Consider the following 144,179-nt stretch of genomic DNA (forward strand, 5'->3'; position numbering starts at 1 on the left):
GTGGAGATTGACTTTTTGGACCATACCCCATGCTTGAGGCACCAATTGGAGGAGGAGCATGTTGCATATATGGATGATATTGATCATACACATGTTCATATGGAGGAGGTCTATAATGATGCTATGTATATGGACCACTTGGTATAGAGTCATGATGAGGAACAAAATATCTTCTTTGTCCATGTATACCATACTCTATAGGCATGTCGTGAGTTTGTTCTAGTGTGTTGCCCCCAAATTTTGAGCATGCCTTTGAATATCCCATTGCTTTGTTGGTTGATCCTTAGCATTAGTATGTGGTTGAGCATATTTCTCTGCATAAGACTTCCATAATGGTCTACGAAGGTGAGTATCATATGCTTGACCATGTGTGTATGGGACCTCTGGTTTTTGAAACAAAGATGATGGTGATTCAGGCACAAGATGTGGTCCTCTATTGCCTCCACTATTAGGCCTCCTTTGATCCATGTTGGAGTGATTTTGTTGCAAAGGTCGATTTTCCATTATTTGAGACATGTCAAAATCATGAGGTATATTGGCTCCACTTTGTGCCATCACTTGTAGAAAGTATTGTCTATCTCTCCTCATTATTTCCTCAACCAATCGATTAAAATGAGGATTCATAATGGTGTCTTCCACTTTTGCTGAATGTACCGAAAAGTTGTCCATATTGTCATTGTGTGTATCATTGTTGTTTGTAGTGTCCATGTTCTCAACATTTGGAATGTTTCTATAGGCATCCATGTCATGTAATGTAGTATGATCAGAATTGAAAAAGATATCATTGTCATACTCATAGGAACTCATGTTTGCAGACTCTTGAGCCTCTTTAGTTTCTCTCCTAGATTTTTGGGAACGGGTTTCAACCATGAACTAGGTCTTGACCAAGATGTGAGACTAGATGAAAATGGCAAAGAGTATGGAAGACCAAGAGTTGGATGAAATGTAAATGAATCCGAAGTTTAGTTGCAATGTCCAAAGTGTAAGACCAAGTATGTATGTAGTAGAGTAGGTGTGACTTCCAAAGAGATGATAGTTTCTCTTGATGAGGTAAGTTGACCTTGACTCTAAGTAAGACCAAATGAGACACAAAGGTGACAAACCTTGATGAGGGACCACTTAGCAAAATGTTGTTGTATGTAGTGTGTTGACAAAGTGTGATGAGGACAAGCAAGTGACCTTTTGACTCAAGTTTAGACAAATGTGAATGTAATGTAAGGTGTAAAGAAATGATGGACTTTGTGAGACCTAAAGACAGGTTGAATGTTTGATGAAAACCTGAAGAGATAACCTAGGAAGCTCAATAAGTCCAAAACTGACTGTGTTTGTTTGTTGGACTGTAAATTTTTTTTTTCAATTTTGAACACAGACGTGCCTGTATACTTCACAGACGCGATTTCCTGACACAAACGTGGTTCTGTTAAACATAGACATGAGTCTGAGATTTTTGTAAATGCAATGTTGATTTTGAGAACACAAACATGTTTCTACCATTCACAGATGTAGTTATACAACACAAATGCTATTATGTCAGACACAGACACGTTTCTGCAAAATTTGTGCAATTTTTTCCAATCTGTGAAGTTGCTTTGTTGTGACAAAATCTGAATGTTCGACTATTTTTTTTTCGTGACAAGATGACACAGTGTTGATGAGGACTCAATGTTTGCAAGTGTTTAGACTCCCAAAATGACTCAAAAAAAAAAGTGTGTTGTTTGATGTAAAATTGTTTTGCATACACTTGAAGACACAAAAGACACAATGTTTTGTTGTTTGGTCTTGAATGTTCAAAATAAGACAAGCACAATTCTTATGGCTGGCCAAGACAATAGTTGTTGATCCCACATGGGGTTTTACCCCCGAGGCTACGCTATTCAGAGTGGATACTTAGATGCTTGACCCCACTAGCTCCACCCTCGACACTCACTTTGTCATGCCCAAAATTTAGGGCGAAAATGGAACAAATTTTTTTTTAAAACATACTAAATTAATTAACAAGTTCACTCTTTGAGTTCTCACAGGATTCTAAAAAAACCAAAAAGAAGAAAGAAAGCAAAATGCAAAAAGACTCTCCTTCCAAAAGGGAAAAATCTTGATTTGATTTAACTTCAATTTTCAATTTTCGCTCAACTCAAAAAAACCAATTTTTAAAGCGTTAAAAAGATCATTATAAAGTAGAAACTTGCCTAAAATTACCCCTAACCCCTAGGTATACCTTATGGGCTTTAGGAAACCCTATTAAACTACCCCTAGGTGTTCATTTAACCCATTTTAAACCCCTCTGAAGTTTATTTTCGGGTCAAACATAAGTTGACCACTCCAAATATTATATTCCCAAAATATTTTCGACAACACATTATTTTATTTAAGACTAATTATAATTAAACACTTTCCCACCAAGAGACAAAATGAAAATATTTAAATTTAAATACACACGTGTCAAGTGACACTAATAAAATACTTTTACAAAAATAAAACATGAAATTGTCTCTTGAGGTTTTTACACATTAAAATTTAATTAACACTTAACACTCATGCAGCATATACTGTTACAAATAAAATACAACACAAACGGGGTGTTGTCTCTCCAAATAGACAAACCCTGGCTTTACGAACATACATATGTCTAGGTTTGATTCTCCATAATTTTCCATGGTCACATGGTAAATTTCCTGCGCATCTCAATTTACACATTAGTACTTCCAAATATCCAAATATAATATAATTCAATAATATAACAATGCACATCATCAGTAGCATACAATTTTCATCTGCACAGATCAAATACAACTTTTACCAAGCAATTTCACATAAGCAATTTTCATCCCAATTCACATAAACTAAACATACATCATAGTTCTATATTCAGAATAAAGTCCTGCAAATTCAATATCGACATCTATCATTGCAATATCATTCTATCTCAAGAAGCATGTAAGTAAATCATCAAATCATAGCAATGTTATCCAAATCCTAAAATCATATAAGTTCTAAGTCTCAAAATGCATCAAAATAAAGTATCCATAATAGTCTAAAATATAAAATCCACTGAATGTCAGACTGAGTCGAGGTTAGGCCTCACATCCTCCCCCTCTAGGCATGAACTTCCTCCTGGAGTTCATCAAAGAGGTGAGGGTACTCTGATCTCATACGTGCTGCATCCTCCCATGAAGCCGTAACCTCATTATAACAATCCCACTGGACCCTAACCTGGTCCAGCTCTCAACCTCGAAGGGCCAATGTCCGGCGTGCCAAAATGCGAATGGGCTCCAAAGCTAGCTACCCGTCTGACTCCACCTGCAAGGCATCCCAATCTACAATGTGAGACTCATCATAGATATACTTTCTCAAAACTGAAACATGAAACACATCGTGGATGCGTGACAGGCTAGGTGGCAAAGCTAAATGGTAGGCAACTGGGCCTATCCTCTCCAAAATCTCAAAAGGTCCTACAAAGCGAGGTGCAAGCTTAGAACCCTTTCCGTAACAGATTGGACTCTTATGCAGTCGCACTCTCAGGAAAACTCTGTCTCCAACCAAGTAACTACGATCTATCCTCTTTGCATCAGCATACTTCTTTAGTCTATCCTGAGCCTCTCTGAGACGCTGCCTAATCAAATCCACCTGCTATTCCATATCTCGAAATAACTCAGGACCAATAGCAACTCTATCCTCTATGCGATCCCAACTCAAGGGCGTCTTGCAAGGCCTATCGTATAATGCCTGACAGGGTGGCATCCCCAAAGAAGTGTGATGCCCATTGTTATAGGCAAACTCCACTAAGGGAAGATACTCCTCCCATCGGGTCTGATGATCCATGACGTACATACGAAGCATATCCTCTAACACCTGATTGACCCTCTCTGTCTGACCATCTATCTCTGGGTGGTAGGTTGTACTGAAATTGAGCTTAGTGCCCATAGCTGCCTGTAATGACTTCCAAAAGGTGGAAGTGAAAAGAGAATCCCTGTCAGAAATAATCTTGCTGGGTACGCCATGAAGCCTAACAATGTCTCGCAAGAACACCTGTGCTACTGCTGGAGCTGTGAATGTAGTACGAACTAGTGAAAAGTGAGCTACTTTGGTCAACTTGTCAACTATCACCAAGATAGCATCATGGCGACGAGAAGACATAGGAAGACCAATGATGAAATCCATGGATATAGTATCCCACTTCCACTCTGGTATAGCATGAGACTGAAGCAACCCACCTGGATGGCGGTGCTCCGCCTTAACCCTCTGACAGTCGAGACACCGAGCTACTATCTCAGCAATGAGCTACCGCATTCCTGGCCAATGATACAACTGCCTCAAGTCAGCATGCAACTTCTTAACCCCTGGGATGTGCTACATAAGGAGCTCTATGAGCTTCCATGACAATGAACTCTCGCAACCCTCCGGAGGAAGGTACATAAATGCGCCCTTTGTGGCGTAACAGTCCATCGTTCTCCAAAGAATAATCCACATATTTCCCTTCTAGAGTAACCTGAGAACGTAATACCTGACAAACCTCCGCATACCATCCATCCTCTGACAAGTGCCGAAGTATACGGTCTCTCAAGTTTGTGCCCATGGATATAGTGTAAACTTCGTGACGTCTCCTACTCAAGGCATCTGCAACTACATTTTCCTTTCCTTTGATGTAGTGAACGTCAAAATCATATTCGCACAAAAACTCCATCCATCTTCTCTGACGTGCATTAAGGTTCGGCTGAGTGAAGATGTACTGAAGACTCTGATGATCTGAATGCAACTCAAAGTGATGTCCTAAAAGGAAGTGTCTCCACCTCACAAGTGCATGCACTACTGCCGCGAGCTCAAGATCGTGGGTGGGATAATTAAGTTCATGAGTCTTAAGTTTCCTAGACTCGAAAGCTATGGCCCTACCACCTTGCATACGAACTGCCCCTAAACCCTCTAGGGAAGCATCTATACAAACCATGAAGTCAGCTGAAGGATCTGGTACAACAAGGATAGGAGTGCTAGTAAGTGCCTTCTTGAGTTCCTGAAAGGCCTTCTCGCACTTCTCTGTCCACTCAAATTTCTTCCCTTTACGTTGAAGAGAGGTAATAGGGTGTGCGACTCTGGAGAAACCCTCGACAAAACATCGGTAGTATCCTGCTAAACCCATGAAACTCCTGACCTCTGTCACACTGGTAGGCGCTGGCCAATCCATAATAGCCCTAATCTTTGATGGGTCAACTGAGATCCCATCATCGAAAATAACGTGTCCAAGGTACTTGACCTCAGACTGAAAGAAAGCACACTTCGATAGGCTGCCAAACAACTAGTTATCCTGCAAACACTGCAATACCTATTTTAGGTGCTCCTCATGCTCCTTCTCATTCTGAGAATATATCAGTATATCATTGAGGAACACAATAACAAAATGGTCCAGAAAGGTACGGAACACCCCATTCATAAGGCTCATAAAAACTGCTGGGGCATTCGTAAGTCCAAAGGGAACTACGATAAACTCATAGTGACCATATCTAGTGCGAAATGCGGTCTTGTGGATATCACTTTCCACTATTCTCAACTGATGATACCCTGACTTCAGATCTATTTTGGAAAAGACTTTGGCACCCTGAAGCTGGTCAAACAAATCATCAATCCTGGGCAAAGGATATCAGTTCTTGATGGTTACTTTATTTAGCTGTCGATAATCCATACACAATCGTAGAGATCCATCCTTCTTCTTAACGAAGATGACTGGTGCACCCCACGGGGATATGCTAGGACGGATATGACCCTTCTCAAGAAGTTCCTCAAGCTGAATTTTAAGTTCATTAAGTTCATTTGTGGTCATTCTATAAGGTGCTCTGGAAACTGGCTCGGCTCCTGGTACTAGGTCTATATGAAAATCAATCTCTCTGTGGGGAGGCATTCTCGGTAGCTTTGAAGGAAATACATTTGAATATCCCTTAAGGATAGGGTGGTCATCGAGCAATGTTTCTTTTTCCTCCTCTTCCCATCTGTCACTGATAGTGATAGCAAAAAGCTGACATCCCTTCTGCATGCTCCACTTAAGCTGCATTGCGGAGATCATACGAAGAGACACGGGCCTCTGAATCCCGGTGATGACTATGGGCGAACCATGATCATCCTCACACTCGATCCTTTTCAGGTGGCAATCCATCTTGGCTCTGTGGGCATAAAGCCAGTCCATGCCAAGTACGATTCCGTAAGATCCAAGTGGAGTCACTCTAAGGTCTACTAAAGTGGTGGTCTTGCCAATCTGCAGCTGACATGCCCTAACCTCTGATTCCACTGACACTCTAGCCCCTGAAGCTAATTCCACTTCCCAACTGACATCCTGCCTAGTTGCCACTAGCCCGCAACGCTCCACAACCGATGGAGATATAAAGGAGTCAGTGGCTCCTGAATCAAACAAAATAGATACATTGTTACCTCTGATAATACCTGAAGATTCGATAACCATGGCCTGATGATCAGCCTGGCAGTTGTCAACCGCTGTGAATACTCTATGGGACCTGCCCATATCACCAACTGTCGGCTCTGAAGCGGCCATCCGCTGACTCCCTGCTACCTGCCCCTGAGGGCAATCCCTCGCCAAGTGCCCCGTGGCTCCACATGTAAAGCAAGCACCCCATGCCTAGAACTGGGCACCCTGAGGCCTAGAAAAAGCTTGACCTCCTGTCCTACTGGATCCGCTGTACCCACCCCTGGAGGACTGCTGAGTCCCCGCCGGCTATGTGTACTGCCCCTATGCTTTCTGATCACGTTTCTGTCCCTGAGTCTGCCACTGCTTGGGCTTGGAGCCCTACTGATACTGTGGAGGCTTCTGTTTCTGGTTCTATGGTGCCTGTTGTGGAGGAGGGGGTTTGGAGAACCCCTGGGAATTTTGGTTGTTCCCCTTCCAATGTGGTTTCTGGAATCCATAAGTCTGAGGTGTGGGATTTCGGTTCTGAAACCGATCCCTATTGTCCTGTGGTCTAACCTAAATTTCCTCGGCAATCAGTGCCTTCTCTACAGCAACCTGAAGGCTTTCTGGGGCGGACATCCTAACAGGCCCGGCTATACCGACATTCAATCCCCTGATGAAGCGGTTTACAAGAAGTTTCTCATCCTTTAGATAATCTACATATGGCAACAACTCAAAGATTTTACTCTCATACTAGGTTACTGACAAGCCTTTTTGTTGGAGATCATGAAATTCGTCTATACGACGCTGCCTGAAGTGCTCTGATAGGTACCTCTCATGGAACCTCTCTATGAATATCTCCCAAGTGAGTGTATCAAGAACTAATCCGCATTTGTACTCTTCCTGTCTCCACCAGGTGGAGGCTGTCCCTCTCAGAAGATGAACTGCAACACATGCTTTCAAGTTGCTCTCATAAGAACGCAACGCAAAGCACCTCTCAAGACTCAGAAGCCATGCCTCGGCCTCTACTCCATCTGTAGAACCTCCGAAGGATGGTGGTTGGAGGCGCATGACCTCCCTGATGAGATCCCCTGGATCTTGACGACCTCTCTCATAATAAACTGGTTCCACCGCTGGAGGTGGTCCTGGCATATGCACTGACTCTGGCTCATTACCACCCTGACTCTCTATAGGAATCAGAGCTGGGCTCCTGCTTCATTCTCTATCAACAGACCTATGACTCCCAGAGTCATGACTCCTAACCTGAGGGTTCTCTGTTGGAATCCTTTCCTGAACAATGCCAATAAGATTCTGAATGGCTGCTAAGAGGTCTCAGTTAGGTTCATTTGGCTGTTCGGGAGGTGCTTCTGGGTTCTCCTCTAGAACCGATGCCTCCCTCTCTTCCTCATCGCGTGCTATGCGCTCACGTCTAGGACCCCGTCCGCGCTTGTGAGCTTGTCGCGTCAACGGAGGCATCCTAAGAGGAAAATAAGACAAAAACAATTAATTTATTTCTTTTATAATTAAATTTATTTAAATTCAAATTTCCATTAACAAAATAATTTTAAAAATATTCTAAGGCGAAACGTAAGTGAGTAAGGCTCCTAGTGTGGAAACCTTGCTCTGATACCAAAATGTCATGCCCAAAATTTAGGGCAAAAACGGAACAAATTTTTTTTTAAAACATACTAAATTAATTAACAAGTTCACTCTTTGAGTTCTCACAGGATTCTAAAAAAAACAAAAAGAAGAAAGAAAGCAAAATGCAAAAAGACTCTCCTTCCAAAAGGGAAAAATCTTGATTTGATTTAACTTCAATTTTCAATTTTCGCTCAACTCAAAAAAATCAATTTTTAAAGCGTTAAAAAGATCATTATAAAGTAGAAACTTGCCTAAAATTACCCCTAACCCCTAGGTATACCTTATGGGCTTTAGGAAACCCTATTAAACTACCCCTAGGTGTTCATTTAACCCATTTTAAACCCCTCTGAAGTTTATTTTCGGGTCAAACATAAGTTGACCACTCCAAATATTATATTCCCAAAATATTTTTGACAACACATTATTTTATTTAAGACTAATTATAATTAAACACTTTCCCACCAAGAGACAAAATGAAAATATTTAAATTTAAATACACACGTGTCAAGTGACACTAATAAAATACTTTTACAAAAATAAAACATGAAATTGTCTCTTGAGGTTTTTACACATTAAAATTTAATTAACACTTAACACTCATGCAGCATATACTGTTACGAATAAAATACAACACAAACGGGGTGTTGTCTCTCCAAATAGACAAACCCTGGCTTTACGAACATACATATGTCTAGGTTTGATTCTCCGTAATTTTCCATGGTCACATGGTAAATTTCCTGCGCATCTCGATTTACACATTAGTACTTCCAAATATCCAAATATAATATAATTCAATAATATAACAATGCACATCATCAGTAGCATACAATTTTCATCTGCACAGATCAAATACAACTTTTACCAAGCAATTTCACATAAGCAATTTTCATCCCAATTCACATAAACTAAACATACATCATAGTTCTATATTTAGAATAAAGTCCTGCAAATTCAATATCGACATCTATCATTGCAATATCATTCTATCTAATAATCATGTAGTGTTCTATCTCAAGAAGCATGTAAGTAAATCATCAAATCATAGCAATGTTATCCAAATCCTGAAATCATATAAGTTCTAAGTCTCAAAATGCATCAAAATAAAGTATCCATAATAGTCTAAAATATAAAATCCACTGAATGTCAGACTGAGTCGAGGTGAGGCCTCACACACTTCTCAGGGCAGCCAAGCATCAGTCCCCATAAAAAATCCTTGTGGCGAACTTTGTATCTCTACTAAGAACCATATGTGTGTGGGCCGCTACCAGAGGTCCGACATCCTGCCCCAACAACTAGAAGGATTTGGGCTTCTTAAACAAAAAGGTGCTAGTAAGGGCATCTGCTCGTGTGGCCATACATGCGACACTTTCAGTTCTGTAAATACAGAAGTCTCCGAGCCGGTAGGGGTTATGCCCTACAAATGATCAAATAAATTTGATCAAACGGGTTTATGGGGAGACATAGTGTTGGTATGAACTAATCAGCACATGTTATTCATAGTTTTCACCATGAATACAATTATTTATAGTGGTTTGGAAGAAGATGGTTTTTCTTTTGCTACCACTTGGGTCGTTCTCTCCTCACTAGTAGTCCTAATGATCACATGGGGAGACAGACCCTCTAAAGATGAAACAAAAAGAGCCTATTGCTCAAGACACAAAAGACAATGGTTCAATTTTAGTGCACCAATTGAAGTGTTTGCTAGTCTATGAAAACAAGGCACACAATAAAAAAAAATCCAAAAACCCTTGCCAAGGTCCTACAACAAAGATTTGTTAGTAGTTTGGATTGTTTCAAATGATCACCCCTTCTTGCAAGCACACAAGTTAGGTAAATTTTTAATTCCAAAAGACTTTGTGAAATAAGGGCCTTTGACAAAATGATTTTGCTTTCAATGCAAGCTACACCCATTTTGTTAGCTAGATCTAAAGATGTTAGCTCAAAATAAACCAGATTTGAAACATTAAATGCAAGACAGAATGGCGAAAAATGCGATTTTACCCTACATAGATGTGATTTCGCAACATAGACGTGATTTAACACCTCACAAATGTGTTTTTGCAGAAAAAATGCAAAACAAAAAATCTTGCAAGACACAGACGCGATTAAAATGATCACAAACGCGATTAAATCTCACACACACGATTAAAGTGCCCACAGACGCGCCTATAATGAAAACCTACAATCTGGAAAATGAAAATACTGTCGGAAACACAGACACGGTTCTGAGGTTCACAGATGCAACCCTGCAATCAAAAAAAAGTGAAAAAATGTCGAAGACGTAGGCGCGATCCCAGATGTCGTAGATGCGGCAAAAAACCAAAAATGCGATCTGAAAGTACGCAGATGCGAAAATATCAAAATGTTGTCAAAAATGTCAGATCTGCAACTTTGAAATACAAAATCTACAACAAGGATGTTAAATGCAAAAGGGACAAGAGTCCCACCAAGGCATGCCAAAATGTTTACGGTGAAAATGGATACAACAATGATAATATTGAAAGACTAAATGAATTCAACCACAAAACCCTAGCCTAACAACAACAAAGATCCACCATAACATATGAAGATTACCTAAGATAATGCAAATCAAATGAAATCACAAAGATTATACCATCACATGTCCAATAGGGTTTGAATCTCCATTCTTCCTATCTCCATTCTTCCTATCTCCATTGATCTTGCTTGATATATTTGCTCTCAGATTTTATGTGCACAAGAGCTCAAGAAAGAATGGAAATGTGGTTACAAGTAGGATCGCATATGAAAGTTCAAAAGCATAGTGTAGTCAATTGATCAACTAGCTAGTTGGGGTTTTATAATGAAGGAAGCATCTCTTTATATAGAAGACACTATAAGAAATGGAGGGATAAGATTGAGAGGTGTAAAAGAGGTCAGCTATGATTAGAGGGTAGGTAGAGGAAATAATAAAATAATGAAAGGGTAGGTAGTGTAGGAATTAAGAGATGAATGACATGTGTCATGGGTAGAAAAGGCTAATGAATTAATTAAATAAATAAAGATTCATTTAATTAATAGAAGAAGTGGGATCAATTAAATAAATAAGATATTTATTTAATTTAGGAAAAAGGATAATTTAAATAAATAAATGTATTTATTTAAATGAGAAATAAGGCTAGAAGAGGATAAATGAATTAATTAAATAAATAAATATTTATTTAATTAATAGAAGAATTAGGCTAAAGATAATTAAATAAATAGAATATTTATTTAATTAGACATGACAATTTTAGGTGTCTACAATATCAATGTTGGGCAATGGGAAATCATCTTTGGGACATGCTTTGTTTACATCCTTGAAGTCAGTGTAGACTCTTATGGTTTTATCTATATTTGACACTGGTACAATACTTAAGACCCATTCGGGATAGGCAACAAGTCTTATGAAACCCACATCCAATAGTTTCTTTAGCTCTACTTTAACAAGGAGAATGATGTGTGGATGCATCTTCCTTAGCTTTTGTTTGATGGGTTTTTCTTTTGGATCCACATTGAGATGATGAATGATAAGATCTAGATAAAGTCCTGGCATGTCTACATAGGACCAAGAAAAATTTATCTATCTTTGTCTGAAGAATTCTATGTAGTCTTTCTTTTCTTCATTTGATAATGATGCAACAGGATGAAGGACCTTGGGATCCTTTGTTGTGCCAATTTTTATTGCTTCTATTGGCTCTATTAAAATAGCAGATTTATCCTAAAAATATGCAGGGAGGATTTCAAACTTCCCATCTTCTAGCGCACCAAAGAGGTTTTCACCATCAAATACGTCCTTTATTTTTCTTCTTTATTGATCTAGTGTTTCATGAAATGGTTTTCAGCACTAGGTCTTTTTCCTTGTTTTATTTCAACTTTGTGAATGGAAAGATTATCATTATCTTGATTGCAAGAAGCATTACTCGATTTCGTGGTGGAAGATATCTTAGGTGTTATGAGTTTGCCAATATTAAGATATATAGCTAAATCATGATCATTGGAAAAGACATCCAATATAGGGTTTTCTAGGTTATCCTAATCAATCAGTTCTAGATGAAGCAGGGGTAAATCATAGTCGTCATCAACTTTAGGTGTTTCAAAATTTATGATGTCATAGTCATAGTTTGGAGTAGAGTAGGTAATTTCAAAGATATAACTCTCTTGAGGATAGTCTCTCCCAAGTGCTCTCCAATCAGCTCTTATGAAATTAGGATTGGTATTTTGTGATTCACAATCAAGTGACTCATCATCTGACATTTGTACCTCAAACGTATGGATTATATCAACACATACATATTTGATACTAAAAACTCACTCTTGATTAATTTCAATAGATTCATTTGTATCTTGAAGTTGGCATATTTGTGCACATGACATAGAGGATTCTTTTGCTATCTTTTGTCTTCTCTCAAACTCAACTTCTTCTGGACTAATAGTCAATCCTGCTCGACTATATATTAGCTCTTCCATGGTTCTTCCATACCTTGGTATTTCTTTCTCAAAATTTGATAGAGATCTGATAATTTGTTGATCTTCTAATATGTGATCAATAACTGTTTGTGTTTCTTGTGGTGTTACTTCATGTTCTTTTTCATCCTATTTCTTTTTTTGTTTTGCATATGCTTCCTTCCTTTGAATTCTGATTTCTTCTTTTCTTCTTTCCAATTCTATTCTTTGTTTTGTGAAAGATGAGTCTTCATTTGTAATAGTTTCTTTTTCTTCATCCTTTTCTTCACTTGATACACCAGATGATAGATCTAGACCCTATTTATATTCGTTTGAATCTGTCTCTAAACAATTCTCTATAATTACACCACTATATCTAATAGGAATATTATATGGTGAGAAAATTTCTCTAATTTTGGCCATCTGTTCTTTCACTGCTTTTGGAATATCTTGATCAGGTTCAACACTTGTTTGTATTCCTTGAACTTGTTTGAAAGATTCTTCTTCTCTTTTGATTGCAAGTTCTTCCTATTGTTTCTGATATTCTTCTTGTTTTTGTTTGTTGGCTACTATTTTTGCTACTTGGTGTAGCTTTTCTTGCCATGGTTCTTCTTTAGGGACTACTTTCTTTCTCCACCTGGGATGTTGATAGTTGTGTGATTTTTTCTTTGATTTAGGATACCCAAGTCCTGATTTATCTTCTTTAGATTGTGTGTGAGGACAAATAGATTTTGAAATAACTTCTTGTCGCTTACCAATTGGTCTTTTTCCTTCATTTCTCATTTTTTGCATGATCTTATAACCATTGCCATATTCTTTTATGGGAATATTAACTTTTGCAGTTGTTACTATAGTTTCATTTTCATCTTTCTACAACCAACTAAGAATGTCTTTGTTTTTAGTTTCTTCTCCAAGTGTTCTATCTCTAACAAATGCTTCATCAATCATTTCTACTGATTTTTCTGAGATCCATGGTTGAACATTTGTAGGCTTTCCATATGATTTAGGTGAAAGTGGAAAGCTATGTAAAGAATACTTCCTCATTCCTTCATCATTTAGTTTGAGCTTTTTCTCAAAGGTTTCCCATAATTTTGCTTGAATTGGTTTGGTGGGATAAACTGATTCTTTGTTATGTGGAACTCTTGTATCTTGTGTTGGTTTCAAATTATTGCAATATTGAATGTAATATGCGACTATTATGACTTCTTGTCCCTCATGAGGAGACTCTAAACACTGGTGATATGTAGAAGGAACTGCTTGCATGTCATAAATCCATGGTCTTCCTAGAAGAATGTTATAAGACAGATTCAATTCTAAAACCTGGCATAATGTATTCCTTTCCATAGGTCCTATTTTGATTGGTAACACCACAGTTCCTTTAGAAGAATGCTCTTCTTCATCATAAGCCTTAATAGTTATTTTCTTCTTTGATCTACTACACTTTCTAAATATCCCATAGCCTTTATTAAACTTAATGCATAAATGTTTAAGCCAGCTCCACCATCTATGAGTACGTGTTTGACACAAGTTTTATGAATGGTGACTTCAACATGTAAGGGAGCATTGTGAAGATGTTGCAAGGATGAGTCATCATTTTCAGAAAATGATAAGCAATAAGGGGCTATATGGTGTCCCACCATGTTTTGGAACTGATCCACATCTAGGTCTTTTGAAACTATTGTTTTCGTTAGAGCTTTTTCCATTATTTCCTTATGCATAGGTGAAACTTTTAGGAGCTCCAAAATTGATTTTTGAGCAGGTATCCTTTGCAATTGTTCCACTAAGTTGTATTGTCTTGAAGTGGATGTTGATTCGTTTGTTAGACGTGAAAATGTAACCTTTGCTTTGCTTCTTGTAATGACGTTGATTGGTTTTGAAGGTGTGTTATCTTTAACGATGGTGACATTTACCACATCATCATATGTACAAGTGTACTTCACTTTAGCTGTTCCTTTGTCATGTTTTTTATTTATATTGTTCACCATTTTCATAGTTTGGAAGTGGAGTTTTGAATTCTAGATGTGATTCGTTCATCTTATGACTATCCATTGTGATAGTTCCATTATCCATTAAATCTTGAATAAGGTGCTTCAATCTTTGACAATCATTAGATTGGTGTCCTTTGTTTCGATGGTAATTGCAAAAATAATTGTCATTCCACCAATTAGGTTTGACTTGAGGTTCATAATTTCTTGGTTCTGGTAAAGTAATCAATTTATTTGGAAGAAGAGTTTTCAAAGCTGATTCCAAGGGCTCTCCAATGTTTGTGAATTTCCTGCGAGGATTGGAGAAGAAAGACTTGGATTTACTATTCTATTGATTGTTGTTGCTTGGTATTTGACTTAATAAGTTGAAGATTGGTTGTTGTTTGGTAGCATTACTATCGTCATTTCCTCCATCAATAACATTCCTATTCTTTGAACAAAATTTAGATTTGTCATTGTTATTGTTGTTGTTATTGTGATTGTTGTTGTTGTAGGAATTATTGTAAAATTTTAACTCTCCTTTCTTTACCATTGCATCTTCTAGTTTTAGGCCATTTTAAATAATCTTAGCAAAAGGAGGACATTACATTTTAAGATGGTAACTCATTTCTTTGGTAAGGTTGTCAATGAATATGTCCATTTTCTCTTGATCAGGTACATCTCTTGGATATCTATTGAGCATTTGTTTCCATCATTGTAAAAATACCATGAAAGATTAAACATTCTTTTTCTTGACATTACATAAATCTAGCATTGTTATCTCATTTCTTACATTGTAGAAGTATTGTGAGATAAATTTGTTCACAAGTTCTTCATGAAGATTTAATTCCAGATGGTAGTCTTGAGAACCATTCCATTGATTGTCCATTTAAACTCCTAGGGAATAGATGCATCAGGTAAGTTTTATCGTGTGCAAATTCCATACTCATAGTGCAAAATTCCCTAATGTGATCTTGAAGATCAGGTTTCCCATTGTATTTATTATATTTAAGGATTTCACAATATTGTGGGAATGGTATCATGTTTAAACTTTTTTCAAAAGGATATGGGTTGATGTCTTCCAATGAATATTCTTGGAACTCGTTCCATTCTGCATATCCTCTATTTGTTGTTGTAAGGCTTGCATTTATTGAGTAAGAGTTAACAAAGGATTATCCATACGGGTTTTTTGTGTATCGTCATAACTTCTTCTATCACCACGCTCTCTACTTGTATCATCATGGTCTTTTCTCATTTTATCTCCTCTTTTCTTCTCATGATTTACTCGATTTGCATCCTCATTATTTGGATCATCTGTGTTTTAATTATTACTTGTCTTTGTATTTTGTTTCAAACTTTCTATATTAGAGTTTTGTGGTAGTTTAGCTCCTGATTTTGCCAACATTAGAAGGTATTTTTCCTTTTGTTTCTCCAATAACTTTTCCATTAGTTAGTCAAATTTATCATCTTATTCAAGGTCTCTAATGGTGTTATTGACCGCTTCTTCATCAGCATTTGTGTATCCAAAAGTTTGAAACATTGAATTATCTTCTTCTATTTGTTTTTGTTGTTTTATGAATTGCTCATATTGAGCTATAGTCCAAACTAGCATGTGAATGATCCAAAAACTTCTCAAGTTTTGACCTTCTAAATACAACTCAATAAGTGATTATTGGTTTAGGAAGATAATCTTTGTTGATGTTACCATTATTATTGGTGCATTGTGATAAAGCGTCTTGTTCTTGAAAAGAATGTGCTTTCAAAAGTTCTCCATCAAATTTTATCCCGTAACCACGTAAATAGTGACAAAAACGGTGTAGGAATGTCCTTTGATTAAACAAGATCTTGTGACTGACATACAAGAATCTTATCCTCTTCTGAGTGACCTTATAACTGGGTTTTCTTTTCTTAAGGCGATATTTAAAACTCATAAAAGAATATGATGGTTTACAAGTTTGCTTGATTCTAATGTGAGTGCAATTTTGATTTTGATATAACCTAGGTTCAAAATAGGAATGAAATATCCAAGATAATGAACAAAGGTGGATATGATCAAGTTTCATGATAGAAGATTCAATATATCTTGATGAGAAACTGATAATGATGTTGATTTTTGCACCTAAGATGGTTGAATCACTAACTTGTTGTGAATTGTATGCTTATGAAGCCTTTGAGAGTAGCCTATTTGATTGATCAACCTTATTATCGGACTAGTTTGAAGGTCTGTGATAGTTTAAAGACAACTCTACTCGAAAAGGGTATCTGAAACTAGTTTTGAAATTCTGGTCTAATATTTAAAAACGTCCTTTGTCTTAGATGTGAGAAAATATTTGCACTAACCTTTTTGTCAAAAGTGCTAACTTATGGGACAAATGTGATATTATGTTACTTGAAAGTGTTGCTCTGTGGTACTAAAAATGGAAAACTCTGGTACAAAAGCATAGTTTTATGTTTAAATCACTAATTTGTTGATCAAATGCATGAACCTATGATATAAAAGCATTGTACTATTGTTTAAATGCATTGTTTTGCACAAAAAATGCGTGGAATTGTGCAACAAAAGTATTGTTTTGACTGTATTACAAGTATTTTCAATTTTTCCAACAAGTTGTTGGATTTTTTCTCATTTTCAGATGATGATTTTCTTAAGTTTTTTACCATATTGAGCATGTTATAGACATAAAAGACACAATGTTTGAAAAACAAAATGCACAAGCAAGCACGAATCCTATGGTAGGTGGAGACCATAATTGTTGAATCTCACTGTAGGTCCCAGAGACAACTGAGAGGGGGGGGGGGTGAATCAGTTGTCTGATAAATTCAAACCAAAAACTTATTAACCAACTTAATGCTTAATACCGGTAAATCAGTTAAGTATGCCGGTAGACAGTGTTAACAGTAAATTGCTATGCCGGTAAGAATTAATGCTTGAAACATAAGCACAAAGTCATCCACAACACATGACACCAATATTTGTACGTGGAAACCCTGTAAGGGAAAAACCACGATGGGAAACCTTACCCACAATTAGATGATACTACTGCAGATAGTAAGTGTACAAGAGGGGTTTGCACATGCAGAAAAGCCAACAGCCTAGAGCTCACTACCCAATCACAAATGGGAGTTACACTGACTATAGTTGGATGGTTAAATCCAATAATAATGTACTGCACAAAATTGCATCTTCATATGCTGATTTCAGTACCGGTGTAATGCTAATATGCTTCCACAAAAACCTAACTTCACCTTCAAATGATGTCTTCGTGTATGCCTCTACTTTATCTCACATATACTTTCACTTGAACCTTTTTCGCATTCCACACTTGATCTTACAAATAAGATCTTACATTTATACCATACCCTAACACCAATTTTAGTAGGTCGGCTCTACAAGATATTACAATAAAAACATTTTAAAAACAATACAATATCCAATTGAACATGTCGGCTTAATGCATTTACAACAATAATAAATCATCTCCATAGCGTGCCATGTTGATCTAGAAAAGATAAACCTGCTGGTGTAACCCTAGATAACCTAGACCTATTTGCCGGTAAAAGCAAATATGCAAATAAGAATATACAAATGATTATTACTTCAAAATAAAGTGTCCACATGATGTCTTCAACATTACCAAGTGTCTTCCATGTCATTGCAGGTACCAGTGAACATTATATCCTATCGGTTAATCATATACTAGTAACTGTTGCATAGTTTACTGTTTGCCAGTCAATGTTGCTGGATCTCCAAAGTAGGTGTTGACATCAATGACAAAACCATACCAAAATACCAACAATCTCCCCCTTTGGCATTGATGGCAACACAAGATAGAAAAACCATCAAAGTGCCAAAACGGAAATGCGAAGTGTAAAACCAACAATCTCCTCAAAGTGACAATCTCTCCCCCTGGAAGCAACATGAGTTATTTTATGTTATCCTGTACCAATTTTCACCATAGATATCTCTCCTTAATTGATAATGTGTATTTCCATATATCTCTCCCATTTTGACATCAAATGCCAAAGCTACAAAATTTAAGTCCATACAAAAATACCAACTACTCCCCCTGAGAAGTAGCTTCCTCATCAAATACCAGAATAAAAGATTTGTCTGTTTAATTATGTCGGTTGATGACAATCATCAACTATCTAAGTTTCTACTATTGGAGGTATGACTTCGAGTTGATCTCTGAGATACTCAAAAGTTTCCTTAGGCAAAGGTTTTGTGAAAATATTTGCAAGTTGTTCTTTAGTATTCACATAAACCAGTTTTATCTCCTTTTCTTCAACTTTTTTCCCTTAGAAAATTCAGTTTGATAGAAACATGTTTTGTTTTAGAATGTAATACTAGATTCTTAGATATATCAATTGTTGCAGTGTTATCACAATATATAGTAATAGGTTGCTTGCATTTTATCTTTATGTCTTTCAACATTTGCTTAAGCCAAAGTACCTGTGTACAGTTTGTTGCTGCTGCAACATATTCTGATTTTGTTGTTGATAAAGATGTACAACTCTATTTCTTACTTAACCAAGAAACTAATCTCTTTCCAAGAAAGAATGCTCCTCCAGTGGTGCTTTTTCTATCATCCACATCTCCTGCCCAATTTGCATCTGTGTATGCATATAGATCAAAAATTTCATCTTTAGGACACCATAATCCAAGATTTGTTGTGCCTTGTAAGTATCGAAAAATCCTTTTTACTACTGATTCATGATTTTCCCTAGGATTACTCTGAAATCTAGAAACTATACATACTGCATTCATAATATCAGGTCTTGTTTGTGTCAAATATAGTAAACCTCCTATCATAGATTTGTATCTAGTTGGATTAACAGGTGTAGATTCATCCCTTTGAGATAATTTGTCATTTGTAGTCATAGGTGTGCTTACCAGTTTAGAGTTCTCCATCCCAAATTTCTTAAGTAGTTCTTTCAAGTACTTAGATTGACTCAAAAGTATGCCTTTATCAGTCTATAAAATCTGCAATCCTAAAAAGAATTTTATTTCTCTGATCATAGACATTTCAAATTCTTGCTGCATTTCAAGAGAAAATTCTTTGCATAATTCATCTTCTCCTCCAAAGATTATATCATCAACAAATACTTCAATAATCAAGATGTCATCGTTAGTTACTTTGTAATATAAATTGCTATCTGCATTTCCTTTAGTAAAACCAATCTTTAAAAGATACTTATCCAATCTTGCATACCAAGCTCTTGGAGCTTGTTTTAATCCATATAGAGCTTTTCTTAATCTACAAACCATATCATTGTCATCTGTCAAGGAAAATCCATCAGGTTGTTCAATATAGACTTTGTAATCCTTGTGAGCTGCAAAAGCCAAGAATAATCTAACTGCCTCAATTTTGGCTACTGGTGCAAAGGTTTCATTGTAATCATCTCCTTCTTTTTGAGAATATCCCTTACACACTAGTCTTTCTTTATTTCTACCAACCTTACCATCTTCATTGAGTTTGTTTCTAAATACCCATTTGGTTCCAATTACATTTTTATTTTTAGGCCGGGGAACTAATGTCCAAGTATTATTTTTCTCAATTTGTCCTAATTCTTCTTCCATAGCTTTAATACAAAATTTTATCTTCACATACCTCATTGATAGATAATGGTTCAATTTGTGAAATAAGACATACCTCTTCATTTTCCAATCTTCCTCTTGTCATGACTCCTTTAAATTTGCTTCCAATTATCTGATCTTCAAAATGATTTAGTCTTACATACCGGGGTGTCTTAGTCTGTTGTTGTTCTTCAATTACTGTGGAATCCTCTGATGATACCAGAGTAACTGGATCATCATTCTGTATCGATGGATTTATTGTAGGTCCATTTGTCATAATTTCTAGTTCAGAGTCTATATACCTTGAAGTTCCTCTGAATTGTTCATCAATCTTTACATTTGTACTCTCAACAATTTTCTGTAATCTTTTATTAAAACATATATATGCTTTACTCTTAGATGAATAACCAATAAATATCCCTTCATCACTTCTAGGATCAAACCTGCCAATATACTCATCTCTTCTAATATAACATTTACTTCCAAAAATTCTGAAATACTTAAGAGTAGGAGTATTACCAAACCATAGTTCATGAGGGGTCTTATCGGTTTCACCTTTGATGTGAACTTTGTTGAATGTATAGACAACAATGCTTACTGCCTCTCTCCAGTACACATGTGGTAGATTTGCTTATGATAACATACTTCTTGTTGCATCCAAAATAGTTCTATTTTTTCTTTCAACAACTCCATTTTGTTGTGGTGTCTGAGGTGCTGATAACTGCCTTTTGATTCCATTTACTTCATAGAATGTATTAAAATCTTTAGATGTGAATTCTCCTCCTTGATCTAATCTTAAGCATTTAATTTTCTTACCGGTTTCATTTTCAACCATTGCTTTGAATAGTTTGAACTTCCCAAGTGCTTCTAATTTTTCTCTAAGAAAAGTAACCCAACAAATTCTAGAATAATCATCAATAATTAGCATGAAATATCTATCACCTTGTAAGCTTTTAGTTCTAGCTGGACCACATAAATCAGTGTGAATTAAATCAAGAGCATTATTGGATTTTTCTGGAATACTTTTGAAACTAGCTCTAACTTGTTTTCCAAATTGACATTCCTTGCAAATTGTATTTTGAGGTTTCACAATTTTAGGTAGATCTCCAACTGCCTTAGAAGTATTGATTTTTACCATGCAATCAAAATTTACATGACATAGTCTCTTATGCCATAGCCAACTTTCATCTATATGTGCAATTAAGCATGCCTTTTCATTGTTATTCAAATGAAAGATATTACCTCTAGTCTAATTACCGGTTGCAATTTCTAAACCAGTTCTATTCATGATTTTGCATTTTCCATTTTTAAATTGTAACTGAAAACCTTTTTCAACTAATTGACCAACACTTAAAAGATTATGTTTTAATCCTTCAACATAGTAGACATTTTCAATGTTATGTTTACCATCAAGAGATATTGAACCCTTACCTTTGATTGAACAGGCTTTGTCATCTCCGAATCTTACTAAACCACCATTGTATTCTTGAAAGTTCAAGAATTTACCTTTGTCTCCAGTCATGTGATGTGAGCATCCTGAGTCAATAATCCATTCATCCTTTGATTCAACTTTAGGTGCTAGGGCTTGTTCTACCGGTTGAGCAATAGGTACCAGTTGATCTTCTGTTATAGCAACAAAGACCCATCCATTGTCTGCTGGATCCTCATCAGAATCGTCAGTCACACCTTCATCAGCAATGTAACAAGATTTATCTTTGTTTTTCTTAAATCTGTATCTCTGATATTCAGGATTAGGTTTGTATGTTCTTCTAGCTTCTTCTCTTAGTCTAGCATGTCTATCAAGGCATCTTGAAGCCATATGACCAATCTTATTGTAGTTAAAACATTTAAAGGGTGCTTTACCTTCATACTTACTTCCAATTGGGCCTTTTGGCATTTTTCTTGTAAATAGTGCTTCAAGTTCTTCAAGCTCTTCATTCTCCTTCCTGGTTTCTTCAAGTTCTCTTGCATAAAAGGATCTCCAGTCTGATTTGTCAAAGGATGGAGCAGATGATGTTGATGCTTTGAAGGCCAAATCAGTTTTTATAGTAGTAACAAGACCAAATTCCTCAATTTCAAAAGCTACAAGTTTTCCAATCAATGTATCCCTAGTTACTAATGTATTAGGCATTGTTCTCAACTCATTTATAATAGTAACCTTCATTTTATATGCCGGTGGCAAACCTCTTAAGATTTTTGAAACAATTTCATCTTCACTCAAGGTTTCTCTACAACATTTGATACCCAAAAAAATTTCATTTACTCTTTCCATAAAAACAAAAATCCTTTCATCTTCTTCAATTTTCAAATGTTCATACCTGACTCAGAAGCTTTCAAGTTTTGCAATTTTGACTATGGAATCCCCTTCATTCAGTGTTTCCAAATGATCCCAAATAGATTTTGTAGTGGACCTATCTGATAATCCCATGATTTGTTGATCTGTAATGTGCTCAAGAGTGCTTCTCTTGCTTTGCAATCATTTTCTTCATCTTTAGCTAAAGTAGTGGGAGCAGTTTGACCAGCTACAGCAATAGTATAACCATTATTAGTAACTTCCCAGATGTCTTTACCAATGCAATTCAGATGTGTCTCCATTCTGATTTTCCATATCCCATAGTTGGTTCCATCAAGTTTAGGACTATCCTTTCTGAAATAATTAGTAGACATTGGATCTCCTCAAGTTGTAAAACTTCTACAAAAAGAGGACTAGGCTCTGATACCAATTGTAGGTCCCAAAAACAACTGAGAGGGGGGGGGTGAATCAGGTGTCTAATAAATTCAAACCAAAAACTTATTAACCAACTTAATGCTTAATACCGGTAAATCAGTTAAGTATGCCGGTAGACAGTGTTAACAGTACATTTCTATACCGGTAAGAATTAATGCATGAAACATAACCACAAAGTCATCCACAACACATGACACTAATATTTGTACGTGGAAACCCTGTAAGGGAAAAAACCACGATGGGAAACCTTACCCACAATCAGATGATAATACTGCAGATAGTAAGTGTACAAGAGGGGTCTGCACATGCAGAAAGGCCAATAGCCTAGAGCTCACTGCTCAATCACAAATGGGAGTCACGCTGACTACAGTTGGATGGTTAAATCCAACAAGAATGTACTGCACAAAATTGCATCTTCATATGCTGATTTCAGTACCGGTGTAATGTTGATATGCTTCCACAAAAACCTAACTTCACCTTCAAATGATGTCTTCGTGTATGCCTCTACTTTATCTCACATATACTTTCACTTGAACCTTTTTCACATTCCACACTTGATCTTACAAATAAGATCTTACATTTATACCATACCCTAACACCAATTTTAGTAGGTCGGCTCTACAAGATATTACAATAAAAACATTTTACAAACAATACAATATCTGATGCAATAACCGATTGAACATGTCAGCTTAATGCATTTACAACAATAATAAATCATCTCCATAGCATGCCATGCTAATCTGGAAAAGATAAACCTACCGGTGTAACCCTAGATAACTTGGACCTATTTGCCAGTAAAAGCAAATATGCAAATGAGAATATACCAATGATTATTACTTCAAAATAAAGTGTCCACATGATGTCTTCGACATTACCAAGTGTCTTCCATGTCATTGCAGGTACCGGTGAACATTATATTCTACCGGTTAATCATAGACCAGTAACTGTTGCATAGTTTACTGTTTGCCGATGAATGTTGCTGGATCTCCAAAGTAGGTGTATTTAGTAGGTGTTGACATCAATGACAAAACCATACCAAAATACCAACACTCACATGGGGTTTCCCCCGAGGCTACGCTTTTCAAAGTGGATATTTAGATGCTTGACCCCACTAGCTCCACCCTTGGCACTCACTTCTTTAGGGCAACCAAGTACTAGTTTCCATGAAAAATCCCCATGGAAAACTTCATATCTCTACTAAGAACCATATGTGTGTGAGCCGCTTCATAGGTCTGACCTCTTGTGCCAACAATTAGAAGGATTTTGGCAACTAGTACAAGTGGTTTTTAGTAAAGGCTTCCAGTGATGTGGTTGAATACATGCAGCACTCTACACTCTGTAAATACAGAAGGTTCCCAGCCTATAGAGGTTACGCTCCATAGGATTTATGGGGAAACATAGTGTCAATATGAACTAATCAGCACATGTTTTTTATGACTTTCATCATAAACACAATTTATTTAGAGTGGATTGAAAGGACTCAGTATTAGCCCATTTCCACTTGGGTCATTCCTCTCTCACTAGCCCCCTCAAGGCAGCTCGGGAAGGCAGGATGTTTAAATATTACACATAAAAGAAAGTAGGTCTAGTTTTCTATTCACCGTATGAGGATGGGAGCATACTTTCCTACTACTTCAACAAGCATGAAAGACAAAAGTTTATTTGAAGTCTTTTAAGAATCTATGTTCAACTACTTTAAGGAAAACAAATGCAAGTTGCATGTTGTTGATTATCCTCCTAGTTAACCTAGATGAGTAAGATATGATGTTTTAATTTCCAAAATACTCATAATTATGTGAGGAAATGCATGAAATTTACTTGAAAATAACCCTGCACACAGATATGTTAGTAGTTTGCAAAATTTTAAGTCTTGGACATTCGGACCTGCGAAGATTGTTAGCTTTCAGTTTGTAAAAATTCAAATTTGAGCACTATCAAGACAAAAGTGCTAAAACAGTGAAAGTGCTATCCTAATAAGAAAAAGTGCTAACCTGAAAGGCAAAAGCGTTATCCTAGACAACAAAAGTGCTACCTTGTGCAATGAAAGCGCTATCCTATTCCTTAATTGTGTTAATTCATGTTTAAAAGAACTATTTTATTTAACACAGGCATTCATCTAAGCAACAAAAACACTAACCTATCTAACAAAAGCGTTATCAAATTTCATAGATGCATGACACAGATTTACAAAAGCGTTAAACTAGTTCTGTGAGAATAAGACAGGATATTAGAAAGATAATTTTGAGGCCTAAGCCCCATGGTGGGTGCATAAAATGTTGAGGTTAAAGTTGAACTCCAAATAAATGTCCTGAAACTTGTTATTCCATTATAAAATATAAAAATGAAAGCTACAGGAAACATAACTTCAAATAATGAAGTAACATGAAGTAAATGAAATAAACAAGATTATATCTTCCATGGCTTACACCTCATAGTGTCCTAACTCCACTATTCCTAGTTGCAGATGATTTACTCTAAGACAAGAACTAGAAGCTTCCAAGATGGCATATGAAGAATGGACTGATATTTAACTGATACTATGATATGCATATGCAAATTATTTAAGCTAACATGATATTAAGTTATGAAAGAAATTCTAAAATTGCTAATTGCTTCAAACTCAAACTCACGGATGCAAGATAAAGACTCCTAGAATGACTATATGATTAGCCATTAGTCTGTTAGTTTCAAAATGGCTTAGGAGACCTCTTTTTATAGACTTTTGAGTGCATGTGCTTAGGTGGCAGCGATCAATGGTCATGATCAAATCTTGCAAATTGGATGGCTATGAGCAAGAAGTTGAAGCTCGAGAGAAAGGGGGAAAGAGAAGACAAGTGTCACTCATCTCACCCTGACTGAGTTGAAGAAGATGTAGAAATGAGAGGACAAGTGGACTCAAATCCTCCTAAGATATAGGGATGTTAGAGAGAATATAGAAGAAGGTTAGGAAATATGTGTATGTACACAATATTTCATTTATTTTGGAAGTTGGAGATAAGTGATTTTATTTTATTTTATTTTGTTGAATTAATTTAGCCACATGATGGATGAGTTGGAAAAGGAAAGATGAAATGGAGATGGAAGGTGAGTTGGAAAAGGGATTAAATAATTAAGAAATTATTTAATTAATGAGGCTATAGGATAGTAGATAGAGGAATAATTAAGTATTAGATATTTAATTAATTGATTAGAAGAAAAAGATATAACGAATTAATTAATAAAATGTTTGAATTAAATAAATTAATATTTTTAAACTAACTATTTAATAGAAGAATAATTATTAAATAAATATAAAATATTTATTTAATTTCTCATAGCCAATTTTGTGTGTATACATATGATGAATACTAAGACGGGGGGTGAATTAGTATACAAAAAAACTTAACCAAACACTTAAGCAAATTTACTGCATACCGGTAGAGCCTTTTAAATAGTAAACTGATTAATACACAGAAAAGACAAATAGCAAATAAAGCATTCACTCACAATAACACAATCACCATAACACAAGATATTTTGATGTGGAAACCCAAATGGGAAAAACCAGAGTGTGTAAAACTCACAAGTCTACTATTTGTAGAATAGCAACCAGATCAGTTAAGGTCAGACCAGTTAAGGCCTTACAATGTTCTTCACCAGAATAGATCCTGTTAGGAATCTTGATCTCTGTTAGGAGATAAGTCATGTTAAAGACTACCTTGTTAAAGGATTTCAGATTCACAACTGTGAACCACCTTGTTAGAGTATTCTGAACAAGCTTAACTAAGCCTACCTGGATAAGGGTTTTAGACTTGTCGAAGACATTATTAATCAATAAGTGATCTAGAAAGTAGCACAGAATGCTTAGTTAGATCCTTGATAGCTCTTTGTTAATGCATTGAAGCATTACTTTAGTCTTCTGTCCTTAGCATGTTCAATCTCTGTCGTAAGATACCTTCTTGCAAAAACCTAATCTTCTTATGCAACACTTCACACTCATATCACATAAATCCTAGACATGATGTCCTCATATAGGAATCTGATTTCATGTCAGTCCAATGAGATTAGACTACAATTTCCTAGGTATAGTGCATCTAGACATAATTTGTAACACGACATAGAATCACCGCAATGGTGTCGGTGGATGATAACTTATCACACTTTACAAGTTTGCCGGTTAACAAAACACAATATACCAATTACCGGTTTTACAAACAAAGACTGGTAAACTGGAACATAATGTTCCAATATCAGAAAAGATTGGCAGCCACTTGGGGTCCTCGTACCTCTTGATGTAAGGAAGTAAAGTAGCGGAAACAACTTCCTACACTAAACTTGAGAGGAGGGTAATGCAAAACTTTTTCAGATCGTTACAACAGTTAAAGAAAAGTAGAAATAGATATAATAGCATTCATACCACAACATAGTGATTTACGTGGGAAAAACCCTTTCGGGAGAAAAACCCCACCCTCCAAAAGCAGCTCAATATTTTATTCAGCAATCAAAACAGATTACAAAATACTTGTAGAGAAAGCTCTTCGCAGGAGTACCACTAATCAGAGATTCAGAGGCAACTCAATAGCCATCAGACTCTTACACACAACCTCTATCTCACACACCTCATAAATAGGAGATACAATACAAGAAACCATCAAACGGTATTACAAAACCATGGGCTAAAACCACCCAATAAGGTGTAGCCGACCTTATCTCCCTTCTAGATGCCCTATGACATGTTAAAGCACACATCAACACGTGTTGCTCCCTTTTACAGCTCATTTATGTATCCGATACAAATTATTTTTCCTATTTCAGGAGTACAAACTTCCGGAGGCCATCACTTGAGAACCGGGTGTTCAATTGACGAACCGTTTGAAGCGCCGAAAAGCTCGCGAAGTGCTCTATCACCTCGTAACCCGCTTTGCCGGTTACGGAAAATTTTCAGGGCTTTTCGAAGCCTCTAAAGTCCCCAAAATTAAGTTTAAACATTTTATTGCACCCCTCCAAGATGAAAACTTTAATATCTTCAAAACTAGCTGTGACCTTGCGACGCAACTTTACTGGAATGCTTATCTAGCCAACCAGAAGCTTCAGGTAGAGTTTCGCACCATTTCGTGCTCAAATAAAAACTTACTATAAATAGTAACCTCGCATAAATGCAAGGTTGAGACACCATTTTTCCCAACAAATCTCCCACTTGTCGAACACCTTGCATGAGCGGAAGGGAATGTCAACACAATGAATCAATTGTTAGGGGCCATAAGGCCCATAGACTCTGAACACCATCTGAACTTCTCTGTGCTCACAGCCTTAGTTAAAGCATCTACAACATTCATCAAAGTTTCCACCTTAACCAGCTTCACCCTACCATCTTCGACCATATCTCTAACAAAATGATACTGAACATCAATATGTTTGGTCCGGGCATGAAATGTCGGGTTCTTAGCTAGGCTAATTGCACTCTGACTGTCACAGTAAATTGTCACTGTTCCTTGTTTTATTCCAATATCCGAACATAGTCTCTTAAGCCAAATGGCCTATTTACAAGCATGAGTAGCTGCCATATACTCTGCTTCAGTAGTGGATAAAGCAACCACAGCCTGTCGCTTACTCATCCAACTAATTGCACCACCAAACAAAGTAAACACATAAGCACTGGTGGATCTTCTGCTATCAATATCACCTGTCCAATCTGAATCCACATAACCATGGATATCAAGGGAAGTCATGTCTCCAACTGAATTACCATGATAACACAAAGAATACTCTGAAGTACCCTTCAAATATCTGAAGACTCTTTTGACTGCATCCCAATGAACTCTACCAGGATTAGACATATATCTAGAAAGTACTCCCACTGCTTGGGCAATGTCTGGTCTAGTACAGACCATAGCATACATCAAGCTTCCAACCGCACTCTGGTAAGGTACTCTGCTCATGTCTTCCATCTCCAATGGAGATGTAGGACAATCTGAAATAGATAGTTTCATTCCAACTGTAAAAGGAACACTCAATGGTCTACAATTCTGCATGTTGAACCTCTGTAACACTGAATTCACATACTTACTCTGGCCTAGCCATAGCTTTCTGTTTACCCTATCTCTTCTAATTTCCATCCCAAGAATGTGCTTTGCTGCACCAAGATCTTTCATTTCAAATTTAGCAGCGAGCTGAGACTTCAGTTCTGAAATCATACCTTTCCCTTTACCAATGAATAACATATCATCAACATACAATGCAATGAATAAGAAATGATCACCATAAGATTTATAATAAACACAGTGATCTGATTTAGAACGTTCAAATCCCAAACTCAACACATATGTATCAAATTTCTGGTACCACATTCGAGGACTTTGTTTGAGGCCATACAAAGATTTCTTCAATTTACAGACCAAATTACTTTTGCCTTTCACCACATAGTGCTCTGGCTGTGTCATATAAATATCTTCCTCCAAATCACCATGAAGGAAAGCAGTTTTCAAATCCATTTGCTCAACCTCTAAATCATAAGCAGTAGCAATAGAAAGCAAAAATCTAATGGACGTCATTTTTGCAACAGGAGAAAATATCTCACCGTAATCAACACCCTCAACCTGAGAGTAGCCTTTTGCAACCAACCTTGCTTTATACTTCTCAATGCTTCCATCTGAACCAATCTTTTTCTTGAACACCCATTTACAACCAACAGGTTTTCATCCTTCAGGCAATGGTACAAGATCCCATGTATCATTCTTTTTCAAAGCTGCCATTTCTTCCTCCATAGCAATCTTCCAGGATTCTGCATCATTCATACCTAATGCCTCCTCTACAGATTTCGGTTCATCCACACTAGTATTCAAAGCAAAAATACATCTCCAATCATCAGGTGAATACCTTTCAGGTGGTTGTCTATGTCTTGTAGACCTTCAAACAAGCTGAGTTGGAGGTTCTTCCTCTTCTTCTAAAGATTTAGAGCTAGACGAGCTCTCCTCAAATTCTTGCCTATCTAGGGGTCTTGATTCAACTCTTTCAGGTGTAGAAGGAAGTTGAATCACATCTTCCTTTTTAGTCTATTCTGGCTTCAGTGTAACAGAAGGAGACTTAATTTCTCTAAAAATAACACTTCTACTGTGAATTACCTTTTGTGCAACAAGGTCCCAAAACTTGTATCCTTTCACACCATAACTATACCCGATGAAGATACATTTCACAGCCTTGTTCTCCAACTTTGTTCGCTTCTCCTTTGGCACATGTGCATATGCCTCGCAACCAAAAACTCTAAGATGTCTCAATGAAGGCTTGTGACCTGACCATGCTTCCATAGGCATTTTATCAACAAGAGCTGATGTAGGAGACCTGTTAATTAGGTAGCAAGCAGTGGCAACAGCTTCAGCCCAAAACTTTTGTTCGAGACCAGCACCACTCAACATACTCCTAGCCTTCTCCATCAGTGTCCTGTTCATTCTTTCTGCAACTCCATTCTGCCGTGGAGAATACAGAGTTGTCTTATGCCTGTTAATTCCACAGTCTTTACAGAATCTATCAAAATCATTAGAGCAAAACTCACCGCCATTATAAGTTCTCAAACATTTTATTTTCTTTCCAGTCTGCAACTCAACAATTGCTTTAAATTCTTTAAAACGACTAAAAACTTCGGATTTACTCTTTAGAAAATATACCCATGTCCTTCTACTAAAATCATCAATAAATGAAACATAATATGTGGATTTTCCAATCGAAGAGACATCTACTGGACCAAACACATCAGAATGGATAAGGTCCAAAACACCACAAGTTTTATGAGAACTCGAGTAAAACTGAACGTGGTTTTGTTTTCCATAAATGCAATGCTCACAGAAATCAAAGTCAAGATTACAATCATTCAAACCTTCAACAAGATTTTTATTTTTCAAGGTCCTTAGACCCTTTTCTCCAATGTGGCCAAGTCTCTGGTGCCATAACATAGTCTTCTTTGCAAGTAACTTTGCTTCAGACGAAAGAGCACCCTTAGGTACCCAAAAACCATTTCCATCTGTTGAAGGTGAAACCTTCAAATCTTCTAGTGAAGTATCCGCAAATTTACTTTTTACAGAAGTGCTATTACACTCAACAGTGTATGCTTCAAGCTTATACAAAGTGCCAAACCTGACACCTCTAGCAACTACCATAGCACCCTTAATCATCTTACATCCTGTTTCAGAAAAGACTACCTGCACACCTGCATCTATTAGTTTGCTCACAAATAACAGGTTTCGTTTTAATCTAGGGATATGCAGCACACCATTAATCTTTTTTATTCTACCATCAGAAAACCTGATTCTAACTTTACCTCGACCAACAATGTCTAGTTGTGAATCATCACCCAAGTACACCTTACCTCCATTAAATCCTTCATATTCAGAAAACCAATCTCTATTGGAAGTCATATGAAAAGATGCACCTGAGTCAATTAGCCAGGCATCATTACCTGCATGAGTCGCCAAAACCGCAATAAATGCATCGCCATCTTCCTTGTCGGACTCAGAATCAGAATCGAACTTTTTCTTTTTTTTCTTCTTTTCTTCTTTGCAGTCCTTACGGATGTGACCCGGTTTACCGCAATTCCAGCAAATGACTTTGGACGTTCCAGGAGATTTCGATCTCCCTTTGGATTTGGACTTGCCGCGCTTCTCATTCTTCTTGCCTTTCTCCTTAGGTCTTCCACGAATGGTTAGGGCTTCCTTTGAACTGATGGATACCTTCCTTCGCATTTCTTCACCGAGTAGGGCACCCACCACGTCTTCAGATTTTAAAACAACAGAAGTACTACCGATAGCCATAACAAGAGAATCCCACGAATCAGGCAAAAAACAAAGCAAGATCTGACATTTCTCCTCCTCATCCATCTTAACACCGACGGATACTAATTGAGCCACAATCATATTGAATGCTTCTAGGTGGTCTGCAATTCGTCCACCCTCTTCCATCTTCAAGGAATACAATTTCTTTCTTAAGAAAATTTGATTTAATAAAGATTTCACTTGATACATCTCACCAAGCTTAGTCCATAGCTTCTTTGCAGAGTTTCCTTCATGGACATTGATTAGAACAGAGTCTGCCAGGCACAGTCTAATGAGACCCTTGGCTTTTCGGTCCATAACATCATACTGAGCTGCTGCAATAGGATCTGAGGGTCTTTGGACATTCGCATCAACAGCACCCCAAAGATCTCGATCTATTAGCAGATCTTCCATCTTCAGCTTCCACATCTCAAAATTACTTCCATTAAATTTCTCCACCTCTATTCTCCCTGACGAACTCGCCATCTGAAAATTCCTGCAACAAGATCAAAAAGTGTCTTCTGCACAAGCTCCCACTCAAATCTGGATTAGTTCAAAAAACCCAACTGCCCACAATTGAAACCAAAGGTGATCAGGCTCTGATACCACTTGTAAGGAAGTAAAGTAGCGGAAACAACTTCCTACACTAACCTTGAGAGGAGGGTAATGCAAAACTTTTTCAGATCGTTACAACAGTTAAAGAAAAGTAGAAATAGATATAATAGCATTCATACCACAACACAGTGATTTACGTGGGAAAAACCCTTTCGAGAGAAAAACCCCACCCTCCAAAAGCAGCTCAATATTTTATTCAGCAATCAAAACAGATTACAAAATACTTGCAGAGCAAGCTCTTCGCAGGAGTACCACTAATCAGAGATTCAGAGGCAACTCAATAGCCATCAGACTCTTACACACAACCTCTATCTCACACACCTCATAAATAGGAGATACAATACAAGAAACCGTCAAACAGTATTACAAAACCATGGGCTAAAACCACCCAATAAGGTGTAGCCGACCTTATCTCCCTTCTAGATGCCCTATGACATGTTAAACCACACATCAACACGTGTTGCTCCCTTTTACAGCTCATTTATGTATCCGATACAAATTATTTTTCTTATTTCAGGAGTACAAACTTCCGGAGGCCATAACTTGAGAACCGGGTGTCCGATTGACGAACCGTTTGAAGCGCCGAAAAGCTCGCGAAGTGCTCTATCAACTCGTAACCCGCTTCGCCGGTTACGGCAACTTTTCAGGGCGTTTCGGAGCCTCTAAAGTCCCCAAAATTAAGTTTAAACATTTTATTACACCCCTCCAAGATGAAAACTTTAATATCTTCAAAACTAGCTGTGACCTTGCGACGCAACTTTACCGGAATGCTTATCTAGCCAACCAGAAGCTTCAGGAAGAGTTTCGCACCATTTTGTGCTCAAATAAAAACATTCTATAAATAGTAACCTCGCATAAATGCAAGGTTGAGACACCATTTTTCCCAACAAATCTCCCACTTGTCGAACACCTTGCATGAGCGGAAGGGAATGTCAACACAATGAATCAATTGTTAGGGGCCATAAGGCCCATAGACTCTGAACACCATTTGAACTTCTCTGTGCTCACAGCCTTAGTTAAAGCATCTGCAACATTCATCAAAGTTTCTACCTTAACCAGCTTCACCCTACCATCTTCGATCATATCTCTAACAAAATGATACTGAACATCAATATGTTTGGTCCGGGCATGAAATGTCGGGTTCTTAGCTAGGCTAATTGCACTCTGACTGTCACAGTAAATTGTCACTGTTCCTTGTTTTATTCCAATATCTGAACATAGTCTCTTAAGCCAAATGGCCTCTTTACAAGCATGAGTAGCTGCCATATACTCTGCTTCAGTAGTGGATAAAGCAACCACAGCCTGTCGCTTACTCATCCAACTAATTGCACCACCAAACAAAGTAAACACATAAGCAATGGTGGATCTTCTGCTATCAATATCACCTGTCCAATCTGAATCCACATAACCATGGATATCAAGGGAAGTCATGTCTCCAACTGAATTACCATGATAACACAAAGAATACTCTGAAGTACCCTTCAAATATCTGAAGACTCTTTTGACTGCATCCTAATGAACTCTACCAGGATTAGACATATATCTAGAAAGTACTCCCACTGCTTGGGCAATGTCTGGTCTAGTACAGACCATAGCATACATCAAGCTTCCAACCGCACTCTGGTAAGGCACTCTGCTCATGTCTTCCATCTCCAATGGGGATGTAGGACAATCTGAAATAGATAGTTTCATTCCAACTGTAAAAGGAACACTCAATGGTCTACAATTCTGCATGTTGAACCTCTGTAACACTGAATTCACATACTTACTCTGGCCTAGCCATAGCTTTCTGTTTACCCTATCTCTTCTAATTTCCATCCCAAGAATGTGCTTTGCTGCACCAAGATCTTTCATTTCAAATTTAGCAGCGAGCTGAGACTTCAGTTCTGAAATCATACCTTTCCCTTTACCAATGAATAACATATCATCAACATACAATGCAATGAATAAGGAATGATCACCATAAGATTTATAATAAACACAGTGATCTGATTTAAAATGTTCAAATCCCAAACTCAACACATATATATCAAATTTCTGGTACCACATTCTAGGACTTTGTTTGAGGCCATACAAAGATTTCTTCAATTTACAGACCAAATTACTTTTGTCTTTCACCACATAGTGCTCTGGCTGTGTCATATAAATATCTTCCTCCAAATCACCATGAAGGAAAGCAGTTTTCACATCCATTTGCTCAACCTCTAAATCATAAGCAGTAGCAATAGAAAGCAAAAATCTAATGGACATCATTTTTGCAACAGGAGAAAATATCTCACCGTAATCAACACCCTCAACCTGAGAGTAGCCTTTTGCAACCAACCTTGCTTTATACTTCTCAATGCTTCCATCTGAACCAATCTTTTTCTTGAACACCCATTTACAACCAACAGGTTTTTGTCCTTCAGGCAATGGTACAAGATCCCATGTATCATTCTTTTTCAAAGCTGCCATTTCTTCCTCCATAGTAATCTTCCAGGATTCTGCATCATTCATACCTAATGCCTCTTCTACAGATTTCGGTTCATCCACACTAGTATTCAAAGCAAAAATACATCTCCAATCATCAGGTGAATACCTTTCAGGTGGTTGTCTATGTCTTGTAGACCTTCAAACAAGCTGAGTTGGAGGTTCTTCCTCTTCTTCTAAAGATTTAGAGCTAGACGAGCTCTCCTCAAATTCTTGCCTATCTAGGGGTCTTGATTCAACTCTTTCAGGTGTAGAAGGAAGTTGAATCACATCTTCCTTTTTAGTCTGTTCTGACTGCAGTGTAACAGAAGGAGACTTAATTTCTCTAAAAATAACACTTCTACTGTGAATTACCTTTTGTGCAACAGGGTCCCAAAGCTTGTATCCTTTCACACCATAACTATACCCGATGAAGATACATTTCACAGCCTTGTTCTCCAACTTTGTTCGCTTCTCCTTTGGCACATGTGCATATGCCTCGCAACCAAAAACTCTAAGATGTCTCAATGAAGGCTTGTGACCTGACCATGCTTCCATAGGCGTTTTATCAACAAGAGCTGATGTAGGAGACCTGTTAATTAGGTAGCAAGCAGTGGCAACAGCTTCAGCCCAAAACTTTTGTTCGAGACCAGCACCACTCAACATACTCCTAGCCTTCTCCATCAATGTCCTGTTCATTCTTTCTGCAACTCCATTCTGCCGTGGAGAATACGGAGTTGTCTTATGCCTGTTAATTCCACAGTCTTTACAGAATCTATCAAAATCATTAGAGCAAAACTCACCGCCATTATCAGTTCTCAAACATTTTATTTTCTTTCCAGTCTGCAACTCAACCATTGCTTTAAATTCTTTAAAACGACTAAAAACTTTGGATTTACTCTTTAGAAAATATACCCATGTCCTTCTACTAAAATCATCAATAAATGAAACATAATATGTGGATTTTCCAATCGAAGAGACATCTACTGGACCAAACACATCAGAATGGATAAGGTCCAAAACACCACAAGTTTTATGAGAACTCGAGTAAAACTGAACGTGGTTTTGTTTTCCATAAATGCAATGCTCACAGAAATCAAAGTCAAGATTACAATCATTCAAACCTTCAACAAGATTTTTATTTTTCAAGGTCCTTAGACCCTTTTCTCCAATGTGGCCAAGTCTCTGGTGCCATAACATAGTCTTCTCTGCAGGTAACTTTGCTTCAGACGAAAGAGCACCCTTAGGTACCCAAAAACCATTTCCATCTGCTGAAGGTGAAACCTTCAAATCTTCTAGTGAAGTATCCGCAAATTTACTTTTTACAGAAGTGCTATTACACTCAACAGTGTATGCTTCAAGCTTATACAAAGTGCCAAACCTGACACCTCTAGCAACTACCATAGCACCCTTAATCATCTTACATCCTGTTTCAGAAAAGACTACCTGCACACCTGCATCTATTAGTTTGCTCACAAATAACAGGTTTCGTTTTAATCTAGGGATATGCAGCACACCATTAATCTTTTTTATTCTACCATCAGAAAACCTGATTCTAACTTTACCTCGACCAACAATGTCTAGTTGTGAATCATCACCCAAGTACACCTTACCTCCATTAAATCCTTCATATTCAGAAAACCAATCTCTATTGGAAGTCATATGAAAAGATGCACCTGAGTCAATTAGCCAGGCATCATTACCTGCATGAGTCGCCAAAGCCGCAATAAATGCATCGCCATCTTCCTTGTCAGACTCAGAATCAGAATCAAACTTTTTCTTTTTCTTCTTCTTTTCTTCTTTGCAGTCCTTACGGATGTGACCCGGTTTACCGCAATTCCAGCAAATGACTTTGGACTTTCCAAGAGATTTCGATCTCCCTTTGGATTTGGACTTGCCGCGCTTCTCATTCTTCTTGCCTTTCTCCTTAGGTCTTCCACGAACGGTTAGGGCTTCCTTTGAACTGATGGATACCTTCCTTCGCATCTCTTCACCGAGTAGGGGACCCACCACGTCTTCAGATTTTAAAACAACAGAAGTACTACCGATAGCCATAATAAGAGAATCCCACGAATCAGGCAAAAAACAAAGCAAGATCTGACATTTCTCCTCCTCATCCATCTTAACACCGACGGATACTAATTGAGCCACAATCATATTGAATGCTTCTAGGTGGTCTGCAATTCGTCCACCCTCTTCCATCTTCAAGGAATACAATTTCTTTCTTAAGAAAATTTGATTTAATAAAGATTTCACTTGATACATCTCACCAAGCTTAGTCCATAGCTTCTTTGCAGAGTTTTCTTCATGGACATTGATTAGAACAGAGTCTGCCAGGCACAGTCTGATGAGACCCTTGGCTTTTCGGTCCATAACATCATACTGAGCTGCTGCAATAGGATCTGAGGGTCTTTGGACATTCGCATCAACAGCACCCCAAAGATCTCGATCTATTAGCAGATCTTCCATCTTCAGCTTCCACATCTCAAAATTACTTCCATTAAATTTCTCCACCTCTATTCTCCCTAACGAACTCGCCATCTGAAAATTCCTGCAACAAAATCAAAAAGTGTCTTCTGCACAAGCTCCCACTCAAATCTGGATTAGTTCAAAAAACCCAACTGCCCACAATTGAAACCAAAGGTGATCAGGCTCTGATACCACTTGTAAGGAAGTAAAGTAGTGGAAACAACTTCCTACACTAACCTTGAGAGGAGGGTAATGCAAAACTTTTTCAGATCGTTACAACAGTTAAAGAAAAGTAGAAATAGATATAATAGCATTCATACCACAACACAGTGATTTACGTGGGAAAAACCCTTTCGAGAGAAAAACCCCACCCTCCAAAAGCAGCTCAATATTTTATTCAGCAATCAAAACAGATTACAAAATACTTGCAGAGCAAGCTCTTCGCAGGAGTACCACTAATCAGAGATTCAGAGGCAACTCAATAGCCATTAGACTCTTACACACAACCTCTATCTCACACACCTCATAAATAGGAGATACAATACAAGAAACCGTCAAACGGTATTACAAAACCATGGGCTAAAACCACCCAATAAGGTGTAGCCGACCTTATCTCCCTTCTAGATGCCCTATGACATGTTAAAGCACACATCAACACGTGTTGCTCCCTTTTACAGCTCATTTATGTATCCGATACAAATTATTTTTCCTATTTCAGGAGTACAAACTTCCGGAGGCCATAACTTGAGAATCGGGTGTCCGATTGACGAACCGTTTGAAGCGCCGGAAAGCTCGCGAAGTGCTCTATCACTTCGTAACCTGCATCGCCAATTACGGCAACTTTTCAGGGCATTTCGGAGCCTCTAAAGTCCCCAAAATTAAGTTTAAACATTTTATTGCACCCCTCCAAGATGAAAACTTTAATATCTTCAAAACTAGCTGTGACCTTGCGACGCAACTTTACCGGAATGCTTATCTAGCCAACGAGAAGCTTCAGGGAGAGTTTCGCACCATTTCGTGCTCAAATAAAAACTTACTATAAATAGTAACCTCGCATAAATGCAAGGTTGAGACACCATTTTTCCCAACAAATCTCCCACTTGTCGAACACCTTGCATGAGCGGAAGGGAATGTCAACACAATAAATCAATTGTTAGGGGCCATAAGGCCCATAGACTCTGAACACCATCTGAACTTCTCTGTGCTCATAGCCTTAGTTAAAGCATCTGCAACATTCATCAAAGTTTCCACCTTAACCAGCTTCACCCTACCATCTTCGACCATATCTCTAACAAAATGATACTGAACATCAATATGTTTGGTCCGGGCATGAAATGTCGGGTTCTTAGCTAGGCTAATTGCACTCTGACTGTCACAGTAAATTGTCACTGTTCCTTGTTTTATTCCAATATCCGAACATAGTCTCTTAAGCCAAATGGCCTCTTTACAAGCATGAGTAGCTGCCATATACTCTGCTTCAGTAGTGGATAAATCAACCACAGCCTGTCGCTTACTCATCCAACTAATTGCACCACCAAACAAAGTAAACACATAAGCACTGGTGGATCTTCTGCTATCAATATCACCTGCCCAATCTGAATCCACATAACCATGGATATCAAGGGAAGTCATGTCTCCAACTGAATTACCATGATAACACAAAGAATACTCTGAAGTACCCTTCAAATATCTGAAGACTCTTTTGACTGCATCCCAATGAACTCTACCAGGATTAGACATATATCTAGAAAGTACTCCCACTGCTTGGGCAATGTCTGGTCTAGTACAGACCAAAGCATACATCAAGCTTCCAACCGCACTCTGGTAAGGCACTCTGCTCATGTCTTCCATCTCCAATGGGGATGTAGGACAATCTGAAATAGATAGTTTCATTCCAACTGTAAAAGGAACACTCAATGGTCTACAATTCTGCATGTTGAACCTCTGTAACACTGAATTCACATACTTACTCTGGCCTAGCCATAGCTTTCTGTTTACCCTATCTCTTCTAATTTCCATCCCAAGAATGTGCTTTGCTACACCAAGATCTTTCATTTCAAATTTAGCAGCGAGCTGAGACTTCAGTTCTGAAATCATACCTTTCCCTTTACCAATGAATAACATATCATCAACATACAATGCAATGAATAAGAAATGATCGCCATAAGATTTATAATAAACACAGTGATCTGATTTAGAACGTTCAAATCCCAAACTCAACACATATGTATCAAATTTCTGGTACCACATTCTAGGACTTTGTTTGAGGCCATACAAAGATTTCTTCAATTTACAGACCAAATTACTTTTGCCTTTCACCACATAGTGCTCTGGCTGTGTCATATAAATATCTTCCTCCAAATCACCATGAAGGAAAGCAGTTTTCAAATCCATTTGCTCAACCTCTAAATCATAAGCAGTAGCAATAGAAAGCAAAAATCTAATGGACGTCATTTTTGCAACAGAAGAAAATATCTCACCGTAATCAACACCCTCAACCTAAGAGTAGCCTTTTGCAACCAACCTTGCTTTATACTTCTCAATGCTTCCATCTGAACCAATCTTTTTCTTGAACACCCATTTACAACCAACAGGTTTTCGTCCTTCAGGCAATGGTACAAGATCCCATGTATCATTCTTTTTCAAAGCTGCCATTTCTTCCTCCATAGCAATCTTCCAGGATTCTGCATCATTCATACCTAATGCCTCTTCTACAGATTTCGGTTCATCCACACTAGTATTCAAAGCAAAAATACATCTCCAATCATTAGGTGAATACCTTTTAGGTGGTTGTCTATGTCTTGTAGACCTTCGAACAAGCTGAGTTGGAGGTTCTTCCTGTTCTTCTGAAGATTTAGAGCTAGACGAGCTCTCCTCAAATTCTTGCCTATCTAGGGGTCTTGATTCAACTCTTTCAGGTGTAGAAGGAAGTTGAATCACATCTTCCTTTTTAGTCTGTTCTGGCTGCAGTGTAACAGAAGGAGACTTAATTTCTCTAAAAATAACACTTCTACTGTGAATTACCTTTTGTGCAACAGGGTCCCAAAGCATGTATCCTTTCACACCATAACTATACCCGATGAAGATACATTTCACAGCCTTGTTCTCCAACTTTGTTCACTTCTCCTTTGGCGCATGTGCATATGCCTCGCAACCAAAAACTCTAAGATGTCTCAATGAAGGCTTGTGACCTGACCATGCTTCCATAGGCGTTTTATCAACAAGAGCTGATGTAGGAGACCTGTTAATTAGGTAGCAAGCAGTGGCAACAGCTTCAGCCCAAAACTTTTGTTCGAGACCAGCACCACTCAACATACTCCTAGCCTTCTCCATCAGTGTCCTGTTCATTCTTTCTGCAACTCCATTCTGCTATGTAGAATACGGAGTTGTCTTATGCCTGTTAATTCCACAGTCTTTACAGAATCTATCAAAATCATTAGAGCAAAACTCACCGCCATTATCAGTTCTCAAACATTTTATTTTCTTTCCAGTCTGCAACTCAACCATTGCTTTAAATTCTTTAAAACGACTAAAAACTTCGGATTTACTCTTTAGAAAATATACCCATGTCCTTCTACTAAAATCATCAATAAATGAAACATAATATGTGGATTTTCCAATCGAAGAGACATCTACTGGACCAAACACATCAGAATGGATAAGGTCCAAAACACCACAAGTTTTATGAGAACTCGAGTAAAACTGAACGCGGTTTTGTTTTCCATAAATGCAATGCTCACAGAAATCAAAGTCAAGATTACAATCATTCAAACCTTCAACAAGATTTTTATTTTTCAAGGTCCTTAGACCCTTTTCTCCAATGTGGCCAAGTCTTTGGTGCCATAACATAGTCTTCTCTGCAAGTAACTTTGCTTCAGACGAAAGAGCACCCTTAGGTACCAAAAAACCATTTCTATCTGCTGAAGGTGAAACCTTCAAATCTTCTAGTGAAGTATCCGCAAATTTACTTTTTACAGAAGTGCTATTACACTTAACAGTGTATGCTTCAAGCTTATACAAAGTGCCAAACCTGACACCTCTAGCAACTACCATAGCACCCTTAATCATCTTACATCCTGTTTCAGAAAAGACTACCTGCACACCTGCATCTATTAGTTTGCTCACAAATAACAGGTTTCCTTTTAATCCAGGGATATGCAGCACACCATTAATCTTTTTTATTCTACCATCAGAAAACCTGATTCTAACTTTACCTCGACCAACAATGTCTAGTTGTGAATCATCACCCAAGTACACCTTACCTCCATTAAATCCTTCATATTCAGAAAACCAATCTCTATTGGAAGTCATATGAAAAGATGCACCTGAGTCAATTAGCCAGGCATCATTACCTGCATGAGTCACCAAAGCCGCAATAAATGCATCGCCATCTTCCTTGTCGGACTCAGAATCAGAATCAAACTTTTTCTTTTTCTTCTTCTTTTCTTCTTTGCAGTCCTTACGGATGTGACCCGGTTTACCACAATTCCAGCAAATGACTTTGGACTTTCTAGGAGATTTCGATCTCCCTTTGGATTTGGACTTGCCGCACTTCTCATTCTTCTTGCCTTTCTCCTTAGGTCTTCCACGAACGGTTAGGGCTTCCTTTGAATTGATGGATACCTTCCTTCGCATCTCTTCACCGAGTAGGGCACCCACCACGTCTTCAGATTTTAAAACAACAGAAGTACTACCGATAGCCATAATAAGAGAATCCCACGAATCAGGCAAAGAACAAAGCAAGATCTGACATTTCTCCTTCTCATCCATCTTAACACCGACGGATACTAATTGAGCCACAATCATATTGAATGCTTCTAGGTGGTCTGCAATTCGTCCACCCTCTTCCATCTTCAAGGAATACAATTTCTTTCTTAAGAAAATTTGATTTAATAAAGATTTCACTTGATACATCTCACCAAGCTTAGTCCATAGCTTCTTTGCAGAGTTTTCTTCATGGACATTGATTAGAACATAGTCTGCCAGGCACAGTCTGATGAGACCCTTGGCTTTTCGGTCCATAACATCATACTGAGCTGCTGCAGTAGGATCTGAGGGTCTTTGGACATTCGCATCAACAGCACCCCAAAGATCTCGATCTATTAGCAGATCTTCCATCTTTAGCTTCCACATCTCAAAATTACTTCCATTAAATTTCTCCACCTCTATTCTCCCTGACGAACTCGCCATCTGAAAATTCCTGCAACAAGATCAAAAAGTGTCTTCTGCACAAGCTCCCACTCAAATCTGGATTAGTTCAAAAAACCCAACTGCCCACAATTGAAACCAAAGGTGATCAGGCTCTGATACCACTTGTAAGGAAGTAAAGTAGCGGAAACAACTTCCTACACTAACCTTGAGAGGAGGGTAATGCAAAACTTTTTCAGATCGTTACAACAGTTAAAGAAAAGTAGAAATAGATATAATAGCATTCATACCACAACACAGTGATTTACGTGTGAAAAACCCTTTCGGGAGAAAAACCCCACCCTCCAAAAGCAGCTCAATATTTTATTCAGCAATCAAAACAGATTACAAAATACTTGCAGAGCAAGCTCTTCGCAGGAGTACCACTAATCAGAGATTCAGAGGCAACTCAATAGCCATCAGACTCTTACACACAACCTCTATCTCACACACCTCATAAATAAGAGATACAATACAAGAAACCGTCAAACGGTATTAAAAAACCATGGGCTAAAACCACCCAATAAGGTGTAGCCAACCTTATCTCCCTTCTAGATGCCCTATGACATGTTAAAGCACACATCAACACATGTTGCTCCCTTTTACAGCTCATTTATGTATCCGATACAAATTATTTTTCCTATTTCAGGAGTACAAACTTCCGGAGGCCATAACTTGAGAACCGGGTGTCCGATTGACGAACCGTTTGAAGCGCCGGAAAGCTCGCGAAGTGTTATATCACCTCGTAACCTGCTTCACCGGTTATGGCAACTTTTTAGGGCATTTCAGAGCCTCTAAAGTCCCCAAAATTAAGTTTAAACATTTTATTACACCCCTCCAAGATGAAAACTTTAATATCTTCAAAACTAGCTGTGACCTTGCGACGCAACTTTACCGGAATGCTTATCTAGCCAACCAGAAGCTTCAGGGAGAGTTTCACACCATTTCATGCTCAAATAAAAACTTACTATAAATAGTAACCTCGCATAAATGCAAGGTTGAGACACCATTTTTCCCAACACTTGAGTCATTGGTCATGCTTTGACTGGTAAGCTCCTTCTACAAACATTGATAGTCTTCAACAAACAAATACTATGCATTCAATGGCATATAATACCGTCTTGAACAATACACCACATAGTACCGGTTGAGAATACCTCATTTAACAAATAAGTTTGTGTCCATCAATGACAATTACAACTAAACGTCATCAAAATACCAACAATCTCCCCCTTTGGCATTGATGGCAACACTTAGGAAAATTTGACATCTAAGTGCTTAAAAAACAAAAATGATGTCAAAATCAAAATTACCCCCCCTAAGCATAAACACTACTCCCTTTGCCAAAAATTGAAAGCATGTACTACTTCCATACCACTCCCCATAAAATTTTTAAACCAAATTTACTCCCCCTTTGCCAACAATGACAAAGTAGTACAAACATGTTGAAATCATATTGCATAACATAAAAATAGAGTATATGTCTATGACAATAATGAGTAAAAATTTTCAAAAAATAATAAAAAGTATTTCAAAAAGTCCTTCATGTCTGTAGACTAGGTATCTAGGAGTGAGGCAGCAAATTCACTCTGAGTCTTCATCTGGAATGCTAATTCCTCCATGGCATCAATAGTACTCAATTAATGAGTAACAATAATAGCGTCCATATTCAAAAAACACTTTTGAAGGATCTGCAACTTAGGTAACAACAACAACAAAAGTTTCTATAGATCTTGAGACCGCTTGCAGATCTTTGAATCAATCCTATCAATCTGTTGTCGGTGAGTCTTTACTATCTACCCATACACTATGAAGGAATCATAGGGCACTTTGAATTTGTCTATATATTTCTTTAACTCCAATTGGAGTTGACCCTTCTTCTTCAGAGCATCATCATAGAATAGATTGGGTTGGCATATTTTTCTCAGAAGTTTATTACCTTCAGCCATGGCCAGACTGATATCATCTCTCTAATGTATTTGTGTGGCTCTATCTTCATTAAATTGCTTCACCAATGCATTTTTTAGTTCCTTTGCATTCTTTTTCTCTGTAGTAGCCTAGGCAACATCTTCCAAGGATTGCACTTGATCACCCACTACAATGCATAGAAGTTTTAACTGGGCCAATGAGGAAACAGTACCGAAAAGATCGGTATCAACAGCAAGTTGAATAACATTTTTTTCTTTCTTCCTTCTCAGTTCCTCTAATATTTCTTGTGCAAGTTGAATACTTCTTAGGAGCTCATTTTCATGTACCGATTTGGTGAGATAGGCAAGAGTAAATACATTGTGACCGATGGAATCAACCTGTTTAACTTGACATTGATCTCTGGTTGCCTTGGGAGTCTCAGAAGTGTTTCCACCTTCCTTTGATTTGATTTCCTCTTGTCTCTTCTTCTCCTACTCTTCTTTCTCCTTAGCCTCCTTGTCAGCCTTTTCTTTTTCCTCTTTCTCCTTCTCTGCCTTCTCCAGTTTCTCCTTTTCTGCCTTCTCTTTCTCTACTTTTTCCACTTTCTCTTTCTCCACTTTTTCTTGCTCCACTCTCTCTTTCTCTGCTTTCTCTTTTTTCATTTTCTCCTTCTCCACTCTCTCTCTTTCTGCTTTCTCTTTCTCTAATTTCTCTTTCTCCTCTTTCTCCTTCTTCTCTTTCTCCTTCTCCACTTTTTCTTTCTCCTCTTTCTCCTTCTTCTCTTTCTCCTTCTCCACTTTTTCTTTCTCCTCTTTCTCCTTCTTCTCTTTCTCCTTATCTGCTCTTTCTTTCTCTACTTCCTCTACTTTAGTACTCTCAGCATCTAATGCATCCACATCAATAAGATCATTTTGCTCAATTATTCTTTCTCCTTTATCATTGAAGGTTTCATCTGGTTTAGATTTTAATAGGTCAAGTTCTTGCTTAGCCTGTCGATTTGATTTGGATACCTTTTGCATATTGATATCTTCTTTAGCCTATAGATGAGTGTCTTTTTCCACTTCAGGGATTTCACCTCCAAGTAACTGAAGTCTTCTCTTTCTCATGAAAAAGATGCCTTTGTACCAATTAAGAAGCTCAAACAATTCAGAATTGGAGGCATCTGGAAAATATTGAGAAAAATTTTCTCCCTAATTTCTTGCTAATTTTCAATTACAATGTGCCATTTATTATCCAAAGAATTATACAAATAACTAGAAACAAGAGGTTTAATATCAATCGGAGACTGATCATTATCACACAAATACTTAATAATTTATTGCTCTACCTCCTGCTTTTCAGTATCACTAAGATCATCAAAATAATCTTTTAGATCATCAAGAATTTTCCTTCTAATGTTCTTCATAATCCTGTGAAAATGTGTCATATGCTTGTAGGAAGCAACATATATATTTACCGATGCCAAGGTTGTACGTACATTACCGGTTGGCTTGGTCTTCTTAATTGATTGCCTCACCTTCTTTATTTATTCTTCCGATTTAGTGTCTACTGAATCTTGTGCTTCGTTCTTGGTTCTCTTCTTCCTCTCAAATACCTTTGGCAGAATAGCCTCCGGTTTCTTCTTGGCTAGTGACCTATTTGTTACTTTAGGACTGGCACCAGATGTAATCAGTGTCGATGTCAATGGCACAAATTTCCTCTTCTTCTGCTTCAGAACTATAGTAGGATTAACCCTCTTAGATTAGGTACCGGTCCTCTTCTTCTTTCGATCAAGCGGTGAAGCAAGTAGGGTAGAGGAATACCCAGTAAGTATATCATTCACCACTTCATAGCCTGTAGGCTCAACTTTATCTTGTCTTGGCTCGACCTCTTCCATTATGCAATGATCCAATTTGATTGTGAAACATATATCATCTTCATACTTCTTTACCAGGTCACCTAATATCCTTGTTCTTTGGTTCATCTTCAATCTGAACTCATCAAAATACCTGTTCAGAGTCTCTAGATAAGTAGATCCCACTTCTTGCAGACTCTCCTTGATTTGTCTTGTAACCTGTAGGTCACTTGACCATTGAACATCACCAACTCCTACAAAATACCCTTGAAAGTAGAAAAACAACCCAACAAGTAGTTGACCGAATTTGAACCTTAGTGTCTTGTCCTCTTTGATGGATTTCAAATTCTCCATGATTTGTTTTTGCATGTAGGTACACAAGTCGTACTATGTATCTTCCTTAATCATTCGATAAGCAACATGCACCATAGCTGTAGGAACATAATTCATTCTGCTGGCATAGAATACTCTATATCCGATCACCATGCACGCATACTTCACCAAGTCATCTTCAATGGTGTTGACAATCATTTCCCTCTTGTTGCTCATAGAACCTGTGAGATCTGTCACTTTGGTTTTTGTGATCTTACGAAGAACATGGACTTCTCCAATATTGTAGAAGCTGGTCACGACATGGATTGCCTCTAGTGTAATATCATGGGTTCATTCAAGATATATCTTGTCACCGTGAACCCTACTAAGGATAATTCTTATATGATCTTCTATGAATTCCTCAAGAAAATATACTGCATTGTGGAATTTCTTCTTCTCAATCACGCAGTATTCTAGTTTTATCTTCTTATCTTTCCCACATAACAAACTCAGCTGGGAGTGAATCACTAGAGACCCTAGGTCTTCCAGTCTACAATCAATATAACTAGAAACATCCCGTTTGATAATGACTCTGGTGGGAATTTGAGATAGGGCATTGTATTTCACCTTCTTTCTAAGAGATTCAGATGACTCCTCAGGTGCAGAAGAACTAGAAGAGACTTTGGATGTAGAAGCCATGTCTAAATAATTTTGAATGATAAGAGTGAATTGATGAAAAATACCTTTTCACTCTGAACTAGGGTTCACCGATGTCGAGCACAACACACTTCACCAAAAGCTTGCTTTGCCACTCTGACCTCCACTCTGGATAACTTGAAATGACTGCTAGATCTAGCTCAAGATTTCTTTCTGGATTTCTTTGAATGCAAGATTGATCACTTTTGTCGCTCTGCTAAGGTTAGAAAATGCTTCTTCGAAAATAGGTAAGTAAAAATGACTACAAGAATCGCCTTTATACATGCTCCTACCTGCCATAATAAATGCATCATCATTAGTGTACAAACCCTAATTTTATCTTTTGCCACTTTATTTCTTTTGTCAATTGACAGGTAACTAATACTGATAAAAGCATTTTATCGATATACTCTGGGGCTTCAAAACATTGTTGCTGATATGTTCCCCCTTAAGCATTTCAAAGCTCAATTGGTCGATTTAGGGGTCTCCAAACTGGGTGCGGAAACTGGTGCATCTTGTGGCTTCTCTTCAAATTTCTTTTTCCAAATTTTATCCATATCGGCCTATACAGTTTCAACATCAACCTTTCCTTTACCTTCTGGGTTGACCGGTTTGTCTTTCGATGGATTCTATCTCAGTCTGCATGCTCTGGCAATATGTCCTAACTTATTATAATGATAGCATACCATACCAAGTGCTCTCCATGATCTAGTGTTCACCTTTCCATTCTTTCTCCTACAAGTTGCAGTAGTGTGACTGCTACCACGATAGATCACAGAGGTTTCTCTCCAACCATTCGTTGCTCCATAACCATTTGACCCATGGTCATAGGTTCTATATGGGTTTGGGTTCCAGTTCATAAGAGGTTCTAGGACAACTCCTTTTGATCTTGATGCATAACCTCCAGAGGTGTTCATAATCGACCTACACTCAAAAGATTTATGCCCAAACTTGGTGCATGCATAAAAATGACCATTAAATCTACTAGTTCTAGACTTGTGGTCATAGACATTGTTTTGCATCTAAGGGAAATTATTGTAACCCTTTCTCCTACATACATTGGTAGTATGTCCTTCCTTATGATAGTTAAAGCATACAGGTTTGAACTTTGGTTTACCTTTTTTTTTGCTGCTTTTCTCAAATATCGGTTGCTCTTTTGATGCATCAATCTTGCTTCCAAATGATTCACCTTCCTCATATGTAGAGAAACCAAGTCCAGAGGTATCCTTTGATGGATTCATTGATTCGATCTTTTGGTCCAACTTTGTAGCACTCCGGTTGAACTTTGCAAGTATCTCCTTCGTCTCAGCAAGTTCCTTGGAAAGAGCTGCATTGGTCTTCATTAGGGTTTCATTCTGAGAAATGGCTGCATTTAGTTTTTCTTGCATTTCTTATTTCTCTTCCTTACCCTCTTGCAGATAATGGGTAATGGTACCAATTTCTTGTTTCAATTTAGAGATCTCATGCTCCGTGTCCTTCACTAGATCTTCAGCTTTTCTTCGGTTTTCCAGTTCTTGTCTCATCCTAATGGTCAGTCCTTCCAGCTCCCTCAGGTAATTTTTGGACTCATTCAGTTTCTCCACTTATTCAACTAGGGTATCCATGTCTGCTTCATTAGAAGAGTTGTTTTCAGTAATTTCCAGCATTTGCTCAGCAAGTTCTCTTTATTTTGCTAAAGAGGCTTTATACTTGACCTTAAGTTCATCATAGGCTTTCTTAGATTCAACTAGATGGTGAGTGAGTTCCCCCATGCCATATTCCCCCATATCTCTTTTCAAGTGGTTAGACTTAAAGAAAGGTTGGCTCTCATACCAATTGATGATTACTAAGAGGGGGGGTGAATTAGTATACCAAAAAACTTACCAAACACTTAAGCAAATTTACTACAGACTAGTATAGCCTTTTAAACAGTAAACTGGTTAATACACAAAAAAGACAAATACCAAATAAAGCATTCCCCCACAATAACACAATCACCATAACATAAGATATTTTGACGTGGAAATTCAAATGGGAAAAACCACGGTGAGTAAAACTCACAAGTCTACTATCTACAGAATAACAACCAGGCCAGTTAAGGTCAGACCAGTTAAGGCCTTACAATGTTCTTCACCAGAACAGATCTTGTTAGGAATCTTGATCTCTGTTAGGAGATAAGTCCTGTTAAAGGATTTTAGATTCACAACTATGAACCACCTTGTTAAAGGATTTTGAACAAGTTTAACTAAGCCTACCCGGTTAAGGGTTTTAGACTTGTCGAAGAGATTAGTAATCAACAAGTAAGTGATTATAAAGTAGCACAAAATGCTTAGTTAGATCCTTGATATCAATATGTTAATGCATTGCAACATTACTTCAGTCTTCTATCCTTAGCACTTTCAATCTCTGTCATAAGATACCTTCTTGCAAAAACCTAATCTTCTTATGCAACACTTCACACTCATATCACATAAACCCTAGACATCATGTCCTCATATAGGAATCTGATTTCATGTCGATCCAATGAAGATTAGACTACAATTTCCTAGGTATAGTGCATCTAGACACAATTTGTAACATGACACAAAATCACCAGAACGGTGTCGGTGGATGATAACTCATCACACTTTACAAGTTTGTCAGTTAACAAAACACAGTATACTGATTACTAGTTTTACAAACAAAGACTGGTAAACTCTAACATAGTGTTCCAATATCAAAAAAGATTGGGAGCTGCTTGGGGTCCTCGTACCTCTTGAAATCCCCAGTCATGCTTTGACCAATAAGCTCCTTCTGCAAACACCGAAGACTTCAACAAACAAAGACTATGCATTCAATGGCATATAATACTGGTTTGAACAATACACCACATAGTACTGGTTGAGAATAACTCATATAACAAATAAGTGTGTGTCCATCAATGAGAATCACAACTAAACATCATCAAAATACCAACAACATAATATAGTATAATATAATCATTTAATTTCTCATTATTCCATTTAAATAATATAATACTAATATATATCACTTTATAATATTTATTATAAAATATTACTAATTCAATTTTTTAAAGATATAAATAATTTTTTTATTTTTTAAATATTTTTTTAAAATTATCATAAATAGTTTGTAAATGTGAATTTAGAAACTTACTTTAATTACATTGATTTCTAAGAAGGATATTCTTATCCATTGAATGATAATTTATTATTTAATATTTTAAAGAAAACTGTAATTTTTAGAAGGATGTCTTTATCCATATTATTCTTATGCTTTTTAATATAATACAATTTGAAAATTAAAAAAATAATTTAAATTAAATAAATGACTAAAATTATCTATCTATAAAAAATAGACATGCATCAATTTAAATCACATAGATTTTTATTCATGAAGGTTCTTAATTCATTCATGTAATACTCTTCTCAACATAATTAAACATTAATATATATTGAAATGATTGCCTTGGTTTTGAAATTCAAAATGGAAAAATCTTCCATAAAGAATGACAACTATAATTTTATTATGAAATCACAAACACTTAAAAACAAATAGTACATTTCAAATCCAACGAAGAAAAACAAAGAGAATCATTGTCATAACTTCAACTATCGAACCATGTTAAGAGAGGTTGGTAGAACCAAAAATATTATCAAAAATATTGTAATGGTCATACCATGTGGCCAAGTGCATGAGATTTGATCTACAGTAATAGTTGTCATTTAAAATACTATAATGCTCCCTAAATAGAGGTGGCCAATAAGCTATTTTAACAAAAGGAATAACATTTTTTTTAGAAGGGAGCTACAACAAATGGGTTGCACCATGTTTTAATTTTTTCTATATGTCTAAAAATCGATACACATCATGTTGTTCATTCTTGGGATAGCATTCAAGAACTAAATCTTTCATATAGAAGCATGTTTAGATAAGGTGTAGGGAATACATTTTTGAAAAAAATATAAAATTGAAACACAAATAAATTATTCTATTGATTCAAGAGATTACAAGAGTTTCTTGATCAACTCATCGAGGATCAGACTAACTAATAGATAATGAATTACAGTTGCCTCATTATATAGAAGTCTTAGTTACATTCAGATATTAGAAAACTTGTATTATTGAAAATAAAACAAAAAATTAAAACTAAAAGACTAAAAAAGTTTTTACTATATAATCATTTCAAATAAAACTAAAAAACTAAGAACATAAAACTATGTAAATGGGAAAAATTACTAAATAATATTGCAAGTGTTATTGCCTTTTATCTCTACATTTCAGCAGCCAATCATTGGATAATTGGAGAAAGAAGGTGAGCAACCCATGATGGAAGAGGCATGATTGCACAGAGGGAAAATCTATTGACCTTGCTAGACCTTCAAGTAGATTCGCACAATGATGATGTGATTACCTGATAATTATTTATATGCTTAGATTTGTTTATTTTTAATTATTTGCAGTGGTTTCTATGTTATATGATTAAAAATCATGATAAGATACTATGTTTTCCTTGTGAGCAAGATGGAATCACAACATTGCATTTCCTCAATTAATAAAGTAATTATGTTGCATTAGAATACCACACGATTCCATTACTCTTGCTAGTCTACCTCATGTTGGGTTGGGTATCTTTCATATCATGAAATATTTTGAGGAAGTGTTAATACTCTATGGTAGGGGTGAAATGCACTCCGACAATTTTCTAACCCATGGTATAATTTAGGGAGACAGATCCTAAGTCTTCCAATTAGAAAGATCTGCATGCTCTATTAATATGTATTGAATACCTAATTGACCTTAGGTCTCTTGTAAAGGATTATGTATCCTTATATTCTACCTTGTAATGGCTTATTTTTATAAACACTCATATGTAAATATCATGAATTGGATCTTGTATTTTGAACACGTGTCATTGAGTTAAGCTTATTTTGTGTATCATGTGAAATATGTAAATATTTAATGTGGAGATCCTTATAGTTGTATAGACTATGTTAGTGAGGAAGATGTTTTATTCAAGGGGATTAAGAGATAATTAGATAAAACTACTACATATACATATTCTTTTTTTTTTTGTATGTAATTTATTTATTTGTTTATTTATGGGTAACTTAGTTTCTTGCTAAGGCATTTTATCTATTTATAGCAAAAACCAAGTAGAGGGCGGCGACATGGAAGGTCAAGGCCTACAACAATTTTTTATCAATTGTTTATTTATCTTAATGATAGAAAATTATACATTTCTCCTTCAGATGTAGGTCACAGATGAGTTTATAGCTAAGGTGTGGTGACCTACTCATAAGAGCTAGTGAGATAACAAGATAGCACATAAATTTTAAATCATGCAGCCTTTTTTATTTCCTTTATCAATTTTACATGTCTATCATTCATTTGACATGCATGTTCCTAAATCAATCATAGTGATATGTTGATAAGGAAGAGGCTTTATTTCAATTACTGTCTTGTTACATTTTCTATAGATGAAAGTTGTATTAATACATAATATGTATTTTATAATTTATTTCTATATTCAAGTATTACCAAAGATTGTTAAACAAAATTGCAGCTCTTGAAGCAAAACAACGTAGATAGATTATGTGTTTTTTTAAAGGAAAATTCAATTAGGAGCTAAGACCATTTCTCTTTTTAATGTGTAACAAGTCAATGACAAATTGTAACAATGCCTTGCTAAGATAAAAACTATATGTAGAGGAATCACAATTAAAGTAAATCAAAGATAGCAATAGTACATGCTATACAAGCTTGAATATATGAAATGACATCATTTCTCAACTTTGGCCAATAAAAATACCTCTGAAGTATAGCAATAGTCTTACCTATGCCAAAGTGACCAGCAACCTTACTATAGTAAGCCTCCCATATCAGTTTTTTGTGTTCTACATTGGGCACACAGATTTGGCCAAGGTGACAAACAATTCCATCCTGCAAATAGAAATCATCCACTTGATGTCCCTTCACCAATTGATTATAAACATCTGCAAATTCAACATCATTCTCATACAAGCAAGCCTAGGCTTTAGTTTGATGACCACATGAGTCCATACCATACTGATAGCTGCAATCGAAGGCCTGCTCAAACAGTCTGCTACTTTGTTAGTGCTTCCCCTCTTGTGCCAAATATTGAGATGAAATTGTTGTAGATAGGCTAACCATCGTTGGTGTCGACCATTCTGCAACTTCCCTTGTGTTTGTAGGAATTGAATAGGTTTTTGATTTGTGTGGATGACTGTCTCCTTACCCAAAATATAATGTTTCCACTGCTTACACTCTTGAACAATAGCATACAGTTCCTTGTCATAAGTGGCATACCAATGCACTGTATCAGAAAAATTCTAACTATGATATGCAACTGGGTGACCATGTTGCATAAGGACATCTCCCAAGGCATATGTTGATGCATCAATTTGTATTTCAAATGACTGTTGTAGGTCAGGAAGAGATAAAACTCATGCAGAACATAACCTTCATTTTAACTCCTTGAATGCTTCCTGTTGAGAACCTATCCATTTAAACTTTGTCTGTGTTCCTCCCCACAATCACTGATTTAGAGGACAAGATAAATGGGAAGATCCCAATACAAATCTATGATAAAAATTTGTCAATCTAAGGAAACTTTGTAACTCTGTGAGATTTCTAGGAGATGGCTAGTCCTTGATTACTGGTATCTTCTCCGAGTCAACATAGACACCCTCACTATCAATAACATATCCCAAGTATCTAGTACTCTACATACCAAAGGAGCACTTTTCTTTGTTTGCATAAAGCCCATGATCTTGTAAAGTTGAGAGAATTTTTTCCACATGTTGCAAATGCTCATCCCAAGTTTTGCTGAAGATGAGTATGTAATCCAAATATACCACCACAAAAGAATCAGTGAATGGTCTGAGTACATCATCCATCATTCTCATGAATGTCGCTGGGGCGTTTGTTAGACAGAAAGGCATCACTAGCCACTCAAACAATCCCTCTTTAGATTTGAAAGATGTCATCCACACATCACCTGAGTCAATTGGTACTTGATGGTATCCCGATTTCAAATCAATTTTTGTGAAGAATCAGGCCCCTCTAAGTTGGTCCAAGAGGTCATCTATCTAGGGAAGTGGATACCTATTTTTGACTAATATTTTTTTCAAGGCCCTATAGTCAATACAAAGTCTCCAAGTTCCATCCTTTTTCTTTGCCAGAACAATGGGACTGCCACAGGGTGATGCGCTTGGACTAATATGTCCTTTCTCAATCAATTATTGTATTTGCCTCTTCATTTCATCATTTTCTAATATTGATCTATGATAGACTGGTTCATTAGGCAATGGAGTTCCTGGTATCAAATCAATAGTGTGTCTTACTTGGCAGTGTGTAGGTACCCTAGTTGGCAACTTAAACAAATTCTCATATTTTATCAAAATTTGGTCCATTGATCTTTTCTGTTGTGTTGTGGTGTTTGTGATGGTATTGGAATTATATACAGACTTTATTTCTTATTCAGAATGAATCATTAATAATATGAATGTTCCCTTTTTGGCAACCAACCTCCTACATTGCTTAGCACTAATCAAAGAGGTAGTGTATGCAGGGCTTACCTCTGGTATTCGGTATTTCTGCTCATGTAATGTGATTGTGACGCTGCTGGTACATATATGGTTGTCCCAACAAAATATATTCGGTATTCATAGATACCATGGCGCTGGTACATATATGGTTGTCCCAACAAAATATCACAAACATCTAATGGAGCCACATCATAGATTACTTCATATTTGAAAGGCTTTACAGAGTAGGAAATGTGACACTACTGGTGCACTTGGATATCTCTCCCTTGACTTACCTATCCCATAGAATAAGGTTGCGGATGTATTGTTGTTTTCAACTTCAATCTTTTCAAGGTCTCTACTAGTATTCAGTTCTTTTGACTTCCACTATCAACAATAAAGTGCAAGGCTTTTCCTCTAACCCACATCTGTGAGTGAATCAATCTCTCCTCATCCTCCCAGGGCAATACCTTCATAGTAGCTACCGTTGCATATGGATCAGCCTCAATGACCTATTCATGACTTTCTTTTGGGCAAGATTCTGCCACCTGAGGTTCTTCCTTCTCCTCATGTGTCTCCATCATTAAATTTTTTATGGTTCTACAATCTTTTGTGTTGTGAGAGGGACTCATAGGAAATTCACACCACATATTGTTCTCTTGTGTCTTCTTCATACCCCATGCCTTTTTCATTGGTGAATTGGGAGAAGATTCCTTGGAGGTTTGTTTCCACGTAGTTTTTCTACCTTCACTCTTCCATTTGTTATTTGCGAAGTTATCCCTCCTTCCTTTCTATTTGAAGTTCTCCTCAATTTTTATAGAAAATTTATATGCACTAGGTAAAGTTTCTATGTTCAGGAATTCCATTTTGGTTTGAATATACCTATGGCTCGTCCACTCTGATATTTTGAAACTTGGTGCTTCTCACAATCTTTGATGCCAAGTTTTGTTGTTAAAGCATGAAACAGATTAGTATATTCTTGAATGGTTTGGTGTTTTTTTTGTTGAAGCAATTGCAACTGCATAGATTTCTATTCATATGTATCTACAAGAAAATATTTTTCCTTTATGTGCTCCTTCAACTCTCCCCATGTTGGTTTTTGATCAAAGATGAACGTAGTGCCCGTTTGTGCTGCCTTGGTTGCTAACTTCCAAGAATCCTTCACATGATTTTCAGCTTTGAGAAGAGTGAACCTTATTTTCTCTTCATCTAAGAACTAGTTGACAGAGAAATACCTTTCCAGTTTTGAAACCCAGTCATCAATGGCATTTGCATCAATCTTTCCTTGAAAGGTGGGTATATCAAAATTCACTTGCACCTTGAATGGTGTATACCCTGTGAATGGTGGGTTTGTAGGTGACCCACGACTTTCCAGCATCTGCTTGAACTGCTCCATCATTTCTTCTCGTTGTTTTGTTAATGCATCTGTAACCAACACTTTAATGTCATTGTTGAACTGCAACTTAGCCATCTGCGATCTTGTGTGTCTCAAAGTAAGGTAGTTTGAAGCATTCCTTGTTACCAACCCTAATCTTTGATATTTTGATCATGTATGATATGACATATGGGAGTGAACTTACTCTAATAGCATTGATCTGAATTATGGATTTGGACTACAACACCTAAGTGAGAACCTACGGTATTGTGGATGAACAAGATAGCACAGAATTGAAGCAAGCCAAAAAGTAATCTATTCCATTAGAAAATCCAACATATAGAAGTTCATGAGATTCCAAGGGTCACAAAAACCCCTTGAGAATCAAATCGCAATAGCCACATTTGTTTATTACATAAAAAAATCTAAAAAGCTACAAAAATTTCAAAAAACTATATGAAATTTTATCCAACTTTAACTATGGATAACTTTCTTCTCGGGACTCGAAATAATGAGCCATTTAACTCGTTGGAAAGATCTCCAAGAGTTAGGAGAAAAGTCCTACAAGAACCTGCCTATGGAGACATTCTTAAGGATAGGCCAAACTTTCAAGGGTTGTAAATGCCCCGAAGGCCTTCAAAATTGATAATTACTAACATATAGAAAAATTGAAAAAAAATATATAAAAAATATTTCAAATTTTCTTCTGATCATTACTCCCTCCTTGAAGAGAAATGGGCTCCATTACATCAACACTCTGAATGAGATGAGGGAAACAGAGCTGAAGCTACTCCTTGGTAAACCACTTTCCTTGTTGAGCGATCTGCCCTACTCAAACCACTTTGTATAGATAGATTTGTTGTTGTTTGAGTGTTTTCACCATGGTATCCACAATCTAATCACATTGGAATGGAGAAGTTGCACCTAGATTCAATTCTGTAGTGGAAATTGTTTTTGCCACATCTACAACATCTAATAGTGGAGGAAAATATGGCTTCAAGAGTTCCACATTGAAGACTAGATGAAGACCCAAAAATGGGGGTAAATTAAGCTCAAAAGCATTATCACCAACTTGCTTGATGATTGTGTATGGTCCATAACGTAGAGAGTGAAGCTTCCTATTGGCACCCTACAATCGTTCCTTCTGAATATGCAGCCACACCTTGTCCCCAACTTGAAAATTATGAGGAGTACGATGCCCATCATGTCTCTCCTTATATTTCTTATTGTTATGATCCAATATTTCATAGACTTGTTGTTGCAGATGATGAATTCTATCAATGAACTGGGATGCCTTATCTTCCTCCTTACCAACATGTGGAAGTAGATCAGGTTGAATAAGTGGTATGGCAACATCCATGGGTGAAAGTGGTTGATAACCAAGACAGACCTCAAATGGACTCTGACCAGTGGAACTTTGGATTGCCCTATTGTAGCTATATTGAACGTATGGAAGACTTCCATACCATGTGGAGGGATATTTTGAGTGATACATACGTAGGATGTGAATGATCATCCAGTTCACTACCTCTATTTGGCCATCTGTTTGAGGATGGAAAGTAGTAGACTTTGTTAATTTTGTGTCCATATTTTCCCATAATATGGACCAGAAATTACTAAGAAACCTGTTGTCCCTATCTGAAATGATGGTATTCGGCAAACCAAAATGAACCCAAATGTGTTCAAAGACAAGCTTTGCAGTATCCTCTGCAGAAATTGTTTTTGTACAAGCCACTATTACTGCCATTTTTTAGAACCTATCTACCATAAGATACACACAATCATGGCCTCTTTTGGTGGTAGGAAGGCCATACATGAAGTCCATAGAAACTGAATGCAAAGGTTTTTCAGGAACATGAAGTTGTGAATACAATCCATATTTATGATTGGCAGGCTTAGTAATAGCACATGCAGTACAAGATTGAATATATGAAATGACATAATTTCTCAACTTTGGTTAATAAAAATACCTTTGAAGTATAGCAATAGTCTTACCTATGCCAAAGTGACCAGCAACCTTACTATAGTAAGCCTCCCATATCATCTTTTTGCGTTCTGCATTGGGCACACAGATTTGGCCAATGTGACAAAGCATTTCATCCTGCAAATAGAAATCATTCACTTGATGTCCCTTCACCAATTGATTATAAACATCTGAAAATTCAACATCATTCTTATACAAGCAAGCCCAACCTTCAATTTGATGACCACATGAGTCCAATAGCATATTGATAGCTGCAATCAGAGGCCTGCTCAAACAGTCTACTACTTTGTTAGTGCTTCCCTTCTTTTGGTGAATATTGAGATGAAATTGTTGTAGATAGGCTTACCATCATTGGTGTCGATCATTCTGCAACTTCCCTTGTGTTTGCAAGAATTGAATAGGTTTGTGATATGTGTGGATGACTGTCTCCTTACCCAAAATATAACGTTTCCACTGCTTACAGGGTTGAACAATAGCATACAATTCCTTGTCGTAAGTGGCATACTAATGTAGTGTATCAGAAAAATTCTGACTATGATATGCAACTAGGTGACCATGTTGCATAAGGACAGCTCCCAATGCATATTTTGATGCATCAGTTTGTATTTAAAATGACTATTGCAGGTCGAGAAGAGATAAAACTGGTGCAAAACATAATCTTCATTTTAACTCCTCGAATGCTTTCTGTTGAGAACCTATCCATTTAAATTTGCATGCGTTCCTCCCCACAATCACTGATTTAGAGGCCAAGACAAATGGGAAAATCCCAACACAAATTTGCGATAAAATTTTGCCAATCCAAGGAAACTTCGTAACTCTGTGAGATTTCTAGGAGATGGCTAGACCTTGATTACGTGTATCTTCTCTGGGTCAACATGGACACCCTCATTGTAAATAACATATCCCAAGTATCTGATACTTTGCATACTAAAGGAGCACTTTTCTTTGTTTGTATAAAGCCCATGATCTTGTAAAGTTGAGAAAAATGTTTTCACATGTTGCAAATGTTCATCCCAAGTTTTGTTGAAGACGAGTATGTCATCCAAATATACCACCATGAAAGAATCAGTGAATGGCCTAAGTACATCATTCATCATTCTCATGAATGTCATTGGGGTGTTTGTTAGACCGAAAGGCATCACTAGCCACTGAAACAATCCCTCTTTAGATTTGAAAGATGTCTTCCACACATCAGCTGAGCCAATTGGTACTTGATGGTATCCCGATTTCAAATTATTTTTTGTGAAGAATCGGGCCCGTCTAGGGTGGTCCAAGAGGTTGTCTATCCGGGGAAGTGGATACCTATTTTTGACTGAAATCTTTTTCAAGGCTCTATAGTCAATACAAAGTCTATAAGTTCCATCCTTTTTCTTTGCCAGAACAATGGGACTGCCACACGGTGATGTGCTTGGACGAATATGTCCTTTCTCAATCAATTCTTGTATTTTCCTCTTAAATTCATCATTTTCTAATACTGATCTATGATAGACTGGTTCATTAGGCAATGGAGTTCCTGGTATCAAATAAATACTATGTCTTACTTGGCAATGTGTAGGTACCCCAGTTGGCAACTTAAACAAATTCTCATATTTTATGAAAATTTGGTCCATTGATCTTTTATGTTGCATTGTGGTGTTTGTGATGGTATTGGAATTATATACAGACTTCCTTTCTTCTTTAGAATGAATCATTATTAATATGAATGTTCCTATTTTGGCAACCAACCTTCTACATTGCTTAGCACTAATCAAAGAGGTAGTGTACACAGGGCTTACCTCTGGTATTTGGTATTTCTGCTCACCTAATCTGATTGTCACGCTACGAGGACTGGATTCATAGATACCATCACACTGGTACATATATGGTTGTCCCAAAAAAACATCACAAACATCTAAAGGAGCCACGTCACAGATTACTTCATCTTTGAAAGGCTTTATAGAGTAGGAAATGTGACACTGCTGGTGCACTTGGATATCTCTCCCTTGACTTACCCACCCCATAGAATAGGGTTGCAGATGTGCTATTGTTTTCAAATTCAATCTTTTCATGGTCTCTGCTGATATTAGGTTCTTTTGAATTCCACTGCCAACAATAAAGTGCAGGGCTTTTCCTCTGACCCACATCTGTGAGTGAAGTAATCTCTCCTCATCCTCCCGGGGCAATACCTTCGTAGTAGCTACCATTGCATATGGATCAGCCTCAATGACCCGTTCATGACTTTCTTTTGGTCAAGATTGTGCCACCTGAGGTTTTTCCTTGTCCTTGTTTGTCTCCACCATTAAACTTTTTATGGTTCTGCAATATTTTGTGTTGTGAGAGGGACTCTTATGAAATTCACACCACATATTGTTCTCTTGTGTCTTCTTCATACCCCATGCCTTTTTCTTTGGTGAACTGCGAGAAGATTCCTTGGAGGTTTGTTTCCACATAGTTTTGCTACCTTCACTCTTCCATCTATTATTTGTGAAGTTATCCCTCCTTCCTTTCTATTTGAATTTCTCCTCAATTTTTGTAGCAAATTTATATGCACTAGGTAAAGTTTATGTGTTCAGGAATTCCATTTCGGTTTGAATATACCTATGGAGTCCACTCTGATATTTTAAAAGCCGGTGCTTCTCACAATCTTTGATGCCAATTTTTGTTGTTAAAGCATGAAACAAATTACTATATTTTTGAATAGTTTGGTCTTTTTTCTTTTGAAGCAATTGCCACTGCATATATTTCTGTTCATATGTATCTACAGGAAAATATTCTTCCTTTATGCGCTCCATGAACTCTCCCCATGTGGTTTTTTGATCAAAGATGAAAGTAGTTCCCGTTTCTGCTGCCTTGGTTGCTAACTTCACTTCCCATGAATCTTTCACATGATTTTTAGCTTTGAGAAGAGTGAAAGTTATTTTCTCTTCATCTGAGAACTGGTTGACAGAGAAATACCTTTCCAGTTTTGAAACCCAGTCATCAATGACATCTGCATCAATCTTTCCTTGAAAGGTGGGTATATCAAAATACACTTGCACCTTGAATGGTGTATACCCTGTGAATGGTGAGTTTGTAGGTGACCCATGACTTTTCAGCATCTACTTGAACTGATCCATCTTTTCTTCTCATTGTTTTGTTAATGCATCTGCAACCAACACTTTAATGTCATCGTCGGTCTGCAACTTAGCCATCTGCGATCTTGTTTCTAACCCCAATCTTTGATATTTTGATTGAGTTTGATATGACATACAAGAGTGAACTTTCTCTAATACCACTTATCTGAATTATGGATTCGGATGACAACACCTAAGTGAGAACCTGTGGTATTGTGGATGAACAAGATAGTACAAAATTGAAGCAAGCCAAAAAGTAATCTATTCCATTCAAAAACCCAACATATAGAAGTTCATGAGATTCCAAGGGTCACAAAAACCCCTTGAGAATTGAATCTCAACAGTCACATTTGTTTATTACATAATAAAATCTAAAAACTATGAAAATTTCAAAAAACTATATGAAATTTTATCCTAACTTTAACTAGGCATAACTTTCTGCTCGGGACTCAAAATTACGAGCCATTTAACTCGTTGGAAAGGTCTCCAAGAGTTAGGAGCAAAGTCCTACAAAAATCTACCAACAACAATGTTCTAATGGAGAGGCCAAACTTTCAAGGGCTGAAAATGCACCGAAGGCCTTCAAAATTGACAATTACTAACATATAGAAAAACTGAAAAAAATATATAAAAAATATTTCTAATTTTTTTCTGATCACATTATTAAATGCAAATTATATTCAATCATATTCCAATTTTTAATTAATGAATGAATAGGATCAAATGTCTACAAATGTTTGTAATGAAGGAGAAATCAATTTCAGGAAATGTTCTTAAGAAGAGGATTTCCAAGATTGTTGGAGCAGCAACTAAATGTGTATGATGACATCATTGCATACAAGATTCCTACCTATCTCAACACGTTTTGCATCCACAAAACTTTCCAAGTATTTTGTACAACTATACAAAAACTAAGGAAATTCACTTGCGATATTTTCTACTTCTCCAACACGTGTCCCTCGGATCAAAGTCAAACCACTAGGCTGTTACAACCCTTCTCTATAAGACCCAAAAAAAATCCTCATCTCAAACCACTAGGCCGTTATTTTATTTTATTTTTTGAAAAAGAAGGGTAAAAATTTATTCAGAACAAAGCAAAAGGCCAAATGTCAAACCAAGGTCATCTTACCAACAACAACAAGAAGTTCCAAAATGAACCCCATAGAAAGAACAACTATACAATCTTGTCCTCCATAATTAACTGCTCCTACTTGGCTCCAAGTACTCTAGGGATAAAAGCCCCCAATCATCTACATTCCACCTATCAAGGTTTTAAATAAATACAATCCAAGCCCATTTATCCAGACAATCTACCACAATATTACATTCACAATGAATATGATAGAAAGAAATATGATCCAAAGAAGAACAAAAATTTAGAATATGCTTTGCCACCAAGGCTAAATGCCAATTAGCTCTAGCCCTAATATTTTCTCATTCAGCACATCCACCACAATCTAATAATTATGTTCACAAATAATCCTCTTCCAACCAAGGGAATACCCTCTTTCTATTGTATGAAGAATGGCCAAATCATCCATAAGATTATTAGAATGTTGCGTCTTATAAATAGAGAAAAGGAACACAATACCTCCATCACTACCCCTAGGAATACCACCAATACCCATATGTCCCAGATTCCCCTTGGAGGAGCCACTAGTATTAACTTTCAACACTCCCTCAAGAGGAGGAAGTCATCTCCCCTCTCTATGAACTTTCTATTTGGTTTGCCTCAATCTTCTACCAATAAAGAAACCCAAACCATTTCCAACCAGATTCAAATTATTTATAATAGCCAAATTACTAGGATCCATTGTCATAGAAAGATAACATTTTGTTGAAATCACCCCTCTCTATGAACTTTCTATCTGGATTACTTCAATTTTCTACCAATAGAGAAATCCAAACCATTACCAACTAGCTTCAAATTATTTATTATAGCCAAATCACTAAAATCAACTATCATTGAAATATTCTCTTGAATCCTATTAGCAATATTTCACCACAAATGAACACCCACCATTTTGATATCCTCAAAGGCCAATTGATAAAGTTGGACATAAGAGAGGTAGTGAGATTGCCATTTATTCTAGCCTTGATAGAATTATGAAAAAAATGTGTATTCCTATCTCTTTCTTTAATCCTTAATAGCCAAAGTTTTAGATCTCTACTCAAATACAAGGTAATTCCCTAACCTTAGATAAAGTGTGTGATACTATCAAGTTGAAGTGAAGGTTGCTAAATAATTTCTTATTCCTCCTCTTGAGCTTATATTTCACATATTGCAATATTTTGATGAATGAATATGTAGCCCTTCTATAGACAAGCTTCCCTTTAGACCACCAATTAATCATTAATTTCTAGAGAGAAATATCCCACAACCATGTAAATTGAAACTTAAACAAAGGGTTCATTGATACTCTAAAAGAACTCATTGCAATATTGATAGACCAATGATTCGATCCTCTCGAGTCCAAGATCTCCAAGCTCTAAGTCCATATGTCGCCAATCTAATAGCAAGAGACAAGAAATATATCAAGCCTCTTTGAAATGACATCTACTCCACTTCTTTTATTTCTCCAAGTAAAGATGTCATTATTCGGCTCCACATCATTAACATTCAAGAGATCAGTATTAGCACTTTAGCAGAAGGATCAAACCTAACTAAGCCCCCTCTTTTTTCCTCCAGGCTGCAAGCTATATTAAAGTCACTAGCCATAATTCAAGTGAGAAAGGGCACCAGAGATAAAGAATATCTAATGTGATCCCATAGATGACATTTTCCTAATAAAACAGAAGGAGCATAAAAAATAGTAAAAAATTGGATTTCACCTGAATCCAAACTAGAGGCAACCATAGAGATAGAAGAGTGACTTGAAATCCACTAGAGAGGGACAATATTCCTTGGAAACCATAGAGATAGAAGAGTGACTTAAAATCCACCAGAGAGGGACAATATTCCTTGGATCCTAAAAACAAGACACTCCACCTAAACTACCATGGGCTCCAATATACTAATGAGAACCATGAGACCAAATTCTAGGAGCTCTATTTAACATACTATCCACTGTCAATTTTATTTTTTGAATAAAGACAATGTCGAGAAAATGGGTATCAACCAGATCATGAACAACCTTTTTCCTATGGATGTTAATTATATCCCTCACATTCCAAGATAAACAATCATTTGTGAGATTGGGAGAAATGGGAGTCAATGGTTTTGACTCACCTGGGTTCTATCAATGTATCTCTAATTAACTTCACTTTCGCCTAGTCTATCTTATGCCTAATCCTCAAATGTTTCTCTAGAGGCCCTTTTTTTAAGGATTTTGTTGTAGGCCCAAGGCATGAGAAGCCCCACTATTTTTCCTAGTCCAAAGGCTCTTTCATTGGAGAAGAGACCAGAACTACCAAGGTTTAACCATCTTTCAACATCAAGGTCCTCTCATGGCCGAGTTCATCATGAGGTATATTATGCTCGATGGCAGATATGCCAACATCTTTTCCTATCATTTTACCATTTTGAATCATTTTAGGCATGGTAAAATCATCTATGTTCCTTTCTATCTGGCCTCCTCTCTTGAAAATAGTTTGGAAAAATATTTGGAGAATCCAAACAACCCTGTTCTCCACGAAGGGCTTATTATGATCATCATGGAGTATGCTAAATCCCTTGAAGTTGTACCCTCTCTAACTAAGAAAGGCCAACAGACTAACATCCAAGATGTCTCTGACTTAGAAATGGATTTGGAGGATAGTGGGGGTGCCATTCCTTTTGATGACCCTGATTATAAGCCTACAGAAGAATGGGAGATGATGATCATGCCTAGGATGTTTACCTATAAGAACCCTCCCAGATGGGCGGCCAACAAATATAAATCCACCAACAAACTGATTTCCAAGGCCGAACCCCTTTCCAAAAAGAAGAACCTTGTGGCTAAGCACTACGACCCAAAGAATTCAGACCAGGAAATTAAACTGGACATCCCCATCAACGTCCTCAAGGAAAAATAGGGGACCATGGCCAAAGATGATAGATAGAGGACTGGTAAGCTGATGAACCTGGTGATGGAAGCTACCAAAAGCCAAGAGAGCTGCTAGAAGTGGATGGAGTGAGAAATTGACACCCTCAAAGTGGGGGTTAAAGAGATTATTGATATCTTCACTGCCTCCCCTGAACCTAGCAAATATGAGAAACTCATGATTATGACCCAAAAGCTCTCCCAGGATGTCAAGGTGATGAAATTCAATCATGAACAAAGAATTGAAAAGGTGGAATAGTCTATGGTGGAGATAAAGAAAAACCTCAAGAACCTGGTTGACACAAGCAAAGAAGCCATGAACAATAGTATAGAGGGTCATGAAAAGATCAATGTCATGGTTGCAAATTACAGATCCTATCATAGTGAACCATTGAAAGAGCTTGGAGGTGAAGAGATGGCTACTAGAGACAACAAAAGCACTCGTCCTAGTTCCAGAACCAGAATTCAGAGCAAAAACAAGGGAACCTCCAGATTCATCATGGAGGAGCTGGAGGAAATCAACAAGATTTCCATCTAGAAGAACAAGGATCTGGTGCACTCTCTGAATTGAGTTTTTTTCTTTTGTTTTTTCTTGTTTGTCTACTTCTCTTTTGCTTTCGTGACTGTTCGTGGGTTCTCCCTTGTTTTGGTGATGGTTCATGTCTGTTTGGATGACGACCAAATGTTGTAAAATTTTTGGTTTTGGGTCCATGTAAAACCTATTTATTTTTATGAAAAACATCAAGGTCCCACTTGGTTTTGGCATATCTAAAATCTAAGAAGGTAAATTTGTATCCATCTACCCATCTTGTTGATTCTCCATAAACAAGTTTTGGTTATCATTATCTCTGTCCTCTAATAATGCCACTCCCAATGACTTAGTACTAGACCATAACTCAACAAGAACTCCCTCTTCCTAGACCAAGTCATCCAAAATATCAAACTGATTAAAAATCTCATTAGTCTGTATGTCCTTTAGAGTTATCTTTTGACATCTCTCCTTATTGTGAGTATTAACAAGAATGAATCCCTCCTTATCTACAATCCCTTCAAACAAAAAATCCTTCCCTTTAAATCCATCTTAGGGACAAAATTAGAGGGAGAATTAGCTACAACAGTTTCCCACATAATAAATTACCTTTTTGTCAAGATTTTACGTAGAAAAAACAATGGGTTTTTCAAGTAGAAGAGAAATCGAGTGAAGAATATCACTCCTCTACAACCCAAGTGAAAGTCGAGGAAGACAAACCCAAAAAGGGATCCTCAAGGTAATCTCTTCAACAAAGTCCAACCCCACATGCCAAGGTTTGATGAAGAGCCCAACCTAATCATAAAAATATAGACCACCTTCAAAATATTTATTTTTGTCTACCATGTAGAAGAAAATAGCTAGAAAATAGTTATTAGCAACCACCAAAATCTTCATATCCCCTTCAAGGTTTGAAATTTTTTGAGCCCAAAACTCTAGAATTGGTAAAGAAAGTCGAAGACCATTGAATATACAAATAAGAACATGATTTATCCAATATGAGACATCTTCTGAGACCATCTCCACTTGAATCACCATAATAGGACAATCTTGTCACCTATCTAAACATTTATTCACTTTTTTTATTTTGGATAAACCCTTTAAGGATAAAGAGCCTTCACCAGATGGTATTTTGTTCAAATGATCCATGGTATTTGGATGAAAGGAAGGTGAAGGATTTGAGGTATCCATAGCCCCAGAGTTTACTGAATTTGAAGAAGAAACTCACTCTACCATTCCAAAATAAGACCAGATAGTAAAAAGCCACACACACGAATGGAAGCACAAGCACTACTAATCCCACACCACACTACACCAAGTAGGAAGGAAAACCCCCATGGCACAAAGTAGAAACCAAGACCACACACTGTGACCAAAGCCAAGCAAAATCAACTTTGAACTAGAAAATCAAAGGACCCACAAAAAATCCCTTTGCACCCCACCACATTGCACAACTCAAGCACAAACCGTTGCACAAAATCCCACACTCTAACCCCCTTCACACGAAAAACAAAAACCACAAAGCATGGCTAGGGATTTTTCTAGCCACTCATGCACACAATCTATTTGACTCCCAAAATTTATATATAATATGTTGAGGTTAATGTTGAACTCCAAAGAAATATCCTAAAACTTGTTAGTCCATCATAAAATATAAAAATGAAATCTTTAGGAAACTTAACTTCAACCAATGAAGTAACATGAAGTAAATGAAATAAACAAGATTATACCTTCCATGGTTTACACCTCATTGTGTCCTAACTCCACTGTTCTTGGTTGCAGATGATTTGTTCTCAGAGAAACACTCAAAGCTTCCAAGATGGCATATGAAGAATGGACAGATAGTTAACTGATACTATGATATGCATATGCAAATGATTTAAGCTAACATGATACTAAGTTATGAAATAAATTCTAAAATTACTAATTGCTTCAAACTCAAACTCATGGATGCAAGATAAAGACTCCTAGAATGACTATATGATTAGCTATTAGTCTATTAGTTTCAAAATGGATTAGGAGACCTCTTTTTATAGACTTTTGAGTGCATGAGCTTAGGTGGAAGAGATCAATGGTCATGATCGAAGCTTGCAAATTGGATGGCTATGAGAAAGAAATTGAAGGTTGAGAGAAAGGGGGAAGGAGAAGACTAGTGTCACTTATCTCAGCTTGACTGAGTTGAAGACTTGAGAGGATATAAGATAGTTGGAGAAGATGTATGAATGAGAGGACAAGTGGACTCAAGTCCTCCTAAAATATAGGGATGTTAGAGAGAATGTAGAAGAAGGTTAGGAAATATGTGTACGTGCACAATATTTCATTTATTTTGGAAGTTGGAGATAAGTGGCTAATAAAATGATTTTATTTTATTTAAATTTGTTGAATTAATTTAGCCACATGATGGATGAGTTGGCAAAGGAAAGATGAAGTGGAGATGGAAGGTGAATTGGAAAAGGGATTAAATAATTAAGAAATTATTTAATTAATGAGACTGTAGGATAGTAGATAAAGGAATAATTAAATATTAAATATTTAATTAATTGATTAGAAGAAAAGGATATAACGAATTAATTAATAATATGTTTGATTTAAATTAATTAATAGGACATGAAATGAATTAAATAAACTAATCTTTTCAAATTAACTATTTAATAGAAGAATAATTTTTAAATAAATATAAAATATTTATTTAATTGCTCATAGCCAATTTTATGTGTATATATTTTGCCCGTCTTTGAAATGATGTTGAGACAATATTGTTTCAAATATTAAATCAAGTCTCGATAATGCGCCTAATGAAGATAAAAATCATGATTGTGTGCCCCTTCAGGAGATTGATCGTGAAATTGTTTGAAAATTTTGAATGATTAATCTCTCGATAATTAAAAAGTCCCTCAATTAAATTAATTTGTGAAAAATAAATAAATTGCCTCACTTAAAAGCATTAATTCCCCTTTCAAATGGTAATTATAAAATTAACCTAGGTTAATTTTATCCTCATTTGCATCCTTGTCAGTTTTGTGGAGTGAAAAGAATTGTCTTGTTGAGCTATCAAAATGGTGATTCCATTCAAGAATCATCGACCTCCCAAGTATGTACCTTATCCTGAGCTTGTTTGCAAGTTTCACTTTCCGTACAAATTTCTTTATTTTTTGGCACATGTTAGGCTATTTTGAATTCTTTTTCGATTTTTGGCTTTGTGTTTTAGTGGTTTTGTCTCGTATGTTAGCGCTTTTGATAGTATAGTGCAATTGTCTATTTTGTTCATGCTTTCATGATGTATGTTTGCGCTTATGCTTTGAGTGCTCATGCATATGTTAAAAAGGTTAGCACATTCGACTATTTTCACGCTTTTCTGATGTATGTTTGTGCTTTTGTTATTTGGGTTCACGCATGTGTGTTTCAGCACCTGTGCTTAATAGAATAACGCATTTGCCTTAAGGAATAGCGCATTTGGTAAAAAATGAATTTGTTAGATTTTTTACTATGTTAAAATTTAGTCAGATGATTTGATTTGATCTTTTGATGTGCGAATTTGATTGATAGGTATGTTGATTGATGTCTGACTGATAGTGAATTTGATAAATTTGATTGATAGGATAAATGATTGATTGATTTGATTGGTAGATTGATAGATTTATAGATTGATAGATTGATATATTATCTCTAAGAGACCGATTCAGTCTCTGATAAACAACTTGATAGAGTTAACTGAACTCAGTGATTGATAAAAAATCATTTATGATGACTTAAAAGTTGATTTGGTAGCCTAGTTTTCTTTCTAGAAAATATTTGATCGATTGTTGATGTGATTAATTGTTTGTTTGATATATTGATAGATTAGTGATCTCTTAAATTTAATAGATAGATAATTTATAGAAATCAAATTCTCTTGTTAAATAGGAGAATCTTGATGTTCTCTAGTGTCAAGAGAAATTCCCGGTCATGCACCATTTAGTGCTAGAGCTTACATAGGATGAGATTAGATATATAGATGCCTGCGAATTAAGTAATTTTTTGTACATGCCTAATATTCCCCATAATAGGGGTTTGTTGACTACCTTAGCAGAGAGATGGCATAGTGAGCATAACACTTTCCACCTACTCACTGGTGAGATCAGTGTTACACTTGAGGATGTCTATAGGATTCTACACATCCCCATGACTGGTGAGTTAGTCCATTATGATTTTCAAGATCTTGGAGGGACAGAGGCTTGCAGAGCCATATTTGGTGATGAAAGAATTTTTAGAGGAGAGATCCAATGGGAGGATATGATCATGTACTATGAGACTCTCCTAGTTATTCTTGTAGGATTGATTGGTGGATTCATCTATCCAAATAGGAGATCTCAAGGTTTCGTCGTTGGTTGTGGTGGGATTTTACAGAGCATGATGCAACATTAGGCTCGATATGTGTGGGGTGTTTGCATGCTCACTCATTTATATCACGATCTTCATCAGGCTGTCTTTGATGATGGTGCTAGTTTGTCTACAAGATGTACACTTTTACAGATCTGGTGCTAGGAGCATATTGTTGTTACTTGGTCTATCCATCATAGATTTCATGGTGATAGGCAGCCATGTGTCTATTTATACACAGGTATCCTTACTTAGCATAAGCTGGGTAAGATGGAGTATTGGCATTAGGTTTTGGATTCACTAGATAGCGTCATTTGGAGATTCTATATCGAGTGTGAGCCATGGATGGATGATGCACGAACATTACCATATATTTTGCAGAGTAGATATTTGATTAGTCATACTCCATACACTGTTGAGCGACAATTGATTGGTTGCATTTTGAGATAGTTTGAGATCATTTAGCACATGCCTACTAGTGTAGTCATGTATGTACGGTGATACAAGGATAGGCGAGATTGGGGACCTTCTTTGTCTTTCAAGATAGCACGCATAGAGTTTCTGGTTACTCCTATGATAGCTTATGATTTAAGATTACACATTTTGGATCCCAGGGTAACTATAGACTATGCTTAGTACATTCTTGCACACCCTTTTCCTCATATCACTGATCTAGCAAACCCTCATCCTAGCTCAGGAGATGAGGAGGATGATTCAGATGATCCCATCATTTGGAGATGGAGATGAAGATGAAGGTGAGAGCGTAGAGCCGCTTGAGAGGCCAAAGATGGAGGCGAAGGCAGTAGGAGACCTGGGTGGAGAGGAGGTTAATTGAGAGTCTGTGGAGGACCTTTTGGACTGATTCGTAGGGTTGGGAGACCACTTGTCAGGGAAGGGAGAGATGAAGGTTGGATTGGGAGAGATACAGGAAGGGTAGGGATGAGATTAGTGAGAGGATTACCCACTATAGGAGGAGGCAAGAGTACTAGATTGGACAAGGGCCAAGGGAGAGACATTGATTTCGGTTAGATTTGGCTAGATCCTTATAGGGTTATTGCAGCTCATGGTAGAGGAGATGAGGTGGAATAGGATTCAGAGGATCATGTTCCTCTCATTAGACGATGGGTCTTGAGGGCTACCTAGGTTGAGATTCCAATAGGTGGAGAGAGAGGTGGAGATGAGGGGATGCAAGATGCACCTCAACAGGATGTACCAAAGCAAGAGACCTTGGATGATCTTAGAGCACAAAGAGATCAGCTTAGGGTATAGGTGCAAACACTTATAATAAAGAGAGACAAGGTTGTTAGGAAACAACAGTATACTCAAGCCCTACTTGATCATATTTAGTAGGTTGGATCTGGTATTCTCTCAATCAATACTATTAGAGAACTATTTTGGGTTGGGAAGGAGACAACACGCTGGCGATGATTATATGAGGATTTAGTCTCAGAGAACCAAAGCACAGGAAGCTATCAGACTACTATGAGGATGGCTACTACCAATGGTGGGGTCATGGGACCTCCTCAGAGGAGTTGAGATTGGGGTGCATAGGCATTTGGGGTATCATTTCATCCACAGCCATAGAGACGGATAGAGTTAGGTGGTACTAGCATGGGACAACCTTTATTTGTAGACTTGATTTATATTGATGGGGCAGTTGTATTTTATTATTGATTTGATATCATTGTATACTTGGACTTTTATTTTTTATGATGATCTATATGCAGACATGGACTTTATATGATGTTGATGATTCATGATTCATATATGCACTAATTAGGGTATGTGCAAGATCATGGGGGGCCAAAAAGTGGCAATGGAAAAAAAAGCCTTTTTAAACCTTTCCAAACACGCCAAAATCCGCTTTGACTTTTTGTTTGGGTCGGCCAAAATTTGAATTTGGTTTGGTAATACCAAACCAAATCGGATATCCGTTAATATCAGATATCCGATAATATCAATATTATCGGATATCCAATTTTTGATGTCACTATTGTGATGTCACCATTGTTATGTCATACTTTTTTCAAATCGGATATCCGTTTTTCTCAACATAAAAAACATAGTTTAGTAAAATAGGCATAACGTTTGCGTTTCTTATCGAAATTTTGATTTTTTGTAGGCGTTGGAAAGGTAGTTCAGAGACCTATCAAATGGATAAGGTAGTTTGATGTTATTATAGAACAAAAAATTAATTATAATCATTTGAAGTTAGTCCTTTGATTTTAAAACTTTAAATACACAAATTTTGCATACAAAGTCTCATTTTTTTCCTATCACTTGCTTTATCTATCACTTGTCTATCTATACTTATATAGTATATTTTATCTATCTCTTTCTTCTCTACTTATGTCACTTATTTTATCATCCCATCTAGATAAAAAAATTCCCAAGTTACATGCATCTCTGCATATATCTCCATCTTTCTATTCCTATCTCTCCCTCTCCCACTCCATCATTGTCACTCCTTATTTCTATATTTCTCTCTAATAATCTCTCCTCTCTATTTATCTCCCTCCTCTACCTTATCCTACCTATAATTATATATTAATTGTCTCTATCACCTCCTTTCTCTCCCTATCTTGTCCCCTCTATCTCAACATCCCTATAGATCTATCTTCATGTATCTTTATATCTCATTATCTCTAAATCTCACTTATTCACTCCATATCTCCCTCCATTTGTCTTACTCTCTCTATCACTTTCTATCCATATCTATCTCTATCTCCATATTCACATCTCCATCTTTTTCCCTATAAATCTCTCTTTTTATATGTTCCTCTATCTTTATATATCTTATTCTATACATGATTAATCTACTTCTATGTCTCTTTCTCTATCGCCCTCTTGAAGTATCTTTCCCTTTCTCTACCTTTATCTCTTTATTTGCTCCATCTTTATATATCTCTAGCTCTCTCCCCACATCCTTCTCTATAGTGCCTTTATATATCTCTATATCTTCCTCTTTCTCTCTCTCCCTCTCCATCTATCCCTATCTATAATATCTATCTCTCTTTCTCACTCTCTTGCACTATCTATATCTCTCTATTTATTGATATTTCTCTTCCTTTATATCTATATATCTCTTCCTTTTTTTATCTCTCTCTTTACCCCTCTCTAATTTTTTTTTTCCATCTCTTCATATATTTATCTTTGTCTTTACCTCTCTCTTTCTCTATATTTATTCATCTCCCTCTCCCTTTATCTTCATTTTTTATCTCTATTGTCATCTCTCCCTTTTAATATCTAGATATGTCTACCTATTTCTATCCATCCTTATCCTTTAGTTTTTCTCCCTCTCACTTCATACTCCTTAAAAGATATATCTCTATTTATGTCCTTGTCCTTTAGTTCTTTTCCCTCTCTTTAGTTCTTCATCTCTCTTCACTCTTATATCTCTCCTTGTTTGAAACTTAGTATATATGGTCTCCTAATGGGTTATATTGTGTCCTATAGGGTCATAGAACATCATATGACCCCTTAGGACATAATATGAATCCTAACGACACCATATTGTCTCCTAAGGGCTCATATGGTGTTCTAGGGGTCATAAAACACCATATGACCCCTTAAGAAACAATAAGAGCCCTAATGACACCATATGGTATCCTAAGGGGTCCTAAGATGCCAAGTGACCCCTTAGGACACCATAGGACCCCTAATGACATAATGTGGCATCCTAAAGGGTCATATGGTGTCCTAAGGGGTCATAGGACACCATATGACCCCTTAGGACACCATATGACCCATAGCACCATATAGTGTCCCAAGGGGTCATATGGTGTCCTAAGGGGTCATAGAACACCATATGACCCATAAGGACACAATACAAGCCATGATGACACCTAAGGGGTCATATAGTGTCCTAAGGGGTCATAGGACACCATATGACCCCTTAGAACACAATACAACATCATATGGTGTCCTAAGAGGTTATATTGTATCCTAAAGGGTCATATAACACCGTATGACCCCTTATAACACAAGATAAACCATAACAACATGATATGGTGTCCTAAGGGGTCATATGGTGTCAAGAGACACCATATGACCCCTTAGGACACAATATGACCTCTAACAATACCTAAGGGGTCATATGGTGTCCTAAGGGGTTATATGATGTCCTAGGAACCTTTAGGACACAATATGACCCCTTAGCACACCATACAACCCCTAACGATACCATATGGTGTCCTAAGGGGTTGTAGGACACCATATGACCTGTTAGGACACAATATGATCCCTAACAACACCTAAGGGGTCATAAGACACCATATGACCCCTAACTACACTATATGGTGTATTAAGGGGTCATATTGTGTCATAAGGGGTCATAGGACACCATATGACCTCTAACGACACAAAATGACACCTAACGATACCTAAGGGGTCATATGGTATTCTAAGTGGCTATAGGACACCATTTGACCCCTTAGCACACCATATGACCCCTAATAACACCACATGGTGTCCTAAGGAGTCATATGGTGTCTTAAGGGGTCAGAAAACACCATATGACCCCTTAGGACACCATATGACCCCTTAAAGGCCTATACAACCCATAACAACATAATATGGTGTTTTAAGGGGTAATAAGACACAATATTACCCCTTAGGACATAATATGACCCCTAACAATGCCATATAGTGTCCTAAAGGGTCATAGGACACCATATGACCCCTTAGGACACCATACGATCCCTTGCGACACCATACCACTCTTTACGACACCATATGGTTTCCTAAGGGGTCATATGGTATCCTAATGGGTCATATAACACCATATGACCTCTTAGAATGCAAGAAGACCCATAACCACATGATATGGTGTCCTAAGGGGCCATATGATGTCATGAGACACAATATGACTCCTTAGGACACACTATGACCCCTATCGATAGCTAAGGGGTCATATGGTGTCCTAAGGAGTTATATGATGTCCCATGAACCTTTAGAACACAATATGACCCCTTAGGACACCATACAACCCCTAATGACACCATATCATGTCCTAAGGGGTTGTAGATCACCATATAAACCGTTAGGACACAATATGACCCCTAACAACATCTAAGGGGTCATAGGACACCATATGACCCCTAAGGACACTATATGGTGTACTAGCGGGTCATATTGTGTCCTAAGGGGTCATAGGACACCATATGACCCCTTAGCACTCTATATGACCCCTAACGACACCATATAGTGTCCTAAGGGATCATATGGTGTCCTAAGGGGTCATATAACACCATATGACCCCTTAGGACACCATACGATGCATAATGACACCATATGGTGTCCTAAGGGGTCATATAGTGTCCTAAGGGGTCATAGGACACTATATGACCCCTTAGGAGACCATAAAACCCATAACAACACAATATGATGTCCTAGAGGGTCATAGAACACCATATGACCCCTTAGAACACCTTACAACCCATAACGACAACCTATGGTGTCCTAAAGGGTCATAAGACATATTATGACCCCTTATGACATAATATGACCCCTAACGATGTTATATAATGCATTAAGGGGTCATAAAAAGCCATATGACCCCATAGAACACCATATGACCCCTTAGAACACCATACGACCCTTTACGACACCATATGGTGTCCTAAGGGGTCATATGGTATCCTAAGGGGTTATATAAAACCATATGACCCCTTAGAACACAAGAAGACCCATAACGACACAATATGGTGTCCTAAGGGGTCATATGGTGGCATGAGATACCATATGACCCCCTTAGGACACAATATGACCCCTAACAATATTTAAGGGGTCATATGGTGTCTAGAGAGGTTATATGATGTCCAACGAATCTTTAGGACACAATATGACCCCTTAGCACACCATACAATCCCAAACGACACCATATGGTGTCCTAAGGGGTTGTAGGACACTATATGACCTGTTAGGACACAATATGACCCCTAACAACACCTAAGGGGTCATATTGTGTCCTAAGGGGTCATAGGACATCATATGACCCCTAACAACACAAAATGATGCCTAATGATACCTAAGGGGTCATATGGTGTTCTAAAGGGTCATAAGAAACCATCTGAACCCTTAGCACACCATACAACCCTTAATGACACCATATGGTGTCCTAAGGGGTCATAGAACACCATATGACCCCTTAGGAAACCATACGATGCATAATGAAACCATATGGTGTCCTAAGGGGTCATAGGACACCATATGACCCCTTAGGAGACCATACAACCCATAACAACATAAAAATGGTGTCCTAAGGGGTCACAGAACACCATATGACCCCTTAGAACACAATACGACCCATAACGACACCATGTGGTTTCCTAAGGGGTCATAAAACACAATATGACCCCTAACAACGTCATATAGTGTCCCAAGGGGTCATAGGACACCGTATGACTCCTTAGGACACAATATAACCCCTTAGGACATAAAATAAACCCTAATGACACCTAAGGGGTCATAGCACACCATACAAGACATAACAACACCAAATGGTATCCTGAGGGGTCATATGGTGTCCTAAGGTGTCATAGGACACCATACGACCCATAGCACCATATAGTCTCCCAAGCATATTGTGTCCTAAGGGGTCATATGACACCATATGACCCATTACGACACAATAAGACCTCTGATAACACCTGATGGGTTATATAGTGTCCTAAGGGTTCATAGGATACCATATGACCCCTTAGGACACCATACGACTCCTTGCGACACCATATGGTGTCCCAAGGTATCGTATGGTATCCTAAGGGGTCATATAATGTCCTAAGGGGTTATAGAACACCATATGACCCCTTAGGACACCATAAGACCTATAAAAACACCATATGATGTCCTAAGGGGTCATATGGTGTCCTAAAGGGTCATGGGACACCATATGACCTCTTAGGACATAGTATGAGCCCTAACAAAACCTAATGGATCATATGGTGTCTAAGGGGTCATACGATGTCTTGTGACCCCTTAGGATGCAATATGACCCCTTAGCACACCATACAACCCCCAATGTCACCATATGACCTGTTTGGACACAATATGACCCCTAACAATACCTAAGGGGTCATAGGATATCATATGACCCCTTAGCACACCATACGACCCCTAATGACACCATATAGTTTCCTAAGGCTCATAGAACACCATATGACCCCTTAGGACACCATAAGACTTATAAAAACATCATATGGTGTGCTAAGGTGTCATACGGTGTCCTACAGGTTCAAGAAACACCATATGACCCTTTAGGACACCATATTCTCTCTCACATTATTGCTTTCCCTCAATTACCCTCGATCACCTCTCTCCTCCTATGGCTTTATAGATACTTCCCTCTCCCCCTCTACCCACCCCCTAATTATTCTCTATGTCTCTCTTCTCTCTTTGTTGATAGTTTCCCCTCTCCCCCTCTCCTCCTACCCCTTAATAATCTCAAACTCTCCCTCTCATTCTCTCTTCACCCCAATCACCCCCTCCCTCTCTCTCTTTGCCTTCCACCTCATTACTTATAGCTCTCTCTCACACACTCTCTCTTCCCCCCAATTAATCTCTCCCTCTCACCTCTCTCCTCCTCTCCTTTTTTTGATACTTCCCTATGCCTCTCCTTGTCCCCTCAGAATTTTGTTGCTAGAGATGAGAAGGAAATGCAGAGAGACTAGTCTAGATCTTAGGGAAGAGAGAGTGACATAGAGGAGGAAATTATGAACAGGTATAAATATAAGCACCTTCTAGAGCTTGAGAGATTTAATGAGGTATTCATTGATGGTTAGAGATATAGGTCTAGAGAGAGATGTATAAATATGGACAAAAGAGAGGGAGGAAGAAACAAATAGGTGAAGTGATAGGTTTAGGAGAGAGGTGGAGAAAGGAACAAACATAGATAACATGGTTTATCAAAATTTGTCGAACTCAATAAAATTCAAAAATTTTCTATTATTAATTAATTACTTATTTAGTTTATTTTGAGATGATTGTTACAAAAATTCATGCAATAGGGAAATCATATGAAAAAGTCACGAGTTTTTTATGTTTTAAAAATGAAGGATGAATTTAAATGAATTATAATTATTTTTTAAAACAAATAATTGAAAATATACCTATTCCATATCATAGAGCTCTTAATTACCTTTCTAATGCCTGTAAAAAATCAAAATTTTGATATAAAACCCAAAAGTTATGCCCAATTTACTAAAATATATTTTTTTATTTTTTCAAAAATCGGATATCCAATTTTAAAACATAAATTTTTCCCTCCATATTTTGGTTCGGGTTTGCTTTGGGATTTGGCTTGGAATTGACAAGTCTGGAAAGTCAACTAAAAAAACGTGTTTTTCAGTATTCCTTGATTTTCCAGACTTTACATTGGTGGCTGACGACATTTTTTTATAGCCAAAATTGATAAAACAAAAAGGGTTTTGGTTTTCTAAGTTTTCCAAATGTTTTGGTTTTTCAAAGATTTAAAAGATCATCTTAGAAAAAGGAATTAGGATTTTCCCCCACCAAAAACAAACTTTATTATGGATGTACAAAGGATGATCTAAACCATGGTGGGATAAAATGCAGATATGATTGATTATGATAAAATCCAAGACAGTGACTATGATAAGTATGTCAAAGATTGATAATTGTTGGTAAGCTGCATATTTCCTACTAATGGTTCAAAGAAATGGATGTGAAAGATGAAATGGATGAGATAGGATAGATGGAAGCGATAGATGCAAATAGGATGGAGTGGATAGGTGCACGAAGCGATCTCATAGATGGAAGAACTCACTTTTAGATAACACCTATTTACCAGGTTTTCACTATCTAAATTTATTGCATTTTTTCCATATTTGATTTTTTTGTTCTGTTTTCGTTGTTTTATGCTTTTTAGGGATTTTTTTTTTTTTAAATTGATTTCTTCTAGACTTTATATGCTTTTTACTGATTTTTTTAGGACTTTATATCTCAAGCATAGAACTTCTTGAGATAGATAGAATTGATGGGCTCATCAAACCAATCACCTTTAAGGGTAGATAACTTCTATGCTCCTGAGCCATATGTTGCTCGTATAAAAAAAAGACCTAACCAGTTTGGTTCAAACTTTCCCTTCTTTTCTCGGTCTTGTTGATTTCTCAGTTTCTCCATTAGAACTAGATCTCCAATCTGAAAAATGTGTGGCTTAACTCTATGATTATAATTTCTCGCCATTCTCTATTGATATGCCTTTAAATGATCTGTAGAATTTTGGCAACATTCTTGAATCACTTCAAGTTCTCGAAGTCTAGAGACTCATTATTCTTCTTTTGGTATAAGAACTTTCAAGGACACTTGTAGAGAAGGTATCTCTACTTCTATTGGTAATATGGTTTTTGATCCATATACTAAACAATATGGAATTGCCCCTGTTGGTGTGCGAATGCTGGTTCGGTATGCCCAAAGAGAAGGATTCAGCTGAATGTGTCAGTCTCTACCAGCTTCATTGACTATTTTCTTCAAGATTTTCAAGATTGTTTTATTTTATGCCTCAACTTGACCATTTCCCTCTAGATAATATGGAGTAGAGAACCTATGCTGGATATAAAATCGCTCACATATTTCTTTCACATCTTGATTCTTAAATGGTCTTCCATTATGAGTGATAATGGTCAATAGGACACCATAGCGACAAATTATATAATTCAAGATGAATGGTGATATTTGTTTTCCTATCATATTCGTTAAAGGTACTACTTCAATCCACTTAGTGAAATACTCAGTAGCAGTTAGAATGAACTTGTGTCCATTAGAGGATGAAGGGTTTATCTTACCTACTAAATCAAGACCCCATTGGGAGAATGGCCATGAACTTGCCATACCATGCAATCCTTATGCTGGTGTGTGGATGAGATTCCCATGAATCTGGCATTGTTTGCATTTCTTGGCATATGTAAATGAGTTTGTCTCCATAGTAGGCCAATAGTAACCCAAATGAATAAGTTTCTTAGCCAATGTTAATCCACTTTAATGTGTGCCACAAATACCTATGTGAACTTCATTAAGAACTTTCTCAGATTCTTCTTGTTCGAGACATCTCAATAAAGTTTTATCTAGACCTCGCTTATAGAAGGTATCAACAATGATAGTATAGCGGGATGATTGATGGATAAATTTTCTTCTCTAATTGCAGGATAGGTCAGGAGGAAGGATATTCTCTTTTAAGTATTTATAAGTTTGGCCATATAAGGATTGATTGGTTTCAGATATATGGAAAATCATATGGGTATTTTGGGATTCAATGGTAGGATTCAAGATATCTTCCACCAAGAATTCATAATGTTGTTGATTCTCTTGATTCTGTAAAAGAGATTATATTGTAGCCATTGAATGTAAGATGCTTTATTCTCATTTCTTGGGATCTGAGTGAATGATATTTCTTCAAAATGTTCTTTAAACTCTTAAACTAACTGTTTGTAAGGCATGATCTTGTCATCCTTAGTTTGATAATTATCATTTATTTGGTTGATTATAAGCTGTGAATTACCATAAACATGCAATTCCTTAATGTTTCATTCAATAGTCATTTTGAGCCGAATAGTGAATGCTTCATATTTTGTACTTATTCTTAGAATGTCTGCATCAAGAAATTCAGTGTGCAATGGTGTGTTGTCTTGTAAGGGTGCTTCAGCCAATTGGTCAACAATGATCTGTCCTTTGATAGCTCTTAGATCAACATATTCTATATCAAACTCACTTAGTACCATAACCCATTTTACCAATCTGCCTGTCAAAGTTGACTTGTTCAGCAAATACTTTAGTGGATCTATTTTTGCTATCAGTTTCACAGAATGAGTTAGCATATAATGTCACAATTTTTGAGTTGCGGATACAACTACTAGGCATGTCTTCTCAATTGATGTATAGCTCAATTCATATCCTATAAGTGTTCTACTGATGTAATACACCACTCTTTCTTTCCCTTCTTCATCATGTTGTGATAAAATAGCTCCTAGTGATACATTTGTTGTTGAGATGTAAAGCAACAATGGTTTCCCTTTGATTGGTGATACAAGTATTGGAGGATTCATCGGATATTATTTAATTTTCATAAAATCTTCTTCACACTTCTAATCCCATTTGAATGGAAAATTCTTGTGTAAAAGATGAGTGAATGGATGATATCTATCTGCTAATTGAGAGACAAATCTTTTGATTGATTGCAATATCCCTTGTAGAGAACATAATTGACTTATGTTTCTAGGTGACTCCATTTCCATGATAGATTTGACCCTTTCTGGATCTACTTCAATTCCACGAGTTGATATAATGTACCCAAGAATTTCTCCAGAGGTTACTCCAAATGTACATTTCTTTGGATTCAATCTTAACTGATATTGTTCAAGCATGTCAAAGATCTTGCCCAAGATGTTCAAATGTTCTTTTCTTGTATGAGATTTTGAAAGTATGTCATCTACATAATATTCCATAAATGTATGCATCATATCATGGAAAATTATTGTCATGTCTCTCTGATAAGTTGGTCCTGCATTATTAAGCCCAAATGACATAACATTCCAGTAGTAAGTACCCCATGCACAGGTGAATGTTGTATTTTCTTGATCTTCAGGGGCGATTCTTATTTGATTGTACCTTGAGAATCCATCCATTAATGTGAACATCTCATGTCCTGCTGATAAATCAACAATTATATCAATGTTGGGCAGTGGGAAAACATCTTTGGGACATGTTTTGTTCAAATCCATGAAGCCAGTGTAGACTCTTATGTTTTTATCTACCTTTGACACTGGTACAATACTTAAGACCCATTAGGGATAGGCAACAGGTCTTATGAAACCCGCATCCAATAGTTTCTTTAGCTATGCTTTTACAAGGAGAGTGATGTGTGGATGCATCTTCCTTATCTTTTGTTTAACGGGTTTTTGTTTTGGATCCACAATGAGATGATGCATGATAAGATCTAGATCAATTCCTGGCATGTCTTCATAGGACCAAGCAAAATTTATCTGTCTTTCTCTGAAGAATTCTATGTTGTCTTTCTTTTCTTCATTTGATAATGATGCAGCAAGATGAAGGACCTTGGGTTCCTTTGTTGTGCGAGTGCTTCTTTCTTTTGTTGGCTCTATTTAAATATCAAATTTATCCTAAAAATATGTAGGGAGGATGTCAAAATTTCCATCTTCTAGCACCTCAAAGAGGTTTTTATAGGAGCTGAGAAAATACAACACCACAGGAGCCCAAATAATCTTTGCAAGCTAAAAAACCTGTTACAAGGAGAAGCAATGAAGCAAATCACAGAAGGAAAGTATACACAAGAAAAATATGATCCAAAATGTATTGTCAATAATAATCCTTCTTCATACAATGAAAAGAAAGAACTCAACCTTTAATAGGTCAAGAAACCCTAAAAGGGAAAACCTAGGTTTGCACATAATAATTAATTATATGCACCTAAAGTTAGCTTAAGTGTAAAAAAGATAAAGGGAACTTAAATAATTAAACAAATAATGTTTAATTAATCAAGTAAATACCCGAATACTCTAACACCCCCCCTTAAGCTAGACTTAGGGAGAAGCTAAAACCTAGAACAACTACTAAAAGCAATAAAGTTGGGTCCTGGCAACAAGGCCTGATCAGGTACCCAAATACAATGAAATCTCTATGAACTGGAGAAATAGAGAAAACCACATGGGAACAAAACTCTACTCCAAAAAGAGATTGAAAAGAATATCACTGAAGCATGAAGAACCTGCAAACTCTATCGAAGAATAACTATTGATCTGAAGAACATCCACTAAACTAGAACATGACCAGGTAGAGAAGACTGTAATCTGCATGAGTTCCCTCAAATGACACTACTCGAATCAGGAGGCAAACAAGGCAAAAACAACTAAAATCGAAGATATAGATGGCATGAGAAACCAAAGCCTAAAGAGATGATCAATCGAACCATGGAAGCAGTAGAACCAATAGGATAAACCTTCCCATAATGCAGAAGTGGGAGAGGGACAGGAACACTAAAAAGGATATCCAAGAACAACTGCATGACGAAGAATCAAGAACATGAAAGGTGCTGAAAAACATCATCATGAGGTGAATGTCATGGAAGGAACACTCACTAGACAAAGGAAGATGGCAAACAATAGGTAAACATCAACCCCTCATGGCACTTGATCAATAGTGCATGTACAACAAGACACAAGATATGTAAGATTCCAAGTAAACAATGCATGATGGCACTTTATCTTAGTGCATTTGCATAGATACAAGCTACAATGATAAGAAGACTGGAAAGAGAAAGTAGAACAAAAATAGAGACATCCTACCCAGAGAAAAGATCCCAGGACCTGAAACAACCATGATATCCACCAGAGTGTTGAAAAGCAAAAAAATGAATAAAATATGTATGGAGCAAAATCTAGAAATAAAACTTAGATGGAAGGAAAGTACACAACACACGCTTTCCAAAAATATAAAGTTTTTGAAAAATAGAGTTCGGATGCTCATTCTACGTCTCCCAGAGTGCAAAAAAGAGACCTCACTTTGACTGCAAAAGAACAAAGTCAAACAAAAAAATTGAAAAAAATTACCAACACCATGAGGTCCAGCTCAGAACTATCTTTCTGATGCCTATTCATTTTTGAAAAAACGGCTTCGTATGTCCAAGATAAAGCCAAAAAACCAAACCCCCCCTGAAAAAGCCCAAAAAAGGAGTCTGGTGGCTTGTTTGGGCGGAGGTGGCTAGGGAGCAGTGCTCTGGTGGTGCTCCAGTGGTGGCTTGGTGATGGCTTGGTGGTAGGGCGGAGCCTCCCCGGGGGCTGGGCTAAGCAGAGCCAGGGAACCGGGCGGCGGAGGAGGCCGGGCCAGGTGGCGGAAGCCAGGGAGCTGGGGGCCACAGGCGGCGGGGGCTACAGGGAGTCGAGGCCAAGGGCTGCAGGGAGTAGAGGTCAGGGGCTGCAAGCGGTAGCCACTTGGTTGGGTGGTGGGAGGCTGGGTGGCGGCTGGGGAGCTAGGGGCCGCAGGTGGCGGCGGGGTCGATGGAGGATGACAACGCAGGGTCGCCGGAAGGGGCCGGCGGATCCGGAAAGTGTGGCTGGTCAGCTGCCGGGAAATGCAAGGAGTCAACAGCACGGGGCCCAAGGCCTGCAGGGCCTGCGTGAAGGCAGGGGGCCCCATGGTACCCTGCGTACCGTGGGGTTGCCCCCTAAAAAAAACAAATTTTTTTTTGAAAAACTCTATTTTTTTTTCTTCTTTCCTTTTTTTCAATAAATTTTTTTAATAAAAAAGCAAAAATTCAGCTTGCATGCCGTAACAAGGCAAATTTTTTTTTTTCAATTTTTTTTCTTGATCTACGTGCTAGGGTCGTACGACCTGGATCTGAGAAAAAAATTCACTCAAAGGCTTAGGAACCAAAATAGGTCAAATTTTATATGACCATAGGGGTTTTTAGGCCTTTTGAGCATGATGGTTAGGTCCATTTAGGCCCAAAGTGCTCAGAGAAAAATCTCAAACCCTAGGTACATAAAAAATTCCTGAAACCCCAGATTTGCTTCCAAAGCTAAAAATTCTTAAAACAAGAATAGGTAGCTTCAGATCTAAAGCTCTGATACCATATAGGAGTTGAGAAAATACAACACCACAAGAGCCCAAATAATCTCTGCAAGCTGAAAAACCTATTACAAGGAGAAGCAATGAAGCAAATCACAGAAGGAAAGAATACACAGGAAAAATATGCTCCAAAATGTATTGTCAATAATAATCCTTCTTCATACAATGAAAAGAAAGAACTCAACCTTTAATAGGTCAAGAAACCCTAAAAGGGAAAACCTAGGTTTGCACATAATAATTAATTAAAATAATTGATTATATGCACCTAAAATTAGCTTAAGTGTAAAAGAAATAAAGGGAACTTAAATAATTAAACAAATAATGTTTAATTAATCAAGTAAATACCTGAATACTCTAACAGTTTTCACCGTAGGATACGTCTTTTATTTTTCCTCTTGATTGATCTAGTGTTTTCACGAAATGGTTTTCAACACTAGGTCTTTTTCCTTATTTTATTTCTTTACGACTAGAAAGTTTAGCATTCTCTTGATTGCAAGAAGCATTACTTGATTCCGCAGTGGAAGATATCTTAGGTGTTATGGGTTCACCAATATTAAGATATATAGCTAAATCACGATCATTAGAAAAGACATCCAATTCAGGGTTTTCTAGGTTATTCCAATCAATCAGTTATAGATGAAGCATGGGTAAATCATAGTCGTCATCATTATTAGGTGTTTCAAATTTTATGACATAATAGTCATAGTTTTGTGTAGAGTAGGTAATTTAATAGATAGAAATCTCTTGAGGATAGTCTCTCCCAAGTGCTCTCAAATCAACTCTTATGAAATTAGGATTGGTATTTTGTGATTCACAATCAAGTGACTCATCATCTGATGTTTGTCCCTCAAGCGTATGGATTATATAAACACATACATCTTTGATACTACAAACTCACTCTTGATTAAATTCAATAGATTCATTTATATCTTGAAGTTGGCATACTTGTGCACGTGACATAGAGGATTCTTTTGCTATCTTTTGTTTTCTCTCAAACTCAGCTTCTTTTGGACTAATAGTCAATCCTGCTCGACTATATATTACCTCTTCCATGGTTCTTCCATACCTTGGTATTTCTTGCTCAAAATTTGATAGAGATCCGATAATTTGTTGATCTTATGATATTTGATCAATAACTATTTGTGTTTCTTGTGGAGTTACTTCTTGTTCTTTTTCATCCTCTTTCTTTTGTTGTTTTGCATATGCTTCTTTCCTCTGAATTCGGATTTCTTCTTGTCTTCTTTCCAATTCTATTCTTTGTTTGTGAAAGATGAGTCTTCATTTGTAATAGTTGCTTGTTCTTCATCCTTTTCTTTACTTGATACACTAGATGATAGATCTAGACCCCATTCATATTCGTTTGAATCTGTCTCTAAACCATTGTCTATAATTACACCACTATATCTAACATGAATATTATATGGTGAGAAAAGTTCTCTAATTTTGGCCATCTGTTCTTTCACTGCTTCTGGAATATCTTGATCAGGTTCAACACTTGTTTGTATTCCTTTAACTTCTTTGCAAGATTCTTCTTCTCTTTTGATTGCAAGTTCTTCCTACAGTTTCTCATATTATTCTTGTTTTTGTTTGTTGGCTACTATTTCCGCTACTTGGTGTAGCTTTTCTTGCCATGGTTCTTCTTTAGGGACTGCTTTCTTTCTCCAGCTTGGATGTTGATAGTTGTGTGATTTTTTCTTTGATTTAGGATATCCAAGTCCTGATTTATCTTCTTTAGATTGTGTGTGAGGACAAATAGATTCTGAAATAACTTCATGTCGCTTACCAATTGGTCTTTTTCCTTCATTTCCCATTTTTTGCATGATCTTATAACCATTGCCATATTGTTCTATGGGAATATTAACTTCTGTAGTTGTTGCTATAGTTTCATTTTCATCTTTCTACAACCAACTAAGAATATCTTTGTCTTTAACTTCTTCTCCAAGTGTTCCAGCTCTAACAAATGCTCCATCAATCATTTCTACTAATTTTTATGAGATCTGTGGTTGAACATTTGTAGGCTTTCCTTGTGATTTAGGTTAAAGTGGCAAGTTATGTAAAGAATACTTCCTCATTCCTTCATCATTTAGTTTGAGCTTTTTCTCAAAGGTTTCCCATAATTGTTCTTGAATTGCTTTGGTGGGATAAACTGATTCTCTATTATGTGGAACTCTTGTATCTTGTGTTGGTTTCAGATTATTGCAATATTGAATGGAATATGTGACTATAGTGACTTCTTGTCCCTCATGATGAAACTTTACACAGTGGTGATATGTAGAAGGAACTACTTGCATGTAATAAATCCATGGTCTTCCCAGAAGAATGTTATAAGACAGATTCAATTCTAAAACCTGGCATAATGTATTCCTTTCCATGGGTCCTATTTTGATTGGTAACACCACAGTTCCTTTAGAAGAACGCTCTTCTTCATCATAAGCCTTAATATTTATTTTCATCTTTGGATCTACTACATTTTCTAAATATCCCAAATCCTTTATTAAAATTAATGCACAAATGTTTAAGCCAGCTCCACCATCTATGAGTACGCGTTTGACACGAATTTTATGAATGGTGACTTCAACATTTAAGGGAGCATTGTGAGGATGTTGCAAGGATGCATCATTATTTTCAGAAAATGATAAGAAATAAGGGGATATATGGTGTCCCACCATGTTTTGGAACTGATCCACATCCAGGTCTTTTGAAACTGTTGTTTCTGTTAGAGCTTTTTCCATTATTTCCTTATGCATAGGTGAAACTTTTAGGAGCTCCAAAATTGATATTTGAGTGGCTACCCTTTTCAATTGTTCCACTAAGTTGTATTGTCTTGAAGTGGATGTTGATTCATTTGTTATACTTGGAAATGTAACCTTTGCTTTGCTTCTTGTAATGATGTTGATTGGTTCTGAAGGTGTGCTATCTTTAATGATGATGACATTTACCACATCATCATACGGACAAGTGTAATTCACTTTACGTTTGGCTTTGACATATTTTGATTTAGATTGTTCATCCTTTTCATAGTTTGGAAGTGGACTTTTGAATGCTAGATGTGATTTGTTCATCTTATGACTATCCATTGTGATAGTTCCATTATCGAATAAATCTTGAATAAGGTGCCTCAATCTTTGACAATCATTAGTTTGGTGTCCTTTATTTTGATGGTAATTGTAAAAATGATTTTCATTCCACCAATTAGGTTTGACTTGAGGTTCATAATTTCTTGCTTCTAGTAAAGTAATCAATTTATTTGTAAGAAGAGTTTTCAAAGCTGATTCAAAGGGTTCTCCAATGTTTGTGAATTTCCCGCGAGGACTGGAGAAGAAAGACTTGGATTTACTGTTCTATTGATTGTTCTTTCTTGGTATTTGACTTAATAAGTTGAAGATTGGTTGTTGTTTGGTAGCATTACTATCGTCATTTCCTCCATTGGTAACATTCCTATTCTTTGACCAAAATTTAGATTTGTTATTGTTATTGTTGTTATTATTGTGATTGTTGTTGTTGTAGGAATTATTGTAAAATTTTAACTCTCCTTTCTTTACCATTGCATTTTCTATTTTTAAACCATTTTCAATAATCTTAGCAAAAGGAGGACATTGCATTTTAAGATGGTAACTCATTTCACTGATAAGGTTGTCAATGAATATGTACATTTTCTCTTGATCGAGTACATCTCTTGGATATCTATTGAGCATTTGTTTCCATCGGCGTAAAAATACCATGAAAGATTAAACATTCTCTTGCTTGACATTACATAAATTTAGCATTGTTATCTCATTTCTTACATTGTAGAAGTATTGTGAGATGAATTTGTTCACAAGTTCTTCAAAAGATTTAATTCTAGATGGTAGTCTTGAGAACCATTCCATTGATTGTCCATTTAAACTCCTAGGGAATAGACGCATCAGGTAAGTTTCATTGTGTGCAAATTCCATACTCATAGTGCAAAATTCCCTAATGTGATATTGAGGATCAGATTTCCCATCGTATTTATTATATTTAAGGATTTCACAATATTGTGGGAATGGTATCATGTTTAAAATTTTGTCAAAAGGATATGGGCAGATGTGCTCTAATGAATATTTCTTGGAAATCGTTCTATTCTACATATGCTATATTTTTTGTTGTAAGGCTTGCATTAATTGAGCGAGAGTTAACAGAGGATTATCCATATGGGTTTTCTATGTATCCTCATAAGTTCTTCTATCACCATGCTCTCTACTTGTATCATCATGGTCTTTTCTCATTTTATCTCCTCTTGTCTCATCATGATTTACTTGATTTGCATCCTCATTATTTGGATCATCTGTGTTTTAATTGTTACTTGTCTCTGTATTTTTTTCAAACTTTCTATATTAAAGTTTTGTGGCAATTTAGCTCCTGATTTTGCCAACATTAGAAGGTATTTTTCCTTTTGTTTCTCCAATAACTTCTCCATTAGTTTGTCAAATTTATCATCTTGTTCAGGGTCTCTAATGGTGTTATTGACCACTTCTTCGTCAACATTTGTGTATCCAAAAGTTTGAAACATTGAATTATTGTCTTCCATTTGTTTTTTTTGTTTTCTGAATTGCTCGTATTGAGATATAGTCCAAACTGGCAAGTGAATGATTCAAAAACTTCTCAAGTTTTGACTTTCTAAATACAACTCAATAAGTGATTATTGGTTTAGGAAGATAAGCTTTGTTGATTTTACCATTGTTATTGGTGTGTTGTGATAAAGCATCTTGTTGTTGAAAAGAACATGCTTTCAAAAGTTCTTTGTCAAATTCTATCTCATAACCATGCAAATAGTGACAAAAATGGTGTAGGAATGTCCTATGTTTAAACAAGATCTTGTGATTGACATACAAGAATCTTATCCTCTTTTGAGTAGCCTTATAACTGGGTTTTCTTTTCTTAAGGCGATATTTAAAACTCATATAAGCATATGATGGTTTACAAGTTTGCTTGATTCTAATGTGAGTGCAATTATGATTTTGATATAACCTAGGTTCAAAATAGGAACGATATATCCAAGATAATGAACAAAGGTGGATATGATCAAGTTTCGTGATAGAGGATTCGATATATCTTGATGAGAAACTGATAATGATGTTGATTTTTGCACTTAAGATGGTTGAATCACTAACTTGTTGTGAATTGTATGCTTATGAAGCCTTTGGAAGTAGCCTATTTGATTAATCAACCTTATTATCAGACTAGTTTGAAGGTCTATGATAGTTTAAAGACAACTCTACTTGAAAAAGGTATCTAAAACTAGTTTTGAAATTCTGGTCTAATATGCAAAAATGTCCTTTGTCTTAGATGCGAGAAAACATTTGCACTGACCTTTTTGTCAAAAGCGCTAACTTATGGGACAAATGTGCTATTTTGTTGCTTGAAAGCATTGCTCTTTAGTAATAAAAGCGGAAAACTATGGTACGAAAGCGTAGTTTTATGTTTAAAAGCGCTAATCTGCTGATCAAATGCATGAACCTATGATATAAAAGCATTGTACTATTGTTTAAATGCATTTTTTTACACAAAAAATGCATGGCATTATGCAAAAAAAGTGTTGTTCTGACTGTATTACAATGATTTTCAATTTTTCCAGCAAGTTGTTGGATTTTTGCTCATTTTCAGATGATCATTTTCTTAAGTTTTTGACCATATTGAGCATGTTATAGACATAAAAGACACAATGTTTGAAAAACAAAATGCACAAGCAAGCATGAATCCTATTGTAGGTTGAGACAATAATTGTTGAATCTCACATGGGGTTTTCCCCGAGGCTATGCTATTCAGAGCGGATATTTAGATGCTTGACCCCACTAGCTCCATCCTCGACACTCACTTCTCCGGGGCAGCCAAGTACTAGTTTCCATGAAAACTACCCATGGAAAACTTCATATCTTTACTAAGAACCATATGTGTGTGAACCGCTTCAGAGGTCTGACCTCCTACACCAATAATTAGAAGGATTTTGGCAACTAGTACAAGTGGTTTTTAGTAAAGGCTTCTAGTCATGTGGTTGAATACATGCAAAACTCTACACTCTATAAATACATAAGGTTCCCAGCCTATAGAGGCTACGCTCCATAGGGTTTATGGGGAAACATAGTGTTGATATGAACTAATCAGCACATGTTGTTTATAAATGTTGTCATAAAAAATGATTTATTTAGAGTGGATCGAAAGGACTCGGTATTAGCCTGTTTCCAATTGGGTCGTTCCCCTCTCACTGCCCCCCTCAAGGCAGCTCGGGAAGGCAAACCATTTAAATATTATACATAAAAGAAAGTAGGTCTGATTTTCTGATCACCATATGAGGGTGAGAGAAAACTTGCCTACTAATTCAATAAGCACGGAAGACAAAAGTTTATTTTAAGCCTTTTAAGAATCTATGTGCAACTACTTTAAGGAAAACAAATGCAAGTTGCATGTTGTTGATTATCCTCCTAGTTAAGCTAGATGAGCATGATATGATGCTTTACTTTCCAAAATACTCATAATTAACTATGCAAGGAAATGCATAAAATTTACTTCTAAAATAACCCTACACACAGATATGTTAGTAGTTTGTAAAATTGTAAGTCTTGGACATTCGAACCTGCAAAGATTGTTAGCTTTCAGTTTGTAAAATTTCAAATATGAGCACTGTCAAGACAAAAGTACTAAAATAGGGAAATCGCTATCCTAATAAGAAAAAGTGCTACCTTGTGCGACGAAAGTGCTATCCTATTTCTTAATTGTGTGAATTCATGTTTAAAAGAACTATTTTATTTAACCCAGACATTAATCTAAGCAACAAAAGCGCTAACCTATCTAACAAAAGCATTATCAAATTTCACAGATACGTGAAACTAATTTACAAAAGCGTTAAACTAGTTCTGCGAGAATAAGACAGGATATTAGAAAGATAAGTTCGAGGCCTAATCCCCACGGTGGGTGCCAAAAACGTTGAGGTTTAAGTTGAACTCCAAATAAATGTCCTAAAACTTGTTAGTCCATCATAAAATATAAAAGTGAAAGCTACAGGAAACTTAACTTCAACCAATGAAGTAACATGAAGTAAATGAAATAAACAAGATTATACCTTCCATGGCTTACAACTCATTGTGTCCTAACTCCATTGTTCCTAGTTGCAGATGATTTTCTCTAAGAAAAGCATTGGAAGCTTCTAAGATGGCATATGAAGAATGGATTGATAGTTAACTAATACTATGATATGCATATGCAAATGATTTAAGTAACATGATATTAAGTTATGAAAGAAATTCTAAAACTGCTAATTGATTCAAACTCAAACTCACAGATGCAAGATAAAGACTCCTAGAATGACTATATGATTAGCTATTAGTCTGTTAGTTTCAAAATGTCTTAGGAGACCTCTTTTTATAGAATTTTGAGTGCATGAGCTTAGGTGGCAGAGATCAACGATCGTGATCAAATCTTGTAAATTGGATGGCTATGAGCAAGAAGTTGAAGGTTGAGAGAAAGGGGGAAGGAGAAGACAAGTGTCACTCATCTCACCTTGACGGAGTTGAAGACTTGAGAGGATATAAGATAGTTAAAAAAGATGTAGGAATGAGAGGACAATTGGACTCAAGTCCTCCTAAGATATAGGGATGTTAGAGAGAATATAGAAGAAGGTTAGGAAATATGTGTATGTAAACAATATTTCATTTATTTTGGAAGTTGGAGATAAGTGACTAATAAATGGTTTTATTTTATTTAATTTTATTGAATTAATTTAGCCACGTGATGGATGAGTTGGAAAACGAAAGATGAAGTGGAGATAGAAGGTGAGTTGGAAAAGGGATTAAATAATTAATAAATTATGTAATTAATGAGGCTATAGGATAGTAGATAGAGGAATAGTTAAATATTACATATTTAATTAATTGATTAGAAGAAAAGGATATAATGAATTAATTAATAAAATGTTTGAATTAAATCAATTAATAGAAAGACATGTGTAACGTCATAAATTGTACGCACTTGCTAAAGCAGTACAATTTCACACCTAGTTTAGCACCCGCCTTGGCACAGTTGCATTTTGCATTGCATTTCCCCTTTAGCACTTAATTAATCAAATTAATTAGGTCTAAAGGTTCTATTTCATCATCTTCCACATCATAAAGTCGGGCCCTTTTATTAAAGCATACCCCTTTCATTTTATTCCTCCAATACATCACTTAATCAAAAACCCTAATTAGGCCCTATTCTGAGCTTGGGGGCTTGATTTCGAGGGTCAAAACATCTCAAAATCACCTATAACTTTGGGATTCTCTCTAAAATCATCATATCTGATGGCCCTGAAAATTTGGTGAAAAGTTGTCGGGACCGTGGCGCCCGGAGTGCACACAGTCCCGGACATTTTTCTTGAAATTTTAGGAGTGCGATCCAATCATAAAATAAAGCTTAACCCCAAGAAATTGGCGGGATATTCAATCTCTAGGTGGGCCAAAAGTTGGAATTAAGACCTAGGGTTTCATACATAAGAGCTCTCTTTCTTCATTAGAAGGGATCCGAATTTTGTTTTCAGGAACCTCATATGCAGCGAAAGAGTAGATCTTTGAAGACTTCAGAAACACTCAACATCCATCCTCTAAGCATTCATCAAATCCATTCATCCACTTAGGGCTTTGAAGGCATTGAAGAGTAATAAGGGATCACCGACTGAAGATTGGCTTGTACCCCTCCCTTGGGGTTGGGTATGATTTCATGTTGTTTTCATGTCTTTGCATAAGCCTCATTATATCACTTGCATTCATGCTTTAGATCACTTTGCATCTTGATTTGGAGCATTTACATTGTCATTTACAAGCAATTAGGGTTTACTTTCTAGGTTGCTCTAGTTTGCTTACTTGCATTTTAGATCTTGCACACACACAAGGTCTGCACACACATTACTTTTACAATAAAACTTGCCTATTCGTGGAGGTCGAAATGACCAAAGTGGGGGTTTGACTAAGGCAAAACCCTATATAGCCACCCAAAACACCTTTTCAGATATAAGTGCAAATTTTGGGATTTAGACGACGCCGCAAGTTGCAGATCTGAAAGAAGCAGATGGAGACCGAACCCTACACCAAGTTTTAGAGCAGAAGACCAGGACAGGGGCGTGGGGCACCCTGGTCCTGCCAGGACAGGGGAACTAGGTGCCCTGGTCCCTGGGACAGGGGCGCTGGGCACCCTGGTCCCCCTGACAGACAACAAGTTTTGGCAGTTCAGACAGTTTTCTAGGTTGCAAAACAACAGTCTCAGGTGCAGTTTCAGGAACAGAATTAGGACAGTGGCACCCGCGCCCCCATCACGAACATTTCCACTCAGATTTTGACTCCGGGTATGCATTTGCATTCTTGTCTTGTCCTTGTGTTTAGAGCTTTCCATAGTTTAAGTTCAATTCTGCAATCTTGTTATTAGTTCATACTTGCACTTTGAGGTTAGGGATTGAACTTGCATCATTTTATCTTTCAATTACAACAAAGGAATAGAAACCCTAATAGATAGCTCGTGGCTCTCTCTTTCACAAAAATAAGTAGCCAATTGTGTGATACCTCTAGGCTCTTTCGTATTCCGCAATGTGTGTCAAAAGGTAGGATTAGGACATGTTAAACTAGTCTCGCTTTTTCCCCTACACATTTTGGTGAACCCGACGTGAATCTTATTATTTCTTTCTCTTGCATTGCATTTGTTAGATCTAGATCTAGATTTAGTGTGTTTCATTTAAGTTTCATTTTCATAAAAAAAAAAAGAGAAAAAAAAAAGGAGTGTGTTTCTTTGTTTCTTTGCATTGTGTGTCTAAGTTTTATGCAACTTTTATTTCAAAATGTCAGATTTCTATTTGCAAGATGTTCATATTTATGATGATGTATGCAATTATGTTGATTATGAGTATAGCCAAGATGAATTAGATGAAGCTTTAGATGAGTTTTTGAATCCTAAAGAGGCCAAACCTTCATTTTACCAAAAACTCATAAACCTTGTTACTATGCCATTTCGTTGTGATGAGAAAGATAAGTCGAATGGTTCCTCTGAAGGGTACATTCCTATCAACTCTTCCACTGAATCTAGTAACATGGTTGTTTTCAATAATCCCCTCTATGAGGAGATGTCTCCTTTTGAATCAAAAGATAAACCTTTTAATAGATATGATCATGCTTTGTTGGATGATGCTCTTGATGACTTTGTGGCTTTATCGAAATCTCTAAACAAGAACAAAAACCTCTAAATTAGTTAACATGATAAACCTGAATGAGCATAATAAGCCTCTCTTTGAAGTCCAAGGTACTTGTCCTTCTCCCACCATTCAAGTTCCTAAATCACCTCTCCTTACTGTCCAAGGTGGGTATGATTCCTTTATTACTCCAAATAAACCTATCATCACTGCGCAAGGAAGAAAACCTATAAGTCCTTATAATTATGCCAAGCAATTAACTAGAGAGAGTTATCATGCAGTTGCCCATACTTATCATACTAGAAATAATAGGCAGCCTAATCCTCCTCCTGTGACTCCGGTTTCTCTTCCTAATCCTCAACCAACTCTTCCGCAAGCTCCTCGTATTTCATAAGCTCTTGGCAAGGAATATGATCTCATAGAACAACTTAAAGCTACCCCTGCTAAGATATCCCTTTGGGATTTGATTCAAACTTCTTTTGCTCATCATGGAATGTTACAAGATGCTTTGAAAGATTTGAATGTTCCTCCACTGAATACATCTAGTAATATAGTGTCTTTGGTTAACTCCATGATGAATACTAAAGCTCATATTGTGTTTACTCAAGATGAGTTGCCCACTAGTGAAATTCAACATCAATATGATCCCTTGATGATTGTGGTTATCATAAATGATACTGCTATAAGACGAACACTAGTAGATAATGTCTCTGGTCTTAATGTGTGTAGCATTAATCTCTTGCATAAGATGAATGTGGATACATCCCTAATTGAGCCTGACTCTCATCCTATTCGAGGCTTTGATAATGTGGCTAAAACTTCATTAGGTATTATCACCTTACCCGTCACAGTGGGGCCTGTTACTTTGCCTACTCCTATCCATGTTATGTCGGGAAATCTAACATACAACTTACTATTAGGGAGACCTTGGATTCACAGTATGCAAGCTGTCCCCTCTACATTGCATAGACAAGTTAAATTTATTTATAACAATAAGACATATACCTTGATAGGTGATACTAACTTCCAAGCTTGTTTAGAAACATCTACTTCCAAAGGGGGTTCTTCTAAGCCTTCCTCGTTTGGTCATGACTCTTTAAACAAGATGCCTATCGATGAATCCTCACCCTCTAATGATCAAAATTCTTTAGATGAGTCTGGAGCTCCTAAAGAGGATTCTTCTCGACTTGAAACTACACATAAGAAGGATTTTGATCCTGAGAAGGTTCTCATAGAAGATGATTGGGGATCTCTTGATTTTAATCCCACCTTTGTAGGTGAATATAAGGTTCCTTCTAGAGCGCTTAAAGCTGAAAAGAAGGAAGAAGCTAAAAATCAATCAACATTACCTGAGCCTATGAGCAATAACTTCGTGGCCGCTTCTCAAACTTCTTCTCCTCACACTTCCAATTTTGAAGGGTTTGATTCTTTGTCTTATGAAAAACCACCTTCTCTTTCTGAAATGGCTGATCATTATGGTCGTGGTTTTCGTATTCTAGCTAAGCATGGGTATAATGGAAATGGCTGTGGCGCTCACGAACAAGGAATAAAGGTTCCTCTAGAGAATAATCTTTATGATTATGCCTTTGGACTTGGTTATAATCCCTGCAAGCGCACTAAAGCTTCTAGAAGACCATGTATTAGTGTTAATGTTATTTCTACATCTCTACCAATGAGACACCCTGAGTATATTGATCCTTCGCATGCCTGTGCTTTGGATGTTTTTCCTACCAATGATGCTTTAGCTGAGTTTTTAGGAGCATATGATACTCTTCCTCGTTATCATCACAATAGGGGATTCCCTTATTGTTTGAACACTGAAGCCTATTTTGGAAAAGAGACTGATAATGATGAGATTGTGAAAGAATTTCCTCAGTTAAAGGATACTCCTCAACAAAGTAATCTTCTTATAAGCGACACCATTGATGTTAAGATGGATTCTGGCAATGAAGAAAAAGTTATTAAAATTGGAAAATGTCTGGACGAAGAGGAACAAAAACAATATGAAGATTTATTGCGTGAATTCCCTGTGATCTTTGCTTGGACATATTCTGACATGCCTGGTATAGATCCTAAGATTGTCACTCATAATATTGTCTTAGTTCCTGATGCTAAGCCTGTGAAACAAAAGATTCAAAAAATGAATCCTAAGGTAGCTTTGCTTGTTAAGGCTGAGATTGAAAAATTATTGGAGGCCAGATTTATCCGCCCTATTGATTATTCCCCATGGATTTCAAACATTGTTGCTGTGGCTAAATCAGATAATAAAATAAGAATGTGTACTGACTTTCGAGATTTAAATAAAGCTTCTTTGAAAGATGATTTTCCCCTCCCAAACATTGACATGATAGTTGATTCTATAGCAGGACATGCTTTGTTATCCTTCATGGATGGTTTTTCAGGATACAATCAAATTTTTATTAATCCTCAAGATCAATTCAAAACTGCTTTCACCACTCCTTGGGGTACATTTTGTTGGGTAATGATGCCTTTCGGACTTAAAAACGTCGGCGCAACTTATCAACAAGTGATGACCCTTATCTTTCACGATTACATGCATAAGATTTTAGAAGATTATGTTGATGATGTTTTAGCCAAATCCATTCTCTGCATAGATCACATTAAGATCCTTTGTCAAATCTTTGAAAGGATTCGTAAATATCACATGCGCTTGAATCCCCAAAAATGTGTTTTTGGTGTGGATAGTGGAAAACTATTAGGATTCATAGTTTCGCATCGTGGGATTGAGGTGGATACTAAGAAAATAGATGCTATTGTCAACATGCCCCCTCCTAGAAATGTGTCTCAACTCAAAAGCTTACAAGGAAAGATTCAAGCTATTCGTAGGTTCGCATCTCAACTTGCGGATCGTACTTTTCCTTTTACTCAACTTCTTAAAAAGAATATCACTTTTCAATGGAATGAAGATTGTCAGCAAGCATTTGAAGATTTAAAAGTGTATTTGGCTAATCCCCCTATCCTTCAACCTGCCGAACCTTCTAAACCCTTTCTTCTTTATATAGCTGCTTCCTGTCATGCTCTTGCAGCGTTATTGGCACAACATGATAAAGATGGTAAGGAGTGTCCGGTTTATTATATAAGTCGTACCTTACTCGATTATGAGACCCAATATTCTGTGATAGAAAGACAATGCTTGGCCTTGGTGTTTGCGACTCAGAAATTGAGACATTATCTTTTAAATTCAGAAGTCCACGTCATGGTAAAGTTTGATCCTTTGAAGCATCTTTTCTCTAAAACTGATTTATTAGGGCACCTAGCTAAGTGGGTTATGATGTTAACCGAATTTGACCTTAAATTTGTTTCACAAAGAGCAATTAAAGGGCAAGCGTTGACCGATCACTTGGTTGAAGCCCCGTCACCTTTCTCCTTCCCTAACCCTGAGCCTTTTCCTGATGACTTCATTCTTTGTACAGAGAAAGATGAAACTTGGGAGTTATACTTTGATGGCTCTAAGTGTCGTACAGGATCGGGGGCAGGTGTTGTTCTGATTTCTCCCACAAAGAAGTCCATTCCCTTATCTTATCATCTCAATTTCCTATGTACCAATAACATTGCTGAGTATGAGGCTCTTATAGCAGGAATAAAGGCAGCCTTAGCTTTGAATATAAAACACATACATATTTTTGGAGATTCTCAACTGATTATAAGACAAGTAACAGGACTGTATCAAGCGAAACAGGACAAATTATCACAATATAAAGACCTGGCTATCTCTTTGTTACAAAATTTTGATTCTTACACCATGGAACCTATTCCTCAAAAAGATAATTGGCATGTGGACGCAATGGCATGTGTGGCTTCTCTTGTATCTTTAGAGGACCCTGTGGTTGATCTTAAATTTGTTATTCACAACCTTATTTCTCCAGCTATTGTAGATGATTCCAGCCTAGTGACATGTTGCGACTTTATAGACTCAGATGAATGGTACTCGCATATCGTAAGATACTTGACCGATGGTACCTTTCTTGATTCCGCCAATAGGAACACCAGGGCTAGAGTTTGCAAGTTGTTTGCTAGATATATTATTCTTTCTAATGTTCTTTACCAAAGGGGTTATAACAGTCTTCTCCTTCGCTGTCTTAACAAATCGAAAATCCCTATTGCTCTTGAAGAGGCGCATTCAGGTGCCTGTGGGGGGCATTTTGGAGGCAAATCCTTGGTTCAAAGGTTGCTTTGTATGGGATATTATTGGCAAACTATGCAGCAGGATTCTTTTTCATTTGTTAAGAAATGTCATCAATGTCAACAACATAATAATTTGATTCATGCTCCTGCCCAAGAACTCCATTCTCAGGTAGCCTCGGCCTGAGCTGCTGCTAGATCACGCTGTGCCCGCTGAAGGTCCTTTGATAGAGCTCGCTCTCTCTCCCTCCATATCTCTACCTGTACTCGAAATGGGGAAAACAAATCATCATGCCAACCCGCGTTCCCTTGAGGTCTATAAGCAACCTGTGAGGAACTAGGGATCTGCGCCATTGTGGAGATATCTGTCACTGCTTGCTGGATCAAGGAACGCCACTCCTGCACATTAGCTGTAGCAGTAGAACAGATTTTGTGTTAGTACCATTTTATATCATCAAAACATTAATCAATCAATATACACCTACTATACCGGGATCTCCCTCATGCCAGTAGGGATCGTGATATGGAAGCATCTGTGACTGGGAACTACTAGGCTCCCCATGCTTGAATGATCTGTGCGCGATGGGTACAGGTCTCCGTATCACCTCGTGTTCCCCCTTTTGGAGAATAATGGGAGGATCTAAGGCTATGGTATCATCTCCTGAATGGTGAGGAGCTGCATCTAACTCCTCCTCATCATCTCTATCCTCCTCCTCATCATCGCTATCCCCCTCCTCATCATCTCTCTCCTCCTCATCGTCATCCTCGTCGTCATCCTCCTCGGCACTAGGCTGATCTCCTATAGGCGGATCAGGACCTCCTGCCTCCTCATGACCCTCTCCCTCCTCTAGCTCCTCCGATCTGGATCCCTAATCCTCATCTCGATCTCCAGGCCTCCATGGACCTGGATGGCCTGTCGGGTGATTTGGTGGAAAGATAGGCCCCGGGTATGTCCTCACAAACTAGGAAAGATACCTGCATTGTGCTCCGGGATCTGCGGCATAATCAGTGACTACATCCTAGTCAGACCCCTCTATATCTGTGATCTCAATATCATCTATCGTCGGTCTCACTACTGCTCTGGGTCTGGGAAGGACTCGTGAGTGTCGAGTGTAGATGGGCACATCGGCTGGAACACACTGCTCTAGCCCAAACTACCTCCGTACTCGGTCAAAGTAGAATGGGACTATGATATGTGGATATCGCCCTCTGAGTAGGCGGTTCCTCTGTAAACATGCTAACTATCTCTCCATCCCATCCCACCTGTGCATCCGCAGATATGGTCTCCATACAATCACCTCAGCTGTCAACCTATCAACTATCACTCTCCAATACAATAAATCTGCAAATCTCCACTCGCTGGTAAGTGGATAAGCAAATACCCTAGGTCGCTCGCTAGCCGCACTCATTGGATAGCCGACAGGCCTGGTGCATGTAAAGTGCTCAAATATCCACACCTGCAGAAGTGTGCATGTCATCAAGCTGCAACCCTGTCCAAAAACATACTCCTCGAGGTCGTGATAGAGATGTGCAAGCATACTCCGACCCCAGGCGTATACTCTCCTATGTCTCTCCATAGCCCTGATCCACCATGTGAGACCCCCATGCATGTGTGTACCTTGCCCATTAGGGCAGACAACTAGTGCGATGATAGCTATCATAAGGCGTCTCATGAGGGGCCCCTCTCCTGTAGGATGTAAGAGCCAGCTGACCATGATACGACCTCTCATCTCACTCGGCATGACTCTCCCTATGCAATATACCTGCTCCCTCTAATGATCCTCTGCTGATCGATTGGTCGCATATGTCACAGTAGCTCCTTTGATCGGTAGGCGAAGAATGCGGTACACATCCTCAAGTGTCACCGTCATCTCCCCTACTGGAAGTTGGAATGTGCATGTGTCGGGATCCCATCGCTCCATGAGTGCCATCAGCATCGCGGGATGAAATCGAATGGCCGGTATAAGAATCATAGACCACAAACCTACTATAGACAATGTGTCTCTCTCTGCCTGCGTCAGTCGGGGAATCTGATCTCGCAAACTGTGAAGAATCTGCCCCACCGTGTGCTCTCTCATGTACGGGAGACCCTGCATTACAAAAGCATCAGTGTAATCAATAATCAATCATCAAAATCATCTATGCCAAATACGCAAACTGACAAACATCAAAAGTTGAGCCCTGCCAAGTCCTGATTGGGACCATGGCGCCCTGAGGGGACCATGGCGCCCCACAGGGACCATGGTGCCCTAAAGGGACCATGGCGCCCTGGTGGGACCATGGCGCCCTGGGTGGGACCCAGGGTCAGATTCCAGGGCCCGCTTTCGATCACAGAATATCAGAGTCAACGAAAATGCAGAAAGTCAAAGTCAAAGTTCAGTCAACTCACCTCGTCAAGTGGCTCATCATCGATCACGGCCTGTTGCATGATCTCAATCCTCGTGGGACGCTCCGGTCTTTGTGAAGGCATGATGATGGCTATGTGGGCTCCACTGCAATGAACAATACTCAGAATCAACAAAGTGACAAATGCAATAGTCACTTTCAAAGGTATATACTTTCATTCCTTTACCTTTACTTTCAAAACCCTAATTTTCCTCTATCATTCATTTCATCATAACTTGAGTTTGGGAGATGCGATTTTCGAACCGTTTGTTGCGTAGGAATCATATTTTTGTTCCCTTACTCCCTGGATGTTCCAAAATGTGCTCTGATGAAGCCTTCTTAGTGAACATCTCTCATCAATAATCGTTCACACAATTTGTTGTAAGTAAACATTCTACCCTGTTTCACCTCCCTAATAAGCAAGCCGAAACAGGGGGGGCATATAGCTACTCACAAATTTCATCACTTTCCTTAGTAAGCATTAGCTGATTTTGTGATCTAACGTGTGTTTTGTAGGGTGCGATTCCTAACTGTGTAATGCAGATACCGCTGGGGGCTTCGTTCGACAAACTTATGGATATATCCTTTTTCAAATAATGTTTACTTTCCTGTACTTTAGCTTGCATATGCACGTAGTACTCATATGACCGCTAAAGTGGGGGCTAAATGTAACGTCATAAATTGTACACACTTGCTAAAGCAGTATAATTTCACACCTAGTTTAGCACCCGCCTTGGCGCAGTTGCATTTTGCATTGCATTTCCCCTTTAGCACTTAATTAATCAAATTAATTAGGTCTAAAGGTTCTATTTCATCATCTTCCACATCATAAAGTCGAGCCCTTTCATTAAAGCGTGCCCCTTTCATTTTATTCCTCCAATACATCACTTAATAAAAAACCCTAATTAAGCCCTATTCTGAGCTTGGGGGCTTGATTTCGGGGGTCAAAACATCTCGAAATCACCTGTAACTTCGGGATTCGCTCTAAAATCATCATTTCCAACGGCCCTGAAAATTTGGTGAAAAGTTGTTGGGACCATGGCGCCCGGAGTGCACACAGTCCCGGACATTTTTCCCAAAATTTTAGGAGCGCGATCCAATCATAAAATAAAGCTTAACCCCAAGAAATTGGCGGGATATTAAATCTATAGGTCAGCCAAAAGTTGGAATTAATACCTAGGGTTTCATACATAAGAGCTCTCTTTCTTCATTAGAAGGGATCCGAATTTTGTTTTCAGGAACCTCATATGCAGTGAAAGAGCAGATCTTTGAAGACTTCAGCAAAACTCAACATCCATCCTCTAAGCATTCATCAAATCCATTCATCCACTTAGGGCTTTGAAGGCATTGAAGAGCAATAAGGGATCACCGACTGAAGATTGGCTTGTACCCCTCCCTTGGGGTTGGGTATGATTTCATGTTGTTTTCATGTCTTTGCATAAGCCTCATTATATCACTTGCATTCATGCTTTAGATCACTTTGCATCTTGATTTGGAGCATTTACATTGTCATTTACAAGCAATTAGGGTTTACTTTCTAGGTTGCTCTAGTTTGCTTACTTGCATTTTAGATCTTGCACACACATTACTTTTACAATACAACTTGGCTATTCGTGGAGGTGGAAATCACCAAAGCGGGGGTTTGACTAAGGCAAAACCCTATATAGCCGCCCAAAACTCCTTTTCAGATATAAGTGCAAATTTCAGGATTCAGACGATGCCGCAAGTTGCAGATCCGAAAGAAGCAGATGGAGACCGAACACTACACCAAGTTTCAGAGCAGAAGACTAGGACAGGGGCGTGGGGCACCCTGGTCCTGCCAAGATAGGGGCACTAGGCGCCCTGGTCCCTCAGACAGGGGCGCTGGGCGCCCTGGTCCCCCTAACAGATAGCAAGTTTTGGCAGTTCAAACAGTTTTCCAGGTTGCAAAACAGCAGTCTCAGGTGCAGTTTCAGGAACAGAATCAGGACAGCGGCGCCCGTGCCCCCGTCCCGAACATTTCCACTCAGATTTTGACTCCGGGTACGCATTTGCATTCTTGTCTTGTCCTTGTGTTTACAGCTTTCCATAGTTTAAGTTCAATTCTGCAATCTTGTTATTAGTTCATACTTGCACTTTGAGGTTAGGGATTGAACTTGCATCATTTTATCTTTCAATTACAACAAAGGAATAGAAACCCTAATAGGTAGCCCATGGCTCTCTCTTTCACAAAAAGAAGTAACCAATTGCGTGATACCTCTAGGCTCTTTCGTATTCCGCAATGTGTGTCAAAAGGTAGGATTAGGACATGTTAACCTAGTCTCGCTTTTTCCCCTACACAACATGAAATGAATTAAATAGATTAATCTTTTCAAATTAACTATTTAATAGAAGAATAATTATTAAATAAATGTAAAATATTTATTTAATTTCTCATAGCCAATTGTGTGTGTATACATATGATGAATACCAAGAGGGGGGGTGAATTAGTATACCAAAAAACTTTACCAAAGACTTAAGCAAATTTACTGCAGACCGGTATAGCCTTTTAAACAGTAAATCGGTTAATACATAGAAAAGTCAAATAGAAAATAAAGAATTCACCCACAATAACACAATCACCATAACACAAGATATTTTTGACGTGGAAACCCAAATGGGAAAAACCACGGTGAGTAAAAATCACAAGTCTACTATCTGCAGAATAGCAACTAGACTGGTTAAGGTCAGACTGGTTAAGGCCTTACAATGTTCTTCACCAAAATAGATGTCGTTAGGAATCCTGATCTCTGTTAGGAGATAAGGCATGTTAAAGACTACCCTGTTAAAGGATTTCAGATTCACAACTGTGAACCACCTTGTTAGAGGATTTTGAACAAGCTTAACTAAGCCTACCTGGTTAAGGGTTTTAGACTTGTCGAAGAGATTAGTAATCAACAAGTAAGTGATCTAGAAAGTAGCACAAAATGCTTAGTTAGATCCTTGATAGCTCTTTGTTAATGCATTGCAACATTACTTCAATCTTTTGTCCTTGGCATGTTCAATCTCTGTCGTAAGATACCTTCTCGTAAAAACCTAATCTTCTTACGCAATACTTCACACTCATATCACATAAACCCTAGACATGATGTCCTCATATAGGAATCTGATTTCATGTCAGTCCAATGAGATTAGACTACAATTTCTTAGGTACGGTGCATCTAGACACAATTTATAACATGACACAGAATCACCACAATGATGTCGGTGGATGATAAATTATCACACTTTACAAGTTTGCCGGTTAACAAAACACAGTATACTGATTACCGGTTTTACAAACAAAGACTGGTAAATTGGAACATAGTGTTCTGATATCAAAAAATATTGATAGTCACTTAGGGTCCTCATACCTCTTGAGATCCTCAATCATGCTTTGACCGGTAAGCTCCCTCTGCAAACACTGATAGTCTTCAACAAACAAAGACTATGCATTCAATGGCATATAATACAGGTATGAACAATACACCACATAGTACCGGTTGAGAATAACTCATATAACAAATAAGTGTATGTCCATCAATGACAATCACAACTAAACATCATCAAAATACCAACAATCTCCCCCTTTGGCATTAATAGCAACTCTTAGGAAAAATTGACATCTAAGTGCTTACAAAACAAAAATGATGTCATAATCAAATTACTCCCCCTAAGCATATACACTACTCCCTTTGCCAAAAATTGAAAGCATGTACTACTTCCATACCACTCCCCATAAAATTTTCAAGCCAAAATTACTCCCCCTTTGGCAACAATGACAAAGTACTACAAACATATTAAAATCATATTGCATAACATAAAAATAGATTATATGTCTATGACAATAATGAGTAAAACTTTTTAAAAACAAATTTAAAGTTTTTCAAAAAGTCCTTCATGTCTGTAGACCAGTTATCTAGGAGTGAGGAAGCAATTTCACTTTGAATCTTCATCTAGAATGCAAATTCCTCCATGACATCAATAGTACTCAATTACTGAGTGACAATAATAGCGTCCATGTTCAGAAAGCACTTTTGAAGGATCTGTAACTTAGGTAACAACAACAAATAAAGTTTCTGCAGATCTTGAGACCGCTTGCAGATCTCTGGATCAATCCTATCAATCTGTTGCCGGTGAGTCTGTATTGTCTACCCATACACTATGCAGGAATCATAGGGAACTTTTAAGTTGTCTATATATTGCTTTAACTCCGATTGGATTTGATCCTTCTTCTTTAGAGCATCATCGCACAATAGATCAGGCTGGCAGATTTTTCTCAAAAGTTTATTACCTTTAGCCATGGCCAGACTGATATCATCTCTCTGATGTATTAGCTCGGCTCTATCTTCATTAAATTTATTCACCAATGCAATTTTTAGTTCCTTTGCATGCTTTTTCTCTATGGTAGCTTGGGCACCATCTTCCAAATATTGCACTTGATCACCCACTACAGTGCATAAAATTTTTAACTAGGCCAATGAGGAATCGGTACCAGAAAGATCAATATTGGGGACCAAGTTTGAAAGAGTGTCAACAACAAGTTGAATAACATCTTTTTCTTTCTTCCTTTTTAGTTCCTCCAATATTTCTTGATCAAGTTGAATACTTCTCAGAAGCTCATTTTCATCTACCGATTTGATGAGACAGGCAAAAGTCAATACATTGTGAATGGTGGAATCAACCTGTTTAACTTGACCTTGATCTCCAGTTTCCTTGGGAGTCTCAGAAGTCTGTCCACCTTCCTTTGATATGATTTCCTTTTGTCTCTTCTTCTCCTACTCTTCTTTCTCCTTAGCCTCCTTGTCAACCTTCTCTTTTTCCTCTTTCTCCTTCTCCAGTTTCTCCTTCTCTGCCTTCTCCTTCTCCAGTTTCTCTTTCTCTACCTTCTCCTTCTCTAGTTTCTCCTTTTTTGCCTTCTCTTTCTATGCTTTTTCTGCTTTCTCTTTTTCCATTTTCTCCTTCTTCGCTCTCTTTTTTTTTCTAGCTTTCTCTTTCTCTACTTTCTCTTTCTCCTCTTTCTCCTTCTTCTCTTTATCCTTCTCCACTTTTTCTTTCTCCTATTTCTCCTTCTTCTCTTTCTCCTTCTCTACTTTTTCTTTCTCCTGTTTCTCCTTCTTCTCTTTCTCCTTCTCCACTTTTTCTTTCTCCTGTTTCTCCTTCTTCTCTTTCTCCTTCTCCACTTTTTCTTTCTTCTCTTTCTCCTTCTTCTCTTTCTCCTTATCTTCTCTTTCTTTGTATGCTTCCTCCAGTTTATTACTCTCAGCATCTAATGCATCAACATCAATAGGATCATTTTTCTCAGTTATTCTTTCTCCTTTATCATTGAAGGTTTCATCTAGTTCTTGCTCAGCCTAGCAATTTGATTTGGATACCTTTTTCATCTTGATAGCTACTTTAGCCCATAGATGAGTATCTTTGTCCACTTCAGAGATTTTACCTCCAAGTAACTAAAAGTCTTCTCTTTCTCATGAAAAAGATGCCTTTGTACTGATTAAGAAGGTCAAATAATTCAGAATTAGAGGCATCTGGAAAATATTGAGAAAAATTTGCTCCCTAATTTCTTACTCCTTTGCAATGACAATGCACCATTTATTATCCAAAGAATTAGAAACAACAGGTTTAATATCAATTGGAGACCGATCATTATCACATAAATACTTAATAAGTTCTTGCTCTACCTCCTTCTTTTCAATATCACTAAGATCATCAAAAAATTTCCTTCTAATGTTCTTCATAATCCTTTGAAAATGTGTCATAGGCATGTAAGAAGAAACATGTATCTTTACCGGTGCAAAGTCTACTGAATCCTGTGCTTCGTTCTTGGTTCTCTTCTTCCTTTCAAATACCTTTGGCGGAATAGCCTCTGGTTTCTTCTTGGCTGGTGACCTCTTTGTTACTTTAGGACTGGCAGTAGATGTAACCGGTGCCAATGTCGATGGCACAACTTTCCTCTTCTTCTACTTCAGTACTACAGTAGGATTAACCCTCTCAGAGTAGGTATCAGTCCTCTTCTTATTTGGATCAAGCGGTGAAGCAAGTAGGGTAGAGGCATACCCAGTAAGTATATTGTTCACCACTTCATACCCCATAGGCTCAACTTCATCTTGTCTTGGCTCAACCGCTTCCATTATGCAATGATTCACTTTGATTGTGAAACATATATCATCTTCATACTTCTTTACGAGGTCACTTGATATCCTTGTTCTCTGGGTCATCTTCAATTTGAACTCATCAAAATACCTATTCAAAGTCTCTGAATAAGTAGATCTCACTGCTTGCAGACTCTCCTTGATTTGTCTTGTGACCGGTAGGTCACTTGACCAGTGAACATCACCAACTCCTAAAAAATACCTTTGAAAGTAGAAAAACAACCCAACAAGTAGTTGACCGAATTTGAACCTTAGTGTCTTGTCCTCTTTGATGGATTTAACATTACCCATGGGTTGTTTTTGTATGCAGATACACAAGTCATACTCTGCATCTTCCTTAATCATTTGATAAGCAGCATGTACAGCAGTTGTAGGAACAAAATTCATTTTGCTAGCATAGAATACTCTATATCTAATCACCATGCACACATACTTCACCAAGTCATCTTCTATGGTGTTTACAGTCGTTACCCTCTTGTCGCTGATAGTTACGGTGAGCTCTGTTACTTTGGTTTTTGTGATCTTACAAAGAACAAGGAATTCTCCAATATTGCAGAAGTCGGTCACAACATGGATTGCCTCTGGTGTAATATTATGGGTTCATTCAAGATACATCTTGTTACTGTGAACCCTACTAAGAATAATTCTTATATGATCTTCTATGAATTCCTCGAGAAAATATACTGCATTGTGGAATTTCTTCTTCTCGATCACATTGTACTCTGCTTTTATCTTCTTATCTTTCCCACATAACAAACTCAACTAGGAGTTAATCACTAGAGACCCTAGGTCTTCTAGTCTACAATCAATATAACCAGAAATATCCCCTTCGACAATGACTCCGGTGGGAATTTGAGATAGGGCATTGTATTTCACCTTATTTCTAAGAGATCCAGATGACTCTTCAGGTGCGGAAGAACTAGAAGAGACTTTGGATGTAAAAGACATGTCTAAATAATTTCAAATGATAAGAGTGAATCGACGAAAAATACCTTTTCACTCTGAACTAGGGTTCGCCAATGTCGAGCACAACACACTTCACCAAAAGCTTGCTTTACCACTCTAACCTCCACTCTGGATAACTTGAAATGACTGCTGGATCTACCTCAAGATTTCTTTCTGGATTTCCTTGAATGCAAGATTGATCGCTTTTATTGCTCTGCTTAGGTTAGAAAATGCTTCTTCAAAAATAGGTAAGTAAAAATGACTACAAGAATCACCTTTATACATGCTCCTACCTACCATAATAAATGCATCATCATTAGGTTACAAACCCTAATTTTATCTTTTACCACTTTATTTCTTTTGTCGGTTGATAGGTAACTAATACTGATAAAACCATTTTACTGATATACTCTAGGGGTTCAAAACATTGTTGCCGATATGTTCCCCCTTAAGAATTTCGAAGCTCAATTTGCCGATTCAGGGGTCTCCACACTAGGTGTGGAAACTGGTGCATCTTGTGGCTTCTCTTCAGATTTATTTTTCCAAATTTTATCCATATTAGCGTGAACGATTTCAACATCAACCTTTCCTTTACCTTTTGGGTCGATCAGTTTGTCTTCTGATAGATTTTGTCTCATTCTGCATGCTCTAACAATATGTCTTGTCTTATTACAATGATAGCATACCATACCAGAGTCTCTCCATGGTCTGGTGTTCACCTTTCCATTCTTTTTCCTACAAGTTGTAGCAGTGTGACTGCTACCATGACAGATCACACAGGTTACTCTCTGATTGATCGTTGCCCATTAACCATTTGACCTATGGTCATAGGTTTTATACCAGTTTGGGTTCTGGTTCATAAGAGGTTCTTGGACAACTCTTTTTGATCTCGATGCATAACCTCTAGAGTTGTTCATAACCGACCTGCACTCAAAAGATCTATGCCCAAACTTGTTGCATGCATAACAATGACCATTAAATCTACCAGTTCTAGCCTTGTGGTCATACACATTGTTTTGCATGTAAGGCAAATTATTATAAGCCTTTATCCTACTTACATTGGCAGTATGTCCTTCCTTATGATAGTTAAAGCATACAAGTTTGAACTTTGGCTTACCTTTGCTTTTGCTTCTTTTCTCAGATATCGGTTTCTCTTTTGATGCATCAATATTAGTTCTAGATGATTCATCTTCCCCATATGCAGAGAAACCAAGTCCAGAGGTATCCTTTGATGGCTTCATTGATCCAAGATTTTGGTCCAACTTTGCAACACTCTGGTTGAACTTTGCAAGTATCTCCTTCATCTCAGCAAGTTCCTTGGAAAGAGCTTCATTGGTCTTCATTAGGGTTTCATTCTGATAAATGATTGCATTCAGTTCTGCTTGCATTTCTTCTTTCTCTTTCTTGCCCTCTTGTAGATAAGTGGTAATGGTACCAATTTCGTGTTTTAACTTAGAGATCTCATTCTCCTTGTCCTTCACTAGATCTTCATCTTTTCTTTAGTTTTCCAATTCCTGACTCATCCTAATGGTCAGTCCTTCCAGCCCCCTTCTCAGGTAATTTTTGGACTCATTCATTTTCTCCACTTATTCAACTAGGGCATCCATGTCTTCTTCATCAAAAGAGCTATTTTTAGTAATTTCCAGCATTTTCTCAGCAAGTTCTCTTCTTTTGGCTAAAGAGGCTTTATAATTGACCTTAAGTTCATCATAGGCTTTCTCAGATTTTGCCAGACGGTGAGTGATTTCCCTCATGCTGTATTCCCCCATATCTCCTTTCAAGTGGTTAGACTTAAAGAAAGGTTGGATCTGATACTAATTGATGAATACTAAGAGGAGGGGGGGGTCAATTAGTATGCCAAAAAACTTTACCAAACACTTAAGCAAATTTACTGCAGACTGGTATAGCCTTTTAAACAGTAAATCGGTTAATACACGGAAAAGACAAATAGAAAATAAAGCATTCACCCACAATAACACAATCACCATAACACACGATATTTTGAGGTGGAAACCCAAATAGGAAAAACCACAGTGAGTAAAACTCACAAGTCTACTATCTATATTTTAGCGACCAGACCAGTTAATGCCTTACAATGTTCTTCACTAGAACAGATCCTGTTAGAAATCCTGATCTTTGTTAGGAGATAAGTCCTGTTAAAGACTACCCTTTTAAAGGATTTCAAATTCACAACTGTGAACCACCTTGTTAGAGGATTTTGAACAAGCTTAACTAAGCCTACCCGGTTAAGGGTTTCAGACTTGTCGAAGAGATTAGTAATCAACAAGTAAGTGATCTAGAAAGTAGCACAAAATTCTTAGTTAGATCCTTGATAGCTCTCTGTTAATGCATTGCAACATTACTTCAATCTTCTGTCCTTAGCACGTTCAATCTTTGTTGTAAGATACCTTCTTGCAAAAACCTAATCTTCTTATGCAACACTTCACAGTCATATCACATAAACCCTAGACATAATGTCCTCATATAGAAATCATATTTCATGATGGTCCAATGAGATTAGACTACAATTTCCTAAGTACAGTGCATCTAGACACAATTTGTAACATGACACAGAATCACCGCAATGGTGTTGGTGGATGAGAACTCATCACACTTTACAAGTTTGTTGATTAAAAAAACACAGTATACTGATTACTGGTTTTACAAACAAAGATTGGTAAACTTGAACATACTGTTTCAACATAAAAAAAGATTGGCAGCCACTTGGGGTCCTCGTACCTCTTGAGATCCTCGGTCATGCTTTGACCGGTAATCTCCTTCTGCAAACACCGATAATCTTCAACAAACAAAGACTATGCATTCAATGGCATATAATACCAGTTTGAACAATACACCACATAGTACTGGTTGAGAATAACTCATATAGCAAATAAGTGTATGTCCATCAATGACAATCACAACTAAACATCATCAAAATACCAACATAATATAGCATAGTATAATAATTTAATTTCTCACTATTGCACTTAAATAATATAATACTAATATATATCACTTTATAATATTTATTATAAAATATTACTAATTCAATTTTTTAAAGATATAATTTTTTTAAAAAAATTTTAAATATTTTAAAAAAATTATCATAAATAGTTTTTAAATGCGAATTTAGAAACTTATTTTAATTACATTGATTTCTAAGAAGGATATTCTTATCCATTGAATGACAATTTGTTATTTAATATTTTAAAGAAAACTGTAATTTTTGGAAGGAAATCTTTATCCATATTATTCTTATGTTTTTTAATATAATATAATTTTTAATATTGATAAAATATTTATAATTTGAAAATTAAAAATTTAATTTAAATTAAATAAATGACTTAAATTATCTATATATATATAAAGCAAACGTGCATCAATTTAAATCACACATATTTTTATTCACGAAGGTTCTTAATTCATTCATGTAATACTCTTCTCGACATAATTAAATATTAATATATATATTGAAATGATTGCCTTGCTTTCGAAATTCAAAATGGAAAAATCTTCCATAAAGAACGACAACTATAATTTTATTGTGAAATCAAAAACACTTAAAAATAAATAGTACATTTCAAATCCAACGTAGATAAACAAAGAGAATCATTGTCATAACTTCAACTATCGAACCATGCTAAGAGAGGTTGGCAGAACCAAAAACATTATAAAAAATATTGTAATGGTCAGCCCATGTGGCCAAGTGCAAGAGATTTGATCTATAGTAATAGCTATCATTTAAAATAATATAATGCCCCCTAAATAGAGGTGGCCAATAAGCTATGTTAACAAAAGGAATAACATTTGTTTTTTAAAGGGAGCTACAAAAAATGGGTTGCACCATGTTTTAATTTTTGCTATATGTCTAAAACTCGATACACGACATGTTGTTCACTCTTGGGATAGCATTCAAGAACTTAATCTTTCATATAGAAGCATGTTTAGATAAGGTGTAGGGAATACACTTTTGAAAAAAATATAAAATTAAAACACAAATAAATTATTCTATTGATTCAAGAGATTACAAGAGTTTCTTGATCAGTTCATCGAGGATCGGACTAACTGATAGATAATGAATTACTGTTGCCTCATTATATAGAAGTCTTAGATACATTCAGCTATTAGAAAACTTGTATTATTGAAAATAAAACAAAAAATCAAAAGTAAAAGACTAAAAAAGTTTTTACTATATAATCATTTCAAATAAAACTAAAAAACTAAGAACATAAAACTATGTAAATGGGAAGAATTACTAAATAATATTGCAAGTGTTATTGCATTTTATCTCTGCATTTCAACAACCAATCATTGGATAATTGGAGAAAGGAGGTGAAAAACCCATGATGGAAGAGGCATGATTGCACAGAGGGAAAATCTATTCAGGCCTTGCTAGACCTTCAAGTAGATTTGCACGACGATGATGCGTTTACCTGATAATTATTTTTATGCTTAGAGTTGTTTATTTTTAATTATTGGCACTGGTTTCTATGTTATATGATTAAAAATCATGATAAGCTACTATATTTTCCTTGTGAGCAAGATGGAATCAAAACATTGCATTTCCTCAATCAATAAAGTAATTATGTTGCATTAGAATACCACACGACTCCATTACTCTTACTAGTATTTCTCTTGCTAGTCTACCTCATTTTGGGTCGGGTATCTTTCATGTCATGAAATATTTCAAGGAAGTGTTAATACTCTATGGTAGGGGTGAAACACACTCCAACAATTTTCTAACCCACTGTGTAATTTAGGGAGACAGATCTAAAGTGTTCCAATTAGAAAGATCTGCATGCTCTATTAATATGTATTGAATACATAATTGACCTTAGGTCTCTTGTAAAGGATTATGTATCCTTATATTCTACCTTACATAATGGCTTATTTTAATAAACACTCATATGTAAATATCATGAATTGGATCTTGTATTTTGAACACATGTCATTGAGTTATGCTTATTTTGTGTATCATGTGAAATATGTAAATATTTAATGTGGAGATCCTTATAGTTGTATAGACTATGTTAGTGAGGAAGAGGTTTTATTCAAGGGGATTAAGAGATAATTAGATAAATCTACTACATATACATATTCTTTTTTTTGTATGTAATTTAATTATTTGTTTATTTATGGGTAAATTAGTTTCTTGCTAGGGCATTTTATCTATTTAAAGCAAAAAACAAGTAGAGGGCGACGACATGGAAGGGCAAGGCCTACAACATCTTTTTGTCAATTGTTTGTTTATCCTAGTGATAGAAAATTATACATTTCTCCTTCAGATGTAGGTCACAACTGAGTTTATAGGTAAGGAGTGGTGACCTACTCATTAGAGCCGGTGAGATAGCAAGATAGCACATAAATTTTAAATCATGCAGTCTTTTTTATTTCCTTTATCAATTTTACATGTCTATCATTCATTTGACATGCATGTTCCTAAATCAATCATAGTAATATGTTGATGAGGAAGAGGATTTATTTCAATTATTGTCTTGTTACATTTTCTATAGATGAAAGTTGTATTAATACATAATGGGTATTTTACAATTTATGTCATTATTCTAGTATTAGCAAAGATTGTTAAACAAAATTGCAGCTCTTGAAGCAAAACAAAACAGATAGATTTTGTGTGTTTTTAAAGGAAAATTCAATTAGGAGCTAAGACCATTTCTATTTTTAATGTGTAACAAGTCAATGACGAATTGTAACAATGCCTTGCTAAGCTAGAAACTATATGTAGAGGAATCACAATTAAAGTAAATCAAAGATAGCTAAATATTTATAAGAATATTTGTAGGAGTACAAAGGTGGGAAGGAGTATTTAATACTCAAGTCAAATATCTTTTAATTGAAAAATTTATCAGAAAGCCTTTTTGGGAAGGATAAACATGACATAAAAAGTATTTACTATCGACATTTGGGGAATTTTTAAAATTTATGCACGATCTTTTGATATCTACTATGTTGATGTATTGAGATAATATCTTTAATAATAGAAATTATTAGTACATCAAAAGATTGGTGATCATTGGACTTCATATTCCTAACAACTATAAAAAAAGGCAAGGGGCTGACACAAACTAATATCTTCATCTTAAATTAATATGATAGTTTGTCACCTCATCCATTGAACATGACTATATGTCAATTTGACCCTCATTCAATTGAATGATGACAAACGACCCAAATGACTCTAATTGTCTTGTATTATGTTAGAGATGATATCAACCATGGATTGTAAAAATGAAGTCATCCATTTCAAATAAAAGACACCTTTGACATTATGATCCGAATTATGGATTCAGACGACAACACCTAAGTGAGAACCTGCGGTATTGTGGATGAACAAGATAGCACATAATTGAATCAAGTCAAAAAGTAATCTATTCCATTTGAAAATCGAACATATAGAAGTTCGTGAGATTCCAAGGGTCACAAAAACTCCTTGAGAATCGAATCCCAACAGTCACATTTGTTTATTACATAATAAAATCTAAAAAACTACGACAATTTCAAAATACTATATGAAATTTTATCCTAACTTTAACTAGGCATAACATTCTTCTCGGGACTCGAAATAATGAGTCGTTTAACTCATTGGAAAGATCTCCAAGAGTTAGGAGCAAAGTCCTACAAGAACCCACCTATGGAAACATTCTAAAGGACAGACCAAACTTTCAAGGGCTGTAAATGCCCCGAAGGCCTTCAAAGTTGACAATTACTAACATATAGAAAAACTAAAAAAAAATATAAAAATTATTCCAAATTTTCTTCTGATCATTACTCCCTCCTTGAAGAGAAATGGACTCCATTGCATCAACACTATGAATGAGATGAGGGAAACAGAGCCGAAGCTACTCCTTAGTAAACCACTTTCCTTGTTGAGCGATCTGTCCTGCTCGAACCACTTTGTATAGATAGATTTGTTGTTGTTTGAGTGTTTTGACCATGGTGTCCACAATCTGATCACATTGGAATGGAGAAGATACACCTGGATTCAATTATGTAGTGGAAATTGTTTCTGCTACATCTACAACATCTAATAGTGGAGGAAAATATGGCTTCAAGAGTTCCACATTGAAGACTGGATGAAGACCCAAAAATGGGGGTAAATTAAGCTCAAAAGCATTATCACCAACTTGCTTGATGATTGTGTATGGTCCATAACGCAGAGAGCGAAGCTTCCTATTGGCACCCTACAATCATTCCTTCTGAATATGCAGCCACACCTTGTCCCCGTCTTGAAAATTATGAGGAGTACGATGCTCGTCATGTCTCTCCTTATATTTCTTATTGGTATGATCCAAGATTTCATGGACTTGTTGTTGCAGATGATGAATTCTATCAATGAACTGGGATGCCTTATCTTCCTCCTTACCAACACATGGAAGCAGATTAGGTTGAATAAGTGGTATGGCAACATCCATGGGTCAAAGTGGTTGATAACCAAGACAGACCTCAAAAGGACTCTGACCAGTGGAACTATGGATTGCCCTGTTGTAGCTATGTCGAACATATGGAAGACTTCCATCCCATGTGCGGGGATATTTTTAGTGATACATACGTAGGATGTGAATGATCATCCGGTTCACTACCTCTGTTTGGCCATCTGTTTGAGGATGGAAAGTAGTAGACTTTGTTAATTTTGTGTCCATATTTTCCCATAATATGGACCAAAACTTACTAAGAAACCTGTTGTCCCTATCTGAAATTATGGTATTCGGCAAACCAAAATGAACCCAAATGTGTTCAAAGAAAAGCTTTGCAGTATCCTCTACAGAAATTATTTTTGTACAAGCCACTATTACTTCCATTTTTTAGAACCTATCTACCACAAGATACACACAATCGTGGCCTCTTTTTGTGGTGGGAAGACCATACATGAAGTCCATAGAAACTGAATGCCAAGGTTTTTTAGGAACATGAAGTGGTGAATACAATCCAAGTTTATGATTGGCAGGCTTAGTAATAGCACATGCGGTACAAGCTTGAATATATGAAATGACATAATTTCTCAACTTTGACCAATAAAAATACCTTTGAAGTATAGCAATAGTCTTACCTATGCCAAAGTGACCAGCAACCTTACTATAGTAAGCCTCCCATATCATCTTTTTGCGTTCTGCATTGGGCACACAGATTTGGCCAAGGTGTCAAAGCATTCCATCCTGCAAATAAAAATCATTCACTTGATGTCCCTTCACCAATTGATTATAAACATATGCCATTGATCGCAAACTTATAATTCAAAACCAACAATTTTCAAGTATCAGAACAATAAAATGGGTTTTCTCAAGGCAGCTGTGACGATGCTTTTACTGTTGTCTGCATTAATGGCGGCTCTGGTCTCAGCGGGAAATGGTCGTGAGAGTCGTTTTCTGTTAACTGCCGCGAATTCGAAAAAAGTGGACTGCTCTTACAATCCTTACGTTTGTCTCAACAAGAGCCTTAAGCCTGCGGGTCCCTATTGTTGTGCCAAGAAATGTGTCAACATACTGACTGACTGACGTGAATAATTGCGGTAAATGCAAGAATAAGACATCGGCACTGATCGATTCAATTGTGGTAAGTGTGGTAAATTCATCATCTACTACTGTAATAAGGCCAATTCTCTCTACATAATGTGAGTAAATTGAATGACGATTATACCAGTTAAATAATACAGTTTATGACCGTTTAAGAATGGTTTTATTTTTATTTAATAATTAGAACAAAATAATGTATGGTTGCGACTCTTTAATGAGATTTCATTGTATTTATATGAGGAATGATTGGGAAAGTGATTGTAGACCATTTTTAATCTATCTTGTTTACTGCAATTAGAAAAAGCAGAGGTGGCAGATCAAATGTGGAGGAAATGGGTAAGAGGATTTGTTGTAGCTATAGCTATGGATTCAACTAAACAAACTCCGGCTAAATTAGAAGAATCTCCAAAACCTTCACCAAACAGTAATGGCGGTCCTTTACTCGCAATTCTAAACGAAAAAGTAAATTGTAATCTCCACTGGGTGCATCGCCAAAAAAGTGTGGATGTGCGATCTGTAATTCAAAAGCAAAGAGAAAGTGAGTACCAAAATAAATATAAGGAATATAGCAGTTTTCGTCTACACTCTAAAACCAAACTTAGCCAGAAGGGTCGTTTGTCCGTCACAGGAAGACTTATTTTGAAAACGATGTGCTCTTACTTTTTCACCAGCTTAGTTTATTTGCAGAGATAATTATGTAAAATACGTTCAGACACATTAAAATTTCAAAATAAACTGAGTTTTACAAATTTGCAATTTATTTATATTTAAAATTTTTAATAAACTTAATTACAATTTTTTAAATGCAAATACCCTTCTGTTTGCTGTAACGGGAAATGCACAGACATCGCCAGTGATCGATACAATTGTGGTAAGTGTGGTGTCACCTGCAAGAAGGGCTCTTACTGTGCCTACAGCATGTGTTCTTATGCTTAACTATTTTTCTCAATTTTACTGCTTACATAAATAAGCGAACGAATTCATCATCTACTACTGTAATAAGGCCAATTCTCTCTACATAATGTGAGCAAATTGAATGACGATTATACCACTTAAATAATACATTTTATGACCGTTTAAGAGTGGTTTTATTTTTATTTAATAATTAGAAGAGAATAATGTATGGTCGCGACTCTCTAATGAGATTTCACTGCATTTATATGAGGAATGATTGGGAAAGTGATTGTAGACCATTTTTAATCTATCTTGTTTACTGCAATTAGAAAAAGCAGAGGTGGCAGATCAAATGTGGAGGAAATGGGTAAGAGGATTTGTTGTAGCTATAGCTATGGATTCAACTAAACAAACTCCGGCTAAATTAGAAGCATCTCCAAAACCTTCACCAAACAGTAATGGCGGTCCTTTACTTGCAATTCTAAACGAGAAAGTAAATTGTAATCTCCACTGGGTGCATCGCCAAAAAAGCAAAGAGAAACAGAAAGAGAAAGTGAGTACCAAAATAAGTATAAGGATTATAGCAGTTTTCGTCCACCATCGAAAGTCAAATTTAGGCGGAAGGGTCGTTTCTCCATCACAGGAAAACTTATTTTGAAAACGATGTGCACTTTCTGTTTCACCAGCTTAGTTTATTTGCAGAGATAATTATGTAAAATAGTTTAATTATTATAGGTTTATATTATTTTATTAAAAAAATATACTTAAATTGAGTATTATTTGAACAAGTTTCGATTGCCTTCATACACATATTATGTAATAGGAAACAAATTTTCATTTAATTAAGGATTCAAAAACATTCAAATTGTAAAGTGGACTAAAATCACTTAAATCTATCTCTTATGTTATTAAATTTTAAAATGAAAGAAAAGCATATACCTTATTGATAAAATCTACAAAATTACATTAATAAGATTAAGAAAAAAATTAACACAATTGATGGGCATCTTTGAACTTGAGACAAGTATAAAATATATCTACTATTGTGCCCTTTGATCCACCTGCAACCAAACTCAATGCTACAAATATGCTCAATTGAGAGAGAACAACATTCTTGTTTGCACTTTTTGTAGTGCTTCCTTTGGGAACTCAAGTGGGAAATTTTTTTGCCTTGAATTGAAGACTTGATATGCATTGTTCCTCAATTCAATGTAGTTACAATACTCTTAGAAAATAGAATGTGCATTCACAATTTGACCCAACTCCAATTGTAAGCATTAAAATTAAAAAAACAAGAAATATAAACAATTTGAAAGCAAAAAAAGAAAATCAAATTAAAATCTTAATTTAAGATGTAAACTTCAAAATTGATGCACCTTGAATATATTGATGATTGATTTTAGTAGACTAGATTTGCTTAAATTTAATTGTATAGATTTGTTGAATAATAATCTTATTTTTAGATTTTTTAGGGTTCAAATCAAATGAAAGATGTGGATGAGATCAATGACCTCAGTTGAAAAATAAAAAATTGTCATTTTGAAGTGATAAAGAGATAATGATGAATTATTTAATTCAATTGATGATAAATTATGATGATATTCTATCTTTTTTTTTAAATTTCAAAAAAGAAAAAAGATATATTAAAAATTAATAATATAATTATTTTATTTTATTTTTTGAAAAAGAAGGGTAAAGATTTATTCAGAACAAAGAAAAAGACCAAATATCAAATCAAGGTCATCTTACAAACAACAACAAGAAGTTCCAAAAGGAACCCCATAGAAAGAACAACTATACAATCTTGTCCTCCATAATTAACTTCTCCAACTTGGCTCCAAGTACTTTAGGGATAAAATCCCCCAATCATCTACATTCCACCTATCAAGGTTTTAAATAAATATGATCCAAGCCCATTTATCCAAAAAGTCTACCACTCTATTCCATTCACAATGAATATGACAGAAAGAAATATGATCCAAAGAAGAACAAAAATTTAGAATATGCTTTGCCACCAAGGCTAAATGCAAATTAGCTCTAGCATTGATATTTTCTCATTCAGCACATCCACCACAATCTAAGAATTATGTTCACAAATAATCCTCTTCCAACCAAGGAGTACCCTCTTTCTATTGCATGAAGAATTGCCAGAGCATCCATAAGATTATTAGAATGTTGCCTCTTATAAATAGAGAAAAGGAACACAATGCCTCTATCACTACCCCTAGGAATACCACCAATACCCACATGTCCAAGATTCCCCTTGGAGGAGCCACTAGTATTAAATTTTAAAACTCCCTCAAGAGGAGGAAGTCATCGCCCCTCTCTATGAACTTTCTATTTGGTTTGCCTCGATCTTCTACCAATAAAGAAACCCAAACCATTTCCAACCAGATTCAAATTCTTTATAATAGCCAAATTACTAGGATCCATTGTCATACAAAGATAACATTTTGTTGAAATCACCCCTATCTACAAACTTTCTATTTGGATTACTTCAATTTTCTACCAATAGAGAAACCCAAACCATTGCCATCTAGCTTCAAATTATTTATTATATCCAAATCACTAAAATCCATTGTCATTGAAATATTCTCTTGAATCCTATTAGCAATATTTCACCACAAGTGAATACCCACCATTTTGATATCCTCAAACATCAATTGATAATGTTGGACACAAGAGAGGTAGTGCTATTGCCATTTCTTCTAGCCTTAATAGAATTATGAAAAAAGTGTGTATTCCTATCTCTTTCTTTAATCTAATTAATACAAGACTTCTTCTTCTATAAAATCTCTTCATGAAGTTCCCATTCTTCCAAATCCTTAACATCCAAAGTCTTAGATCTCTACTCAAATCCAAGGTAATTCCCTAATCTCAAATAAAGTGTGTGATACTATCAAGTTGATCTTGAGCTACCATTTTGTTCAAGTGAAGGTTTCCAAAGAATTTCTTATTCCTCCTCTTGAGCTTATATTTCACATTTTATAATATTTTGATGAATGAATGCATAACCCTTCTATAGGAAAGTGTCCCTTCATACCACCAATTAGCCATTAAGTCCTAGAGAGAAAGATCACACAACCATGTAAATTGAAACTTAAACAAATGGTTCATTGATACTCTAAAAGAAATTATTGCAATATTGATCGACCAATGATTCGGTCCTCTCAAGTCCAAGATCTCCAAGCTCTAAGTCCATATGTCACCAATCTAATAGCAAGAGATAAGAAATCTATCAAGCCTCTTTGAAATGACATCTACTCCACTTCTTTTATTGTTCCAAGTAAAGATGTCATTATTTGGCTTCACATCAATAACATTCAAGAGATTAGTATTAACACTAAGGAGGTTAGTAGAAGGATCAAACCTAACTAAGCCCCCTCTTTTTTCCTCCAAGATGCAAGCTACATTAAAGTCACTAGTCATAATTCAAGTGAGAAAGGGCACCAGAGATCAAGCATATCTAATGTGATCCCACAAATGAAATTTTCTTAAGAAAATAGAAGGAGCTTAAAAATTAGTAAAAGAGTTGGATTTCACTTGAATCCAAACTAGAGGCAACCATAGAGATAGAAGAGTGGCTTGAAATCTACCAGAGAGGGACAAAATTAATCCTTGGCAACCATAGAGATAGAAGAGTTACTTGAAATCCACTAGAGAGGGACAATATTCCTTGGATCCCAAAAACAAACCACTCCACTTGAACTACCATGGGCTCCAATAAACTAATAAGAACCATGAGACCAAATTCTAGGAGCTCTATTTAACATACTATCCACTGTCAATTTTATTTTTTGAATAAAGACAATGTCAAGAAAATGGGTATCAACCAGATCACGAACAACCTTTTCTCTATGGATGTTATTCATATCCCTCACATTCCAAGATAAAACAATCATTTGGGAGATTGGGAGAAATGGGAGTCAATGGTTTTCACTCACCTAGGTTCTACCAATGTATCTCTAATTAACTTCACTTTCTCCTGGTATGTCTTATGCCCAATCCTCAAAGGTTTCTCTAGAGGCCCTTTTTTTAGGGATTTTGTTGCAGGCCCAGGGCATGAGAAGCCCCACTATTTTTCCTAGTCCAAATCCTCTTTCACTGGTGAAGAGACCAGAACTACCAAGGTTTCACCATCTTTCAACATCAAGGTCCCACTTGGTTTTGGCATATCTAGAATCTAAGAAGGTAAATTTGTATCCATCTACCCATCTTGTTGATTCTCCATAGACAATTTTTTATTATCATTCTCTCTATCCTCTAATAATGCCACTCCCAAGGAGTTAGTACTAGAGGATAACTCAGTAGGAATTCCCTCTTCCTAGACCAAGTCATCCAAAACATAAAACTGATTAAAAATCTCATTAGTTTGTCTATCCTTTAGAGTTCTCTTTTGACGTCTCTCCTTATTGTGAGTCTTAACAAGAATGAATCCCTCCTTATCTGCAATCCCTTCAAACAAAAAATCCTTCCCTTTAAATCCATCTTAGGGACAAAAGTGGAGGGAGAATTAGCTACAACAGGTTCCCACATAAGAAATTACCTTTTGTCAAGAGTTTGTGTAGAAAAGACAATGGGTTTTCTAAGTAGAAGAGAAATCGAGTGAAGAATATCACTCCTCTAGAACTCAACTGAAATCTGAGGAATACAAACCCAAACAGGGATCCTCGAGGGAATCTCTTCAACAAAGTTCAACCCCACATGCCAAGGTTTGATGAATACCTGATCATAAAAATATGGACCATCTTCAAAAGCTTTATTTTTGTCTACCATGTAGAAGAAAATAGCTAGAAAGTAGTTATTAGCAACCATCAAAATCTTCATATCCCCTTCCAGGTTTGAAATTTTATGAGCCCAAAACTATAGAATTGGTAAAGAAAGTCGAAGTCCCATGAATATACAAATAAGAGAATGATTTCTCCAATATGAGACATCCTCTGAGACCATCTCCACTTGAATCACCATAATAGGACAATCTTGGCACCTCTCTTAACATTTATTCACTTTCTTTATTTTGGATAAATCCTTTGAGGATAAAGAGCCTTCACTAGACGAGATTTTGTTCAAATGATCCATGGTATTTGCATGAAAGGAAGGTGAAGAATTTGAGGTATTTTTAACCCAAGAGTTTACTAAACTCAAAGAAGAAACTCACTCTACCATTCCAAAACAAGACCATATAGTAAAAAGCCACACCCATAGATGGAATAACAAGCACTACTAATCCCACACCATGCTACACCAAGTAGTCCAAAAAACTCCCATGCCACAAAGTAGAAACCAATACCACACACTGTGACCAAAGCAAAGCAAAATCAAAGGACCCACAGAAAAGCCCTTTGCACCCCACCACCATTGCACAACTCAAGCACAAACTATTGCACAAAATCCCACACTCTAACCCCCTTCACACCAAAAACACAAACCACAAAGCATGGCTAGGGTTTTTGCTAGCCACTCATGCCCACAATCTTCTATTTGCATCCCACTCTTACAATAGTTGGAAAATCTGCTTCTCCTTTCACTGTAACATGTTTGAGTTTGCTTTACACATGGACAAATAGTGGTGGCTCTATACTGTGCTTGTGTTTTTTTTTAATCCTCTCTCGAAAGTTATTTCCCCTTTCAAAAGTGTGCATCATTAGGGTTTATAATGTGTATTTTAAGGAAATAAAGTTTTAGTTATAGATAATATAAGGAATAAGAACAAATATAAAAGTAGCAAGAAGAATCAAAAGCTTAGGTAATAGAAATATGTATAGAATTATGATATGCATTTGAATCTATTTATTGTTTTAAAATCTATTAAAACTAGAATTTAATAGATGAGAAAATGTGTCTGGAGTTGAGTTAGGATTTGAAGTTCTAGCACTTAATAATAGTTGTATGGATCTTAGGGTAACATACATTTTTTCTTTTGTCTCGTCAGATATCAATTTGATATTAATGAAAGGATTATCAAGAGTAATGATAAATTATAGAATATTCATTCTTAATTATATCTTATGGGCGATGGTATTGCTTTGTTCACACTTAGGTAGCATGCTTGAGCTACTCATTATGTTTCCTATTATTTACATCTCATGTAATTATCATGATAGGATATAATTTTAAAATATTATCATATCCGACTTAGAAAAATGAACTTTATTAGTAGTCTTGTAATATGGTGATCTATCTAAATCTAGAATCAACATTTCAATATGTCACTTAAACTTAAGTATAACTTACAATTGTGGAAATCATAGGGAAATTCATTGAAATAAAGCTAGAAATATAAAGATTACAAACCTAAGAAATGGGCTAGGGTTTTCCTTCAAATCTACCAATGATGTTTGACTTCTTTATATTTTAGTTATCATTAATTAGTATATTTAAGAATGTATACACATATATATTACAATTATATATGTATTATTTATACATACATGTGATATACCTTCTTTTTAGTAAATATTTCATAATCCTTACATGATGAAATCTCCATTAATCTTAATTATGTATGTATGCTTATTGAAAAGTGTATTTAGTTGTCATTATAGTAAAAATAGAATGATTTATGAATATTCATACTAGAAGTACATCTTGCATATAGAATACATGTTGCATGAATAATAGTGTGTTTTTGTCATCTTGCAAAAGTCAATACTCAAAGTATCATAGGAGGAGAACCATGCATCAGTTTCATAATGATATTCATATACATATACATATAAGAAAATTGATACATACATGCTCCTTTATGCTCTTATACAATCATGTGTGCATTTATGTGTGCTCGTATACTTAGGTGTAACTAGAATATTCTTAGAATGTTTAAAAATCATGATAAGTTACTATATTTTCCTTGTGAGTGAGATGAAATCAAAACATTGCATTTCCTCATTCAGTTAAGTAATTATGTTGCATTAGAATACCACATGATTCCATTACTCTTGCTAGTATTACTCTTTCTAGTCTACCTCATGTTGGGTCGGGTATATTTTGTGTCATGAAATATTTAGAGGAAGTGTTAATACTCTATGGTAGGGGTGAAACACACTCTGGCAATTTTCTAACCCACGGTGTAATTTAGGGAGATAGATCCCAAGTGTTCCAATTAGAAAGATCTACATGCTCTACTAATATGTATTGAATACATAATTGACCTTAGGTCTATTGTAAAGGATTACGTATCCTTATATTCTACCTTGTAATGGTTTATTTTAATAAACACTTATATGTAAACTGGGTAAAAGTACAAACCTATGTCACACTTTTACAAAGGAAAAGGTTAACACAACAATAACTGTTCAATTTGATGGCCATAAAAGTTGGATTTGTATTTTTAATTTGAAGATGATGTAAACTGATTAAATGTGTAAAATTTGGTGAAGTTTAAGTCTACTATTTTTTGAATTTTTTTTGTCAATAATTTATATGTTTTTTTAGGTTTAAATTCCATTTTTTTATTGCTGAAAAACAAGGGGTTTAGTTCCCACCACAAAAGAAAATGTAAATCAACTTTTTTTTTTCGATTTTGATATTCGTTATAGATAACATATATATATAGTGTATCAAAAAAATTAATTATTTTTTGATTTATATTTTCTTTGTTATAGCATTTGGAAGTCGAATATACCAGAATTTGACTTTTTTGTCTATTTAATTTATGATAATCAAAAAACAAAAAAATACCCTTTTGGAGAAGACTCTCTCTTCTAGTGAACCATATTTTTTTCAATTTTTTTTGAAGTTATTCAATATTTTTTTTTGTTTTTCAAACTAGTCTCTTACCGAACAAATGAATACCTACTTGTAGTATTTTTAATTTTTTTTATATTAAATATAATCAGAACATAATAAGAATTATATGATTAGAATTGTTACTTCGATCTCTACAAAAGGGTATTTTAAATTTTTTTAATAAGTTTAATTTACTTATTGAATTTTTTTGTAGAAGTTGCAAGTTTCAGAAAATTGACATTTTTGTTGATGTAGTTACCACTTGGCATTCCACATAAAGTGTTCCGAATGAAACTATTTTCAGTCAGAACGCTTCCTGCTAGAATGCTTACGAGCAGAACTATGGAGGTCGATGTGACTATTCATACAAGCGATCGATTGCTTCAACCCCATATAAAATAATGTTTTTTTTCTAATAAAAAATTAGTTTCAATCAAGTGCGAAAATAATAAAAGTGATTTTTGAATAAAATAATTTTCTTTTTGAAATAAAGTGGCATTTTGATTGAGGAGGAAGATTATAAAGGGGCGATTATTTCTAATTTTATAAAGGGGTGAATATTTTGATATTTTTTTTCAAAGGCGTTTACCCTTTCCAAGTATGTTATTTTAAATTATTTTTTTCAACCATGCTTAATTTACAATATTGGATGTTTTTTGGGAAATTAAATATTTTTTCAATTTTTTTAAGCTTAATTTTATTATTCATTAATTATGCTTCAATCATTTATTTTCAATTATGTTATTTTAAATTATTTTTTCAATTATGTTCAAATATATACAAATATTTGAAGTTTTTTTTAAAACTATTTATATTTTTTAGATTTAGTTAAACATTATTTTATTAATCATTAATTGTGGATTCAATCATTTATTTTCAAGTATATTATATTACACTTTATTTTTTCAATTTTTTAATATTATATGTTAATTGTGGATTCAATCATGTGTATCTTATATCTTGAATCTTTTATTTACGTGTACATGGATTCCATATTTTTTAATTTATATATGTATGCATTTATCTATTTTTATTTACGTGTATGGATTTATTTATACGTGTTCATATATATGCGTAGATTCATTCTTATTTACATACTTAAAGAACTAAATAGTAAATTTGTAAAATATAGATATTAAACACTAATGAAATGAGTATATTCAACACTATTTATTTCTTAATTATAATTTTTTTGAAACTAATACTTGACTCAAATTCTCTATATATTAGCTACTCTACATTTTAAGCAATTAATGTTATTAAATCACGTTCATATGTACATTGCATAGTCAAATGTAGAATCCAACTAGACTTAATTTCTTACTCTTTATCTTATGTTTGGTAGAAACTAGGTCTTATTTCTTGAACGTTATTTTTTTATTTTCTAAATTTTTCAAAGTGGAGTTCAAGTCAAATGATCTAAATGGATGAAAATTTACACATGTTTCATTTATTCAATGTATAAAGTTTAAGAATGCAAAATTAAATTTACATGTCATTTATTATATTTTGTTTGTTAAGAACAAGGAAAAGCAACTATATAACTTTGTTAACTTTCATAGTTTACAAATGAAGTCTAGATTTATATATTTAACTCTAACATTGTTTTCATAAGTATATATATGTATATAGATAACTTCTAGAATTTAAAATAACTTGAAAGGTGCACGCAAATATGTTTTTTTTTCTTATATATGGTACATTTGCATGTTTTTGTTTTTAGGTTCAAAGCACGAAATTTTGAAGATTTGAATATTTTTTGCAATGGGGAGTAAGAGGACTAGATCAAGGTTGTATGATCATAAAAGGGACGATAAGATGAAAGGTCATACAAAACATAGTCAACAACAATTTGTTGATGTTCAAGATCAACATGATGATGTTCAAGAAACATCTACTTAGGTACGAGATGAAAAAAAAATTCTGGTATGGAAAATTTGATGGAAATGGATGAAGATAGTTTTTTCAATAAAATTTCATCTAAAGATATGATACCTAAAAGCACATTAAAATTGCATTGTAAGAAATTATGGGATGATTATTTTAAAAATAAGCCTATTATTGGAAGAGCACAATTATTTGCTAAGTTATTTAGGAAAAGGGAAATGAAACCTATTTTGGAGTTGTTGGGTGTTGATAATAAGAAAAGTTCTCCTGATACATTAGTAAAAGAAACTATAATTGAAAATTTACAAGAAGCATTGAATTGTATTGACAACACAAGTCGAGGTGTTGATTTAAGTGTTGCACATAGAGCATTGATGACTATGATTACTAGTAATAAATTGACTTTTAGAAATCAAGTTAATGCAATTTCTCAATTAATGCATGTATCTAGAAGAACTTTTCAAAGATACATTAGGAAGAGAAATATGTTGGATGAAAACATTGAAAAGAATTTGGGTAAATATCTGTAGAGTTCCTAGAAAAGACAATTTCTGAAGATGTAAAAAGACAGGTCATTGATTATTGGACCAACCAATCATGTGTTTCTTCCAATAGAAGGGACACTATATAGATGATAGATGAAGATAGTAAAAAGATTACACATCCAAAACATTTCTTAGATACAACACAAAGTGAATTGTTTGAAGCATTCAAGCAAGAATTTTCAGATGTAATGATTTGCTAAAGGATGTTTGAGAGATTGTGTCATTGCTTTGTATGCATAAATAAGGTATGTGAAACTTGTTGTTGTTGAAATAATGTTGAATTTCATCTACACTTGCAATCATATAAGAAGTTCATGGCAACAATTAATCCAAATCTAGTCACTACTACAAGTACAACACAATTTGTGAAGTCTATTTTATGTGATAAATTAGAAGATTTAGATGAGTTCAAAATATAATGTATAAAAGGTGAATGCAATGATTGTGGAGTTTTGAGTAAGTTTGTGTTGCAAACTAAGAATATTGATATTCATGCACTAGTTATATGGAAGAGATTTGAATATGAGACATACCAAACTAAGTCAGGAACTGAATCCAAAAAAATTACGTTGAAAGAGAGTGAATTGTCCTACATTTAGTTTATAGATAGATTTTGTAATATGATATATCCACATATCCAACATTGTCATGGTGCAAGATGGCAGGCTAAACAGTTTCATGATTCAAAGAATTATTTTCCACCAAGTTGTATTCTTTCAATTGTAGATTTCTCCGAGAACTATACATTTAGTCCTCACACAGAAATTCAAAGTCAATATTATCATTCCGATCAAGTTGCAATATTTGTACAAGTTTGCTATAGACATCCACAATTTCAGGTGGATGGTATAGAGAGTACTGAAAATGAACACATTATCATCAAGGAGGTTCATTTCTATATTAGTGATGATACATGTCATGATAGGAGCTATGTAGCACATTGTTTTGGAAAGTTTTTTTGAAGATATTAAAGATCGTGGGATAGAATTTACACAAAATTGGATTTGGTTAGATGGATGTGCTGGTAAGTACATTAGATTTGAAATTGATTAGAAGTTGATTTTTTTCTTATATATGATTTGATTGTATAATAGGTCAAAAGTTTAAATATATATATGTTATTCATGTCAGGGCAATTTAAGTCTGCAAAAGATTTTAACTAGTTATCCCCACAACATGCTCGATGTAGCATAAAGTTTTTGTGGAACTTCTTTGAGAGTGGACATGGAAAAGGACAGCATGATGGAACAGGAGCATGTGTGAAGCGTGCACTTCGCCAACATGAACTTGCAAGTAAATTCTCTTCATATTTGTGTACAATTTTAATTCTCTTCATAGATTAATTTAAATATATATGTGTGTGTGTGTGTGCATGTATGTACATGGGTTGTCCAATTTTTTAAAGCAATAGCTTCTGTACAGGTAACACCATACATAATTCTAATGATATTGTTGAATGGTGCAAAAATCATTTTTTTGGTCGTGATACAACTTACAACAAGAATTATTTTTGGGAAGTTTTATATATATATATATATATATATATATATATTTAAACATTCAAGTGTTCTTGAATTATTTTTAAAATTTGTGTGTATATGTGTGTGTGTGTGTGTGAAGTGAACTAAAATGAACTAAATAATTTGTATTATCAGATATTGATCGATCAAATCATTATAATTGTCAATCAATTAATGGTATTAGAAGTTTTCATCAAGTCATGACTATGGGATTTAGCAAGCCTCGTGTTATTCTTGCAAGAGGAAAATCGTGCTTTTGTGTTGATTGCATTGCGAACAACACATATACTCATTGTCAGAATATTGTTGATGGATATGTTTTGCAATGGGAAATGAAATAATTTTACACAATGTCTCCTTACGAAGATAGTGACATTATTGATATTCATGATCCTCTATATTCAGCTGATTATGAACGTGTTTCTGATTTAGTTGTTATAGATGCATGCATGCATATTTTGTAAATTATATATGTACATGTAAAAAAATTTAAATTCTTATTTAATTTAATATTGTTCAAAATTAATCTAATAATTTATAATGAACTAATATTGCTTGAAATATGTCCAAGGGGTTGAGCTTAATTGGTTAAAACATTGGGTTCTCACTGTGGAGATCCAAGTTCAATTCCCAATAAGGACATCTAAAATGAATTCTTAGTTGTGACTCTTGGCCTTCCATAATAATGGGGAAGGTCTAGGGTCAATCTAATAAAACATAATAATAATAATAATAATGTGGCTTCGGCCTATTACCTACCAAAAAAAAAAATATATTGCTTGAAATATATACATGTGGTCTATTTTCACAGGTGATATTTTTGCAGTTGGAGACATTGCCAAAAAGAGGACATGGCAACCAAAAGTGGAGGTTTCCTATTGAAGATAATTAAAAAAAAATTAGATTATAAAAGATAGGGAGGATCCAGATTATATGTACTAGGAGCTTTAAGTTCACTTGTCATGTTTGAACAAGTAAATTATATTAGATAGGTCTTATTTTGATAAATTCATATATATTTAGATATTTAGACATGTGTTTGCATTCGGATAACTTGTGGAAATTTAGTTTTGTTGATGCATCTATTTTACGTTTTATATGTTGATTTAACATGTTTTATTCTTAAATTAAATATTTTGTGTCTATGCATTGAACATGTATGTATTGATTTTAATTTTTAATTTATTTATATGTATGAATTCATTTCATTGCATGTTGTCTTAAGGGGTCATTTAAACACATGTATGGATTCATTTATATTTGTACACATGCATGGATTCATTTTATTCATCTTTGTATTCATTTAATTTATATTTAAACATGTATAGTTCTATTTAATTATGTTGTATATATAGTTACGCATGTATATATAGTTACACAGGTAGCTTGAATTTTCAATGTGTGAATCACCTATTAAATCATCTTTAAATGTATGTATACATGTATCAATTAATTTATAGATATGCATGATCCAAGAGATCATCTCTATATATATGTTGTCTTAAGGGGTCTTAAGGGGATATTTGTGTCATGGATTCATTTTATTCATCTATGTATTCATTTAATTTATATTTACACATGTATGGTTTCATTTAATTATGTTGTATGGATTCATTTAATTATGTTGTCCTAAGGTGTTTTAAGTGGTCTTAAGGGGATTTAAGGGGATATTTGCATCATGGATATAAGTTCATTAAATTTTTGAAGTAAGTTCATTAAACATACATAAACACTTAACTAAAATGAACAACTAAATTAAATGTTAACGACTAAATTTGTATGCGTAAGGGGATTTAACTAAAATGAACAACTAAACTAAATTTCAATCTAATTATGTTGTCTTAAGGTGTTTTAAGTGGTCTTAAGGGGATATTTGTGTCCAAGATTCTTTTATTTTTTTACAAATGCATGGATTCATTTTATTCATCTATGTATTCATTTACTTTATATATAGACATATATGGTTTCATTTAATTATGTTGTATGGATTCATCTAATTATGATGTCCTAAGGTGTTTTAAGTGGTCTTAAGGGGATATAAGGGGATATAAGGGGATATTTGCATCATGGATATAAGTTCATCAAATTTAAATATATAGATATAAGCTCTTATGTGGTCCTAATAGGTCCTAATGGGTTCACATGTGTCGTAAGGGGCCTTGTGTGGTCTTAAGGGGTCACCCATGTGTTAGAACGCATGCGTGACCCCTTAGGATGACATAAGAACCCTTTCGACACCATTTGGTTTTATGTGGTCCTATTAGGTCCTAAGGGAGTTTCGTAAGGGGCCTTGTGAGGTCCTAAGGCATCACCCATGTGTTAGAACACATGTGTGACCCCTTAGGACCACATAAGACCCCTTTCGACACCATTTGATCTTATGTGGTCCTAATAGGTCCTAAAGGGTACACGTGTCATAAAGGGTACACATGTGTCATAAGGGCCCTTTTGTGATCCTAACGGGTCACCCATGTCTAAGATCATATGTGTGACCCCTTAGGACCACAAAAGACCCCTTTCGACACCGTTTGGTCTTATGTGGTCCTAATAGGTCCTAAGGTAAGCACATGTGGCGTAAGGTGTCTTGTGTGGTCCTAAGGGGTCACCCATGTGTTAGAAGACATGTGTGACCCCTTAAGACCACATAAGACCCCTTGCGACACCATTTGGTCTTATGTGGTCCTATTAGGTCCTAAGGGGTGCACATGTGTCGTAAGGGGCCTGATGTGGTCCTAAGGGGTCACCCATGTGTTAGAACACGTGTGACCCCTTAGGACCACATAACACCCCTTTCAACACCATTTGGTCTTCTGTGGTCATAATAGGTCCTAAGGGGTGCACATGTGTCGTAAGGGGCCTTGTGTGGTCCTAAGGGGTCACCCATGTGTTAGAACACATGTGTGACCCCTTAAGACCACATAAGACCCCTTCGACACCATTTGGTCTTAAGAGGTCCTATTAGGTCCTAAGGGGCCTTGTGTGGTCCTAAGGGGTCACCCATGTGTTAGAACACATGTGTCACCCCTTAGGACCACAGAAGACCCCTTTCGACACCATTTGGTCTTATGTGGTCCTAATAGGTCCTAAGGGGTGCACATGTGTCATAAGGGCCCTTTTGTGATCCTAACGGGTCACCCATGTCTAAGATCATATGTGTGACCCCTTAGGACCACAAAAGACCCCTTTCGACACCGTTTGGTCTTATGTGGTCTTAATAGGTCCTAAGGTAAGCACATGTGGCGTAAGGTGCCTTGTGTGGTCCTAAGGGGTCACCCATGTGTTAGAAGACATGTGTGACCCCTTAAGACCACATAAGACCCCTTGCGACACCATTTGGTCTTATGTGGTCCTATTAGGTCCTAAGGGGCGCACATGTGTCATAAGGGGCCTTTAGTGGTCTTAAGGGGTCACCCATGTGTTAGAACACATGTGTGACCCCTTAGGACCACATAAGACACCTTTCGACACCATTTGGTCTTCTGTGGTCCTATTAGGTCCTAAGGGGTGCACATGTGTCATAAGGGGCCTTGTGTGGTTTTAAGGGGTCACCCATGTGTTAGAACACATGTGTGACCCCTTAGGACCACATAAGACCCATTTTGACACCATTTGGTCTTATGTGGTCCTAATAGGTCCTAAGAGGTGCACATGTGTTGTAAGGGACCTTGTGTGGTCCTAAGGGATCACCCATGTGTTAGAACACATGTGTGACCCCTTAGGACCACATAAGACCCCTTTTGACACCATTTGGTCTTATGTGGTCCTAATAGGTCCTAAGGGGTGCACATGTGTTGTAAGGGACCTTGTGTGGTCCTAAGGGATCACCCATGTGTTAGAACACATGTGTGACCACTTAGGACCACATAAGACCCCTTTCGACACCATTTGGTCTTATGTGGTCCTAATAGGTCCTAAGGGGTGCACATGTGTCGTAAGGGACCTTGTGTGGTTGTAAGGGGTCACATAAAATAATTATATACACCTTAGGATGTATACATACACATACATACGTAAACCTCAAGATATGCTATCTGGGGTCGTGTGTGGTCTTGAGGGGTCACACGGTCTTATGTGGTCCTAATAGGTCCTAAGGGGTGCACATGTGTCGTAAGGGACCTTGTGTGGTTCTAAGGGGTCACATAAAATAATTATATACACCTTAGGATGTATACATACACATACATATGTAAACCTCAAGATATGCTATCAGGGGTCATGTGTGGTCCTGAGGGGTCACAAATGTGTGACCCCTTAGGACCACACACGACCCCTGATAGCATCTCGTGAGGTGTATGTATGTCCTAAGGTGTATATAATTATTTTATGTGTATGTATGTATGTATGTAGGTAGGTAGGTAGGTATGTGTGTATGTGTATGTATGTATGTATGTATGTATGTATGTATGTGTATGTATGTATGTATGTATGTATGCATGTATGTGTATTATGTGTATGTATTTGTATGTAAGTGTGTATTTATGTACATATATATATTTATTTTCTAATCTTCTTAACTAATACGATACAATAAATACAAAAAAATATATATTTTTTAAAAACTATTTAAAAAAACTTTAAAAAAACTAATTTGCTATCAAAAAACTAATTTTCTATTAAAAACTATTTTTAAAAAAAGCATAAATTAATATGATACAATAAATACATTTTTTTTTTTAAATTTAAAAAATGGACTTACTGCCGAAACACTGAGCGGCTTGGGTGGATTTCCGAGTTTATATAGCGCAAGGGGTTTTTGATTGGAAACGTTTTGGTCGTAACCCTTTCGGCCGGAATGTTTCCGATTGGAAACCCCTTGCCATGCGAGCGCTGCGTGGCTGCCAAATCGGTTTGGTCAGAGCATTCTGGCCGGAACAGGCATTGTTAGCCTAAAGTGTGACATAGATCCATATGATCACCCACATTTCTCCTTCAGATGTAGGTCACAAATGAGCTTGTAGGTAAGGCGTGGTGACCTACTCATCAGAGGCAGTGAGATAGCAAGATAGCACATAAATTTAAAATCATGCAGTCTTTTTTATTTCCTTCATCAATTTTACATGTCTATCATTCATTTGACATGGATGTTCCTAAATCAATCATAGTGATATGTTGATGAGGAAGATGCTTTATTTCAATTATTATCTTGTTACATTTTATATAGATGAAAATTGCATTAATACATAATGGGTATTTTACAATTTATGTCATTATTCAAGTATTACCAAAGATTGTTAAACAAAATTGCAGCTCTTGAAGCAAAACAAAGCAGATATATTATGTGTGTTTTTAAAGGAAAATTCAATTAGGAGCTAAGACCATTTCTCTTTTTAATGTGTAACAAGTCAATGACAAATTGCAACAATTCCTTGCTAAGCTAGAAACTATATGTAGCAGACTTGGAATTAAAGTAAATCAAAGATAGCTAAATATTTATAGGAATATTTGTAGGAGTACAAAGGTGGGAAGGAGTATTTAATACTCAAGTCAAATATCTTTTAATTCAAAAATTTATCGGAAGGCCTTTTTGGTAAGGATAAACATGAGGTAAAAAGTATTTACTATCGACATTTGGGGAATTTTTAAAATTTATGCATGATCTTTTGATATCTACTATGTTGATGTATTGAGATAATATCTTTAATAATAGAAATTATTAGTACATCAAAAGATTGGTGGTCGTTGGACTGCACATTCCTAAGAACTATAACAAAAGGCGAGGGGCTGACACAAACTAATATCTTCATCTTAAATTAATATGATAGTTTGTCACTTCATCCATTGAACATGACTATATGCCAATTTGACCCTCATTCAATTGGATGATGACAAACGACCCGAATGACTCGAATCGTCTTGTATTATGTTAGAGATGATATCAACCATGGATTGTATAAATGAGGTCATCCATTTCAAATAAAAGACACCTTTGACATTATTAAATGAAAATTATATATTCAATCATATTCCTATTTTTAATTAATGAATAAATAGAATGAAATGTCTGCAAATGTTTGTAATGAAGGAGAAATCAGTTTCAGGAAACGTTCTTAAGAAGAGGATTTCAAAGATTGTTGGAGCAGCAACTAAATGTGTACGACGGCGTCTTTGCATACAAGCTTCCTACCTATTTCGACACGTTTTGCATCCACAAAACTTTCCAAGTATTTTTTACAACTATACAGAAACAAAGTCGCCCGTCTACCGTGTTCGAATCCCTTCAGTAAAGGAAATTCACTGACCCTCACGGCTTGCGATATTTTCTACTTCTCCAACATAAATAAGGCCAATTCTCTCTAATGAGATTATACCCCTTAAATAATATAGTTTATGACCGTTTAAGAATGGTATTTGTTTTTAGATCGATATAATGTATGGTCGCGACTCTTTAATGAGATTTCATTGCATTTATATGAGGAATGATTGGGAAAGTGATTGTAGACCATTTTTAATCTATCTTGTTTACTGCAATTATAAAAAGCAGAGATGGCAGATCAAATGTGGAGGAAATGGGTTGTAGCTATAGCTATGGATTCAACTAAACAAACTCCGGCTAAATTAGAAGCATCTACAAAACCGTCACCAAACAGTAATGGTGATCCTTTAGTTGCAATTCTAAACGAGAAAGTAAATTGTAATGTCCACTGTGCGCATCGCCCAAAAAGCGTGGACGTGCGATCTGTACTAATTCAAAAGCAAAGAGAAAGAGAAAGAGAAAGTGAGTACCAAAATAAGTATAAGGATTATAGCAGTTTTCATCCACCCTCTAAAGCCAAATTTAGCCGGAAGGGTCGTTTCTCCATCACAGGAAGACTTATTTTGAAAACGATGTGCTCTTACTTTTTCACCAGCTTAGTTTATTTGCAGAGATAATTATGTAAAATACGTTCAGAAACATTAAAATTTTAAAATAAACTGACTTTTACAAATTTGCAATTTATTTATATTTAAAATTTTTAATAAATTTAATTACAATATTTTTATTTTGATCGGTAATTGGTCGAAGTCTGAACTATGAACTATGAATCAATGGGGGCACACAGCTTAGAATTCCACTTCAGATGTCCCTATTGGGAATCGAACTTGGGTCTCCACAGTGAGAACCCAAACCAGTTAAGCTCAACCCCTTGGACACAATTTTTAAAATATTATAAATAGAATAAAACATTCTATCAAAATAATCAAATTGAAACATACATAAATAATTAAAAATATAGATCAAATATTTTAAATATTGAATTTTTAATAGATTAAATTTAAAAAAACCTAAGCTTAATTATTATAGATTTATATTATTTTATTAAAAAAAATGATAAGTAAATTGAGTATTATTGAAGAAGTTTAGCTTCTTACACATATTATGTAATATGCATCAAATTTTTATTATTTTGAATATTTAAAAGCATTCAAATTGTAAAGTCAACTAAAATCACTCAAATCTACCTCTGATGTTACTAAATTTTGGGATAAAAGAAAAACATGTATATCTTATTTGATAAAATCTATCTAGCTAAATTTAGTAGCATGTCGATTTTTCACATCTTTGTAATTGGACTTAAGGTCATGACTAATTCACACATTTATTTATAAATGACAAAAGGAGACCTTTCCTAGCATTTCCATCTAGCATATTTATTTATAAATTATGATGATATTCTATCTTTTTTTTCAACTTTCAAAAAGGAAAAAAAATATATTAGAAATTACTAATATAATTATTTTATTTTATTTTTTGAAAAAGAAGGGTAAAAATTTATTCAAAACAAAGCAAAAGGCCAAATGTCAAACCAAGGTCATCTTACAAACAACAACAACAAGTTCCAAAAGGAACCCCATAGAAAGAATAACTATACAATCTTGTCCACCATAATTAACTTCTCCAACTTGGCTCCAAGTGCTCTAGGGATAAAAGACCCTAATCATCTACATTTCACCTATCAAGGTTCTAAATAAATACGATCCAAGCTCATTTATCGAGACAATCTACCACTCTATTCCATTCACAATGAATATGACAGAAAGAAATATGATCCAAAGAAGAACAAAAATTTAGAACATGCTCTGCCACCAAGGCTAAATGCCAATTAGCTCTAGCCTTGATATTTTCTCATTGAGCACATCCACCACAATCTAAGAATTATGTTCACAAATAATCCTCTTCCAACCAAGGGAATGTTGGCAATTGACACTCATCCGGTTTAGTTGTGTTGTCATTGATGGAAACACACATCATTTTGGGTTGGACACTTAAGCAGTACTCACCGGTATTCATGATTCAGCAACCAGAATTCAAGTCATCCAGCAGACAAGGGAAACTGACAAACTAGGAACCGGTATATGAGGCTGACATAGGAGATTGATCCGACAGATTTACATGATAGCAATCAGCGGCATCAGTCACGAAGTTTAATGTATTTATTTTTGTTTAGGCCGACATGTAAATAAATTGTAATATCATTGTAAGCCGACATAAGGCATTCATGTTTATGCTTGGGAAGGGCATTTAAGTCAATGCATTTAGGTTATTTTGGATATACATACAGAGTGAAGGAATATATAGTGGTATGATATTGTGCGTGAAATGTTGATCGACTAAATGCGAATATAATATTTTGGAGTTGGTCTTGGTTATTGGTTTAGAGGTTTGGGATGCGAAGTAAGTTACCGGTAAAGAAGGACACAGTGAAAACCGGTATAGACAGTGCTTGAACCGAAATTTATCCAGCATAGCAGATGCATTCCCTGAGTTTAAAATTTTGTTTGTAAACCAGTATTTGGTGTTTGTAGTCAGTGAGGCTCCTTTGGTGATGAGAAGTGCGCTCTAGGTTGTTGGCCTTCTTGCATGTGCAGGCCCCTATTGTAATATTTATTCATTTGGTCAGTGGATAGATATTGTGGGTCACCAATCCCACCGTGGTTTTTCCTCTTTCAGGTTTTCCACATATAAATCTGTGTTATGGTGTATGTTCTTGTGGTGACATCATTTCTACTGACTATTATATTCTTTTATGGTTACCGGTTATTGAAATACTTTGTTAATAAGGTTAAAATTGATCTAACCGGTAGAACAATTATTCACCCCCCTCTCAATGTTCTTGGATTCCAACAATTGGTATCAGATTCTGATAACTTGGAGTAAGTTTAACAGCTTAAGGAAGATCTTGAAGCCGAAATCCATGGAGATGAGTATGGAGAAATAACTTGAAGTGGCACTTGAATATTATGATGTTGAAAGGATGAAGAACTTGAAGTTGCAAGATGAGTTGAACTTTGCAAAGGAATTCATTCTTATCCTACATGAGAGGCTGTCATATGCTCAAGCTAGAAGGAAGGAACTTTTACAAAATTAGGATGACAAAGAAAAGAATGTCCGTAAAGAACAATGTCAGAAGTTGAGTCAGGAGAATACAGTCATGAAGAAGGAAATGCAAGCGCTAACTATGAGGATGTCCAAGGAGATTGAAGATCGGAAGAAGAATGAAGAAAATCTTGGCAAATCACTGAAAGTCAGATCTGAGGAATGCATTACGCTGGCACATGAGAATGATATGTTGAGAACTGAGCTGCTACAAACCCAAAATAATGAGCAGGAGTTGGAAAGATTGATAGCACTCCTAAGGGGAGACCTAGATACTGCAAATGATTACAAAGACAAGTTTAAGGATAGCTCTGCAAAGCTTGATGAGTTATTGAAGGATCAGAGGCGCAAGGGAGACACAAGGTCTTGGATTTGAGCATGGAGAAAGCTTCGGTAATGCAAATGAAGTTGAAGCAACTGATCAGAAGGTGAACCCACCTATCAACCGGAATCAGAAATCATCGGTAAGGCAACCCAATACACATAAATTCAATGGTAGATGTTTTATTTGCAATAAATTTGGTCATATGGCAAGACATTGCAAAAATAGAGAAAATCAAGACAATAATGCAGTTCTTGTTCAGTGTTCAAATTGTAAGAAATATGGTCATAAGACAGAAGATTGTAGAATGAATGTGAAATGTCATGCATGTGGAAAGTTTGCACATATGGCTAATCAATGTAGGTCGAGGAATGATCAAGGATACTATAGACACCTAAAAATGTCTCATCAATCTTACACTAATTATTCGTCTATTTAATTAAGTAATTCTTTAATTATTTAATTAAACTAACCTATTCTTCTAATCAATTCAAATCATTACTAATTGTCCAAACTTCTGCATCATTCTAATTAATTAACCCTATCTAAATTATTAATTAAATATTAATTATTTAATTAATTGCGACCTTTTCCTTAGTTAAATAATCTTTATTATTTAATTAATTTAATTTTTTAAGTTTAAATAATTTCATTTAAATTATTTAAATTAATTAATTAAATTCCTCCAATTCCCCAAATTATAATTCCATCTAATTTCATTTCATTTTTCCCAAATTCTAATTCCAATTAATTTCATTTCCTCCAAATTCACATTTCACCAAATCTAAATTTCAATTAATTTCATGTACATTTCAGCATTTGAAAGTCCAAATTCAAATCCAAATTGAAAATGAGAATCAAAATCCTACAACACATGCTAAAATCAGAACTAATTGATCAAATGAGTTATATAATCAATTAACTCAGTTAACTTGTCAATCATCCTTTTTAACTCTCAATCACCTTTTTCTGACTAATCCATCTAATCAGTCATTTCCCTAATCAATCCAGTCAACTAGGTAGTCAATTCAGTCTACTAATCAATCAATTGGTTTGACAATATTACACTGCAATTCATAGCATATTACATCATAATTGCAAAAACAATTCACAATTGCCTTGGGAAATTGCAAAATTATTTTTTCTCATGTCATTTTGTCATTATCTAGTCTTGTGCACCTAACCCAAAAATTTCATTAAATTTTAGAAATTTCAATTTTTGCATATAAAATGTATCTAATTCAATGGCAGGAAAGGTGAGATTCTGAATTTCAGGTGCAAGGAAAGAAAAAAAGAATAGGAAAAAACAAAGGACGTATCAAAGGCTCTTAAAGGCAGAAAGGGAGCTTCGTGAAATCGAAGAAAAAGAGGAGATTGCTCAATATCACAGAAATATCCACAGTTTCTTAGCCAAGTACAAATTTTATGATGACATTGATGTTATGGCTTGAGTGGTGTGGGATAATATCATTGCAAAATAATCCTTCTATCTTCTATCTTTTTCTATTGTTTCTTAAAATTCAAAAGAAAAAAATGGTTTTTTTATTGATGAGCAATTGATCTTAGATCAATTCACAATCGATCAGTCAACAATTTCTTAAACAATAATTTGCAATTGATGGTATATCAATTCGTAATTGATTTGACATCATTTCACATTTGCTTAGTAGGTAAGTTGAAATTGTTAGATTAGATTATTTTCATTATGTTTTAGTTCAGTTATGGTTTTATCATAATTTCTTTATGTCTATAAAAAGAGAGAGCTTTGTAATTGGAAAATTAGGTTGGAAAGCTCACCATGTGCTTACTCACATCATTTTCTACAGGGGTAGCTTAGAAACACTTCAGTTTGGTGCTAATAATATAAACCACAAACAAACTTGTCTTCTTTTTCACAATTGTGATGAAAGTTAAAACTGAACCTCATGCTTTTTGGAGCAACATCTCCAAATACATTAGAAAATCATTGCGATAAAAGGTAAAATATAACCCTTGTTTTACGTGTTTTCAAAGGAATAGGTATTATACTCTCCCCTTCAATGGGTGATAAAAAATCCAGACTCTTCTTTCATTCTTTCATTTATTTCTTGCAATTACATCCTTTAGAAGGCCTACCCTATTGAGTTGCACTTAGGGCACCATTAAGGCCGGTGAGAGGGGAACAACCTAAGTGGCAAAGGCTAAAGACAAGTAATCCAAGCCACTATAAATAAATGCGTATGTGATGAAAATCATATGTGACGAGTGTTACATGTTGTCACAACGGCGTTATGCCTCCCTCAATGCCTATACAGTACATTAAAATATGTAGAGCGTAACCTCCACAGACTAGGAGACCTCCCTCAATGGAGTGTAAAACATTGTTGATTGTGACCACTCGAACAGAACCCTATCTAAACACCATAGAAATTAGAAGCCCAACTGAGTCAGTAACCAAACACTTGTTTTATCATAGTGCAAGGGTGGGGAAGAATCCACCCCCAAGACACTCACCATATATCTCCTAGGATAACGAGCCAATTGAGGAGCAATATTCTTTGGTCTAATTTACAGAAAAAGGCAAAAAAACAGGCTCACCCCAAGGTGTGACAGGGTTATTTGAGCTGACAGAGTATCAAGATGTGGGTTGTGGTAATACTTTTGACCTTTTGACCTTAGGAGAGTCTGTTTGATGTGATATCGAATTCCCCAAATATATTGAAAACAAAATGAGATCTTGAGAAATATCCCAACATTCATGGGAATTTGAAAAAAATCCTTAAACAAGTATTCTTTTCATGGTTTTATTTTTTTGGTGTGATCATTGTGTCCTTTGCTACACTTCGTCAAATTCAAACATTGTAGGAAACAAATCAAAACCTCAAAAAAGTCAATTTTTACTATTCAACAAGTTCAATCAAAACCTTAACAAAGTTTCAGTGTTCAACAAGATCAAACAAACCTCAACAAAGTTAAGTGTGAACATCAACGTCAGATCCAAACCTTTGCACAAATTCGAAGATGATATACATGTTACTTTCAAGTGATCTTAGGTCCTAGGCATTCAATTCATGCAAAAGCCTCATTAGAATCATCACACAAAGTCATTGCACAAGTCATTTCATCAAGTCTCCATTCACATTTAAAATTTAGTGTTGCATTAGAGTATAGGAACCATACCTAAGTCCATGGGTATTACAGGAGACGACGGATTTCCATTCGAACAACCCAAACTTGGGCCAGACAATGACCAATTAGCAACAATTGATGGTTTGAATAACCTCACTTGGGAAGTAAGAGTCAATCCTGATGAGAAACTAAGGAAAAGGATACAAAGAGCAGCTTAGAAAGAAGCCATTAGACAATTGGTAGAAAATACCATAGCAGCATTTCTAAATCCTTGTTAATATTCTTCAAAAAATCAAAGTATCAATCATTCCTAGGGTCTGCATAGTCTACATTGTAGTCTTCAACGTATGGGTCTAAAAGGAAACGATAAAATTCCATTTGAGCAACCCGATCTTGGGCCAAACAATGTTCAATTATAAATAATTGACGGTTTGAATATCCTTGCTGAGGAATTGATAGTTGATCAAGACCAATACAACATAGTCCAAGTTGTCATAGATGATGAAGTTCGGAAGTCAGTACAAATTGACATAGACCTCGAATATCAAATCAAAGAAGAAGCAGAATTAGAATCTTTTCAGCAATACACTGAAAATCTTGTGTTCAAATTTCGGAATCCACGATAGCAAGTCATCATAAATAGATTCCATTGTCTATGCTTTAGTCTTTAGGAAGTCATAGAAGCATACTTAGCTACATTTAATTGAGTCTTCAATCCACATCTTAGAGAGTCAAGATCACTTTGGAACAACATTCATGCCATTAACACGTGCTCAAAAGGAAAAACACCAGATGGATCCTAACAATGACCCTTTGGTTAACCCCACATGGAATATGGATCTATCCACACAACAACAAGCACAGGGTTAGTGAACTGCAACCTTATCAACAAACACAAATAGGATGCCTTCCATTGATGAAATACAACATAATTTGATAAAAGAAGAATTGGAAGCAACCCAACAAGATCATGCGACACTTATGATTCTCAATGCTCTCATCAATATTGATAGAGACTGATATCTCACACTATTAGTCCAAAATGGGGCCAAATTACCTCTAGGGGTGGATATTTCGGCTATATTACCGCAAGGTGTGACGTTGAATCAAAATGTTCCTCAAGTACCTACTGTTACTCAGACTGAAGCAACACTTGCTACATCAATGCAAGGTGTATCTCTAAATACTCAAGTGATTACAACTCCAACACCATCAACAGTTTCATCACCAAGTACCAATGTTACATCTCTAACAATGCCTAATGTGACAATGAAAGCTATAATGGCTCACAACGCTACTTTGGCAAATATAACTCAACCCTCAGTTTTAGTTGGTTCCACCTATAGTAGCCAAAATGTGAATCAAGGGACAACTAGCACAACTCAACCAAATGTCAGTCCATAATTTGTATACTTTACACCACCTAATGGGCTTCATGGTACACAATTACATGGGCAGTCCACATTTTAGCAAGCTCCAAGATACTCCAGCACTATCCCTTTTGTGGGAAATACTTATCAAGTCAATGCACCATTGACCCAAACACTCCACAAATGGAGAATCTTCAAAATAAAATGGCCAGTATGCAAGAAGTTAATGATAAAAAGAGCTACACAATAGAGGACCTTCATCTATATCCTTTTGACAGAAAGTTATACAGGCAACCATTTCCCCTGCATTTTGAAACTCCAATGTTTGACAAGTATAAAGGGAGCTTGGTGATCCTCGAGATCATGTCAAATAATTCTTCATGGCATGTATTGAAGTAGCCCACGATGATACATACTTAATGAGGCTATTTTCCAAAATTCTTGGAGGGACAGCATTAGAATGGTTTTCACACCTTCCACCCAAAATTACTTCATTGGGAGAATTGGCTGAGTTATTCATATCTAGCTTTGCATTCAACATAGATAATCTGATTACCTTAATGGATTTATGTGCAACAAAGAAAAAAGAAGGTGAAACATTCACCACATTCTTGCAAAGATGGAGGGGCCTATACCACAGATGTCTTAGTCACATC

The sequence above is a fragment of the Cryptomeria japonica genome, chromosome 2 (genome assembly GCF_030272615.1).
Source record: "Cryptomeria japonica chromosome 2, Sugi_1.0, whole genome shotgun sequence".
In the NCBI taxonomy this organism is placed as follows: domain Eukaryota; kingdom Viridiplantae; phylum Streptophyta; class Pinopsida; order Cupressales; family Cupressaceae; genus Cryptomeria; species Cryptomeria japonica.